This window comes from Lemur catta, chromosome 13 (assembly GCF_020740605.2).
Source record: "Lemur catta isolate mLemCat1 chromosome 13, mLemCat1.pri, whole genome shotgun sequence".
NCBI classification, from domain to species: domain Eukaryota; kingdom Metazoa; phylum Chordata; class Mammalia; order Primates; family Lemuridae; genus Lemur; species Lemur catta.
Genome location: NC_059140.1, coordinates 66,562,181 through 66,706,359, shown reverse-complemented (window position 1 = coordinate 66,706,359; position 144,179 = coordinate 66,562,181). Strand labels below are relative to the sequence as shown.

Here is a 144,179-nt window from a genome sequence, read left to right as displayed (position 1 = left end):
TCAGCCTGTTTTCTTCCAGAGGGCAGGAATGATGTCTCATTTATCTCAGAGCCCTAGCACCTCATACAGTACCTGGAACAAGAAATTCAGTAAAGGTTTGTTGACTCTAACTAAACTGAGACCTGAAGTTTCCCTTTTGATGTCCATGCAAGAGGCTAAGGGTGAAATTCCTAAGCATTCGGGTCTTGGGGCTTCTTGACACTCTGACTCTCCAACTCCTCTAATCTGGAGTTACTCATTTTTAGCTTTGGGGGATCACAAGGTTAAATGAGAGTCCCTTTCCTCGTTTTTTTGGAACTATCACCTTTCCAACAGGTCCACAATAACAGCAACAGAAACACAGAAAGCAAACATATGTAGAGTACTTTATATTTCATGATGTGTTTTAATACTCATAACTCCCATTTAATACTAATAACAGCTACTAAACTATTTTTATTTTCCCTCTCTTAGAGGGAGATTATATGACTGGTCTAAAAAGTCACTCACATTTAGAAAGAGGTTCCCTCTGGATTCACCAAATCCTCTGGCTTCAAATCCCAAGCTCGTTTCTCTCTGCCACACTAGCCAGGGTGGCCCACAGAGGTTTCAGTTCTACCATTTTATGCATCAGACTCATGAGTGATTAGCATTTTGCTAGATCTCATTTGTCATGCTGGCATCTGCTGCTGAAGCCGCTGAGGGTGGATATTAATTAGTCATTTCAAGGGATTCAGTTCAAGTCTAATGATTTCCTAAACTTTTAAGGGAAAATGTTCAAAGGTTCCCACCTCAATACAGTGAGGAGGGAAGAGACTTTTTTAGGAATCAGGGATCAGGATTCCAACCTGGCCAGTTTATTTGACCTCTGAGTCCCTTCTTTTATTTAGGAGAAAGCAGATGTGGGTAGGACCTGGGGCAGATCGATAAGACTATTGGGATTGGCGGCAGGTTCTGCTTTACCAGATTCTGATGATGCCACAACTGACCAATGAACCCATTCAGGGGGTGCAGAAATAAGGATAACAAAAGTAACAGCCACTGTCCCTACTTTCCCCAACTTCTACAAATGCTTGCTCTTGCTCTCTGTCTCTCAAATTTGAGCAAAGAACTCAATTTCTAGGATATATTGGTCAATACCAGATGGCCCAGAACAAAAAAGCAGGAGCAACTAAACAATTCCATTTAAAGCAAATCAAGCAAAGCTGTAACCTGAGCTTTTTTTCTCTCTCTCTCTTTCTTTCTTTAAAGGTTTTAAAAATCTTTCAGTACCTCAAGTGGATACGAAAGTGGGATTATGTTCTTTGATTTTATAACATTTAATTCAGCTTATTTCCAAAATTCAGCTCTCAGGAGGGAAGTAGACTCAAAATCAAGACATGCTGAGATCGGAGGACAAGGGGGCCAGCAAACTGCCGTGTAAGGAAAAACTGGGCAGATTTGGAACAGTGGGCCCGGCAAGAGCTGGCCATGGGGAGCTCCACCCAATGGTCAAACATGTCCAAAGAAAGTGGCCAGCTCAGATTCAGCCTTGGGGCTCTAATCGGCAGCCAGGGCAAGCCATGGGGTGAGTGCATGGGTTAGAGGACAATCCAGAACTGGGCAGAGCCACCTCACCATCCTAGAGGAGAGTAGAGAAGCGAGGCATAGTGGAGAGCTTTTTCATGGAACCAGAGAAATGCACTTTGAAATTAGCTTTGCTCCTGCTTAGCTGTGTCGCTGGGGCTCCTCTTGAACCTGTTTCTCTTCTATAATGAGGGATGTTTGTGTCCACCTTTTATGATTGTTGTGAGAATTAAGGAAAATGTTTACAAAGCACTTCATGCAACATTTCAGCAAAACAAACATGAAATTAATGTAAGCAATGATGATTACTACAATGATCTGTCCTTTCACCATAGCCACTGGCAGTAGCTGGGAATGTGGAGAACACAGAAGTTCTGCCAAAACTAGCAGGAACATTATCAGAACTGGCATTCTGATACCTGAAGGGGTATTCATTCCATAATTACACAAAGGCACTCCATATTACCCCAGGGATTGGGTTTCTTTTTTTCTTAAACACAAAAAATACCAAATAATACATAAGAGAAGTTATTATCACTTTTAACATCCACCTAGCAGAGTCTCTTGAAGATAAATTCCAGCTCGCTTAGAAAAGGGAAGATGGATGGTAAGTGCCAGGTGCAGCCACCCACTATAAATCATTTCTGACAAAAAGGGATGTCTAAACTGGCGGCTACATCTGATTGCAAATTACTTCCAAGAGCACATAAAATAATTAGAAATTAAGATAAGAAAGACTACCTGTGAAGAAAGTGTAGGTTCTGACTTTGCTTCTCTTAAAAGTTTTGATATGGATTATTTTGAACAAATCTCCATTCTGAAGCACAAACCATCAGTACAAACACTTATTACTTACTTTCAACCTCTGTGTTCGTCACCGAAGTGTGTTTCTTCAGCAAAGATAACCTGGGAATGCAAGGAAGATAAAATTCAAATAAGTTTATTTTGCAACTCTGCTCTCAGAAGCTGGAGCAAATATCTAAAAAAGTTTAGGGATAGTGAATATCCCTAAAATTAGGGATAATAAATTTTGTTTTTCCATGCAACTCCCAGCTTCAACCAAGGATAATCGAAAAATTAGCATAGGGACAAGATGTGTAAAAATGGCAAAGGCAGCCAACAAATTAAGTAAGACCAGAGACACAGTAGGAAAGAGGAAGGATCTAAATGCAGAGGAAAACTAAGAGGAAATTTGTTCTTTGAATTTTTTGTTCTCTTTTCTAAGATTAATATTTAGAATGGCCTAGAACTGTAGCAATCATTTGTGGAAACATAAATCATATTTACTTATACAGTTTTCCCATTTACTTCCTACATTTACTCTCAAATAATAGGGGTGGACAAGTAGAGAGCAAGGGCTGCAATCTGCCAAAGAAAAGCTTTAGAATGAAGCTGATAGGTAGTTATTATCTCGGTAAAACCTGGTATCTCCAGAGAAACAGAACCAATAGGATAGATTAGATAAAGGATTTATTAAAGGAATTGGCTCACGTGGTTATGGAGACTGAGAAGTTTCATAATCTGCCACCTGCAAGCTGAAGAACCAGGAAAACCAGTGGTGTAATTCAGTCCAAGTCCTAAGGACCAAAACCAAGAAGATGGAAGTCCCAGCTCAAACGGGAAAACAAATTCACCTTTTCTCTGCCTTTTTGTTCCATTCAGACCCTCACTGGATTGCATACACCTGCCCACATTGGTGAGGGTGGTCTTAATCAGCCTACTGATTCAAATGTTAATCTCTTCCAGAAACATCCTTGCAGACATGCCCAGAAGTAATGTTTACCAGCTCTCCGGGAATCCCTTAGCCCAGTCAAGTTGACACATAAAATTAACCATCACAGCTGGTCAAAGAACTTCTCATAATGTAATTTTCATTGCTCTCCAGGACAAAGAGACTAAAATTTTGAAGTACCCCAAGAAAATCCAGAAAATGGAGAGAAGAGCCTCACCTGGGGGAAGGGAACAGAGCCTCACCTGGGGGAAGGGAACAGAGCCTTACCTGGGGGAAGGGAACAGAGAGCCTTGGTTGCTACCCAGCTGAGGACAATATAGACTTGTCTAGTGACAGTGTTAAAGTTGATTGATATGGGAAAATCTCCTCTTCTGTGTTCACTATAAAATCCTCAGTGAAATCTTCTTAGTCCGCCAGATTTCTGGGTAAGTCATTCCTTTAAGAGATGACAAAGAGATGCTGGGTTTGCATCCAGGCGGTCACAGGATGAACAAGAGAGAGCAGTTGTGGCTTCCAGAGCCAGAAGATGAGAGCAGAGCTGACAACTGGGCTACGGAATGTGGGGAAGCCCAGAGCCAATCCACAGGCATTCATCCAACACCTGATACATGCTTAGCAGGGACCTTGCCCACCAACATGGGGAAACAAAGGAAAAATAAGACACAGAAGGACAGAAATGAAAATCTTGAGCAAAGAAAAAAACCCACTCACAAAGCACCACTTGGAGGAGGTAACAAAGCCACAGAATGAAACCTGATTTTTCCAAATCTCCTTAGCTCAAAAAGCAGCCTGTTCATTAGAATAGCACAGGAATCTAAAAAATAGTTGCTGATTTTTTCCTACAAAAAAATATCATCCATCTTTCACTCATCCTCTGTGTTTTATGTCTGGGAGTCTTTTCCATCCCTCTCCTCACCTTTCTCACTTCATCTTTCTGTCCTGGAACACCAGGAAAAATAAATGTAGTCATGCATTTTTTGGGGTGTTTATGTTTCATAACATTGCAGCTTTCCATTAAACGAGCATTATGTCTAGGAATAAAAGACAGTCATCTCTCAAAATAAGGATGGACAGCATAGAGTGCCTCCCATGTAGTCAGTTTTGAGCTAGAAGTTGTGAAGGATTCAGAAAATGTTGTGATCTCATCTCTTAATAAATTGATACTCTTTTAGTGTAAATGTTAGTAATATGTAAGAATAACTCTGTAAGGCACAGTGAAATTTACTTATTCCTGGATTTTTCAGATAACAACTTAGGCAAAAAACCAAAAAACCCACAAACAGCAATATCTGCATAAAAACAAGAATATTAATTCAATGCAAGATACAGTATTGACTGAAGAGGAAATAAGTTTATATTCATAAACCAAAAATATAACACTGTATTAGAAAGAGAAACAGAAAACAGTACAGACATTTCTTAGGCAGATTTCTGGCCATGAGGAAGGTACAAATTAAATTTCAAATAAATATCCTTCCAACCTGCAAATTGGATGCATCTTGTTCCTGCTTCTACTGACTCCTGAAGCTTCTGACTAGCCCTTCTGTGTTACAGTCTAAACTCTCAACTGGTTAAGTGGCTATCAATGATCAGCACATACCTTGCTTAATGATATTTATACCATTTTAATGTCCTAATACTTCTTTGCCAGGGTACACAAATGGTCACTTATAGTTAGAGACAGAAAGATAAAAAGCAACCTCTTAATACACTAAGGAGACAGTCATTTCCAGATAAATATCCCAGTAGCTTTTAGAGCAAACCTTCATTGCTAAGGAAGGATTGAACTTTTAAGCCTTTATCTTTGTGTTGCCCAAAGGTACAATTCATTTAAGTGTTGCCAGCTAAAATTATCAGAAACAAAGGGCCAGCAGGTTATCAATAATAGGAAATACACAATAGGAAAATTAAAATAATTAAATAAAATGTTTAAGGTGGTAAAACAAATGAAGATTTGCTAAAGGGCAAAAGACGATTTGCAAGAGGGAAATGTGAAGGAGATGATCATATTCCTGGATTTTTGACACTACATCAATTATTAACTATTTTAAAGTAGAATACAGAATTAATGTTATTAAAAGTTTAAGAAGTATTGTTAATTTTTAATTTTAACCTATAATTTTAAAACTACTAATATGGGAGTTGGATTGTTTATGTTGATACAAATATTTGTACCTATTTATGGGGTACATGTGATATTGTGTAACACACATAAACTGTGTAATGATCAAGTCAGGGCATTTGGGGTGTCCATCACCTTGAGTATTTATCATTTCTATGTGTTGGTTTTAAAAGTAAGCTTTATTTTTGTTTTCTTGTTGTCACCATAATCAGAAGGCACAATTTCTTCTAATAGAATGAATCTCTGATTTGATATTAGTCATCTACAAGAAAATAAGGTTTGCACAATATAAATTTTCTTTACAAACTTGAGTAGATTAATTATATTAAGCAGTGTAAATATGAATTTTTGTCCATATAACAGCAGATTAATCAATTTAGGAAATAGCTCATTGGTGCTGGATGTTGGTCTTACGAAGAAGCCACTTGAAAGATTTTAAGTAATAAGTTACGTCTTTCTGGGGAAAACAAAGGAATTCTGTTTCACTTTAATTAATACTCAAAAATATAGAAGCAGAAATTGAAAAATTAAGTCCATGTTATTTAATTTGCAAGACAGCAGGAAAAACAGTGGATTTGCACATGTATTGTCATGCAGATAATTAAAGTAACTTAAAAAGAATTTTTCTCTTCATAATATCTTCCATATTTGGTTTATTTTCCATGCCATCACTCTGAGATAGATGAGCAGATTGCAAGCCCAACAATATACAAATGTCAATTTTCAAACGACTCATCATGACCCTGTACTTTCCCCTACCGGATTTGGGAATCCTAAGTATTTCTAATATTCTTATGTAACAACAAAATCTTCTCTTCTATAACTTTTGGTAGGTCTAGTATCATCTGTAGAAAGGGGTGTGTGTGTGTGTGTGTGTGTGTGTGTACCATAAGAGACCCAACTTACATAATTCAAGAGGATGATCTGGTTTAAGGAAATTAAACTGTGGTGCAGGAAATCTGAATTCTAACCTCAGTCAGTTCACAAAAGCCCCACACGTCCCTCTATGATATTTGTCCTCATTCTGAGTATCTGCCCCTCCTTCATTATCCTCTATCACAATACCCTATTTACTTTCTTCATAGCCCTTATTAAGAGCTGGACATATTTCATTTCTTCATTTGTTTCCTTGTTTGTCTGCCACCTCGGGATGAGAATGTAAGATACTCTAGTGTACACACAGACGTTTTTCTTGTTCATTGTCAGAGGCCCAGCACATAGAACAATGTCCAGTAGTAAATTCCAAAAAAATTTTGTTCAATGAACAAATGAATTCTAGTTGTAACACTTGTGAAAGAATCGAGAGCATCCCTGGCATTCAGAAGCTAGCCTGTCTCTCACAGCTAGATCCTGTGATTCTCCATTAAACATAAACCAGGTCACAGAACGCCAGCCTCTCAGAAGGCTTCTCTGAAGCCATGACAAAATAAGACAAAGCAAGGCCACTTCATAATTTTGTCTAGGCACAGACAAAAATCAAGGTCACTGTGTTGTCTATGAAATACCAAACACCCCATCTCCCGGCCGTAATGGGTGACTGCTACGTCTTTGCCAATTACAGCTTTATTCTCTCTCTGGTCTCCCTCTATGTAGATAAGTCACTGAGATCTTTGATCACAACGTTGCCCTGCTCTCTAATAGCATCCAATCTAGAGTGAATCCCTGCTTCCTTAGACCCTCCCTCACATCACCACACCAAAGCCCAAATCCTATAAGGTCCTTTCTAATATCCTTTTATTGAGACACCTCTGATCCATGGATGTGTGTTCTCTCCCTCACTGCAACAAGTAACAAACCAAACTTGCTCAACTACAGGAGTGTTTCTGGAGATCTTTAGCTGGACAGCATTAATGGGGTATTACACGAAAAAAAAACATGAGGCAAGAGTAAGAAGTTCAAACTTAGAATGGTCACAAAATACTAGCTACCATTAGATATTTACTGATGATGACAATAATAATAGAAACCATTACTCGGGCCACTACACCATGCCAGGCACTGTGCCAAATCTCCTTTAATACCTACAACAACACGATGAGGTAGATTCTATTATCTTCCTCCACCTTACAGATGGGGAAACTGAGGCTTACTAAAGTAACTTGCTCATGTTCACACAGCTAAATAAATGGTGGAACCACCTTTAAACCCGAACATTGTACTGAACTCTCTCCTGGTGGCTTCTTTACAGAGAGGGTTAAATTTTATAGTACTATATTTCTAGATTTTATTGACAAAGATACTGTGTTCAAGGTGAGAGAGGCAACCTTCAAAACCAAGAAAGATAAGAATTTCAGCATCTGTTTAGAATATCCTGGAGGGTTCTGGGCCTCAACCAAAGCAAATCTTCAACTTGTGTTCTTCAAAGTAGCTTAGTCATTGACACCGAATTTGCATCACAAAACCAGTTCTCAACTGGTATGTTTTTTAAAAGCTAAAAGTGACTATCTTTCTGACTACATAAATGTTTCTCTGCCAGACAGAATATGGGTTTTGTTCCTGCCAAAGGAAAAGATCATCCTTTCAATAAAAGCAACAGACTATTTTTCCAACTGTGCCGTGAATGTTCCGCAGCCATCACTGAATGGGCTGGATCCACAGAACATCTCTCTCTTTTGTGAACTAATAATAACCAGGAACACTTACATCCAAAGCCAAAACAGAGCAGAAAGCTGCAGGATTTGTGCCCTGAAGAAATCAAAAGAAATGTCAGCGATGTATTAATAATATCTCCTCAAAATGGGATTCTATGAATTCTCTCACTTCTGAGGGAAATCTGACGGATCCCACTGAAGCTGCATTATTGCTCCCTGATGCCAACCCAGGTGCGTGGCTGACTAGATTATGAGGAAATCTCTGAGGCACTCGGCCTGCATGTGATAATAAAAACAAGATCAACAGGTAGCCAGCTGGGAAGGGGGGGGGAGCTTCTATTCACTGACAGGCGTTTGGCTTAATTCTGTTGGGACAAAGTGGGTGTTTACTAGAGAACAAAGGAAGGAGACACAAAACCATAGAGCAAGGATACTATTTGCTGTTTAGGCCTGACACAAAGACCCTAAATAACATAAATTCACACAACAAGGAAGCTGGAAAAATTCCTGAAATAGCCAGTTATGAAGACATTTCCGGGAAGAAGAAGAGGACCCCTGGGAACACCTCCCTTTCCCACAGAAAGAGCCTTTCTTTAAAAGTTGTTTACTCTTCTCTAATTCAGTGGCTGAGGCCAGCCTGTGGATTAGGGTTGGGTAATGATTTCACAGAATCCACTAATCCACTTACATATTTACTTAGACGAAATAAATAAAAACATTATTACATGAGGGTCTATAACATTGTTTTACTTCACAAAGAGGCCCTTTCCTTGGAAAAGGCTGGAAACCACTGGTCTATGCCATATATCCTCATTTTGTTATTAACAATTTCATGTGAAACAAAACTCAAAAGCTTACTAAAGTCAATACTTGTTAAGCAGCAATTTAATTTCTCCAAACCTGCAACTCTCTAAGGAATATCCAGAGTCACTGAGATATGGAAAAATGTAATGAAATAGTAACAATTAAATTTATTTTAGACAAGGACCATTAGATACCTTAAGTAAAATGTAATCTACTGACTGCTTCTTTAATATGATTCATAATTAAGTCATGTCCAAAAGGTGTTCATGTATTTAGAGTTATATTTACTTGTTCCTGGTTCTAGTACATTAGTTCTCATTCATTGATTCTCTCTATAATGGGTCATTTTTGTAGCGGTCTTAAAACAGTAGGAGAAGATGAGGACTCTGAAGTCCTGTGTGCTCCATTTCTCGTTATAATATAAACTAAGATAACAAAATATACCAAACCACTCCTTTAGATTTATTCCAACTGTTTCTGAGATTCTGCAATTCAATTCTGAGTATTTCATGCATTAGTTACCCTTTTATCTCCTTTTGTCTTCTTAAATTGTTCTTCTTAAACCCATATCCATACTTTCCAGCAACTTCTGAGAGTTCTTGGGATTTCCATTTAAAAAATTGCAAAAGGAAATGCACTAAAACAGTGATTTCTCTGGATGATGCTATTAGGGTTTTTTTCTTTTTGCAATGAGTGTATGTTCTTATAACAAGGAAACTATATTAAAAACAAAATGTGGAAATAATAATTCTAATTCTTCCCATGATAACTTACAAACACTACAGCTTACTAACTTTCCCCACTCATTAGACATCTGATCTCATACCTTTCATCCAATGCTTATTAAAAAGCATTTGCAATAACATTTGCTAAAAAGAGAAATATCCTAAGTCTGTTCCTGTTCACACAGATTGCAGAGGTCCTTCTACCTATCTTCCTTTTCATTCTATGCAATCAACAAGGGTGGGCAGAGTTTGTCTTTTACCTTCTCTGTGTCATGTCCTTCCTCTACCACCAGGAAGTAGGACGCCAAGCTTTCAGAAGTAGAGGAGTGACCCCGCATCTGCATCCTCCAGGCCTGGTTTCTTGATCTGCTAAATGAATTTAGGAAAGTCTCTCTTTCCCAAGCCTATTTTCAAAACCTCTTGGTTGCATTGCAAAGATGGAAGGCTGCAGAGAACTTTGTTTAAAAGAAACACTTAATTGAATTCAGGTATTATTTGCAAACTATTATCCTTGTTGTATATTTTTCCTTTATTTTGTGATCAATATTTTGAGTATTTATATTATTAACTGGGTTTCTAGGAATGGAGTCCTAATTTTTAATTTTTCTGTTAGAGAAAATAAGTATTTGATGCAACAATCATATAGGAAGGAATTAGGTAGCAAGTCGGAGGCATAAAACCCAGTTTCCTTCTCCTACTCCTATTTTATTTTTATCTTCTATTTTAACCAAGTTTCCCTTCTTAAAGCAATGATCTGCCATAATTATTTGGTCAGCCTCCTCTCCTCTGTCCTTTTTGATAAAATAAGCAGGGAGCAATGACATTCTGGTTTTCTGTAAAGGAAAATATCAAAAGGCTAATGCAGAGACAAAAGAAAACAACTGATGGTGTCGCCTGCACTCTGGGGAAGAAATACAATTAACACAATCATGCTCGGGCAAGCCTCTTCTTGTATCAATAAGAAATTAGATGCTCTAAAATTAAACTCCAAAGCCACGGTGATTTGACCATATAGAAAGCCGACAGTATTGCAAAAGTACCAGCACAGGTCTGAGATCTGATTACCATTGGGCATCTCTAAAACTGTTGTTTCCTTTTCTCTCCGTTTGATGCCAAGGGGAATAATTCCGCCTCCGTTGGCAATTTACTTAGACTGAGAAGGTCATAATAGAACCTGGTGACAACCTATCATCCCTAATAATTCATACCAACCTCACTTCTTAGGTACTCTACATCTTCCCTAAAAAACCAGCCAGCCAGCCTCCCAGGCCACTGTTCCCAAACCTCGGGCTTTCGCAGCACACAGCACTTCTTTGTTGTATACATACCATTGCAGTTATTTCTAATGGGCTTCTCTGTGATTTGTGCCCCTGGTTTCAGCAGGGCTTCATCACGGAACAGTAGGGCATTAATCATCTCTATTCAGCCTTCTCTTCTTAAGAGCAACGGAATAATTGGGCCTGGTTGCTGACCTTTCTGGGTCCCACCTCCCCTCCCACCACCCGGGCCTCACCCGAGCCCCACTTTGTGAATATCATCAGTTTTCCTCACTTCCCTCCACTCAGCTCCTCATGGTGCTTGAAAACATGCCACAAGCATCATTGTGTATTGTGAAAAAGAGGGTTTCCTCTGCGTGGTGTGTTTTGCTCCCTGTAATTCCTGTCCTTACTTTCTTTGAAAAGATGACTTTTTGTGATCTTTCATCTTAGAATGTTGATCAAATCAGAAGGAGAAAAAAAGCAGGCTAAAAAATATCGTTAGAGTCCTTTCCTGGGTTGGTGTGAGAGAAGTTAGTGACTATTTGTAAAAAGAGAAAAATAAGAAGACAGCTCTAAGGGCCACTAGAGGACTTAGGTTTATGTTTATTTTAAGATGCTAAGAAATGTTTAAAGGTTAAAGAAATCAGAAGTGTTTTGTATAATTGAGATAGCAAATGCCCCTTAAAGATATTGGACGCTTGGTCCTCCAGGTTCCCAAGGGAGGGTATAGCTTTATCAGGAAATGCTGAACCACAAGTAACAGGAACCCTGATTCAACTGGCTTAAATAAATAAGGAAGTTTATTAGATTACAAATGAAGACATGAATAAATAGTCGGCAGCGCTGCAGGCATAAAATGATCAGGGCTCTAGTTCTGTTTGCCTACAACTCAGTTGATGTTTTCTGTGTGTACATTCTGTCCCCAGGTTACCTTTCCTCATAGTTACAAGATGGCTGCCAGCCACTACTGGCACAACATCCCATCTTGTTTATTTCCTGTAGATGAGACAATCTCTACCCTTGTCGTGGAATATAAGTCCATGTTAGTTAGATCTCATGCCCCACCTAGGTCAATAATGTGACTGCAGAAATTTCACATGCTCATTGGCTTAGACTATGCAGGATCCACCCAGGGGCTGGGGATGGAGTTGATTCCCCTAAATCACAGGACTACATGAAGGCTTGATACCTGGACCACATCAGGGGCCTGTCCTGTTAGGATGGGAAGAAAGAGAGGACAGGCATCCACTAGTATCCACTGCAACAGCATTATGATTATAAGTGTGAGTTTTGGTGTGCAACAGACTGACGTTCAAATTCTAGCTTCAGAATGTAACCTTAACTACTTAATCTCTTAATATCTCAGTTTTTGCATCTGTAATATGCCTCACATAGTGGTTGTGAGGATTAAATGAGACTGCACAGAAATAAGAGGGCACAATATATGGGAAGGGAACTCAGTAAATAATGGTTGTGACAAATGTTTGTAAGGCTACTGTTACTACTATCATTAGCAATGTTGTCGTTATCATCACCATCAGTATTCATTATTACAGGCCTCCTTAGCAGCTCTAATTCTTGACCTAACTTGTAGATTTGAGGGGTTTTCTGGTCAGCTAAGGAACCAAGGCTGATAAACTGGACAAGTACTTCCCACTCCCAGCAGGAGGGGATTTCTGTAAGTGGATAAAGCCTGTTGCCCTCCACCCTCCCAGGGAAGCCGTGGCACAGACCTTGCAGTCCTTCCAGCTATTAAGAATTCTCCAGACGACTACGCACAATCCCCACAGACCAGGAACACCCAGTCCTTTGGAAAATTGCAGCCCCAGTCCTGGGAGCTTTTCTTCCCCCCTTCCCAGCTGCTCCCAGGATCCAGTGTCACAAGAGGCTCCCCAGGAATCAGCGTCTGTTGATTGGGGTGGTTTCTGCTCCCTTTACTTTGTATCATGACTCTGCTTCACCCATGAAAAATGGGAGCCAGTGAGTCCTGAGAATATTTGCTAGGCCACTATACCTAAAACTAAACCATCCGCTAGCCCCCGTATACAATCCCCGTTGGTTACAGAGTTAAGAATACGGTAGTGCCCTTTTCCGGCTCCACCCTCAGCTACAAGAATTCCCCAGGAGACCAGTCCGATGCCCTTCCCCTCCCACCTCTTGTGCACGGTTCTTCCCAGCCCCTGGAAACCACCCTCCCCGGTCCTGTCATGGCCCCGCTCCAAGGAACACCACTGTCAGCTTGTGCAAACCTGCAGACCTCAGCAGGTTTATCTTTGTTCCTCAGTCCTCCTCACCCTTCCTATCCTCCAAGGCCCTGTCCTTACCACATTCCCTCTCCGCACAATATTCCCTTCTAAGTTTAGCATCAGTTCCTGGGAGCCCTTTCTATTCTTTTACTTCAGTCGGTGCTGGTGTTTTTTAAGAGAAACAGCAAAATTGAAACTAGCTTTTTCATGAACAGCAACCTTAATGGCAGGATGGAAGGGACTTGGATTTGGGGAGTCAGTCGTACCTGGGTTCAGAACGCAGCTCTGCCAGAGCTATATGACCTTGAGGAAGTTACTTAACCTCTCTGAGCTTCAATTTATTCATCTGCCTACTAGAGTTGTTTAAAAGGTTAAAAATGACATAAATGGAAAGTGCTGAGCTTAGGGCCTGGCTCACCAAACGACAGCTTTAAATTGTGATAGTTACAGCAGTAAGTGAGGGAAGTAGATAAGGCAAATTCTATTTTAGAGGAAGAATTCTCAGCCAAAGATAAGGGGCACTCTCTTCTCCTTGTCCAGTCCATGAACAAATTATTTTTATAAGATTGTGAAGGAAAAATTCAGAACACCAGGCTAGCGGACATCAACCAGAAAGGTTTCTACACAAGCCCTTTTATTTTCTACTCAGCCCTTGGTTGGTGAGTTTCCTTTCTTGAAAGGTTTCAACAGTTCTTCAGTGAGGAGGACTCCCCTGTTTTCATGAGTCAAAAGAAAAGAGTCCCTTCTGCTGTCAACCTCTGTGGACCATCCCTGCTCACTATTCCTGAGGGCAAGGTGACCTCCTCCCTCTTTCGTGCCTGAATAACTGACAGTGATGCCACCTGGTTACAGCTTTGCATTTCTCATCTGCAGCCATGAACAGTGGACTTCCTCTATTCTCTAATAGTAATATTAGAAAGCTACAAGTAGGCAAAAGTTTTCATCATAAATTATGGCCAGATGTTTGGAGTATGGCTTTATTTCATCTTCTCTCGTTAAGTGTATAACTTGTATAAATTATCTCCTGGGATCCTGTGCTCTCTCAGTGGCAGCGTATCAGTGTTATCTTTCCCAAATGAAGATTACATTGTTACAGTATATCAGTCAGAGTCCAGGGGACTGCAGCTACATAGTCATTTAATCAGGAAAGTTGAAAGTAAAGAATTATTAACTATAGGCCGGGCGCGGTGGCTCACGCCTGTAATCCTAGCACTCTGGGAGGCCGAGGCGGGTGGATCGCTCGAGATCAGGAGTTCAAGACCAGCCTCAGCAAGAGCGATACCCCATCTCCACTAAAAATAGAAAGAAATTATGTGGTCAACTAAAATATATATATAGAAAAAATTAGCTGGGCATGGTGGCGCATGCCTGTAGTCCCAGCTACTCGGGAGGCTGAGGCAGTAGGATCGCTTAAGCCCAGGAGTTTGAGGTTGCTGTGAGCTAGGCTGATGCCATGGCACTCACTCTAGCCTGGGCAAGACAGCGACACTCTGTCTCAAAAAAAAAAAAAAAAGAATTATTAACTATAATAGGGGACTGGCACAACAGGTGATTGACTAGCAAGAAGCAAAAACAACTCTAGAGAATGTACTAATAGGAACCACAGCCACTACTACAGGGCTGAGGTAGGACATGCAAGGGAAAGTTCTTTCCCCAGGGCTGAGATCCAGACCTTGCGGTGGCGCCTCACTGCGTGGCAGAGACGTTGCTAAGGTGCCACGGGAGTGGAACTTGCTGAAAATGTCCCCTCGGGGGTGCCGTGGAAAGCGGTCCTCGGAGAGGTGCCTCACCTGGGCCCTCACTCCAAAGCGCCATGACGGGTGCGGGGAAGCCAAGCACGGGGCGGTGTCTCAGGGGCCCCACCGGGCTGTGGAGCCATCCAGAAGCAGCGCGGGGAATCTGCCGGCTGTACCTGCCGAAAAAGACGTTCACCGCAGGTTCCCGGGGATGTCACAGGCTGCAGGCACCTGCTGGGAGAACGACAGAACAGAAAAGTGGAAGAAACCCCTTGAGGTGGCAGCCAGAGCAGGGGAAGACGGAGAAGCACCTTGTCTGTGGGCAGGAGCTGGCGACGCCCCCATGCGAGTGGGGAGGTGGCACGCCTCTGGGCTGGCACCGTTCAGTAAGGCAGCTACCAGCCGCATGTATGCATCTCCATTTAAATTTTAAATAATTAAGAATCGCTCCTTCAGCCGCACTAGGCATATTCCAAGTGCTCAGTTGCCACGTGAGACTAGAGGCTGCCACACGGACGGCCGCCTCTAGGGGCTGCGCTGCCTGTGGCTCTGCCCATCGGCCTGGGAGCCGCCGCGCAGTGTTGGCCGCGTCTGACCCTGGGGCAGCATCGCTGGCTTCCCACAGCCTTTGCGACACGTGCAGGAGATTCGGACTGTCCTAAGTGCCCTAGTGAGAGGACCCAGGGGTGGTAAAAATAAAACCAGCTTTATTTTTTTTAGGGTTCTTGTGTAGTGTGTTACACCTACATTTCCCAGGCTAGAATCCCACAGCGCATTTATAAGTGTACCAAGGAACAAGTGTTCCAAGCCCAATTAAGATTTGAAAACACTGGGTTAAGCCAAATTAAATAAGGTTCTTTTTACATAGCAGACGACGTCCCTGCCCTGTGTTCCTCCCAGTCCTCCCCCTGACCTCCGCAGCCATGGTCCACTCTCCCAAGCCCGGTGACAGGCTGGAAGCACAAGGAATTGGGTGCAGCCCTCAGCAATAACTGATGGAAGCTGGCGTATAACTACCCCAGCTCCTTCATCTCTAAGGTGGGATAATTGTGAGGCGTGCACTTCACATGCCCTCCTGGAGTTTGCCCTGGGGTGAAGGTGCAGTTACCCACAGCAATCACTGACCCAGTAATGCACACTTTATTGGCTTTCTACCCCTCCTTGCATCCCTTCCCCATTGCCCTGCTATTGTTTCCTCTCTCCCAAAAGAAACTAATTGCCCTGGAATCCTGATCTCACCATATGCTACCAGGAAAACCCAAACTAAGATATTTTAGGGGACTTCTTAGCTTTTTAACATCTGAACGAGCATTACCAAGCTTCAGGAGAGAGAGAGCACATGCAGCAGTTCCCAAACTTGTTGTCATTGGGTCCACCTTTATTTGTCATTCCTGTCACATCTCCCTGAACAGTGTTCCGTAAAACCCAGCACGGGAAATGCTAGCTTGAATCACAGAGAATGGGCTCCAAGCTCATAACCCTCGAAAGGAACCTGAGAGTCACTATACGCTAGACATTAGCTTAAAGACATAAGTCCAACGGGCCTCATCTTTACAATATTAGGAGTTCTCCGACATCGGAAGAGAAAGAAAATAGACCTCATTTTCCTGCCTCATTCAAAGCTATCATGTATTCCCGATAGAAGCTCTGTGGCCAGTTCTGCTTAAGAATGGCCTCGCAGTGCTAAAGGTCAAGCACAAGGATGAAGGGAGTAGGAGGCCAGCACCTGAGAATAGATTTAAAAATCAGGATTTGCAGTATTGGGGTGAAAAGTCAGAAAAGTAATAAAGTAGAAATATATAAACAGTAAATGGCAAAAATGGAATAAATGTCTTTATTCTTCATCTTCCAGAATATTAGGCTTAAAGGACAGCTCTTTATGTCTGAAAGAAATAAGTCGAAGATAAAATAGAGCAATTACCACTACATACGGAGGGTACTTTATACAACAGTTAGGGTTGTATTACATTCTCTCTAGTTACAAGACCCCTGGACCTTTCTTAAGCTGTCTCAGTTTGAGATCCTCATCTCTACCTTGGTTTGTCAACATTTCTCCTACACGCCCAGTATAGAGTTTTAGGAAGGACATGTAATCACTTCAAATAATAGATGATATAATATGGGGCACAATATTTAAAAAATAGTGAGGCACAGTTCAAGAAGTACACATTTTTAAGATCATCTTATTACATGATACAATCCAATATTTTTTGGATGTATTGTTCTGGCTGCAGTGTGGCTGCACAGAGACTGGGTAGGGGCCTACAGTGAGGGTCCAGTGAAGAAATAATGAAAGCTCGAAGTAAGACAATGACTCGGAGACGGGATCAGTGCCAAATTTTTTAAAAGTCTGAGCTTATAAAGGCCAAAAGGATGAGGCTGAGATAAAAAAATAATTTTTTCAGTTTGTGAACGTGGGAAATGACATCATGGAATAACATTGGGAATACAGAAAGAGGAAGAGCAGACAGGGGGCATAATTCATGGGCCCCTGTGATCTTAAGGTCTTTTTGCTTCAGAAGCTAGTAACCCTCTTCCTAGCTCCCAGAGGAAAGGAGATCAAAAAATTATCATGATAATAATAAAATGTGCTGGGATAATCAAGAACAGATCACCTATGTTCCTGCCTTTCCCCTGCTGTCTGAAGATACTAAAAAATTGACTGTCCAAGAGAAAGTTCTGAACTCACCAGGGTGATGTGGAGACAGTACAGGTGATATGAAGACAAGGCCACGGAGCCAGGCCATGCCCCATGCAGGTATTTGGCCAATCCAGTGGGTGTGGCACATTTAGAGGACAAAATGAACTAAGGAGAGCTGACAAGTCAAGCTGAGAGCACTATTCAGCACATATGATAAAGACCTGCCTGGTAAAGAGATGGGAAATGACAAACGAGGAAAATAATAAGATTGACCTTTCGACCAGAGGTCCTACTTGGGACTCACCCGGAGACCAACTGCGTTACTGATGATCCGTGCGGCTCATAGGCTGTCAGTGTAAATGTTTCTTGTCTCACCCATCTCCTCATGCTAGTTCTCAGAACCAGTCCTGTCATTCCATTTTCGGACTTAGGGAATGTGTATGCTGTTGAAATGACATTGAACTCAGAGATGACAGGAAGCCATTCTAGCCATTCAGTTATTCCACTAACATCTTTCAACTCCCACCACAGACCACCCACGGTGGACCCAAACCAAATGAGATGCTAATATTTGCCCACAGAAGACTTTTAGATTAGTAACTATAACCACAAACAACTTATTACAGCACTTATTCCTTGCCATGCATTGCCCTACATAAATTAGTCACATGTTAGTGCCTCACATATATTAATTCATTTAATTCTCACAACAACCCAACGAAGTAAGTGCACTTTTGTTATCATCATCATTTTAAAGATGAGGAAACTGAGGCACTAAGAGGTTAAGTGACTTGCCCAAGGCCACACACAGAGTCAGCAGCAGAGCTGGGATTTCCTACCAGGCAGTGCGGCTTCAGGGCTGTGCTAGACTATTCTACAGTCTGTAGAAATGAACTATGAACAATTGAAATGGAGCATTTCTGGTACTAGGAATTAGAAATGAGTACACGCTACTACAGGGGCCAAGTTGAGAGGGAAAGGTCAGGAAAGACTTGTGAGCCCTTGGGCAGGGTCTTGCCAGGTGGGCAGGGTGGGGCGGGCTCCCGGCAGAGGGCGCCTGTGAGCAGAGGCGCTGGGCAGGCAGCTGGAAGGCGTTAGCTAGGGTGGCTGGAATAGGGCACTGGGGTGGGGATGGCAGGGCAAGGGGGAAAGCTAAAAGCCAGGCATGTGCCTGAGGTCTTAAAAATACTTGTTGCTGGGCCATACTAGTTCACGCGGTTCACTTATACCAGCGTGTGAAGTCATCAGAAGATGAGAGGCACAGCTCCCATGTGACCAAATACGATGATACTATCTCCTGTCGGCTCAGAACTGCTTTTGCTCAAGGCTCCCTAAGCTACTCCTACCCTACAACAAGCACATCCAGCAGTTAACCACCATCAAGCTGTTTAATGGGATGACACAAAGTGGCGCTTCCCTGGTTCTGCCAACAGGGGACTCTGCTGTCAGCCCCAACACTAAATTTTCATGCCACAGATGTCGAAAACTCCATTTCCTTTAGGGCACAGAACCACAGCGCAGAGCAAAGCCAGGTTTAGAAGGCAAAGCTGCAGTCTCAGACGAACAAGCATCTCTTCCAGGGAAATAGACAATACAAAGAGCAGGCAGCCAGTGTTCCTGTTAAAGTGTCGGGGTGCAGGGTGAAGGTGGTAAAGCCCCCACAGCAACGCACATGAAAAATAAGCTGCTTAAGGAAGCAAGTGCGGTTGCAGAGGCAGAAGATGTGTATATCTTCTCATCCTAGGCAGACTGGTGCAAGAGAATTTAGGGAACTCAGACATCTCGGGAAGGACCCAGCCCAGACAGAAATAATTCCCCCAACCACACCAGCAAGGGCTTTCTCTGGTTCCTTAGAGGGAAAGAAATAGGACACTGGTATCTGTATCCACTCTCTAGTGGCCACCCTCTCTCTTTCCTTCCCTCAGCCCACCCGGCTCAAGTCCATTCCCAGAGCAGGAAACTCAAGCCCAATCCCCAACTCACAACCAGAGGCCTCGGAGGATCCACCCACGGGAACGGTCTCTCACAATGGGCACCGCAAGCTCCAATCCCATTCCAGTGCCTCCCAGACCTAAGGGGTAGAGCTGGGTCCTCAGTTCCCACCACTGCTCCACATCTGGAAGGGCACAAACGTACTTGGCAGTCCCTCCCAGCCCAGGCCTGGCTGCTCTTGGACTGGAGAAGGCTGGGGAGCCCATGACAACCTTGCCTTTCCTGCTGCGCCATCCACACGAGGCCCTGCAGCCTCTGCCTTTAGACCTTTGAAAATGAAAAGGATGAGCACAAGCTCCAGCTCATTCATCTCAGCTGGAGGGTGGCACTTCCTATCCTTCAGTCCCGAAAATGCGTCACTCTCCAAGGCATTGAGGTGGCCCCTGACCCTTGCTGGGGAGAAGCAAAGCATATATTTTCATCAATGATGAAGCAGCCTACTACATATGTATTTCCGCACATGTGAACTGTATAATAGAATGTGTGTTGTTCTCTTTTCATGGTATGAGCTCAAATACTTCTTTTTTTTTTTCTTTTTCTTTCTTTTTTTTTTTTTTTTTTGTCTTCATAAAGTGCCAAGTTACAGAACCACTTCAGGAACACATCAATTCAGATTTTCTGGAGTGGGTGGTCCCTCATGATAAATACAGTTACAATTCTGGTGTCCAGAGCAGACATGACACACAGCCCCTTTACAGAATGCTGACTGATCTGTGTTCACATCTGGCTAGATGTGTCACAATCATTCAAATTAATCCAAACACAGAAACACCAAGATGGGCCTATGTTATAAGTGAAATGAAATACAGATGAGCCACGTGGCTCTTCCAAGAGGCAGAGCTGGGCATTGATTCTAGATATCATCATTGCCTCTGTGTGTGTGTGTGTGTGTGAGTGTGTGTGCGTGTGTGTGTGTGTGTGTGTGTGTGTGAGAGAGAGAGAGAGAGAGAGAGAGAGAGAATTGCCCTAAACCTCTGGGCTGGTCCCACAGTAAGAACCACCCAACACCCCACTCCATGGCCTCCCAGGACCCACTTCTGCAATCCTGATTGGAGTTTGTGGTGTGACTGGTGCCCTAGTACCCAGGGAGTCAGCTTTAAGATATATCCCTTAAGACCCCTTGCTTGAATTGTCACCTTCCAGAGGTTACAATTCATAATTTGCTTTCACTTTGTCCAGGATGCAACACCTTCCACACCCAAATATTTACCTAAGTGGCGATAGGGGGGAGATTGCTTATGAAACATTCACAGTTCGCTCAGTCACCTCCAGATTCGGTTTCACACAAGCTGAGCAGCACCTCAAGGCCTCAGGCCACTAATGGCCATCAAGTCACAGCTGTGCCAATCAATGTGCCTCCCCACAATTTAAATCTCACACGACTGCTTTTAAAAACCCACCTAACTCAAGCTTTTTAAGTATATAGGCTCTGTGCGATCGATTTTTATCTCAGAGCTGTATCTTTTCCCCTGAAATTATATATAAGTGGTTATTTCTTTTTAATTTTTGTAATAAAGACAGTGCATTTCCTAGAAAGAAAATTAAGTTGAATTTTGAGGCAAAGCAGGTCTCACTAGGAAATACAATTGAGAAAACATAATACAGACTCTATTGCATGTTTACCTCCTGTAAACAGACTCCTCTGCAAACAACCAACAAGCATGTGTTGAGATTAGGAGTCTGGTTCCTTTCTTTATGGAGTAAGTTTAGTTGTCTCAGAAAATGAGAACCATTGCCATGCTAGAAGGCTCCAGTTTAAAAACAAACATAAAGTTGAAGGATTGTTAATACCATCAGAATCTCTGATGAAACAGTCTACTAACTTCATCAGAAGGTAGAAGTAGAACACGTGTCTTATGATGTTTTCTGCATTTTCATCTTAGTTTGGATATACAGTCATGCACTGCTTACCAGTGGGGATATGTGTTCTAAGAAATGCATCATTAGGCGATGTCAGCATCATGCTAACATCATGGAGTGTATTTACACAGACCTGGGTGGGATAGCCTATTACACACCTAGGCTGCATAGTATAACCTATTGCTCCTGGGCTACACACCTGTACAGCATGTTACTGTACTGAATGCTACAGGCAATCATAACACAATGGTATTTGTGTATCTACACATATCTAAACAGAAAGGGTACCATGAAAATGAGGCATTATGATAATATGGGACCACTATCAGGTAAGTTATTTATTGCTTGACCAAACAGCTGTTATTCAGTGCATGACTGTGTTTGAAGGATGCTACCAAAACACCTTCAAGGAGACACCTGTTCCTTACCTCTCACTTTTCGTCAAGCTCCCCTCCCGTCTCAGCTGGCCACCATCTCGGCAGGGAGATGGATGGAGTAGCTACTCATAGCTCCTTTTACCTTCCTGTCCAAAGGACTCTCCAAGAGGCTATAATGACTTGCAGAGAACACAGTGAATGGAGTACATCTGCAATGCACTCGTGCCCAGCATCAGCAAGAGCCATGACTCATTGGGAGCAGTGAAAAATGAGTCACACAGCAGACTCCTGTCTACACCCAACTCATCAGAGACCCAAACCCGAAAATGGGCTAGTGGGCAAGGGTGCTCAACCCACAGCCAGGCCCCATCCTGCGGCCTTGGGGGAGCCCCTCTGCCCTCCACCCTTCCTTCAATTGGTACTGGAGCTTTGATGTATTAAACATCAAGGTTTGTAAGACTCAAGTATGGAAGCTTTAAAGTGAAGCAAGGGAGACATCATAAAATGAAAGAAGAGCTTTGAGCATCCCAAGGAATCTCTGCAGAACACCAAGAAGTATCCAAAAGAAATTTCCACAGACTAAAAATTAAGGAAATCAGGCTCACCATACTCAACCACATTCTTCTTGGAAAGCCCATTACAGACTCTGAAGTAAAGACGTGTTCCACTCTCTCTAGAGCAGAGCAGAGCCGGCCTCATGAGCATGTGACCTGTGTGGGCACGCACGGCCCTGACCTTGGAGGAGCCCATGCTCAGGTTAATGCTCTCTGGTCACTGTCTTGAAGTTCTTAATAATTTTTTAACAAGGGGTCCCACATTTTCATTTCACACTGGACCCCACAAATTTTGTAGCCCTCCCTGACTGGGTTCTCCAGCATTGGCAACACCTCTAAGCAACAAGGGGACACCCTCTGGGAGGGGCTGGCTTGAAAGAACTGAAAACTCCCAGATGGGCTATGTTACCTGCCCAGGGGTTGCCTGCCCACAAAATTTTTCTTCCAGGTTGTCAATTTTTTCACTTCACTTTGTCAAATGGCTTGAAATGTCTTCCTATCGGGAAAAAATGGTGAAGAGAGAGGAAGCGAAGAAGAAAAATTCTCTGTTCTAAAAAACAGCAGTCACCCTAAACATGCCAGGACATCAGTCATTCAGACAACGGTATGAATTAGTTTAATGTATCCGCTTCCCTTCCAACCCCTGGCTGAGATCAGCAGCAACGTTTCCACTGGGCAGGCAGAGGGAGGCTGTGGGCTGGTCTGGAATGGAGGCCACAGGAGTGGCCTCTGGGCAGCAGTTGGGACACTGAGGTCAGGAAGTGAGAGGCCAGGGGCCCCAGCAGGGAGACGAGGTGTGTAGAAAAGGAGTAAGAACATGTTAGTGATACACTTGGCCTGCTGCAGAAGTTTGCCTAGGACAGGCAAGTAAGTGCCAAACACAAGTTGAGACTCTTTTCCCTCCATACCCTCTATCCCATAATGAATTAACATTAGGCATTTAGCTACATTATGTTCCAAAGGCACATACGAATGGGGCTGACACTGTGCATACATAGTAGGTTTTCTAAGGGGAAAAAATGCCCTTAAAATACCAGACCACTGATTTACAAATTAATTTTCAGGACAGCCCTATCCAAAGGTTAGTAGAATAGTGAATCCTATTCTACTGATACACATATCCAAAATAAATACCAGGAGGTGCATTCCTACAAATGAGTTTTTTTAATGTGTGTTGGTCCTTTCCTTGGATATTCTCAATTAGTCAAATAAAAGAAACAATAACTTTCAGCATCACACACCAAGAATATTGACGGTTGAAATTGAATGATTAGATATCTTAACTTAGAATGTGATGGCACTGTTCCTAATTCATCCTTAAGTGAAGCGAAAGATGGATGAATTTCCATACTTCTCTGGAAACCAGCAGGAGTAGCTTGCCCATTGGACAGGGGGATGCACAAGTCCATGGTGAGACCCAGTTCCCAGCCTAACACATGCTATCTGCTGGCCCAGGTATCCATGATCACCAGGCCCCAGGCCTGCATGGCCCACAAAGGCTTTCTCCCTGCACACCGCCATGAGGCAGGTAAACTACACAAAGCACCTACTATAGTCACTTTAAATGCCTTTCTTCTAATCCTGATGATAGTCTTTGAAATCAGCACTATCAGCTCTATTTTATAGATGGGGAAATTGAGGCTCAATGAAGTAAGAGTTTTGTTTACTCAAAGTCACCCAGCAAGCTAATGGTCATGTTGAGCTTAAGAACACAAGCCTTTTTCATTCTAATAAATGTCAATGTGTGGCATTCTTCGTTAACCGAGCCATGCCACAAGAATGATGTAGAAGGTGAAATCAACATTAGTCATAAACATGTAAACTGCTGACATATATAAATGTTCTCAATTTTACCTTTCTAACTCTTTTCTTTTGTAAATAACTTATGTATTTTCTTCTGAGATGCTACCCACGGTCTCATGTCCCACAGTGGTTCTTAAGTCTGACTGCATATTCAGATCACCAGGGCATCCTTCACACAGTGCAGCCCCAGCCCCGCCCAACTGAATGGTCTCAGAATCCCCAGATGATGCAAATGAGCTTTTAAGATTGAGAAGTTTTAGGGCAGTGAACTTAAGCTTGGGAGCACGTTGGCATCACCCCACGGAGATTTTAAAAGTACTGGTGCCTGGATCCCACCCCCAGAGATTTCCGAGTAATTGGTCTGGATCAGCCTGAGAAAAGCTCCCCAGGGCTCTCTAATGTGCAGCCAAGTTTGAGAACCATTGCAGAGCTCAGAAGGAAAGATGGCAAATTAAAGAGCCAAAAAAGTAAGAAACAAATCGTTCACACTTCTTTGAACAGTTGAAACCCAACACTCCTGCCTCGGTTCAGGTCTCTTCCCAAAGGTAATTATCAGGGAAGGTAAAGGTTGCTCCTCACACCTCCTTGGGCTTCCTGCCTGGCTCTGAAAAGCTTGGACCTTAAAGCTTGGACCTCAAAACAAAGAGCCCTGGGTTAGAGTCCCAGCTCTGCCCCTTCCAGAAGGGTGGCCTCAGGCAATGCGCTTACCTCCGAAGGCTCAGTCCCTCCTCTGTGAAGATTAGCAAAGGGCTCCGCGCACGCAGTACATGCTCCATAAACATTGGCTGTTTAGTTTCTGGTGGTCTTTCTTAGCTGCTTGTTGGTAATAACTAATAATGCTAATTAACACTTAAATAGGCTTAGTGTGTTCCAGGCACTGTTCTAAAAGCTTTATGTATATTAACTCATTTAATTCTCACAATAGCCTTTTACAGGAATCCAATTATTAGCCCCATTTTACAGATGAGCAAACTGAGGGACAGATGGGGCTGAATGACTTGCCCAAGGTCCCATAGCCAGTGAGTGGCAAAGCCACGTAGGGCTCCAGAGCCCATGTCCCTAACCACTCGCAGGACTGATCGCATAGCCTCTACCTGCTCACATTTATAAACTGTCCCACAACCCGGAGGGAGGCGGCCACTGACTGAGATTCGACAGAGGCTAATGTGATCACTCATCGCCCAAGCGCCCCTGCACCAGCCCCTCTCCCAACAGCCAGGGAGAGCTCAGCGCTTCCTTCTCTTTGTCCGTCTGACTGCCCACCTCACCTGGTTGTAGGATTGACATCTGCTTAAGCAATTTTACCTACATCTTCTCTGTTTGTTGAAAGGCTTAAACAAAATAACTTGTTTAAAGGCCCAGGCACGGTGCCCAGCACCGAGTACTTTGGGCCAATATTTATTTCCCTGCCATCCTTGATGAGTTTGACTTCCCAAGCCCCTTGGGGATTATTTCCTCCTGAGCAATGTGACTGCAATTCCATTAGCCCAGCGAGCAGCTATGCCTTTCGTTTGGGCCCCACAGAGGGGCCGATGGGGCTGGCCTAAGACCCAGTGCTGGTAAGTGGCAGCAAGTGTCAGGGAATGAAGGCAGCACACGGAAGGGACCACTGCCCCACAGAGAAACTTCGTTGCCGCGACAGGCTGGCATCTGAGCATTATTTGCTCCCCACTCCATCAGCCCACTGGCCCTAAGCTGAATTTTTTCCTTCACCGCTTACCCACACAGGCAGCCTGCAGAGAGCTTTGCTTCCCCCGAGTCTGCACCCAACCCAGCTCCAAACCCTTCCTCCAGGCCACCCTGAGCCTCCCGTGTAGCCTTGTGGGTTCAATTCAAGCATTTCTCCAAAGTCGCTCCTGCTCTGATGTTCATCCATGCCAAGAATTACCAGTAATGTTTGTATTTATTACTTCCCAATTGCCCAAACCTTTTATTGAGCTTCCTAGAAGCCAATTTTAAGGTACTATTCAGTAATACTGCTGCTTCTGAGTCATCCATTAGCTTCCCGCATGGATGGCTCTGCTTTCTGTCTGGTTCTGTCTGTCTGTCTGTCTGTCTGGGCATCATTTTTGACATTTTCCTGGGCCCTTATTTTTAACCACAGAGTCTACAAAACCAATCAGTGTAAGCACGGGTAAGAACTACCCCCCCTTCTAGAAATTTCCCATCACGAGGGAAGCACATGTAGGAAATCTTCCTGATTTAGGCTGGGTGGGTTTCTGAGAGGTCATGGCATGCTGTTTCCCCATGGTTTCCGAGACAGCGTTACGAAAACAGAAAACACACCTGTAAACAGGGAGGCAGGACTAGGTGAGCCCTGATATTCTCTGACCTGTGGGCACTTCCCACGGAGGGGAAGCAGAGCCCCAGGCATTTCTGGCCCTCCCTGACCCACTCTTCCCTGCTGCCTCCCTCCTTCCTCCCTCTCCCTCCTCCTCCTCCTCTCCTTTGTCTCCTGAATGTGCTGCTGTGCTTTTAGAGGAGCTGCTGGCAGCTCAGTGGGGACACACGCAGAGCTCATTTTCCCCCTCTATAATCTGAATTAAAGACTAAAAATACCAGCATGCACCCTAAGTTGGTAATAGCAGTTGAAGGGGGGCGGTGGTTAAAAGTAAGTTTTTCACTTTATATTGTACATAATTTTTTAAGTATTGTGATTATGGGTAATAGTTGCCTCCTTTTTTGTATTTTTCCATTATTCTAACATTTTAATTCATGCCTTTTGGAGATTAAATAAATGAATAATAAAGATTTATAGTTCCAATTAAATGAGTTTTTCTCCAATTCAGAAATTCCACAGCAGTCATGTTTGTTTCATCTGGGTTCTATGAATGAATTTGCCACATTCCACGTTCAAGCCTTGCAAGATGGTAGAGGAAATTCGCTGCTGCTGTTAACAAAGCCAAGAGGGAGTCAGAAGGGAGAGGAAGGGGTGATCCTTCGATGAAAAGACGTGTGCCCAGCCAGGGCCAGAAGCTGAGGCCCGGGAGCTCCTCGGCCTGTCTCCTGCCTTCTTCCTCTAACACCTTGTATTCTAGAAGACTTCCCGCATCCATTTTCTTAGCTTATTTTGCAGTCTCCTTTCGTAGTTAGGGTGTAGTTAGAAAGAGATTTATTTTTTCCATATTTGATACCGGGGCTCACCTATTGGTGCTGGATGCTAGACACACACGTGCAGACCAAAGTGATGTTCTGTCTGCATTGTTACCAGACACTGATTGATGCTCTGGAAAGGACGACAGTTGCCAAGAGGCAGGACTCTCTCTGCAAACGGTGCCCTGCATACTCTCAAGTCCAGGCTCAGACCTAAGGTAAGCTCCTATTCAAAACGTAAGGCCCAAATTTATCTCAACTCATGTATTGTCAAACTTCCTGCCACACATTGCCACAGACCCATTTCTCTGCCTCAAACTCATTCCCATCAACCAAGAATAGGTGCTTAGCATCGTCATTGTAGTTTAATCAAAAAGAGTCCAAACCAAGTATAAATCGGTAAACCTTTTGGAGGGCAATTTGGCAACACCTACTCAAATGTATTTGATTTACTTGCCTAAGTGTGGAGAAATACATGCACACACCTATATATTATAGCATTGTTTATAACAGAAACATTGGAAACAATGTAAATCTATCTTTAGAGGACTAGTTAAATAAATTATTGTGCCTCCATACAATGGAATATATACCATCATTAGAAAGAATGAGGTATGTCTCTAAATACTAACAATGAAGATGTCCAAGGGACAATGTAATCAGGGGAGACTAAAACAGGTCCATTCTATAGATGAGAAGCCAACTTACATAAGCAGAAAAACAGTTTGCTTATATGCTCATACAGATACAGAAAATATAGAAAATATTTGAAAATATTTGATTTAATATATTATATTCTAATATAAGGCTTATGATGGGCCAGGCATGGTTTTAAGCTCTTTATAGGTATTAACTCATTTAATTCTCCTGAGAACCTCCGAGGTAGGTGCTGTTATTATCCTCACATTTCAGATAAGGAATGAGTCACAGAAAGCCCGAGGTCACACACTGAAAGCCTGTGACTGTCACAGCTGAGATTCTGATCTGGGCACTTAGGCCTAGCATCTCCTTAACCTGTACAACACGCTCCTTCTTTCTAGTAAATACTGGTTTAAATTCCTTTTAAATTGGTAGCTATTGCTTTTATTTTAAAAATGTAAGAATTAATGGGGAAAAAAAGAGTCTAAACCCATTTGGGGCATATCAGTTGCTGTTATAAGGCATAAAACACATTGCTGCCTCAGGGTTCAGGTTTTAAGAGGCAGAATCCAGAAATGTGAGCAGGTTGTTCATCTCTTAAGTAATAGAAAAAGCAGAATTTGTTTCAACTCTCGATGCTTCCTGAAATCCAGCTCAGGAGGGAAAGCTGGTTTTCAGACTCACTTCTAAGAGGTCCTTGTGGAGGAGCCAGGAGTACAAGGCTGGAGCAAGGGAGCTCTGTTCAACAAGGGGGCCAGGCAGCAGACTGGGAGGAGACACGTGTTGGCGGTGGACACCCAAGAGTCAGGAGACCTTAGAAATCTCATAGCAACTACCCTTCCCTCTAAGGTGGACACTTAAGTTGTTGGAAATGTCTCCCAGCTTACCTCCTATTGGTGGTTTTGGCGTATTAGAAGTACTGAGAGATGCAAAGAGGGTGTAGAGAACAAAGCAAATGTAATCAGCTGGAAAACAAAAAGGAGGAAGCTTCAGGACCTGACTAAGGAAGGAAATAGCTCCCAAGCCACACATATAGGAGCAAGCAGGAATGCAGGCGCAGGGAGGGGAATCCCAAACACACTCGTGTCTGCTGGGGAGGGTGTCCATGAGAGTGAGGAATTTGGGTTGCAAATAACAAGAACCAGCCTGAGGCAGCTTAAGAAAAAGGCGGGGGGTACAGTATTACAAGGACAGGTGGGTGCCCCACACAAGCCAGCAGCAGCTCACAGCCAGGTAAGAGCAGAACCGGAAACTGGAAATCCGGAGGACCTGGGAGCAGAATTCTCAGACCGGCCCAAATCGTGGCTGGTAGACACCTTTCACCCCACCCACATGGCAGAGGGAAGCAGTGTCTCTATTTGGTCATCTTCCCCAGGCTCTAGTGGTTGGCTTCCAAAAATCAAGAGACAGTTCCAACATCTATAGCAACTTGGCGGTGTCCTTGGCTCCCTGGATTATTTTGCAATCTGCTGCTCACACCTCTTAGCCTTCTTGACAGGAGGAAAGGGAGAGACGGCACTTCCCTTTCTCCGGGTAATGCCAACTTCTTTTCTCTTCTCATTTCTATCTTCCTTCTTTCTTCTTCTATGACATTTCTTTGGCTGGCCAGAAAGTCACTTACAGTCTCCCTTATGGCATCTCTTGCTCTCTTCCCCAGCCACGAACCACTCCCATGGTACAATTTCTGGAATTGTTAATTGATTGCTCAAAAGGGAACCATTCTGTTGTCTGCATCTAAGCTTGACTGCACGCACAGCTGTAGCTCCCAGGGGTCATGTACTGCAGAGAGCTGGGCCCAAAAACCTTAAACTGCAAATCTCATCTCAGGATTCCTAGTTTCCAAACGACGACTGGTCTTAGTTTGGTTTCCACTAAAAGCAGAGCCTGAGACACAGACTCAGTGCAGGTAGTTTATTTGGATGGTGATCCCAGGAAGCAGGAATGGGGGCATATGAGAAAAGTTCAAGTTAAGGGTATGTTATTGTGATCATCTCTGTAGGCAACAGGGGCTGCATTCTGCTGGGGACCTCTGGGAAGTGCCCAGTTTCTTCCCAGAATTACCAGCCTGAAGTTGAATCTAGTTGGTCCAGAGGCTCCAATTCTCTTTTGTTTAAAGGGCATCCCCACGGCTCTGTGTGCCTCTCCATTTCTTGGTTCTTGCTCGTGTGCATGGGCCAGGAGGGCTCATGAAGGGCTTTTGAAGAAGGTCTTCAAGGCAGAGAGTGAAAAACAAATAAATAAAGAAATCCAAGCTCGGAGCAAGATGCCATCAGCAGAAGGGAACTCAGAGTTTGCAGGGAACCGTCCACCACACTGCAGCCAAATTCGGGGTGGCTGAGGGGATGTGACACAAAACCCCATCTAGGATATGTTTTTAATTGCTCAAAGTAATGTGTGCACAGAGTAAAGAGGAAAACTAGGTAGGGAAGCATATACAGTAAAAACCAGCATCTCCTGCTCCACCTCTGCCCATACCAAGCCCCGCTGCCCACAGCCAACCACCTGTAACTGTTACTAGTTTTTCTATCACCTCCAATTACCTCTATTTCTTACATGTCCTCAAAAGAAATACACTGTAAAAATCATCCATCCTCTCCATATCAAGGATTTCTCATGAAGCTTTGCTTTTTTATCCTAATCTCTCTTTTTACAGATAAGAAAATGTGAGAGGGATTTGACCTGGAGAATTAGCTCTCTGCATACGAGCGTTCATGGCTCATCAGGGTCACTCTCAGCACTGGGCTCTTCAATACAGGAAGCCTAGGAGGTTCCGTGCCAGGCCACCGCCACCGCAATGAAGTGACTATTGCAATAAAGCAAGTCACAAGAATTTTTTGGTTTCCCAGTGCATAAATTATGTTTACACTACACTATGAGTACACTATATAGTCTATTAAATGTGTAATAGCATTATGTCTAAAAAACAATGTGCATCCCTTAATTAAAAATATTTTATTGCTAAAAAATCCTAACAATCATCTGAGCCTTTGTGGAGTCATTATCTTTTTGCTGGTGAAGGGTCTTGTCTCCACGGTGAGGGCCTCGGTCCAGACTAGGCTTTGCCTTAGGGGAAGATTGTAGCTGATTTGATCTTCTCTCCAGACCACTCAGACTTTCTCCATATTGTCAATAAGGCTGTTTTACTTTCTTATCATTCATGTGTTAACTGGAGTAGCACTTTTCATTTCCTTTAAGAACTCTTCCTTCGCATTCACAACTTGGCCATTTTGATACAACAGGCCTAGCTCTTGGCCTATCTCCGCTCTCAACACACCTTCCTCACTAAGCTGAATCATTTCTAGCTTTTGATTTAAAGTGAGAGACATCAACTCTTCCTTTCCCTTGAACACTTAGAGGCCAATGTAGGGTTATTAATTGGCCTAATTTCAGCCTGTGTCCCAGGGAACAGGAAGGCGAGAGGAGAGGGAGAGAGACAGGGGAAAGGCTGGTCAATGGGGCAGTCAGAACACACGTAATATTTATCAATTAAGTTTGCCATCTTATATGGGCAAGGTTCATGGCACCCCAAAACAATTCCTATAGTAACATCAAAGATCACTGACCACAGATCACCATAGCAGATATAATAATAATGAAAAACTTTGAAATATTGTGGGAATTACCAAAATATGACACAGAGACACAAAGTGAGCACATGCTGTTGGAAAAATTGTGCCCATACACTCATATGGGGTTGACTCGGGGTTGCCAAAAACCTTCCTTTTGTAAAAAAACACGATATCTGAGAGGTGCAATAAAATGAAGTAAGCCTCTATAAACAATCAAGACCTCAGGCTATGGGAAATGCCTGGATTCATACAATTTATTCCCATGCCTGTGATGACTATAGGAAACAGAGATAGCTGTGGTAATGCAAAGGCGAAATCCTGCAGCAGGAGATAAGTGGAATTGCAAATCTGGAAAGTGGTGCTATGGTCAGGGCAAATTGCTCTGGGTAAACACCGACTCTAATAAGAATTGAATTTCTGAAAATGCTACAACCAACACAAGGAGACACCTTGGAACTTGGTGGGCTTCCTATGAAGACTCAGAACTTCCCTTCACCAAGGTAGCATAGATAAGTGTCATTTAATTGTGTGATGGACGTATGTGTCTGAGGTAGCTACACACCCTGGATTTGCTGGAACAAACACATTTACAGAAATTCCACCCAAATGGCTCCTTGGAACAAACACATTTACAGAAATTCCACCCAAATGGCTCCTTAAGACCCTTGTTAGACCATATATATGGTGGCAGAAGACATTCACTAATAAAAAGAGCTGTGAACCTAGCCCTAGAGTAAGAGTTAAGCCCTGCAGCCGTGAATCTCAGCACTGGCACACTTCACTGCGTGACCCTGAGCAAGTTACTCAACCTCTCTGTGCTTTGGTTTACTCAAAAGTAAATGAGGGGTAATAACAGAATCTACTTCAAAAGATTATTGCAAGGATTAAATGAGATAGCATAGTATTTCTCCATCCATCTGTGGTGAAAGAACATATTTTTTAAATTTTCAATCTGTTCTGAACTGGCTGTAATAAAATTATCAATTATATAGTAGTGGCAAGCACAAGTGTTTAAACACATACTCTCAGTTTCTGTACTTGTCTTAAATTGGTAACAAACTGTTGTCAATAAGTACCGGTCCATAGACCACACTTTGAGTAACACTGCAATCACATATTTAAAAAGGGCTTTTCATGGTTCGTGGCATGCAGTAAGAGCTCAATAAATGTTGGCTTTTAAAATTATTTTTGCCTGATATGTGTTATTTTATGGTAAAAGCTCTTATTGACGGGAGCCATGTTGTCAGGAACTGTCTCAGGCTGAGCTGGAGAGAGCTGAGCTGTCAGGGTAGCAAATTAAAAACAATAAGCCAAAGTAAGGGCGAAAGTATGTGATAATAAAAGCATGAGGCTAAAACCAGAGAAAGCAGCTGTCTCTCCTTTGTTCCGTTTCCTTGTGGAACAGTGTACCATTGAGGATCAGATGGATCTACTCAGATGTCAGGGTGTCTCACTGCCTAGGGAGCCCAGAACAGAAGGCTTCTGCAGATTTAGGGACCTGGGGGCTGGAGGAAAGGAGAGGCTAGAAGTGGGAAAGTACTGGATACTGAGTCAGAGTGGGGAAAATTATCTTCAAGGTTTCCTTCCGAATAAGGAGACCTCCCAGTGGAGGCCTTTGGCTAGGAATGCACCACACATTGAGTGCAACTTCCCTTGGCGACAACATTGCACACGCTGTGCACCAGGTATGTGTGAGAGGGCAGTTTTCCCCCAGGACACTGCCACGGAAAGCCTTTGTCATTGCCTATAGTCAGACCTGAAAATTCACACATAGATTTTTGTTTGGCCAGGAGCTTGTGACCAAAGCAACTTCCTAAGAAAAGGCAAAATTCGAATGACAAACACTTGCTCTTCAATGTGGCCTTTTCAGAGAAATTTTGTGACTCAGTGAACAACCCTATTTGAGAAAAAGTGTTTTGTAACTCAGATGTTTGTAAATAAACAAATAGCACCATTTAGGAAGTCCACCTCAAAAACAAATGCATTGTCTATGAATAATTTGAGCAAAAGGAAGGATCTTTTTAAAAAAGTAGGGTAAGAGAGGTGGCATAGCAAAACTCCTTTTCTTCCATAGAAGAAGGAATATTTCTTAAAAACCATTCCATGAACCACAGACTTGATTATGATAACTTTCCACGTTTCAAATTACTTGAGTAGGAAAATATCCACACAGTCACAGAATTCTCAGTAGCTCTGCCCAGTAAATTTATCAGTGTTGATTGTATCAATGCTCACTTCTTTTAGTCTCCTTTTATGATTGAGATATTCTTTTTAAGAAGGACTTCACCAAGTTAGACAGGACCCAAAGGTATGAAATGAGGATAGTAAGAGACAAAAGTTGGGAATCTTTAGCTATTAGTAAAAGAAACTCGCAAGGATGAGAAGATGACAACTATCTTCAATATTTCCTAGATTAGACATAACCAGAGATAAATTAACTGGGACCAGTGAATAAAAGTAACAAGGAAGCATATTTGAGCTACACATGTGTACACACATACAAATATTTTAACACAAAGAAATTCAAGAATTTTTAACAATAGACCATGTCTTAGTTCAAGCTTCTATAACAAAAATACCATCATATTCTGAGATACAAAATAAATAAGCATTTATTTCTCACAGTTCTGGAGGCTGGGAAGTCCAAGGTGAAGGTCCCAGCAGATTTAGAGTCTAGTGAGGACCTACTTCCTGGCTTGTAGACAGCTACCTTCTTGCTGTGTCCTCATATGGCCAAGACAGAAATCATCTCTCTCATGTCTTTTCTTTTTTAAGAGCATTAATCCCATTTGTGAAGGTCTCCACCCTCATGACCTACTGACCTCCCAAAAGCTCCACCTCCAAGTACCTTCACATTGGGGATTAGGGCCTCAGCATACGAATTTTGGGAAGAAACATTCAGTCCATAGTAGGCTACCTGATCAGAAAACCAAATATCTGTGGCACCCAACATTTTTTAATGATAAGAATGGTGATGGATGGATTAAAGCATAAATACAAAAACAACACAAAAAAAGGTTTTATCGACTTCATTCAGAATGCATAATATTGACCAAGTCAATGAAATTAGTGGCACTAACAGAAATAAACTAGTCTCAAAAAAAAAAGAGATCTATTCAGTAAGCACATGTCTAAATTCTGACTCCAGATTTATCTCACAAACAGTAGCTCTTAACTTGTATCTCAATTTTTATTTAACTTGTATTTTAACACCTTCCTAGAAAAGAAAGTATTTTCATAAAGTTAGATAGAAGCAGAAGTTGCCTAAACTTTAGCCATATAAATTTCATAACAATCCTAGAAGTAACATACTGACTTTTAACAGTACATGGATTCCATATTACCTTGGAAGTCGTCATTATCCTTCAGCTCAACCAAGTCCCCTCAAAACTAAGCCAAACTAATAGGACATATTCTTGAGAGTTCATCACATCCTGAGGTTTACACTCGAGATGCTGCTGCAGAAACATAATGCATACTTCATACTCCTCAAATATCTGTGAATTTCTCTTGAAACTGTGTCCTTACTTCCACAAGACAGCTCTGGAATTCCATAAAACATGTGATTCTACCGAGCTCAGGACAGTTCAGTTCAGTTCAGTTCAGACAGTTCAAGAACAGAAAACCAGACCCAAGCTGGCTCAGACACTGAATATAATTCATGGGCTCACACAATTTAAAGTTCAAAGCTAGCACAGACCTTAGGCATGGTTTGCTCAGGACTCTAGCTCAGTATCTCTGCACTGCTCTTGACTTTATTTCTCTGTGATGATGGCTTCCCATAGTGACACATGGTGGCAGCGAGTTCAAGCTTTATATCCATATTCTTTGTCATCCAAAAAGAAAGAGATTTCCTGTGTCCCACAAATTCCAGCAAATTTTCCAAGTATTACATTGATTAGGTAACCTCTGAAGCAATCTTTTGGACTAAGGGAATGTCATGCACTGAATGGCTTAGAGAACTGGGTTACCTGGAGCAATAAAGGTAGAGGCAGGGGAGGCAGGGCAAGGTCTGGGTTTGTAGCATTTGCCAATTTCCATGGTGTAAGTACCTCTACTACACCCAATGAAGTGAGTGAGAGAGAGGAAAAGTGGAAACACTATGAAGAATGTCAGAAATATTGTCAAAAGGCAGGGAAGGAAGAAATAACAGAATACATTTTAAGGCATTGAGGGAAAAATAATGCCTTTTCCTGATTTAAGCCTACTTAAATGGTTACATGCATAAAGACTGGAATAATAGATGCCAACATATGAACAGTTGTTATTTCTCAGTGGTAGATTTATTAGTTACATTCTTCCTTATATTTTTCAAAATATACATATATATGAAAAAACAACATCTTACTTTTACAATAGGAAAAAAATGATATTTTTATAATACTATTTGCCAAAACAAAACCAAAGCACATCAGGAACAGTGCCAGAATTCAGCACTCCTAATGTAGCATTCTGTATTTAATTATGTATAATCAATCAACAAGCATTCCTCTCATGCAGAGGAATAGAATGAAATTGTTCGTAAAGGAAATGGCTGCTTTTCCACATTATAAACCTGCTCCGTCTGCAACAGTCACTCAAATACTTATTGATCACCATAATAGTTTTCATAAATTGTTCTAAAAACAATTTTGTTAACATTCAGCTTTTTAACAATATTCCAAAATTTTAATTGGAATAAAATCAAAATGAGTGCCTGTTTTACAGATTAATCATCTTATTCAACTACTACCGTGATGCTTACTTACAGCTGCAAGTCATGAAAGAATGGGAAAAAACGATGAAGTTGATGGACCATCAAAACTATCTACTAATTATATGAGGAACTTAAATTATCAAAAACTAAGTGGTTCTCCTTGCTTTAAAAAAATTTATAATGCCTGAGTGGCAGATGAAATGAAATAAGACGGAAATTCATCTTTCTTCCTCTGCTCTCATTCATAAAGCTTTTTGTTAATTTCAAAATGGAAAGTATGAAGAACTAATGAGATTTTTGCCTGAAGCATATCCCTCTAAGCCCATATCTATTTAAATTAGAAATTCACCGAAATTGGGTGTACGTTTTCAGTAATTCTTGAAAAATAATTGCCTCCAAATAGCAATCTCAAAAGATAAAGAAATGATACAAATATATTCAAGAAAACAACTGTCTGAATCTATATATTTTTCTCTTGAGTCTTTTTTCAAATTGAAGGTTTCAGATGAAATTTTTTATGTCTATTCAAGTGTATGTGCTTATTTCTATACCTAGCATAAGACCAAATCATTTTGTCATGGAAGAAAAGCAGCCACTCTAAGACCACTATAGTGAAATTCATGTGCCACAGCACATACGTTTGAAGAATTTACAGTGCAGTAACCATAAGAGTAGAAGATGATTTTCTCCCCAGGGGTCTGTCTTCCACACCAGATTAAAAACCCCTAGAGGCAAGGAATTTTCTTTGTGTCATCAGCATCTTTGCATATTGATGGACATATAATAGGTTTCATGAATATTCATTAAATACACGCAGCAGTAATTGATTGAAGCTCTGCCTTGCCCCATGTCTCAAATTCACTAATCCGGGAACAACTGTAAATTTGCATACACAGAGATGTAAAACTGGATGGAGCACATAGTCACATGATGGCTTCTCAAGTCATACGTAGTCCATCCATTCCCAAAACCTCAAAGACTCCCTGAGCCTTTTGACCACTTTCTAGGTCAAAGAAATTGTTGAATCTCTGTCTTATTCACTGAAAGCTATTACCTGGTTCAGTCTTCAAGGGGTCCTGCCAGCCAGCTATTAAGACAAGCACCAGGTGCCTTATTAGAACACTGAATCCTGAGTTATGGGTGTCCCTCTGTCAAAGAATTCTCACCTATCCAGCCTAGATTCCTCCCCTCTCAGAAGTAAGATTCTCAAAATCCACCCTCCACCATGTGCTCTGCCAGTTCCTCCAGGTACTGAATAGCCAGATCCTGTAACTCCATTATAAGGAATGTTTCTTCCTAAAGCAAGGCTCTACTTCCCCATCCAGGTTAAGCTAAGACTGGAATCTGGTCATCGGCCTGAAGGCAATGAGAGGTGGTGAGGCTGAAACCAGCAAGTCTGCCTCACCCTCCCCTGAGGCTTTGCAAGGTATCCAGGCACTGGGGGCAGGGATGGATGTTTTCCTTTAGAAAGGACAAAGGAGCTACTTCTGCCAATGAGGAGGATCCAGAGGAATTGGGGGGATTAAGGTTACCACCCTGTGTCTCAAAGTCCCCATCTTTTCTTCTCAGGGCCCTAAATTTGACAGAGCAGCCTTGCCAAGGTGACGCACATAATATGTCCTGTGGTTTTGCCACCCTTACATTAAATCCAGAGCTGGATTTTCAGCACAGTCTTCATGGTAGCTGTGAAATGTGAGTACTTTAAAGCAGCCTTAGGAACACTCTAGCTTACAGAGCATGGCTTAACTGTGTCTGTGGTTCTCTTTTTATAAAGCTACTGATTCTTTTAAAAGAAGATGCCACAATCTTATGAATTTCCTTCTTCCCACAGCAACCAAGTACATCAGTAACATATCTACCAATGCCTTGTCTTCTAACTACACTTCTCAATAAACCACCGAGTGAAAACTTTAGTAATTGATGTGAGTGTTAGCAGAATGCCCTCCTGCAAAGATCTCTGCATTCCAGAACCTGTGACTATGTTACCATACATGTTGACAAAAGGGACTTTGCAGAAGTGATCGAGGTTTTATATTTTGAGATGGGCAGATCATCCTGGCTTATCAGTTGGGCTCAATCCAATTGCACATGTCCTTAAAAACAGATGCTCTGGATAAGAAGACAGAGACTTGTGACCCTAGAAAGGTCAGGGAGATGCTACTACACTGGTGGCTTCTGAAGGCAGAGGAAGGGGCCCCAGGCCATGGAATGCAGGTGGCCTCTAGAAGCTGGAAAAGACAAGAAAACCGTTTCTCCTTTGGAGCCTCCAGAAAAGAACAGAGCCTCACTGACACCTTGATTTTAACCCAGTGAGACCTCTGTCATTAAGATGATAAATTAATACATTTGTGTTGTTTTAAGCCACTAAGCTTATGGTAATTTGTCACCACAGCAGTAGAAAACTAATTCAGGATGCCAGGGCATGCCAAGGTTGTTAACGTTCCCCTTACCACCAGCAACGAAGTCCCCATTGCTCTCAGACAGACAGCAGTTCAACTCCAACACCCGGGCCTGAGGGTCTGCGTTCTAGGCTCACTCCTGCTACCAATTGTCTCACCCTGGTTCCCTTGAAACAAAGCCTGTGGCAAACTTACATACTAAGGCTTTATGGGAAAGTACAACCCCAGAACAGAAGGAGAAGGGGGCAAGGAGATGGCGTCAGCAAGTCTAAGAGTGTATCACTTATCTAGCCACAGCTTCAAAGCAAACACAGCCAGTTGCTTGTCATGTGGCACAGCTCCCAGACAGAGCACGTGAAACCGCTTCATCTCCTAGGAGTCCATTAGGGGAAGAAAAGGAGATGCATGTATGCTCTGGAGCACATCTGTCTTCAAATTTCTGACTAATGAATTAGAAGTTTCCCTCCACACTTCCAAGGTGTTCACCCACTAGGGCAGCCACTGCGAACCCCAGGCCCCATGGCCTGAGTGCAGTGCTTCATTTGAGCCAGAAGGGGAGCAAAGGGCCAGGACTCCCTCGGTGCAGTAGGATCATGGCCAAGTGCAGGGCTGATGCAGCTCCTGCCAAGACGAGAACCACAGAGGCCTCCCCAAGCAGGTGGGGAGAACGAGACCCAGAGGCGGAAGGAGATGGGGGATTTTCCACTGAGCAGGCTGCTAAGGCCCTGGGGGTCGGGGGAGCAATGTGAATCTAGGGAGACCATAAACTAGGTCTGATACAACTTAGCTGTTTTCATAATGTGAGACCTCAAAAATTGGAAACCGAAGACAAATAGCTGAGGCAAAATTTTTATTTTTTAAAAGTGTTATAATTATAAAATTTCATCAGCACACACACACACACACACACACACACACACACACACACAGAGCACCTAATCCAAAACTACTATATGTTGGTATACAGACTTTAAGGTTGACCAGCCATGCCCAGAGGATTTTTTGGACTGCCTTGGAAAAGTTCCACTTTTCTGAGTCTAATGTTTCTATGTTAGATTAGCACTTCTTTTGTTGGGCAATGGGGAAATTAGATAAGACCCTACTATCTTAGCTAGATCTTATTGGAAGGGCTGGACCTGCTATCCATTGGCACTCTTTGATTCCAGGATGTCTGAGCAGCCAATTGTGCCACCATCTTAGGTCCAGCTCTGGGTTAACTTCCTCCAAGATGCAATGTTCTTCAGCAAACAAGTCTTTTGATATTCTTCTTCAGTGCCTTCTACCTGCATGGTTTCTTACACATACACCCCTTTCCAGATTGGCTTTTTAACTCAAAACTATTTTCGTATCACAGTTATAGTTACAACAATTAACCTAGTATTTATAGCTATTAAAATCAAAATTAATTACAATCAGGTTCATAGCACACCACTACAGGATTTTTTCCTCAGTGGGTTTGAATTTCAGAAAAAGAAATTCAAAGGGTAGACCAAAGGAATTACTTAACTTACAGACTCAGGCTTACAAACCCGGGCACAAGGCTGAGAAAAGTTACAGCTCATCCTTCCTGTAAATATCCAAACTGCTTAAAGGAATAGACTGCCCCCTATGTGTACAGTAGGAGAGTCACTGCAAGTTCTCCAAATTAAAATAAATAAATAAATCAAGGGATTAGCTGACCACATGTCCTTATAAATTTAATATGCTGGGGACTTAACTAGTAGTCTCTTTGTGCTTTAAGCTCAAACCAAAGGCTGCATGACAGCAGCTTTCCTCACGAATAGCTCCTCCTCACCTGCGGGGCAGCGTCCGGGTAACGGAGCCCAGAGGCCACAGAAAGTTGCCCCTTTGCACTTAGCTTCATGGCTATGGGAAAATCCATTAAAATAATGGGTGACAACAAAAGTGTTTGTTTATAAGAGCTATGATTGTAGATGTTGTCAAATGTACTCAAGTATTCAAAGTAGCTTCAGTACTTGGCATTTTCAATAAATATATAGTCATCAGATTGAAATGGTAATAGCCTGTCAGGATTCTTGAAATAAATTGGGCCTGGTAGATAAATTACTTTATATGGAAATTACCTCAGACTCTGCTCTGATACATACTGTTTTTGAACATGTTATACAAGATTCAATAAAACTTACTCTAATATGGTCTGATATCCTATGTTTTCTTAGTGGTTCTTAAGGTTTAGTAGAATCCCCTGGGCTTCTTGTTATATATGCCCATCTTAGTACCTAGCCCCCCAAAATTGTGAATCAGCAGGTCTGAGATGGGGCCTAGAAATCTATATTTCAAGAAACATTCCTTCCTCCAGGTGCCTCTGACACAAGTAGTGCACAAAGCACTCTTTTAAAATAACCAGTGTAGGAGTCTATGGCTCGATCTGCTACCCTGAAACCTCAGTGGACCCACCAGCAGGAATGCCATGGGGAAGTTGGTAGGTCGTAAGCATTGTGTACAAGACGGCTCTCCCCACACCCTTCAGGCCCTCTCAGGCCTCATCTGTCACCAGTACCTTTGACCTAGTGGTGTGTTCTCCGTGAACTCTGACCTAACTTAGTAAAGTCACAATCCATCTGGACATCATCTCATGCCTGGGCCTCCCATTCTCACGTCCTGCCCATGGCTTCATTGTTGTCACAGAGGCGTGAGACACCGTGAGACCCTCTGGCATGGAAACACATGCAACCTGGAAGTACTTGGGGAATTAAGGTCCCATGAAGAAAAACTTTGATCCAGGGGAATGGAGACAGCAGATATATTCTTGACCATCCTCCCCCAATGGACAATAAGAATTAGTCATTTATTTGGCCTCTTGGAAGATGGCTCCATTGAGATCAAGTGATGGTCACTCAAATGGCTCTCTCTCTCTCTCTGTCTCTCTCTCTCTCTTGTTCTCTGTCTCACTCCTTTTGTCCCTCACATGTGCTCCAGAGTATTGCACTCCTTGGTAACATAACAGCACACAAGCCTTAGGCTCCGCTTTCTGGGAAAACCAAGCTAAGGCAACTTATATAATTTAGGTTTTTAATTATAGTGCAGCAAAGATTTATGAATCCATGAGTTCCTCTGACTTAACCCATTCTTGCTTCATTGCACATGGCTGAGACCTCTGAACTTTGGACAGAACATCTCCATGGGGGACAAAGGAGACACCAAGAAGCCACATCCACCCACACCAGCTTGCAGCCTTGTTCTTGTGTGTGTCCTCTGCGCTTCTTGCCAGCTAAGAACCTTAGCCAAGTCTCATCTAAGCTGGCAGTCTTACCAATCCCCAAATCTAGACTGACCAAGCTTTAGAGTCTAGCATGGCTCCATAGGGTTACACCAAATTCAACTAGATTCAAAGATTTATCTGTTCAGCTGGAATGTGATTTGGGTTAGATTCAGAACTATTATCCCAAGAAAGCTTAGTTCCAATTTCTCAGCTGTATCCTTTTTATGACCTAGACTAGAACATCACTCCCACCACATTCTAACATTCATAGTTAGAAGTGAGTCACCCAGTACAGCCTGTGTTCACATTCACATAGAGAGAAATTAGACTTCACCTCTTGCATGGAGGAATATCAAAGAACAGAAAACCACCATCTGGTTTCATCCTGGAAACTAACATATTCAACCTGGAACCAACATATTCACATATCAGAATCCCTAGTTAAACTGATATTTCTTGTGGACAGAATTGTGACCATCACTTTCCAGTCCAAAGTTGTACATGCAGTAGACCCCAAATGTTTGCTAAATAAATATACTAAAAAGAAAAGGACAGTTTTTTTTTTTTAACGTCCCCTGCACTTCAGTTATTTCAAACACTAGAACCGGCATTTACTCACATTTAAAGGTTTGACTGACATGCCAGGTGGAAAATTGACACATTTCACTGAATAACTCAGGCAAAAAGTCCTTTCATTTTAATTGCAAAGATGATGCAAGAATTTTTGCCTATAGTGAGATTTCTTCCCCCCACCAGAGGCAGCAGACTTTCTCCTAGATTTTTCCTCCCTCAGTTAACTTCAAATTTCTCCCAGATGGCCCTGAGCAACACATAGAAGAAATTTGTCACCATTCCTTTTATTGAAGGTATAAGGCACTGCCCCACTCTTAACTAGTCCCAGATGAGCAGTAACTTAACAAGCAGTAATGCCTTCATTAGTTTCTTACAGGCTGTCGCTTCTGTAACTTCCATGGGGTGAGAACTACATTGTCCCAACCAAAGAATCCACAACCCATTTAGAATCCACAACAAACTGTGCACCAAGCATAAGAAGCCAAATGTATATGCTTTAAATCTATAGTACCTGAGATCAAAAACAAAGCTTCTTAAAATTCTTCCCTAGTTTTTTCAAGTGTTTTATGATTTCATTGTTCAAGTTTATATATTTTTAAAGTGGGACACAAAATGTAGAAGCAGAAAAGAATTGTTGATATATTTAACTAAATGAAAGTATGACGTTTCTCTAAAGCAAAATCCTTCATAATCCAAATCAAAAGACAAATAACAAATAAGAAAAACCACCTGAAATTCCTATCACAAACTAAATATTGATTTCCCTAATATATAAAGAGCTTCTATAATTCAAAAAGAGAGCAACAAGCCCATAGACAAAATGACAAAGGATATGAACTGATAGTTTAAGGTAAAGGAAATGGAAATGACTCAAACATTTAAATAGATGCCCAACTTTACTACTAATAAGAAAATGCAAATTGAAATAACATAAGGACATCATTTTATCTATTAAATTGGAAAATATATATAAAAAAGTTTAATAACACACTCTGTTAGGGAGGGCTTGGGAAACAGGCACTCTTAGGTAGCTTGATAGTAGGAATAAAAACTCCATGGAGATCAATGTGCCAACACTAATCTCTATCACAAATGCATGTGCCTTTTGGCCTGTGTGTGCCATTTCTAGAGCTTTATCCTATAGTCACACACACGCAAGGATAAAATGACAGATATACGAAAGCCTTCATTGTAGCATGGCATGTTAATAGAATATTGCAACCATTTAAATGTCTACCAAGAGGAGATGGGTTAAATAAAACATTACAAATGTGTACAATGGACCATCACAAAGCCATTAAAAAATGAATTAGATCTTTATATGATCAACCTAACCAACAAACAGAGAGAGGCCCTCTGAAAGAAAAGACATTTATTTTGAAACAGAGCCGTGCAATGGGAATACGCATGCCATAGCAAACTATGTCAGTATGCAGGGCAGTAAAGGAAGATAAGGATTTGTGAAGGAAAAATTGAGGAGGATGACATAATTGTTTTAAAATAATCATCCTTGGCTACAAAGATCAATAAGAAGGGTGATGTCAGTCCAAGTTTGGACAAGTAGTTGCTGGTCGGATGTCCTTGCAGAAGTACCTTTTGTGTGAGGTTGTGATAGCCTTTGTGCCAGGTTGTGGTTTTTGTAGAGTTTTTTCATTATGAGGCATACAAGCGTGAGAACTCTCTCCTTGTGGCCTTCCCCAAGCTCTATTTGTCAGAGTTTTCTTAACATTAGTGACTCCATTTTAATTCTGACAACTTTCACAATACGCTGATATGAAATAATCTCCGAAATATATTGTTAAGGAAAAATAAAAGCAAACAAGGTGTGGAACAATTTATATAGTATATTATGTTTCCACCTTAAGAATGAATATATATTATAGGCATAATACATACACACACATATGCACATATTTCCTGCAGATGTATAGAATATCTCTGAAGTTAACAATCAAAACCTCTTGGGAGAGTAACGGGGAAACTGGGAGACAGAATAAGAAGGAGGCCCATTTTTCATTCTGTTGCATTTAAACCTTTCACATTTTTATATCATGAGGATGAATTACCAATTTAATAAATAAATAAAATTTTTAAAAATCATGCACTCCTACTCCCAGAGTGTGGTTCTGTAATGGAGCACAAGCTTAGATTTTTCAACTAAAGCATCCCAATTTATACCTGGCTAGACCCTGGCTCAGGTGCTGAATGTCTTCCTTCCCCTTTCCCTCTATTTTTCAGCTCGCTCCTGGGTGATATCCCGAGGGTCACTTTATAATTACACTACACTGTAGCATTGCATTTAATAGCTTCCAGATCCAGAAGATGCTGCCATTCTGACAGTGAAAGATACCAGGACCCAGAGAAAGCTTTTCTGGCTTAAAGGGATGCTTTTCATTCTCCTAACGAGCTCTTTGTGCAGCTAGATGAAATTGCTTTTGTAGTGATAGGAATAGAGAACTGAACCTTGTGACTCTTTCTTTCTGATATATAGTTGTTCAATTTGGTGTTCCCATAGGGGAATGATGGCTGGAGGGTTCTATTTGGCCAGCTCACTCAGCCTCCTCCTCACCTTTAGCTCTCTTATCCAGACTCATCTCCCAACTTAGTCTCCCTCTTCTCTCCCTCCATTGCCCACAGAGCACTGGCTACACTGCACTGCCTGTCGATGTGTCCTTTTATTGAAATCTTACTCGTTTTTAGCCTATATTCTGCCTCCTCCTTTAAGCCATCTCTGATCCTATTAATATTGCCTTTCCTCTTTGTGCTGACTTAACATTTCAACTATATTTCTTAATGTGTTTTGTCACCAGTGTACAAGTCTGTCTCTCCCAGGAGATTAGAATTTCACTGTCTTATTAATCTTCGGTCCTCCATGGTGCATTACAATGTAATTATATACAGTTAAAGTTCAATAAATGTTGCTTAAAAGTGATGTATAATGTGAAACTTCACATTCATATATGGAGATTATACCTTCAAAATTCATTCATGGACTTCCTCTTCTAACCATAATAAAATAATAGGGACTGGATTTTCCTCCCTGCCCACCACCACCATAAATAATTAGAAAACCAGAAAAATATAAGAGGCATCTGTTTTCACATGTTAGACAACAAGTGACACAGGGCTGTGATTCTTGACAGAAGAGAAACAGATGAAATGAGCCCTATGATCACTTCAGTTTTCTGACTGGTGGTCCTTTCCATATCACAGAGCTGAGTGATGGTGTGTTGATCCTAAGCAGACAATGGTGATTTTACTGAGTGTAAGAGACAGTGATCAGAGTTGACAGAGGTTGAGGCAGCTAGAAGTTGTGGGAAACTATGCAGAATAGTAACTCCAGAAATTTGCATAGGGTTGCTTTGTGTCTTTGTGGAATACTACACTGTACAGCGATAGCATGAAACTCCACAAAGCAAAGCATAAAATGACCAGGGAGCTGTGATCTGAACAATTGACCAACCTCACACAGGATTGGGAGACATTTGAGTTGTCTAGCCAGATTGGAGAATTGTTGGTGACCACTGGAGCCATTCAGTAGAGACTCCAGAAGAGCCATGCCTTCATAGTGTCATAAACTATCATTAGTGTAAAGGCCAACCTAGACCTTTCCTGGTAAAGCTGAAAAGCAAGGCTCTAAAAGGTAAAACTATGCTGTACTTTACTTAACTGGCTGCCAGAACAAAAGCCAATACCCTCTAAAGGAAGAGAACAGAATATAGATTCTCAACAATGTAAAATTCACAATGTGTAGCATCCAACAAAAAATTACTAGACACATCAAGAAGCAAGAAAAGGTGGTACAAAACCAGAAGGAAAATCCATCAGTAGAAATGGACCCAGAAATTACAGAGATGGTAGAATTAGCAGATAGAAAGAGGACAGCTATTGTAACTATGGTCAATTATATTTTTATAAAACAAGAATATAGTGAAGAGAGAAATGGAAGATAAAAAGATAAACTTCTGGGAATGAAAAATACAGTGTCTAAGATGAAAAATTCACTGGTTGGGACTAACAGCAGGTTTGGATGCTGTGTAAGACAGTATCAGTAAATCGAAACACATGGCAATTGAAAATATCCAAAGAGAAGCCCAGAGAGAAAAAATACAGATAGATGAAGGAAGGAAGGGAGGGAGGGAAGAAGGAAAGAATGAAGGAGAAAGAAAGAGACAAAGAAAGAAAGGGAATGAACAGAGCTTCTGTGACTTACAGAAAAGTTTAGAGTTACTTCACCTTCATGAAATTGGAATCCCAGAAAGAGGGGTGGGGATGCCAAAAGAAGATTTGAAGAACTAAAGAATAAAAAACTTTGCAAATTTGATTAAAACTATAAACCTACAGATCTAAGAAGTTTAAAGTACCACATGCAAGATAAACAAAAAGAAAACTACACCAAGGCACATTCTAATCAAAATTCCTGAAATGGTAATGCCTGGGTTTAAATCCCTGGGCTGCATCCTCCTTTCCAGGTTGTTTAATTGATGGTCCTGTCTTGGAAGATAGCTATGCAGGGTTAGCTTTGGCAAGTTCTTTGTGTTCTTGACTCTCCTGTGATGGAAGGTCAGTCTCAAAATTAAAACCCTCCCATGCTTCACATGCCCTATTTGTTTTAAGTGATGTAGGGAAGGCAAAAGTGGATGAAGGCTGGGTGAGTTCACACTTGTAGGGTGGTGGAGCATATGGGCTAGTCATTGCTCAGGCTGTTGTTTTCAATTCCTGAACTGGTGAAAGGGCCCTTGCTGTCATGCAGGGTTTCAGATTTGCAAAGCAAGCACCTGGTCCAGTTGTTGCTATCGCACTGTGCTTTCTCCCTAGAAACCAGAGCAGAACAGTGTGGAATCAAGAATTTCCTCAGACAGGGGTTAACTAAGCATAGCTTTGCACCTAGTTAACCAAATTAAACTTTTGTTGTAAAAGTAATGTCATGCATAATCATGTGCAGTCAATCCTCATTATTGATGTATTCCATATTTGTGAATTTGCCTACTCAGTACAATTTATTTGTAACTCCCAAATCAATACTCGTGTTGCTTTTATGGTTATTAATGGACATGTGCAGAGTGGCAAAAAATTTGAATCACCTAATATACATAGTCACAGCTGAGGTCAAACAAGGTGACGCCCTGCCTTCTTGTTCCAGCTCTCACGCTATAAACAAATGTTCTTTTTATTAGTATCTATTTAGTATCATGCTTTTTGCATTGTTGTGCATTTGTTAATGATTTTGCTATTTAAAAGACCCCCAAGCATAGTGCTGAAGTGCTGTCTAGTGTCTAAGTGCAAGATAAGTGTTAGATAAGATTCCTTCAAGTGTGAGTGATGGTGCTGTTGGTCATGAGTCCAGTGTTAATGAATCAACAATATATATTAAATAAGGTTGACATAAGACCTTGCTTAAAGATTCAGAGAATGTTGTCCACCAGTCTAAGCCCCATCCAAGCATTGCTTGTGGTGCCTTGCAGAGCCCATGGCCTTTCTGTGCTGGGACGTGGGGCAACAGTGAATGTCACAGGTCCTGGCACATGGTAGGTGTCAGGAAGAACCCAATCTCACAGGGGATGGCAAGGAGCAAACCTACTGCCAAGTCTCCAGGTGCCAAAAGTAGACAAGATTCCTGTTGTGATTCGTCCTGTGCAGCTGTTCTCAGGAGCAGTAGTTGTTTATCACCGTCTGCCTCCTCTCCCACCTAAGTGCATCCACTACTCCATGGAAGATCCAGTGGACATGGACAGGTGCTCCCGTAGACCTCAAAACATCTTTTCAATTAGCGGGAATTAGTTCCACTTTGCAGATGACAATGCTGATGCTCAGAGAAGTAAAATGACTATGGAAGTTTGTGCATAGAGGTTGTGAACTAAAGGCTGACAAAGATTATCACTTTAAGGTGGACAATAATGAAAATGAACACCAGTTACCTTTAAAGACAGTCAGTTTAGGGGCTGGTGCAAAGGATGAACGCACATTGTTGAAGCAGAGACAATGAATTAAGGCAGTCCAATTAAAGTAACACTGACAATTTGACAATGTCTGCACGGCAATGGTTTCCCCTGGGGGCTTTAAAATAACACCCCCCATGGTCTTACGACTGAAGTGTGGCTCAGGGATTGTGCATTTTAGTGGGCAGCACTTAGTAGCTGTGGAAGAAGCTGCAGAGTCAGAAGATGAAGAGAAGAAGGATCTGAAACTCTTAAGTATAACTGGAAAGCAATCTGCCCCTGGAAGTGGTAGCAAGGTTCCACAGAAAAAAAGCAAAACTTGCTGCTGCTGCTGCTGCTGAAGAAGAAGATGATGATGATGATAATGATAATTTTAATGATGAGGAAACTGAAGAAAAAGCTCCAGCAATCTATATGAGATACTCCAGCCAAATATACATAAAAATCAAACCAGAATGGAAGATCCAAAACCATCAATGCCAAGATCAAAAGGTCAAAAATCTTTCAAAAAACAAGAAAAATTTCATAAAACACCAAAAGGACCCCGTTCTATAGAATACATTAAAGTAAAAATTCAAGTATAGAAAAAGCGTTGAGCTGTCCTGGGCACTCCTGGTAAATTAAGCCCAAAGATGTGGGGATAGGGAAAGGAAAGACAATCTAGTCCACACTGAGTATCACCAACAATCCAGACTGAGTCTTCTGTTGTAATCGCCATCCCCTTTCCCGATTTGCCAGCCACGCCCCTTCCAGGCTGGAAACAATCTCACCCTGGATTTCCTAAAGCACTTTCTTTGATTGTTGCCATTCAGTGAACCATGCTCTCTGCTTTCCATTACTTTTGAATTTGCCTCACTCTGACCATATTTTAATCAACTTTGTATCTCCTTAGCTGCTCAATAAACATTTGAATGAATAAAAAAAAGTAGACAAAACTTCTACCAAAAAAGATCAGAGCAGCACAGTTTATTACTCACAGCAGAGCAAACAGCAGGAACATTAGCAAAAGGGACCAGTTCCACCACCCTTGAGTGCCTTGTGGAGCATGAGAGGTCCAGACGGGTGCCACATACTAAGGGTTACATCACAGCCGAGGAACCTAGGGCCAAAGTCCCAGCACTCTTTTGAGCAAGCAGCATACGTTGTCACAAGAAATAAGCTAATGCCCCTCCCCAGGGGAACAAGCAGTTACATGGTGGTTATACTGTGGCTGCCTTCATCTTCTTCTCTGTCCTGAGACAGACAAGCCTTACAGTCTGGCACAGTCAGCAAGAACATGCAAAATGCTCAGGGGCCCATGGTGGGTGGTCTTTCCCAACAGGAGGTGTTCATGAGTGTTTGTTGAATGAATAAACGAGCGGAGTTGTAGGCTCTGCTTACAGTGAAAGGTCTTTGTCAGGTTCCATTTGATGCCTTAGAACAGAAAACTTGTCTCTGTCCTAGCGTATAGTTTTAACTATGTGGTTTTGACTATAACCACACAGTTAAAACTATGTTGTTCCCACTATACTTGGGACCTTGAGGAGAGCTAGAAAGAAATATGGGTGCGTAGGAGGGTAGGACATCGGCAGATGAAATGCAAATTTTGCTGGGAAAATAGAGAGGCATTTTGGGAAACAGGTTGATGAGCCTTAGAATTATTTGCAAAACTGCTCGAAATTCCCACATAGTGCCGTGCTGTGATTGGCTATTAAGTTGCAGCTGCAACTTGGGAGAAGTTGTTATCCAAGTTTTAAATAATTCTTTGAAATGTGCAATTCTCCATGGAACGGTAGATTAAAATTCATGTTCTCTTTTTTTAATACTTCATAAAATTTTCCTTTTAAAATCTACTTCTGCTTATACTGGGGAGCGTGAGAGATACTGCGGGGAGTTTATAAAATAACCAAAGTAGCAGTAGCCTGAAAGGGGCTGACTGATGAGAGAGTTTTATCTGTAAAGTTAGGAATTAATAATGTCATCTTGTTAAGACTCCAAGGACTGCTTGAGCTGTTTTAACTGAGAGATTAAATTGGATCAAGTATCAGGGCCCAGGATTAGACTGAATTATTCACTGATAAAACAATAGCTAAAGTGTCTCAAATCCACCCTTAGAACTAAAAAGCGGCAATTTGATTTGCCCCTTAGTATCAAAATGAAGTCCTCAAGGCCCGGGGAAACAGTGGCATCGGATCCACCAGTGTGCGCACACGCCCCTCTGCCCTGCCCTGGTGCTGCTTCCTCCTGGCTCTTACCCGTCTCCCAGGGTCTTACCTACCCTGAGATGTCTTCTCTGACCACTTCAGCCCTCAGAGCTCTCAACTTGAAGGCTCCAAATCCTCACTTCCCGTATCAGTGGTTCTCACACTTTAGCATGCATCAGAATCACCCAGAGAGCTTGTAAAAACACAGATTCTGGGTCCCACGCCCAGAGTATTCAGGTGCAAGCAATTTTGCATTTCTAACAAGTTTCCAGGTGCTGCTGCTGCAGCTGCTGTTCCTAATACCACACTTTGAGAACCACTGATCAATAATCCTTGTGTTTTGCACCTAATTGTATATGTCTTAGGATAAGAGACCTTTCTTCTCACATTGCTATTGAAATTTTCATGTGCACATGTCTGGCCTGGCACACAGAAGGTACTCAATAAATGTTAGTTCCAGTCCCCATTTTCCCCCCTTTCTTATTTGAATTATAAATTCTTAGAAGAAAGGAGTCTTTAATATGTGCAGCTATGTACCTAGGAAATACTCAATATAGATTTGCTAAATAAATGGATAGGTAGAAAATTCTTGATTTCAGTGAAGGTTTTTTCCTAAGACTTCTAGGTTCTGATCTTGCTCTGTTATGAATACCTTCACTTTTCCTAAAGACACAGCCCAGTAACACAAAAATATCTCTCATGGTTGGGTGTTATGGAAAGAATTGACAAATTAAAATCTCTCACTTCAGCATAGTTCCCAGTTGGCCAGAGAGTTTTCTCTTCCTGGGTTCCTTCGCACTGCTGAACTAAGTGACAAGGCCATAGGTTTTCCTGGCTGATGTCTCTGCAGTCTCTTGACACAGGGTCCTCACTGGGGTTTGGTTGAACATTTGGAGATACAATTTTTCTTTATATGGAAGACATTTTTTACCTTGACCTTCACAGGATGGCAGCAGGGCTGAAGCTGCCTGATACATATGATTTGGTTTCTCTGTTATCAGTGGGGCTTGGTTCTTGCACGTGTGTCCAATTTGGGAGGAGAGCTTGGGAAGAGAGAAAACAGACTCTTCTTTTCCTCCTGCTGTTGCCAAATACAGGGGCTCAGTTTCCACAGGGCAGGCATTCGGGGAGTAGAGGCCAGTCATTCCATATTTCAAACACCCTTTTCAATGTTTTTATATAAAAGCTTTTTAGTGTTGTCAATAAGTCCATTCTCTATTCGACACCTAAGAGAGTGGGATCTTATTAGCTGTAATTATTAGGGTAACCAATTTTTTCTGCCTTCAACGAATCCTGCGAATGCTGTGAGTATAGTGGGAAAAACAGAGATTTGAGGCTGTGTAGACTAGACCTCAACCCTTGGCTTTGCCGCTGGGTAAATTCTGGTCTGTTGAGAAGCAGACACTAAGGATTAGACAGCCCCTTAGTGCGGAGGGAGAAGAGTTTCAGATCACATGCAGGGCTGACACCTAAAGAGAGAGAGCAGGAAGGAGAATTGGGTGGCAGGTCTCAAACTGCAGTGCTGAACGGAAGGTTTGGCCAGGGTTCTGGGAAGTCTTCAAGCCAAAGGTGCCCATGGGAGGAATCCGTGTCTCGCTGGAGTGATCCTGCATTCGTCCTCACTTAGCGCTCCACCGGGCCCCCCACCCCGCTGAGGCTGGAGAAGCAGGAAGACGTGTGGCCTCAGAGGGAAAGTTGTGGAGCATCCAGATGGCAGTAGGGTGGCTGCCCGGCAACGCTGTCCCCACAGCAGGAGATCTGAGGAGCTCATTTCCATGGTCACCACATCCTCCAGAGCATGTGTTCACTGCCCCATGGGAACAGTCTGACAGGGATATCAATCGGGGTGCTGCACCTCTTCTTAGCCGAGTGTGTCTGTGAATGACTTCTGCCCAGAACTCGCATCGCGGGGAGAGTGATCAAGAGGTTAAAAACAACTGAGCTGATTCATCTTGGCAGTCGCTGCCTTGGTTCATAACTGAAATTTCTGAATCTGGTTCCCAAACTTTTCTCTCAGTTCTTAGATTATTCTCCATCTTCCTGCTCAAGTTAAACAAGTGTCATTATTGTTGTCCGAAACCAAAGAACTCTGACTCATCTACTAACTAGGATTTGGGGTGTTCACCTAATCTTTCTGTTCCACTTGTTAAATGTGGGCATCTGGGAGAGTTAAATAAGATAGAATATGTCAACCATTGGTACCTGGATGGTGCCCAACAATTTTTCCCCCTTCAAAATTGATTTTATATTTTCATAATATGTGTCTCTGAGATTTGAGTTTGGAATAAAATTGCATGGGGTTGTAAATGCTCATTTGTATAAACATCACGCCACCATTTATGGATTATTGTAGGGGCAGCAAAACTCCACCTCCATCCTCTTAGGGTCACGGCTAGGCCCGAGAATTAAATTGACATGAGAGATTAATGGGGGAAAAGCATGCAAATCTAGTTAATACAAGTGTCATGTGGCATGGGAGGCCTCGAAAGGAAATGTAGACCCAAAGAAGCAGAGTCAGTGGGTGCTCTGCTAGGTTGGACAGAGAATACTAAATTGTGAAGAAGCAACTGAATTATGTGGGAAGGCTTGAAAGATGAGAGTTATTTTAACCAGGCCTGCACAGATTCTTTTAGTCTTGACTTCTCATACTTGAGGATAAGGATGTTGCCTCTCCTTCTAGTACAGGAAGGGTGTCATTCACACTTGAATTTCATCTCCTGCTTTTAAGACACAGAGAAGATACCAGAATGATCTCTTTGCACCTTCCATTTTTCAAATGCCTTTAATTCAAAATAGTCAATATGTCAGAGTGGTATATTTTTAACTCCCTTAATGTCAACTATGTATCAAGTAAAATTCCACAAAGGATACTCAAGACATGGTGCCCAGTCTTAGGGGGAAGCAACCACTTTCTCAAAAATCTTAACTCCCTATTGTCTCAAATAAAATTCAAAATACTATTTTCTTTCATTTAAGGCCACTCAGCATCTGCCCTGTCTTTCCTTTCTAGCCTTATTTCCCAGCCCTGCCCACTGCATGCCCCACTCACTTGGATTGAGCCCACCTTGCCCTTGGGGCATCTGGGGTCTTCTCATGACAGCCCATCAGCCCCTTTGTGCCACTCATCCTGCCCCCTACTTTCCTGGCATCAAATCCTGCCTATCCTCATGGCCAACCTCAAATGTCCTCCACATGAAACCTTCTGTGGTCCCCGCCAGCCCCAGTGCCTCCTCCCTGCTCCTCTGTCCTTCCTCCCACATCTGCTCCTGTCCATAGCAGCTCCCACCTCAGGGTGGCCCTGTGTGTCCACACTGGGACTCCCCCGCTGGGCTGAGGGTAGGGCTCATACTGCACTAATCTTTATTTGCCCCAGAGTTCCCAGCACGGTGTCTCTTACGTAAATGCTCCCTGAGTGATACCTAAAATGCCATGGAAGGAGGGCAGATGGGAGGAAAGCAATGCCATGGCAGGAGGCAGGAAGTAAGTGGCTCAGTGCTCTATGGGACGTACAGATACAGCTCTTGTTAAATTTTATCTTGAAATTCCAAACTCAGAGAAATGTAGCTACAGTACAAAGAACTTCTGTAGCCCCTTCACCCCAATTTAGCCGTTGCTAATATTTTGCCACTTTTGCTTTCCATTTTTTTACTCTTTATATTATTTTTCTGAATCATGTGAAAATAAGAACAAGAAATCATGCCACTTGCTCCTAAATACTTCAGTGTGTGTTTACTAAGAATAAGGACATTCTCTTATACAGGCCACAGTATGGTATCAAAATCAGAAAATTTAATGTTCATACAGGATTAATCTATACCTTAATTAAACTTATCCAATTTTCCCAATATCTATTATATCAGGGTATTTTTTGTGGCAAAGGATCCAATCTAGGATCATATATTAAATTTTGTTTTCATGACAGATAAAGTTTTAAGGGCAAAAATGGCATTATTTTGGGATCCAGGTTCTACTCAAAGGCAAGATGCATGTTTTTGCTCCTACCAGCACATTATGAGAGCAAAGAGAAGAGTCTTGTGATCTTATATCAGGATGCAGTGCTTCCTGTGGCTTTCTATTTCAGACCCGCCAGAGGTTCTGTGCAGATTGAGACCTCAGGGTGCTCTCCCCATCGGTGGTGGGACAGGCTTCCAGTGGAATGAGATACGCCTGTCTGCTCACATTTCCCAGAGATCGGCAAGGAAGCAGCCCCCTATTAGACTCAACATGGTGGGAAACACTCACTCTGAAGTGGGTTTTGTGAAGCGCCATTACTGATGTTAATTATTAATCATATTTATTTTATGATTTGAAATTAACACAATTATCCATGTCTTATAAATTACAGAAACACAAAATATTAGCCTTTCACTTGCACAAGTATAAAGACTAATTTTAATTTTAGGCTTTCATAAGTTGAAAGGCAAATCACCCCAAACATTATCAACTGGAGATGCTAAGGGAGAAGAGAGGCCAACTCTTTTGTCCCCTTGGTGTGATCCCGACACTTTTAATATTTGAGAGTCCTGGATTCTGTTCTTATCTTAAATCAGATCATTTTCAGAAACGTAGCTGATCTTGTTTGGCTCCCACCTCCCACCCCTGTGCAGGAAGACGGAAATTCTTTGTCAGAAACTTTTACCCTGAAAGACTTTTCACATGCCAGCCTTCTTCCTGGATTGTCCACTCCTGCCTTGTTGGAAACTCTATTCCACAGTCTGATTCAGTGGCCGCCCATGGCCCTTTCAGCAGTGATTTGTCCTCTGCTCCACACACCTTCCGCATTGCTCAGTGTTACAGTGAGTAACACAGCTTTGTAATGATGTGATTGATGGTCCTCGAGATCATAAATGCATTTCATCTTCATCTCATAACCAACAGGGTTCCTGGCACATCGCTGGGGACTCAGGAATGAATGAATTCCTGACACTGTCTGATACTGACCTTCTCTGAATCTCTGAATCCTCCTGACTTCATTTTCAGGCTGCTAGGTCTCATTCTTGGTGCTTTCCTTCTCTCCCATGCCCTTTTGTTACTTTACTTTTCACTTGTGTGAAATCAATACAGCAGCTTTATTGCAGTCGGGAAGGCTTTTGGATTACAAAGCAGATGTGGTTTGGGTGGGGGAAATCCATTTGAAGGCTACTGGAAAGCAGAACCCTGGAGGGCTCTATAAATCCATCTTGTCACTTCTACTTCTCCTTGACTGATGGGTATTTTTCTCATTCTCAAAGACCTCCAGGGACGCCCCGGTTAAAAATCTTTACAGTCTAAATAGTCATGCACAGGTTCAGAAAAGACAGAAAGAAAGAAAAGAGAAAGAAACGTTACAGTGGCAGAACGACAAAGCATGCGTGAGAGTTAAGAGACATAGAGACGCCCCAGCACAGAACACAGCTCCTCCAAGGCTGTCAGGGCCCGGGCTGAAGAGAGGTCTAGCCCCACCAAGAATGGTTAACAGTGCAAATGTGTCTGGTCTCACAGATGTGTTCCCTGGTCCCACTCTTGTTTCCTTCCAGCTTGTCAATTCAGCGGGTCTTTCTCAGCCCGGACCATTGGCCCTTCTCATTCTTGACATCTTCTGCTATCAAGCCCATGTCTTATCTACCACCACCCCTGCTGCACTCTTGCTCCTACCTCCCACGTCTTGGAATTCTACCTGTATCTGATCTCAACCCCTGGGTGCAAGCACCTGTATAGTCTATCAGTGCTGTAATAACTAATGTATAAGGTGTGGCTTAAAAGAGCCAGGGTTATCCATTTGCCAGTAGAGCAAAATTTTGGCATCTTATATAATGTTGCCTCTTATGTCCTAGCAAGTAAATTCAGTAATGTGTCACTTATCCATTTTAAATACTAATAAAAGAAATGAGTGCATCTCTCATAACTATCACAGTGGTGGGAATTGTAAGGGGGAAAAAAGGGCCAGATGTGTTTGGCTTTGTTTCTTAGTCACCACCAGCATCTTTGCTCTATATTTGTGTCTCGGCGATGTTCCATTCTTGCTGCTAGGCCTGGTCTATTGTTAACACAGCATATGTGGGCTGCACCGGTAATTTGTGTCCTAGGAGGTTTCACTTTACAAAAATAGGCAAAGCTTGACTTTTCACAGTCACTTCCTCTGTAATTAAAATGGCATATTTCTTAAGTTAGGAAAGGATGCGTTTATGGTAAGGGGAATAACAGTCTCTTCAAAGAGAACGAATTTCTATGCTTGAACCATTGCCATATATAATAAATGGCTTACTATTACTTGAAAGTCAGTTTGAACATTGGATATAACCAGGTAGTGCAAATTGGATAAATTAAGCTTCAGGCTCTTTTCTATTGGAGAACATATTGACTTTTTCTGTTTTTATTTTTTTATTTAGTCCTGGGGAAGCAGAGTGAATGGAATCATTTCGGCACAAGTTTCTTTAAAAAAAATATAGTTAGGAATATGCATATCTTTCTCTGGAAGGGTGAGAGGAATCTTTGTTTTTCGATATTTGTTCCATCATGAACTTATTTTTGGTGTAATGGTGGGTCCCAACACCACTTGTTGAATCATTCATCTTTTCTCTGCTGATTAGAAATGCCAGTTTTTCATAGTATAAAAACTAATAATAAATGTTTTATTAATTTTGTATTTTAGGACTAAAACAACTATAAATATATATGTTAAAATATTTCCTTATCAGATGTAAACATGTAAACCATAACACAAGTTTTAATATCCTGTCTTGGCATTTCTTCACTTTTAAAGATGTACTAGGAAACTCAAATAGGGAACTGGCCAAGCCTCCCCTCAACTGTGGGGGGCCCCTGAGAAACGTGACCAGCTACCTCACAGCTCCTCCTGTAGCAAGGTTCCCCCAAGCGTTGGCCACAGAGACTTACAAACAAAGACCAAGTCATTCAGGTCACAAAGGCCATGGTTGCAGCGACCTCAGAGCTGATGGTGGCAAACCGCTCAGGCCCCGGGATGAGCGCAATGACATGGCGGGCACTGGAGGGACAACTGAAGTGTCTCCACTGCTCGCTGCAGATGTCCACCACTACAAGTCCTCAGAAGCCACTTTCAGTGGAACGGAGAGGAAAGGGTTCTGACAAGCAAAAGACAGCCCCCACACGGAAAGTGTCCCACCCCACTCACTGGACTAAGTCGGAGTCCCACAGCATGCCCACCAACTCAGGTGGGGGATACCGTGTATATGTGTGTGTGTGTGTGTGTGTGTGTGTGTGTGTGTGTGTGTGTTGTGTGTATCAGAGGAAGGGGCTTATTTTTATTTGTTTGATGGTTGGTCGTGATTTGGAGCAGATTTTTTGGTTTTGATATTGGTTTTTGCTGTTTGTTCCATGAAGTGGATTCTGAACCTGAATGTCTTGTTGCCCTGAGTTATTCTGACTGGATCCCAAGATGCTTTCCTAGGGCGGATGTTTGGGAAAGGAGCTCAGAGCAGTTAAACTGGATCTCATTCTCCTGTGATTAACAGAGATAAGAATAATAATATAAGCTTGCTTTTTTTTTTTTCTTTTTGCTCTTTTGAATTTGAAACAAGTTTACCACAGGAAATGGATGCAGATAAAAATACATTCAAGTGACTGCAACTTGGAATAGCTCACAGAAAAAGTTCTCCTATTTAATTCAGAAAGCAAAACATCCTTGGATTTTTCTGTTGTGAATGTGAAGCTGAATTATGTCCATTCTCCATGGGAGCGAGTGGGTAAAGGGGCAGGATAAACACCCCCCACGGGGAGGCATTAACATATATATGTGTGAACAAAAACAGATGATGCCCCAACCCCCTACAGCTTACAGCCTAGGAGCTAGAAGGACAGAGGCAGAAAGCGGAAATGTCTTTCATTTCTCACAATATAATAATTAGAAGGAACATGAAAGAGTACCCATTTAAATGCCCTCATTTTGATAGATGAGGAAACTCAAACCATTCTGAAATAGAGTGCCAAGGCTCTCTGCTGAGTGTTGATACAAAGTGCTCATCTGCTCTTCCCCACAGCCACATGGGGTGGACAACAGAGTTCCGGCCACTTTCTTTCAAAGAGGTTGAGTCGCTAGGTTCTCAATAAATAACTGATGAATGAATGCATGTATGAATAATTCATTTTAGGGGGGAGGTTCTTCCTTCCGATTGATAGGTCACCATTCCCCACCAAGCCTGGTCCTCTCCCTGGGCTCCCCGTCTGCGAACGGCCTACCATGCATCCCTGTCACAAGCCAGAGACCTCAGAGTCTCCTTAACACCTCCCTCTCTGGCACACACCTACAGAATCTGTCATCCGGTCCTGATGGCTTGAATTCTCCTGAATCCTACCTTCTCCTGAATCCATCCACAGCTCTCCACCTGCACCACCTCAAGCCTCGTCCAAACTGCCATCACCTCGCACTGGATGGCTGCAGCCCCCCTGACTGGGCCCCCTTATCCGTCATGGGCTTCCGTCAATCTGCTTTGCACACCGTGGCAAGAATAACCTTTTCAAAAGACAAATCCCCTCTATTCTTTTTCCTTTTCCTTTCCTTCCTGAGCAATTCAGGCCCAAAGCCACTACGTGGGTCAAAGCAAGGCAGGCATCCCAGCCTGAGATGTGAAAAGTTACCTTCAAAGAGACGTCCAGGATGTAACACACGCTCATGCAGGTACAGGGGACCCAAACCAACTCCACTCTGATCTCTAGCCCACGGGACTGGGGGTAAAAGTCAAGGATTTCAGCAGTAATGGAACCTGCAGGCAAAGCTCTCATGGGAGAAGAGACCACAGAATCCAACAACAAAGCAAAATCTCTCCAGACATCAGTTTTCTCAGCCTCTTGGCTCTGATGCACATAGAACCCCGTCCTGTTTTTTACTTCTTGCCCCTTCCTACTGAGCTTTTTAGGGAGAACCTTGGCGTCACCTTTAAATTCATCAGAAAGTAGACAGAGCTCATAGTAGCAGTAACACCTGTCCCCTGTCAAGCCCCAAGCACAGATATTGGAAAATTATTGAGTTAACAGTTGCATCCCATAGTTTATATTCTCAAGGTCTTAGTTTTAGGCCACGGCCAGTGAATGAGGCAATAATCTACTCTCTTTTACATTTTCAAACATTAAAGGATGCCATTACACACCTAACAGAATGGCCAAAATCTAGAACACTGACAACACCAAAAGCTGACAAGAATGTGGACCAACAGGAACTCTCGTTCATTGCTGGTGGGAATACAAAATGGTACAGTCATTTTGGAAAACAGTTTGGTGGCGTCTTACAAAACTAAACATGCTCCTACCATACGGCCCAGCAAGCACAGTCTTTGGTGTTTACTCAAAGAAGCTGGAAACTTATCTCCACACAAAACCCTGCACGTGAATATTTATAGCAGCTTTATTCATAATTGCCAAACCTTAGAAGCAACTAAGATGTTCTTCGGTAGGTAAATGGACAAATAAATTATGGTACATCTAGACAGTAGAATGTTATTCAACACTAAAATGAAATGAGTTATCAAACCATGAAGAGACATGGAGGAACTGAGTGAAAGAAGCCAATCTGAAAAAGCTACCCAGCGTGTTTCTCACTATGAGACACTCTGGAAAAGGCAAAACTACGGAGACAGTAAAAAGAGAAGTGATTGCCAAGGGCTAGGGGAGGGATGAACAGCTGGAACACAGAGGATTTTCAGGGCAGTAAAACTCTTCTGTATGATATTACAGTGGTTGACAGATGTCCTGTACATTAGTCCAAACCCACAGGATGTGCAATACCAAGAGTAGAACCCTAATGTAAGCTATGGACTGTGGGTGATGATGTGTCCCTGTGGGTTCATCAGTTGTAACAAATGTCCTACTCTGGTGGAGGATATTGATAATGGGGGAGGCTGTGCATGTGTGGGGGCAGAGAGTACATGGGATATCTACGTACCTTCCTCTCAATTTTGCTGTGAACCGAAAACTGCTCTAAAAAATAAAGTCCATCACAAAAGTAAATAAGGAAAAATGTAGGCCGGGCACAGTGGCTCATGCCTGTAATCCTAGCACTCTGGGAGGCTGAGGCGGGAGGATTGCTTGAGGTCAGGAGTTCGAGACCAGCCTGAGCAAGAGCGAGACTCGTCTCTACTAAAAATAGAAAAATTAGCTGGATGTGATGGCCAACACCTGTAGTCCCAGCTACTCAGGAAGCTGAGGCAGGAGAACCTCTTGAGCCCAGGAGTTTGAGATTGCTGTGAGCTAGGCTGACGGCATGGCACTGTAGCCCAGGTGACAAAGCAAGACTCCGTCTCAAAAAAAAAAAATGTAAGGATTATCTGGAGAAACGCACAGGAAATATGAGACAATGGACAATGGCTGCCTCTAAGGAGTAGAACTACTGGGCTGGAGGACAGGAAGACGTGAAAAACTGTGTCAGTCAGGGTTTGCTTTGCAAGCAACAGAAACAACTCTGACTGATTTAACAGAGAAGGAAGTTTGTTGGAAGGGCATTGGACAGCATAGATACTGCCAGAATCAGGCTTGGGGGACTGAACAGCCAGGGACAACACCCCAAATCAATTCTACCTTCTGCAGCGGAAGCAGAAGCTTTCCCTCAGAAGGAAGGATGAATCCGCCACGTGGCAAGGGGGCTCAGATGCTGCGTAGCCAAAGAATTACAACACAGCGATTCCACTCCTCATTATGCGCCTAAAAGAACCGAGAGCAGGGACTCAAAGAGGTATGTGTACACCAGTGTTCACAATAGCCACAAGGCAGAAACAACCCAAGTGCCACCAACAGACAAATGGATAAACAAAATGCAGTATATCTCTAAAACAGAATACTATTCAGAATATCATTCCCAAAAAGGAATGAAATACCGATGGATACATGCTACAAGGTGGATGAATATTGAAGATGTCATGCCAAGTGAAATGAGCCAGTCACAAAAGGACAAAGACTATACTTCCACTTACATGAAGCACCTGGAGTAGTCAAATGCATAGAGACAGGAGGTAGGATAGAGCCTGCCAGGGGCTGGAGGGAGGAAGGGAGAGTTATTATTTAATGAATACAGAGTTTTTGTTGGGAATGTGAAAAAGTTGTTGGTATAAATAGTGGTGATGGTTACACAACCTTGTGAACACACTTAAGGATGATTAAAATGATAAATATTATATTATGTATATTTTACCACGATGATAAAGAAGACTTACAAACACCCACTGCACTCACTGCCCACTGTATATTCTTCATACATTTACAACATGGGCATGTATTACTTATAGAAAGCAGAGTTTTTTAAAAGGGATTTAACTTTATATGTTTATAGGACGTTCTTTCAACTATGTAAAAGTGGCTTTGCTGTATCTTAAAAATGGAAAATTATTGAGAAAAACCGCAAGAACCAAAAACTGTATCTGTGTGTAAATATATTCATCAATGTAAATAAATTCATCAAGTGCTGCTGTTCCTCCGTGGGCACAAAGTACAGACTCTTCCTTTCCTCCTCTCCTCGTAGCCCCACCCCAGCTTCTGTCACACACACTGAGAATGTCATAATTCTAGCAATGTCACATCCCAAATGGTTCCTGGCACAGGTTCACCACTCCCCAAAATCGTAATGAAAATTATACTTTTAATACCTGGCATATTAATTTGAGAATGTGAGCAATTAAGTGCAGGACTGTCATGAAAAGATCTCTAGTTGTTGTGCTGTTTGGTTATCTTTCCTAAAACAGAAGACAGTAGAGGATGTTGAGGCTGTGACCGGCCTGGAGAGTGCACAGATGAACAGGTAAGGCAGTACATTTCTCAGCGGACACTCTGCACTATCATACCACGGTGTTCCCTCAAGGCATTAGAAACATACAAGCCAAATTAACCCATCTACAATCCTTTAAGAGCCTAGCATGTGCTCAGTACTATAACCTCAAGTCTCTATTCTACCAAATCTATGGGCAGAAGACAAATTTTCCATCTCTGCCATGTCCCATGTTGGACTCCTTGAGAGCAGAGAGGATGCTTTGTTTCTAATGCCTGACACAGAGTAGGTGCTTAAAAGATGTTTGAAGTGATGGATGAATAAGGAAGTTAAGTGGAGATCTAGAGCACTTACCCCACAGGTCTGCACAGCAGTAATTAGTGGCCTCTTCTTCTAGACAGCAAGCTGTCAATCAGCCCACACCAAGCTGTGACCGTGCTGAGTGGTGGACTGGAAATTAGGAATTTCACTCGTTCCATAAGCACATATTGAATGCCTACTGTGCTACAGACACTGTCCTAAGTGCAGGGTACGAAGGACAAGGGAATGCTGTCCTTGCTCTTTGATTGTATTAGTCATACGTTTTTACTTTACATAAATCTGAAGCTTTAGCATCTGGGGCCTTGCTGACCTTGCAGAGACTGTCCTGCCCAGGGCTAGCCAATTTGCAGAGAGAGCAAACATCTTGCCTACAAGTGCACCTTTTAACCCAGAGCACACATCCCCACTACCTCTTCTATCAGACTGACACTCAGGGCTATTTCCCTGCCCTAATCACCTTTGGGACGGGCACCAACAACTAGGGACAATCCCGTGCCCCAGAGCCCACCGAAATCATTCAAACTGGCCAGTCCTAAGCCTGCTTACCTGCCTCGCCAGTTCTTCCCCACAAAAACCACAATAAAGGCTCTTGTCCACACCTTCCCCTCACTCCCTCTGCCTCCTGACTGACCCCAATGCCTCCCCAGGTGGCCCAGTGTGGCATGGCATGCGCCCTCCCCTTGGGAACTATAACAAACTGTCTTCCCAATGACAATCATCTCCTGATCTGTTGGCCTCACCACACATGAACAATAACAAAACCTACATTTGAAAAGAGTTGTTCACAGTCTAGAAGGAGAGACCATCGTGTCAAACCACAGTTACAGTACAGGACACGCTCTGCAAAGGAGGTATGAGCAGAGGGCAGTGGGAGCACAATGGAGGCAGAAACTCATGCGAGCGCCCTGGGAGACCATAGTATCTCAAGTGGGACAGCCAAGCTGCAGTGGAGTGAGGACTAGAGAGAGGAAGAGGTGCTCCGGAAAGGTTCCCAACAGATGTCTACAGAGCAGGCCTGGAGAACGGGGGATTGGTGGGGGCCTGGACAGGAAGGAGTCAGGATGAGAGTCAGAGGTATTGGAGAGGGGAAAATAAGCATCAAGGTGGGGCACTGGCAGCTAAAAGCAAATTTAACTTGCCTTGTGACTTTCCCTGGGAGAACTCTAAAATGGGGCTGGGTTGTTGTCAAGGGAGAGAACAAAAGCAGTGAGAGAAGGCTGAGGGCTGGGCGAGGCTTCCCCTGAAGCTGGAGGTGAGCTCTTTCTGAAGCAGGTGGGCAAGGTTACCCTCCCGCTCCTGGGATGTGGCTGTGATTCTGAGGAAGATTCTGGCTGGTTGTCTTTGCCCCTCAGAGGAGGGTCGAGACAGTAACTTCAGCGCAGACTGGAGTCCAAAGAGGCTGGGGTTGTGGTGGAAGGAGGGTGGGCTCCTTCATTTTCTTTTAGCCCAGATTTTAAAAATATGAATGTTAAGGAGTTCCGGTTTCCTTTCTTAAATTCAGGTTCCTCATCTGTAGAGAGGGTGGGAGGATTAGGTACCTGAAGTCCATTCCAGTCCTAACAGGCTCTAACTGCTTGAGTTGGGATCTATTCCAGGTACAGAAATATATGGTGTTGGGGTCTGAACTGTGTCCCCTCCACCCCTGAAATTTATCTGTTAAAGCCCCAGCCCCCAGGGACCTAAGATTGTGACTGCATTTGGAGATAGGAGGCTTTAAAGAGGTAATTAAGGTTAAATGAGGTCATATGGAAGGGCCCTAATCCAATCTGACCCAAGTGCATTTAAGACGAGGAAATTTGGACACGAAAAGAGAAATACCGGGATCCGCCCAGAGGAAAGGCCACATGGGGACACAGCGAGGAGGCAGCCAGCCGCAGGCCCGGGAGAGAGGGCTCAGGAGAAACCAACCCTGCTGACACCTTGGTCTTACATTTCCAGCCTTCAGAACTGTGAGAAAATACATTTCTGTGGTTTAAGCCACCTGGTCTATGGGATTTTGTTACAGCAACCCTAGCAACCTAATACCTATGGTAACAGACCAATTGTTAAAAATTTAAATTATCCAGGAAGAGGACTTCCTCAACAGGAAGCAATGAGACACCCTCTGGTTCTTTTGATGTTCAGCCAATCCACCCAGGACTCTGTGCCATGACTAATAAGATGCAATTTAATATAACAAACATTGACCCAATGCCAGTCACAGTGAGAGGCATTTGGCAAGCACATCTAATTCTCCAAGGTCATGATTGAGAAGGGAGGGGGAAAGAACAGGTCCATCAAAAATCTAACTTTAGCCAAAAAGACAAAATCTCTCCCTCTTTTCCAGGTGACCTAAGCCTCAAACAGCTGAAGGATTCACCTCCATCGGGAGCCTCAGTCTCCCCCAGAGGTGCTAATAAGCAGTGAAGCATGAGAAGGAAGAAAAGTAAGGTATAAAAGCGCACACACTTGGACTACCCATGCCTACAGAGGAGAAGCTGTGACTGTTCCCTCTGAGGAATTCTCCAACTCAAAGGGAGAAGACAACTGAGAAGGGAAAAAGCACTATAGAAATTTCCCAGAGGTTGTCATCAGAACAACTTCCTTCACTAGGACCACAATCTGCAGGGTGGAAAAGAACAGGCTGCAAAGCACTTAAAACATATTCCTGGATATGTCCAGAAAAGTGTAAAGAACTCAAATCTAAGCTCTGTCTTTTGATAAAAATATGATGAAACGGGGGAATAAAGAAGACAAGGAAATGGCAGAAAGGAAAGAAAGGTCTGGGGCTTGTTATATTTTTATAATGAATGCCCCATCAGCGATGAACGGATTCAGAAGCCATTCCCTGATCACAAATATTTAAGCCATCAACAGTGTTAAAATGGAAAAGCAGAGACTAAATATTTTATCCCAACACCTTAAAAATCAAAGTCCCACAAATCCGCCCACTGGGAACCCAAGCACTACCAGACATCCCGGGAAGGAAACCTTCCATCAGGAAAGCCCAGGGTCCTCATTTTTCAAGTGACAAAGATCTAAGCTCTATTCTAGGAGCACGGTCTAGCAGAATAGCGTATCATAAAGGTTTTTTGTCTAGATATGCCTTTTGAAATTCTCCCTATTTATCCTTCTTCAGCAGAGAAAGCCGGTGGCTTATACTTCCAGCGTCCCTCCCCCTTCTTTCTCAAGAAAAGCTGGCAGTCGCTTCCAGGAGCTGGCTCTGCACTTCCCATAAATCACTCTTGCCCCACGGCCAGGGCCAGGACTGCCTGTCAAACCCTCAAAGCAGCCTCAGGCCAAAATGCTGCCTGCCAGCTGTGGCCTGTCACCCGAGGCGACAGCAAGTGGGTGCTGCCTGCTCTGAGGACAATCCTCTCAGAGAGTCAGAGTCTGAGATTTGCATAAATGTGAAGCTGCTGTTGGACCTGAAAGAAACCCGACTACCGTTAGAAGAACACTGAACAGAGACCAGCTGCTCTGGAGGAAGATGCACTGGCCAAGGAGTCTCTGGGGCTGCTCTCCCTTTGTTGTGTGACCTTAGACAAGTCACCTGACTCCTCTGGAAGTCTGTTTCTTTCACTGGAAAAAAGCAAGCAGCAGGTCAATCTCTGAGATTCTTTCCAGCCCCAGAAGTGTTATTCATTCTGGTTAATATTCATAGAAAACAATCTTTAGCCCACGTAACATTGTGACTTATCAACAATAAGTTATTCAAGTGTCATGGATTGGAAATACTATTTTCTGCATTTATACAGGATATTTCTTTTTTCTTTTTTAACTACCCTGCCTGCATTTAAGGCGTCTGCACCTTAGAGGATGTTACCAGTTGAATTGTGTCCCCTCACCCCCCCCCAAAAATTCCTATGTTAAAGTCTTAAGCCCTCATATGCCAGAATGTGACCTCATTTGGAAATAGGGTCTTTGCAGATGTAATTAATTAAGATGAGGTCATCTGAAGTAGGTGGAGCCGCTAATCCAGTAGGTCTGGGGTTCTTACGAAAGAAACGTGGAGACGGACACACGCATGGGGAGAACACCGTGTGGAGACTGGGGTTAGCCGCCACAACCCAAGCAACTACGGAAAGCTGGAGAGAGGACTGGGGTGATCCTTCCCCAGCACCTTCTGAGGGTGCGTGGCCCTGCCGACACCTCGCTCTCAGACTCTGGCCTCCAGGACTGTGAGATAATAAAGGTCTTTTGTTGAAGCCACCAGTGTGTGGTTCTTGCTTACAGCTGCCCTAGCAAACCAGGACAAAAGGTAAAACCCACGGTCACTATGAAGCGAGAATGGCAGCTCCTCACTTCCCCAACATTCGCTGTGGCTGAGACCAGGACACCTGGCCTGGGCTGTGCCCATCAGACACACCTGCCACAGCCAGCGACGCAGAGCAGGAGGAGGACGGTGCAAACCCACGCGATGACGTGCAGGGGAGCAGCAGCCACTGCATGCAGCTCCCAGAGGCGGCTATGGACATCAGAGGTGTGTGCGGTGCCCGGAGCAGGACCTGTGCCCTACAGCAAGGACAACGCTGTCTCCACAGAACTATTCTGCAGTCTCATTTGCGGGGATCCTTGGCGATCTCCTTCTGGAGATTTCATGACATACCCGATCCTTTCTCATAAATTTCCTTTCTCCTTCAACAGAGAACGTCCTGTTGCTTGCCTAGTACAGTTCCTGATGCAGTAGGTCCCTAGTGTTTGTCAGTGTTGAATAAACCCTAAGCTGACATACGTGATATTATATTAAGTCACACAACTGTCTATAATAATTTCAATTTAATACACGGATATGTTGTGAATATCAAAATGACAAAAAATGACTGATGTTTAATAAACACAGACCCCGGTTTGTGCATTACTTGTTACTGCAACACAGAAGCACCTTGGAAGAAGCTTCCTAGTATCCTGACTCCACAGATGGGGAAATCCCTGTTTGGAGACTTGCCCAAGGCCCAGAGCTAGCAGATGGCAAAGGCAGGATTTAAACCCAGGTGTTCTGACTATAATACATGTGAACAGAGCTCTCTGGAACAATACTGAAAAGAAAATTTTTGTTAAATGATACTAGCAAGGAAAAAAATTTAAAGCTTCTGATTATAAACTTGTTATGCAACAATATTTTAAATTTGCCTTGATTTCCATTTTTCTGGGAAAAATTACATGCATCTTTTCCTGAAGAAAGAGAACAGGGCTAGAAACCCTTGGCTTTTCTGGTAATAGCCCAAAGGGGTTTGATATAAATAACTAGATAATTGAGGGCACAGATTCTTCAGGCATAAGCAAAGGTGGGAACTTAATTTATCTGACAAATTGTGTGGTGTCAGGTTGGCTTCTAAAACCAAATTCATTTTTCAAAGTTTTAGCCATTACAAATTCTGAGATTTTCTGTAAAGCTTCTGTTTGGCAAATGCAAACAGTTGGGAAAATAAATATGTGCAGTGAAAAGAGTTAAAATATCTTGTTCAAAAAAGAAATTATGGTAACTGTGAAAACCAAGTATCAGAACAAATGTCCATTCTCGAGTTAGGCAGGGATGTTGCCATCAGCATCAAAGCATCATTTTTGGAAAGATGTTGGGAAGACACCCATGGAGGAGGTGACAGTACCAGATTTTCTGTTGGAGACTCTACAGCGAGGAAGAACCAGGTGAGCTGAAGCCTGCTTTCCCAATCTCAGGTAGGGATCTACTGCTGACACCAGTGTTCCCTGCACGTGTATCCAGAATCATGTCAAGTTCTACTGATTCATCACCTCTCAGGCTGGACTTGGAATGGAGCCACTGAAGCTCTTTCCTGGCCTGGCCTGCATGGGATACGTCACTTCTCCGGGCCTTGGCCTTCTCACAAAGTGCAGGGGCCACCTGCCTTATCCTGCGTGGCCTTCAGTGGCTGTCAGCGGAGGCTGGGGTTGCTCCTGAAATCCTTGCAAGCTCCCACAGAACTTCCCCTAAGCTGCCATTTAGCTCCTAGTTACTTCCCATCCTATCTTCTCCCCAACTTCTGGGCTCAGGAGTTCTATGTTGCGAGGAGGCTGAGGGATCTGAGGCTCACTGGGGCAAAGGCTTGGAGTCCAAGCTTTGGAGTTCAAGCTTCAAACCAGGCTCAAGGCTCTGATCAAATCTAGTGAAGCTAAACATGAGCCCACCTCACGAGCCAGCAATTCCACTGCAGAGCATATGCCCAAGAATGTATGTGTCTCTCCCAGAAGACATGTGCTCATAACAGGCAAAAACTGGGCACAGTCCATGTACACCCACAGCACAGTGGATAAATAAAGTGTGGCACATTCATGTTATTACATAGCAGTAAGGAGAATAGATCACTTTTATATTCAACAATATGGGTAGGCATAACATTGAGTGAAAGAAGCTAGACACCGAAAGTACAGACTTTCTGATTCCATTAAGTTCAAGAAACAGAAAGCCAAATCTGAGGAGAAAGAGGTCAAAGTAGGGGTTACCTCCGGAGACAGGGTGAGTATTAACAGGGAAGGGATATAAAGGAACCTTCTGGGATGCTGGAAATGTTGTCCTAAAGGTGATTACATGGTTGTACACATACGTAAAATTTCAAAAGATGCATGTGTTTATGTACATATGTTATTTTAAAATTTTTTAAGGCAGGGGCTTTTAGTGTTCAGGATGTCCATCTTAAAACAGTGAAGAGTATGGGAGTTGCCAATTAGGGTGTGCAGGTCAGAGCTGCCAGGCCTTAGTGCTCTGTATTCAAGGTAGCTCAGAATTCGGAGACCATAACTGAAAAATCTATATGTGAACAATAATAATTGCTACCATCCATTAAGGCTCTGGACAAAGCGTTTTACAACTACAACCTCATTTCATACTTACAATAACTTCATAAGGTAGGTACTGTTGGTGTCCCCATTTTACACAATAATGACATGCTTTGCTCAAGGTCACACTGCCAGTGAGTGGCAGTTGCGATGCTGAAGTAGATCCGTCCAGGAGAGAGGGATGAAATAGTATCAAGGGGGAAAAAATGAATTTTCCAAGTTCCTCTGCTCTGGGCATGATATTCCTTAGTAAGAGATTAATCAAAACTTCAGAAACAGGCTGGGCGCAGTGGCTCACGCCTGTAATCCTAGGTCTCTGGGAGGCCAAGGTGGGAGGATTGCTTGAGCTCAGGAGTTTGAGACCAACCTAAGAAAGAGTGGGACCCCATCTCTACAAAAAAAAGAAAAAGAAAAAGTAGAAAGAAAAATTAGCCAGGTGTGGTGGTGTTCACCTGTAGTCCCAGCTACTCGGGAAGCTGAGGCAGGAGGATTGCTTCAGCTCAGGAGTTTGAGGCTGCAGTGAGCTAAGATGACACCATTGTACTCTAGCCCAGGTGACAGAGAGAGACCTTGTCTCAAAAAAAAGAAAAAAAAAAACTTAAGAAACAGCAATTCCTCTCCTTCCCTAGACAACCACGCCATCAATACACTGAGCTGAGGAATGTCATAAGGGAGCAAACCAGGTCCAGGCATCTGCTTCTGTCAGCCAGTAGACTTCCTCTCTGTCTTCTGGAAAAGATCCCACACAACCCCTAGCCACAGAGATGGCCAGCGCTCCAGCAGGGGCCCACCAGAGTCCCCGCCTTGGAAGCTCCGGTGCTGACACAGGCACATGGAAGAGGCCAGAGCCACGTCATGGCACCAGGGCCAGAAGCTCCCGCCGTTGAGCCCTCTGGGCCACCTGCTCCCCGCTTTTTTCACACTTGTTATGCCACTTTTCTTTCCCTTTTGTGAATTGCCCCAATGTCTTTTCTATAAATCCAGTGTCATTAACATTTAGGGCTCTTGGTTACAGTAAAAGAAATCTCATCTGAACCAGCCAAACTGAAAAGAGGAATTAATTGCAAAGTGTCTCTCAAACTTTAAAGACTGGATGCGGCTGGCCTCAGGAATGGTGCCATGGCTGGTGCTCTCAGGAAACCAGGGGGCTTCTCTGCGTCCCTCCGTCTGCTTCTCCCTCTGCCTCTGCTCTACTTGGCCCCGTTACTGCAGACCAGCCTCCTCCGCTCCTCCATCCACGTGGTGGGACGTGGCCACCACCGCCCGCAGGATGTATACACTCCAGGTCATGTACCCAACAAAAAGCCTATCTCCAGCTCTTACACCCAAACCTAAAATCTCAGGAAAGGGATTGATTGGCCCAGCTTGGATCAAATGCCTCAGACCAAACCAATGTGGCAAGGGATCAGGGTCGTGTTCAAAAAAGAAATTCCCTGTGTGGGATACATGGCAACTCCTACAACAGTTAAGGGGGACGGGGAAAGAGACTGGTGGAAAAGGCGTGGGGGAAGCAATCTGATGGGCACCCACCACATGGCCTGATGGGACCAATCCCATGACGATGGGAAAACATCAGCTTTGGAGTTACGGGGACTGGCTCCTTCTTTACCAGCTGTGTGACCTTGGGCAACTTACTTGACTTTCCCAAGCCTTTGTTTCCTCATCTACAATGTGAGTACCTCATTTAAACAGGAAAGAATCTGTGAAGCACCTCCTACAGTGCCTGACACACTTCTAACATCTGAACAGTTCTAACTTTATTCTGAACATCAGAACAATCACAGAAGGACTGAGAATGCTTTGCATATAATGAATTGTTTTGCTGAAGTGGAGGTTTTCCTACGCTGCACAGCCTGCAAACTGAAGGCATTTCACCAGGGCACCTCATGTTTTCAAAAATTTGTTCTCAAAAACTAGACATAAGTTATCTCAGTGCTTGTTGCAAGAAAAGTGAGAGGCCAAGAGTGTAACAGACTGCAGGTACTCAAACTAAATCCTCTCTAGGAAGCGGATAACAATAAACTTTATCCTTAGGATGTTTAGATTTATTGAATGACGAACACTAAATGTGGACATTTATCAGTGATAAGCTATAAATAAGAATAGCTGAAGAGGCCAAAAAGCTTATCAGGAGTGGGGCAGAGAAAGGTTCTAATTGTCAGGGAAAGCAGGTGGAAGTTTCTTTCTTTTTTCTCCTTTTATAGAGCAAAGAGAACAATTTTTATTTTAGGAAAGCCTGGACTATCTCAAACACATCTTTCTAGGTCTGATTTTAACACCTTGAACAAGTTGGCTTCATGTCACCCATATCAAGATGGCATTTTGGAAAACAAAGGCAACAGATATTGACTCTGAACACAGTGTGGCAGGGCTTTGAGAAAGAATCTTGTTAAGAGAAAAGGCCAATCTCTTGAAATTTATCAGTTTGACATATCTTGGCTTAGGATTCCCAGGACTTCTCACTTACATCAGAATCTGTGATAACTTCCATTCTCTAAGGCTGAACGAAGCAGGCCAGAGAAATTGCTCCATCTACAGTGCTTGGTGGAAATGAATGCAGGTGTGTCTGTAATATTCAGATTTAGAGTAGCATTTTGTCTGCAAACATTTATAAGCAACAACCCACAAATAGTTAACCTTTTTTTGTTGTTGTTGTTGTTGTTTTGTTTATGATGCCACTGCACTCTAGCTTGGGTGACAGAGTAGTTAACCTTTTATATTGAAAACTTGTCCCTTGGGTTAAGGAAGAATTTTTCTGCAATCTAAAATTTTAGCCCACATTTTATGATGTGAAAGGACTCAAGACTTCTTAAAATTAAACCATTTTAAATAAACAAAGCAGGCATTTCCTCCTTAGCATCATGAACAACACAGTGTACTCACATATGATAATCATAGAAATCCACCCGGCACAGAAAACCCCTTTCAAACAGTCCCGTAATAATTGTCTACCCTCCCACTTAATACTTTCAGATGATGGCAGTTGACTCACTAACTTACAGGTGTCCTTGTCATCATTTGCCTTATTTCTATTTCTACCCATTGGACTTTATTATGCTTCTGAAGCAAAACAGAACAAGCCTGCCTTTCGTAACAAAATGCCCTTTCAAAGATACGACAATAATCATTGCCATGATGCCTACCCTATCTTCTCTCCATCACGCTCAACTTTTGCTCTACTCCTGTTAAATTAGGTTTAGCCTAAAGCTGCCTCCTTACATGTTTTAGGTCTGGCCTAAAGGTTTCTTGTACATAGTGAGCTGTAACCTAACCGGATGCATAAACAGACCGTAACCCACTCCTGTAACAAGTAGCCGAGTGGGGCCAACTGTTCAAACCGCACCCGCGTGAGGCAAACGCAAGCTGTAACCAGTCGCCTGGTGCTGGCCCTCACTTCTACTTCTCCGTACCTCTGCCGTGAGCAGTGAAAGTTCAGAGATAACCAGGTCCACGCATGTCTCCTTCCACAGGGTCAGACTTTTATTGGTGCCGTTTCAATCATCCAGGCCACGAGCCACGGCTACGTGGAGTTCCGGGGAGGCCGTTCTCCTTAGTGCAGCCTGTTGGCTCAGCAGTCAGAGCCGCGCGCACACAGGCTCAAGCCGCTGCACAAGTCAGCCAGTACTGCAAACCACACAGAGTAGAAGACTTGATCAATATACATGTTATAGATTAAAATTTCCCCATCAAGCAAAGTAACATTTAACATCAAGAGAAAAAAAGCGGGGTTAACGAACCAGACCAAGGAGAGTGCCCTGGGCTGATCCGGTCTGTCACCAGAAGAATGGTCAGTGTCTTGTAAGGAAGAGTTCTTGATGTGGGCAGAGCCTTCAGCACCAGGTGCCAATTGCTTGTCACAAGCGACCACAGAACAGTCACTGGCTAGAAAATCCTACTATCTTTACAGCCCTTGAGTCTTCTGGTGAGGACAGACAGTAAAGGGTTACACCCTTATAAGATTGGGTGCAGTTTGTGAACATCTGGTCCATATTGACATGATGCCTTTTAAAATGGAGTCTTTTTCTAAGATGGCATCACTTATGTCAAGGGTGCCCTATACAACCTCACTGTCCTTTTTCTGCCTACAAATCCCCTCCAACCACGCAGCAGCACCAGAGATGCTCTGAATCTGTTCTGGTTTGGGGGGCTGCCCAATTTGTTCTTTGCTCAATTAAACTCTCTTAAGTTTAACTTGTCTAAAGTTTTTCTTTTAACACTCCCAACAAGAAATCTTTTCTAGGCCTCTTAACATCTTGAACACCTTCCTCGAATCTGTGACCATCTCTCTTGAAACTCCATATTGGGAGCCAAACTGAATCCGGTCCAGGATGTGGAGGAGCTCTCTGGTGGTGGGATGTTGTGGGCGCTTTCTTTAGAAACCACATCACACTGTTGGCTACTGCTTTAAAAACATCAGAAAATGAACTGCTTTCTCTAAGATGTGACATAACACTCACAATATTGCACATCACTTCCATTTTCCTTTAAAGTTGCACTCATTTAATGGAATCAATTATAAAGGAGTTGAATACTGATGCCGACCAGGAAATAGTTCTTCTTTTGGCAAGCAGAAAGGTCACGAGAGGGTTTTTATAGAAGTAAGCTAAAGAAAATGTCTTTCAAATTGGATATTTTCTTTGAGATCGAAGGAGGATAAGAAATGATGTGAACAGCAATTTCCTACACTAGAGGGGAAAAAAAAATACTGAGCCATGAAAAGAGGTAGAGTCACATGAAATTACATTTGCTGTGTGAACTAGGCGACACACTGTGCCAAAGACTGAATAAAATAAAAAGGAAGGTAAAGCAGCACACCATTTCTGCAGCTGATTTTCTAATTTCAAGGACAGGGACAACCCAATCATCTGCTCACCCAGAAGAGTTGCTTCAAGGAAAGATGCAGTTAGAGAGATTGGTTTTGTAATCAACCTTTGGGTGATGTGGCTGACATACTCCTGCAAAAGATTTATAGCAAGAAGCATGCTCCTGGGAACTGTCTCCAATTAAAAAAAAAAAAAAATCAAAATATTCTCATTCCTTTTTTCTCTCTCTCCTTGAATATATCTCAGCTACAGTTTGTGAAACTGTGGGTAAAAGGACAAAAAATACTCTTCAAAGAAGGGTAACTGGCAAAACACAAAGGTGTGGCATGAAAGTCAGAATGATTGTTGTTACTTCTTGGTCAAATATTGTGGACTTTTCAGGGATTATAACTGTGGAAATGTTCCAGAGGAGAACATGGATTCTCACTATACCACACCCCTCCCAAATAAATCCAATTTCTTATATCATCAGAGTAACTCCTGGTTAGCGTAGTTTCATTTGAATTCCTTCAAGTTACCTTTGCCCTCTCCCTGCACACGTGCAAAACCACTTTTTAGCACCACTGGGAATCTTGAAGTTTGAGAAAAAACATTTGTACTTTCAGTGACTTCAAGAAGTATAACTAATAGAGCACATTATTAATTAATAACATAGTAAGCATGAAGTTTATGCTGTACACCTGTGGTCCCCAAAGCTGTACAACACTGCCTGAGCTCTGCCTCCACCTCCACCCTGTCCATGGAAAAACTGTCTTCCATGAAACTTAGGAATCAGCCACGCCGCAGGAGATGAGCGGCAGGCTAGTGAGCAAAGCTTCATCTGTATTTACAGCCGCTCCCCATCACTCGCATCACTACCCGAGCTCCACCTCTGCCCCTGCACCCCTGCAATCTGTGGAAAAATTGTCTTCCATAAAACCAGTCCCTGGTGCCAAAAAGGTTGAGGACTGCTGCTCTATACCCACTCTGAGAATTCATGGGCCATCCTAGTAGTCAGCATCTTCTCTTTCTCATTATTTTCCCTCCCAATATTGCCATCCTGTCACTTTCTACTAGCTCTCAATCACCTTCACTCTCCTCTAGGACCAATCTATCTGGCTAGATGCCTGTACCACCACACATAACATAAACCTTCTTGTGTCTTCGTAGAGCCTATAAAGTTAAACAAAGATATTCCTGGTTACATCTCTGAAGCCATGGATTTAAACCCCATCTGCACATGAGAATCACTTGGAGAGCTTTTTAAAAAAACAATGTCAAGGACTCACCCTCAGATATTCTATTTTAATCAAGGGTCCTGGCACTGATAGTTCTTAAAAGCTTTTCAGATGATTCTGATCTATATCCAAGGTTAAGATTTATTGTTCTAATGCCCCCATCATACCTGAAAGATGTGATGTACATTATCAGTGACACCAACATACACGTTTACAAGACTATTCAGTAGAGTACTGCTTGTAATTACAAACTATTAGAAACTACCTATATGTCCAAGCAAAGGGGATTGGTTGCATAAAATATGGCAAATACACACACACAAGAGACTACCATATAGCTGTACCTGTGAAGAATGAGAAAGATCTCTATGAACTGATATACAGGGATTTCCAGGAGAGATTGCTAAATTAAAAAAAAATCAAAAAAGCGTAAATAGTATGCCATGCCATCTTTTAGGCAAATTTTTTAAAAATAAGGAAAAATGCATATTTTCCTTATCATTATCAAAAACAAAAACCAAAAAACCCAGAACTAATAAACCAGTAAACAGTGAAATTGGTTACCTACAAGGAGTGAGGAGGGAGGGAGAAATGGGAAAGCGATGCTTCTCTGGTTATATCGTTTTGTATAGTTTTGACTTTGAGAGTATATGGATATCTGTTCAAAAAGATAAAGTTGAATCAGTAAGAATGAAAAGAGGGGGCCTAAAATTGAAAGCAAACTCAAACAAATTAACCTAACTATATTTCAAATGAATAACATAACCACACAGAAGGGAAAACAATAAGTAGAACTAATGAACACAGTACAGCAAAGTATCTGACTATATACCCCCAGTCTGGGCAGGCTAGCAAATGGGACAAGAGAAAGAAGTGGAAAAAAATGTTGGAGCACGTTGTGAAGACACAGAAGCAGGCTTGAAGGGGCTCCCATTGGTCAAATCTGATACAAATTGAGCACCAAAATAGTTTAAAATAGTAATGAATTATAAAATACTGGAAAATGGGAATTCATGAGTCCAAGCAAGGGCAGGGTCCTACTTATAGTAGAATGCAGAGGGGTGACTAGTCACTGCAGAACAAATTGGAAAACCGCTCATTTTGGAGCTGTCACTGTGATGCCTGGATCAGGCAAGAATCAGCCATGAATGCTACATCCTGGGGGAAATTTTTAATGAGGAACACGATATTTGCATAGTCTTAAAGTGTCTCCCTACAGAATGCATATTAATTACAACAAACAAAGAAAAGCAGTAATCACACACTGGAGAAACTGGGGGAAACTTTGACAAAGTGATTATAACAATCAGTGAAGGACAGACATTATGCACCTGTCAGTGTGAGACTGTGAGAACACAATGTCAACTATGCAGTATCCTGGCCAAGAACACAGAACCTCCACCTAATCATGAGAAAAGAAATAGATAAATACAAAATAGGAAATGTTCTATTTAATCTTATTTTAGGGCTGGGTCCGGTGGCTCATGCCTATAATCTTAGTACTCTGGGAGGCAGGAGGATTGCTTAAGGTCAGGAGTTCGAGACCAACCTGAGCAAGAGTGAGACTCCATCTCTACTGAAAATTAAAAAAAATTAGCTGGGCAACTAAAAATAGAAAAAAAAAAAATAGCCGGGTGTGGTGGTGCATGCCAATAGTCCCAGCTACTTGGGAGGCTGAGGCAGGAGGTTCACTTGAGCCTAGGAATTTGAGGTTGCTGTGAGCTAGGCTGATGCCATGGTACTCCGGCCTGGGCAACAGAATGAGATTCTGTCTCAAAAAAAAAAATTATTTTATTTGTTTTTTTAAAAAGGCTGTGGAAATGATCCAGGCTAAAGAAGGCTAGAGAGACATAACATCTAAATACAATACTGACCTTAGACCGGATTCTGCACTGGAGGGGGAGATGCCACAAAAGACATATGGGGTCATCTGACAACACTGGAATATAGATGTTAAAGTATTCCATTAATGTGCATGTATGACATTGACAACTAAGTACTAAGGTTGTGTAAGAGAATATTCTTATGCTTAAGAAATAATCAAAGTACTTATGGGTAAAGGACCATGATAGATGTAGCTTACCTTCAAATGATTCCTGAAAACTATGACAAAAGTAAGAGAGAGAGCAAAAGATCAAGCAAATGAGGTGAGATGTTAAGAATAGGCAAATGTGGGTAAAGGATACATGAATATTCCTTGTACTATTTTTATTTTAGCAACTTCTAATAAGTCTGGAATTATTTCCAAATAAAATTTTCTATATCTTTTAATACTAATATTCTAGTCCAGATTCAAAGTTTCAGTCTGTAAAATGCTCACCAATAATTCCTTTCAACTTGAAGATGTACAGTTTTTTGGGCCACTTGGGCTTTTTATGGGTCATTTCACATCAATTCAGCAGCTGGTGGCTTTATTTGCACCCTTAGATGTAGAAAATCTAAAGTGCCTTTAAAAGACAAGGCCAAAGTTCAGGAGCAATGACTAAGACCCCAGGGCCCGCACCAAGTGGCTACAAAACAAATTTAAATTCACCTTACAGGCATGAAGTGTAGAAGTCACTGCCCTTTCTCTGTCATGCTGGCATTCAAGAATAACTATTCCTAAAGATCCTTTGAGCCCTGGGCCTCACTGTCTGCTGGGAAGCTTAAAGACAAATCAAGGAACGCTATTGCCTTCATATTTCACCACCTGGGTGCTGCTTCCTCCCTGCCTCCATCACAATGTTCAGGAAATCAAAAGTTTAGTTTATTATATCTCAAACAGGAAGCAGCACAATTAATCAAACTGTGTGCCTAAACTATTGACACAGTTTTGCCATCTTAATGGTAGCTTGTTTATGCCAGCAACGAAGAAGCCTGGAGAGTGAGTGGTGATGAAATCGCAAAAGGTGTTGTCTATGGCTTGTTGAGAATTAAATATTTTTTCTTGCAAGAAGTGGTCCAAAGCATGGAAAAAGCGGTAGTCAACTGGGGCAAGGTCTGGTGAATACGGTGGATGACAGAGAGTTTCCAAGTCCACTTTCTGTAGTTTGAGCAGCGTTGTTTGTGTGACACGTGGTCTTGTAAGAGGATTGGCCTGTCTCTATTGACCAATCTCAGTGGCTTAATCACAAGCATCCTCATCATTTCATCCAAATGGTTGACATAAACATCTGCTGTAATCAATTGACCAGGTTTCATGAAGCTGCAGTGGATAATACCAGCGCTGGACCACCAAACAGACACCATTAGCTTTTTTTGATGAATATTCAGTTTTGGACGGGTGGTTCAGCACTTCATCTGTATCCAACCATTGTGCTAAATACTTGCACTTGTCAAAAAGAATCCATTTTTCATCACACATAACAATACAGTATAGAAACCGTTCACCTTCATGTTATGACAGCAAAGAAAGGCAAACTTCGAGTTGATTTCTCTTCCGAATCTCATTTAATTCATGTGGTACTCATCTATCCAGCTTCTTTACCTCGCCCGTTTGTTTCAAATGGTCCAATATTGTTGGAATAGTAGTGTCAAACCTTGCTGCTACTTCATGCCAGGTTAAGATAGATTCACTTCCACTACAGGTTTCAGCTCATCATTATCTACGTTGGTCTCAGGTCACCCACGTGGTTCATTTTCAAGACAAAAATCACCAGAACGGAACTTCTCAAACTATCAAAGTACTGTGTGTTCATTAGCCACAACCTTCCCAAACACTTCATTGATATTTTGAGCTGTCTGCGCTACGTTGGTTCCACAACAGATCTCATATTCAAAAATAACATGAATTTTTGACTTACCCATAGTTTCACAAAAATTTCTCTAAAAAAAAAAAAGTTGAAAAATAATCACAAGCCAAAATGTGGATTTGAAACAATGAGGGAGGACATACCTTCACAATAAAAAAAAAAAGTATCAGAGTGAAATGTCAGAGATAGCCACTCTCAAACTTAGTATTTAAGGAAATAGGACATTCCATACTTTATAACCTAATATTTCCAGGCTAGTTAATGTCCCTGTGCACGTGGTACCTGCACACAGGCTGCAGGGCCTCGCCTCTCCAGGTGTGCTCAGGTCCCTCCCTCACCAGGAATGTCCTCCATCTGCCTCCCCTGGTAGACTCCTCCTCCTCCTTCAAAATGTGGCTTCAGAAGCCTTCCCTGATCTCCCAGGGCAGTGAAGCACTACCCCCCCCCCCCCCCCCCCCGTGCTGTCTCTTCGCCCACAGCACCCTGAGCATACCCTTATTGTGTAGAAGTCTAGTAAAAGTAGCAGATTTTTTCCTGTTGACCCCTCCAGGTTCCTTAAAGGGCAGAGACCATGCCTCAGTCATCTTTGTACCTCCAATTCCTACTACGTGTCTAACACTTTGTTCGACTAAACTGCACGGCATGTCTTTTGTTGTAAGCCACCAGAAGTTCTTTTGTTGAAAGAAGAGTAATACAGAACTGAAATATAATATACATTGGGTAGTGAGCAGTAGCTCTACCTCTCAGAAAAAGGAACAATCCTTTCTGCAAACATCGTTTTTGCTGGAGCTTAGGTGTCACAGTAGAAAATAAGGAAGGGACCTTTAACCCATAATGAGCTACCTGGTTTGACTTGAGGAAAATAAATCTCTGGTGCTGTCTTTCAGGGTGATTGAGATCTTCGTGGGAGAAAAAGCAGCTCATTAGTGGGTGCTTAATTATAGCACTGTCTTGTCTAGAAATGGAAAAAAGCAGTATACTGAGCAGTGTTGCCCAAAGGTGACAACCTATAGTAACATGAAAGCAAATTTTAAGCACAAATCCTATTCCCAGCAAGTTACTTACTGCCTGGACAAGTATTCTTTGCTGATTAAAGGTACAGCCAGAGTGAACTACTTGAGTTACTTTTAGCAAGAGACAGAAGAGGTTTCTTACCCTTGAAAATTAAGGGGCGAGATGTTCATTTGATTTCGCCACTTCTAGGGAGTTCGTGTCTCATTCCTTCTCTGGAGGTCTGGTGTTCTTCCTACCCCTGTGCAGTATTAACAGCTTTTCTGGAATGTGATTAAAAAAGCACTGCCTTAGTCTATTTGGGTTCCTATGATGGACTACCTGAGGTTGGGTAATTTATAAAGAAAAGAGGTTTATTTGGCTCACAGTTCTGCAGGCTGTACAAGAAGCGTGGCACCAGCATCTGTTTGTGGTGAGGGCTCTAGGCTGCTTCCACTCATGGCGGAAGGCGAAGGGGACCCGTGTGTGCAGAAAGCACGCGGCAAGAGAGGAAACCAAACCAAGAGAGAGAAGAGGGAGGCACAAGCCTCTTTTTAACAACCAGCACTCAAGGGAACTAATAGAGCGAGAATTCACTTGTTACCACAGAGACCACCAAGCCATTCATGAGGGATCAGCCCCCATGACTACAGCACCTCCCACTGGGCCCCAACCCCAACACTGGGGATCAAATTTCAAGATGAGCATAAAATAGCCAAAGTATAGCAGCACCATCCCATTATACATTTATTATCTGTGTCCTTAACTAAAGCTCACTCCAGCTTTGCTGTATTGCACTTTGTGTGAAATTTTCTGACTCCTATCTTGGAGCACAAAATCTATTGCTGAAGCAATTTCCTCCAAATACTTTTCAATTTGGTGGCTTAACAAGTGTGTTTATCATTGTATCTCTTCTGCAGATTGAGAGGTACTTAGAGTCTGGCCCCTGCTCCTGCCAGTGACAAAGAATGTTTTAGCTCTGAGGTCACCAACCTCTCCAGTCCATGAAGTTAAAGCCTATGTATGAGCAGAAGAGAAAAGCAAAAAGAAAAATATAGAATAGAGAGGAAAGGTGGGCAAACAAAGGGTAGAGGGAAAGAGGAATAACTGAAGGAAAGCCTAAGAGTGGCCTTAGCACAGTGCCTGCCACCAGGAACTCCCCCCTGCTGTAGTTCTCCTAACATTTAGAAAAGGAACTTTTCTGGATTGAGTGCAGGATTTTTCCAGCAACTACTAACAAATGACAGAATATTCTAAAGCCTAACATCATTTCCACTTTAAAACCAGCAAGGTATGGAGATGTACGGTGGCAGAGTATGAAAAACACAGAATTTCAAGGCAGAAGGCCCGGTTCAGGTCACAGCACTATGAGACCTTGGTTAAGTCTCTTAACCTTTGCTTCTCAGTGGCCTCATCTATTAAATGGGGATAATGACACCTGCTACACAGGATTTTTGTGAACACCAAATGACTGTACACATGAAAGGGTAAGTTTTTATTTCAACCATGGATGAAGAGACAGTTAATATGCCTGTACTTCAGGGGTTCTGAGAACTACAAGACAGTGTACCCCAGCACCTAGGAAGTGCCCAAGTAATACTCGTTGAACAAAGTGAATGAATACTGAAAGTAGATCCCTGAGACAATTATGTACTTGGAAGAATCTAGAATCATAGACTCTTTCATTAGAAGAGAACTTAGCAATCCTTTTAGTTAGTATTTGTTTATTATCAAGTCTTCCCATTTTGATTGAACAATATAAGAATTTAAACAATATATATAATTTTAGATGCAACGGTAATATCAGGATATTTCTTTTAAACTGATGTTCAAAAGTATTCAAGAGAGTCCCCAAAAGGGCTCAGCTTCAAGTTCTCTGAAGGAAATATTTCACCAGCCTACACTCCCATCTTCAAACAGACTCCATAGTCAGTCCTGAAGCTGCAGATTAACTAACTATTCCTCTCCTCTGGGCCAGATAACTGGGTTCTTTTCACTGACACTTCCACTGAGGGCAGACTAGGCAGAGAAAAGAAAAAAACTATGTGCATGAATTTTAGCAGCTTTTAAAAAAGCCAGGCCTGGTGAACAGAGATGGTATTTGGTGGCCCCAATGTTGTTCTTCTAGGCCTTTCCCACCCAGGGTCATGGAGACAACCCTTCACCCAAAGACCTTCTAAGTCTCCAATGTCTGTTAACACAGTGCTACCCAAAGTGTGGTCCTTGAATCCACTTGTTACTAGTCTACAACAAGATAACTTACACTATAGAACATAAGCAAAAACACTGAAGCTTCCTTCATTTGAAAAGTCTTGATACCAAGACAAAAATATACACCAGATGAACTAAACAGTGTGCTTAATGACATAATTGACTTAAATCGTGGCAAAAGCTCCTTACCTCGTTGCAAATCAGGAGCAAATGACTTCAGAGACTGGCACTTTGAGCAGCATTGTGCTTAGGCATAAAATGATAGCTCTTCCTGGGTATCTGCATTCTAAAAGACAAGAAGAAGCTTTAAACCTAAGGAATCATTCCCTAAGTATGGGGTCTCACACATACGAACATTATGCCTACAGCAGGTGGACATAGTATTTCAGGTTTGGGAGGGAACCACTGAAATGAGGTATCCTGGCATGACCAGGTTTGGTACATAGCAGGCGCATAAAACATTATCAATTAATTTTCTCCTACCTTCTGCCTCAATCTAGTATTTTACAAAAGACCACACACATTAGAATCACCTAAGGAGTTTATTAAAGAAGGCCTTCCAGGCCAGGCGCGGTGGCTCACGCCTGTAAGCCTAGCACTCTGGGAGGCCCAGGCGGGTGGATCGCTCGAGGTCAGGAGTTTGAAACCAGGCTCAGCAAGAGCAAGACCCCCGTCTCTACTAAAAATAGAAAAGAAATTATCTGGCCAACTAAAATATATATATAGAAAAAATTAGCCAAGCATGGTGGCGCATGCCTGTAGTCCCAGCTACTCGGGAGGCTGAGGCAGGAGGATCGCTTAAGCCCAGGAGTTTGAGGTTGCTGTGAGCTAGGCTGATGCCCCGGCACTCACTCTAGCCCAGGCAACACAGCGACACTCTGTCTCAAAAAAAAAAAAAAAAAAAAAGGCGGCCTTCCAGCCTCACTGCCTGCCTACTGAAGAAGAGAGCTTCCTGCTGACTGCATAAGCACTGAGAATGCCAAGCTATGGGCGGGGGGGGTGGGGCAAGTGGGGGTGCCAGGCATGGCACTCACCATGAAAGGGAGACACAGGATAACAAGGATGTGATTGAAAAAGACGAAAAATACAAGCTGGCTACTTGGGAAGAAAAAAGGGGAAGAAACAGAAAGCTGTTACACTTTGGGAAGTAAAATCATAACAAAGACCCTTAAATTTCTTCAGAGAGGAAGAGGACGCTGACAGAGCTGGGGGAAAAAGACAAAGACTGCCACTACCTCGATCCTCAACGCACTTAGCGTGTCCAATCCTGGCATCCAAGGACACATAGCTTTAGTATCGCTCCTCGAGTGTCATCATCGATACTCCTTCATCTCCCAGTTTTCTCCTCTTCTGTCACTTTGGACACCAACTTTTAAACCAACATTATTATCCCTTCAACACTTTCACCTCTTCATTTGAAATCAAACTTTAAACAAAAATTGACTTACCAACCTTTTACCTTTCCTCATTTTATATTGCAAACCTCTAAATCTTATTTCAGTTTTTTTTTTTACAACTACATGGTAAATTACAGAAATCTGAAAATTCACTTTGCCATAGGACTTTTCTGTCTTTATGTTTCAACAGGACAAAAAAGCATGATTCTAATTTCAGCCCTCCACACCTGACCCACAGTCTAACATTTATACCCCTGATTTTGTAATTTCTTTAGATAGAATTCTTAACCAAAATATTGCTGGCTGGTATCAATGCCCCGTGGGAGTTGTGAGTTGGGTTTGTTGTTATTATTTTGCTTTTTTCTCCCCTTCACATGTGCACCTGCTGCCAGGTGCCCGTATCTAGCGTGTTTAGTATTGTAGGCTTTGCAACTGCAAAGTTGATCTAATAGTCAAAATTCGTTCTATTTTCTGTAGAAACTGTAGTGGTCTATATGGATCTACTCAACTATACTTTAGAGAGTTCAAATGTTAAAGTGGACATTTTCCCATATGGAGCAGGTAGAGCTACATGGAAGTTTTCAGCCCTGCATAAGGAGTATTCAATGGCGTATACGTGTGTTTATGAGATAAAGTGTGAGTGTGCATAAGTAACTACCAGCCAGTTGTTGCAACTCTCCATTCTCCACAACCTGACTTCCTCCTCCAACATCCATTTCAGTATAATCATTCTTGACAAGATTCCTTACCTCCTGTTTCAATTCCCACTGGATACTTTTTAGCCTTTATCTTACTTACCTTCTCAGCTGTATTTGACACTATTGATCACTCCATCCTTGAAACATTCTTTCCTTGCCTTCCCTAATTTTATGTTCTTACCATTTTCCCCCATTCACCAGTTTGGAAGCAGGGTTTGAAGCCAAGGCACTCTCCTCTTAGCAGTCCAAGCATCAGAAGTCTTCTAAGCTCCTAGATTCCAGTTATTACCTCAGTCCTAGCAGTTACTCATCTCTGAATTAACTCAGCATCCACTGTTTGCTCATTCAACCTTCTAGCATGAAGTTGTGATGGTTTTGAAACACGTGAACTCTTTGATGCTTCTCTCTTCAAGAAGGGGAACTTAATTTCCCTTCCCTGTGGGTTGGACTTAGAGATTCATTTCTTTTTTTTTTTTTTTTTGAGACACAGTCTCACTCTGTTACCCGGGCTAGAGTGCCGTGGCGTCAGCCTAGCTCACAGCAACCTCAAACTCCTGGGCTCAAGCAATCCTCCTGCCTCAGCCTCCCGAGTAGCTGGGACTACAGGCGTGCGCCACCATGCCCGGCTAATTTTTATATATATATATTTTAGCTGTCCATATGATTTCTTTCTGTTTTTAGTAGAGACGGGGTCTCGCTCTTGCTCAGGCTGGTCTCGAACTCCTGAGCTTAAACGATCCGCCTGCCTGGGCCTCCCAGAGTGCTAGGATTACAGGCTTGAGCCACCACGTCCGGCCGAGATTCATTTCTCATAAGCAGTGTGGCAGAAGTGACAATGAAATTAGAACACAAAAGGCACTGTGGCTTCCTCCTTGTTCCCTGGGAGCACAAGCTCAAGGAAATGCCAGCTGCCATGTGGCAAGGACATTCAAGCAGCCCTGTGGGTAGGACCACATGGTGAGAAACTGAGGCCTCTGGGTGACAGCCATATGAGTGAGCCATCTTGGAAGTGGGTCCTGTAGGCTCAGTGACACCTTTGAATGACTGTAGCACCAAAACCACCCCTAGCTAAACTACTCCCAAATTTCTGGCTCATAGAAACTATGAGATAATAAGTGGTGGTGTTTGAAAATCACTAAGTTGCACTGTTATGCAAGAACAGATAACTAAAACACTAGTATTTCCAGTGGTCTGTATTATATCCTCTCTGAAATACCAAGCATTGTTTTTAAGTCCTGGCTAGATCCCAACTAATACAAATGCCAATCTTTTCTGAGATAATCATTGGCTAGCATTCTTCGGAATGAACTTTTAAAAATTCAAAACTAAAGGTTTGGATTTATAACTTCATCTCAATTTTAAATGGTTTATGGCTCCAATATTCTGATATATATTAAATATGTATTCTGATATGTTAACATACCAACAACCAAATATATATTTGGCTAAAATATACATTTTATATGTTTTCTATATATAAATTCTCTCATGTTCCCACTATCTTGCTTGCTTTGTCTCTCTTCCCCCACTAAACAATTCCACTGATGAGAAAGGAGCTAAGGAAACTGAGGTTTAATAATATTAAAAAACTCATTAGCTAGTAAGTAGTGGCGCCAGGATTCAAAACAGATAGTCTACTTTCAAATTCTGTGCTCATAATTACTATGCTGTGTTTTCTCTCACAGTGTATACATCCAATCATATTTTAAGAACATCAAAATAGGTAGAAGTTTTCAAATTTACCAGTATGGTCAAATAGTCTACTGCTTGGTCAATATTTCCTTTCATAGTATTAGTTAAATATCAGGGTTCATGCAGTGAACAAAAGGTCAAAATATGTATACACACACACACACACACACACACACACACACACACGTGAAGACAAAGGATGTGTTTTATTTTCTTTAGAGGATGTACCAGATAGCACACACATAAGCAGCAGAATTCCAGTGAACTATCAATAGGCAGCTTTATAATATGTACTGTCATGCCCAAATATATGATCTACAATTGGTTCTTTAGACATGTTTACTGTAATGATGAACACATCACCTTCTATTGTTGTTTACTTCAAATAAAATCAAAAGCAAAAAAACAAAAACCATTAATCCAAATCACATTGGGAGATTTTTATTAACTTAAATTGACATTCTTAATTTTATCTACTAAGTCTTTAGTAAATAGTCTTTATTGATACAAACCTACAAGTGTTTCTTAGTACCACAGAATCATGAAGACTTGCAGTTATCAGTGTTTTGTAATAATTAAAACAATGTTCAAATAATTAACAAGATACTTCACTGAAATACTTAAAAGAATATTCTGAGGAGTGTTTGAAAGCTGTTTATAAATAGTGACTGATACATTTATTATGTATTTGGTGCTGAAGACAAATAGTTTTTATATAAAACATTGTTTTCATACACTGCTCTACTAATGAGGCTGGTTATTAGATATAATATATTTTAACACTAAAGAATAAAGCTTTATCTTCATATTCATTTTAGTTATAGGACTCTTATCAATGAAGAACTTTGTATCCAACAATAACAAACAGGCATACTGCAAGTGACATTCTGTTGGAGAAGCGGAAAAGGCTGGCTGCAACAAAAGAAATTAGATACCTGCATTACATGTTCTTTATATTATACAAACAGTTCATTCCAAGTAGCAAAATTAAATGCAGACCAAATGCTTTTAAAAGTTTGTGTGCCTGGATGCCAATTATAATCTCCACACACTAAAAAGAAAAAGAACAATAACACAGAACACAGTATTCTTAACAATTATAAGCACGTATAACACCTTTAGCCATCCACTGGGTTTTCAGATCATATTGGCAACTGAAATTTCACATCCACATGGGCTTGCTTGGCTAAGTTCACTATTTCAGAGAGCTTTACAACCTGAAAGGGAATAATAAGCATCTTTGACTCTATTTTCACAAAAAGGTAAATTCAGAACTATCAGTCAATGCAAAATTAGTGCACACTCAATCTTTTCCATTTAAAACATCTGGGCTATTCTGACACTGTTATAAATCACATCACATTCTTACAAGCAATTCACACTGTCAAAGGACAGACAAGTCTGACATTCTTCATAACCCACACTTCAATTAAATACTTTCTGATTAAGATATATATGTATGTGCATATATATATATATCTTATTATCTAAATTTTTTTAAAGACAGAAACAGTGAGTGTCTTTGTTGGATACTCCACAATTCACAGCATGTCTAAATAAAAGTTTGTTTTGAAAAAAGTGTACAATATTAACTTAAAATATTGGGATAGGAGTTTGGATCTAGGATTTAGTATTTTATTTTCTGTCAGTAAGTTAATAATGGCCAACCTGAATTGTCATGCCCTCTACAATCTGTCTGAGAATATCCACCTGTTACTACATAAAATATCATATGAATTTAGATACATCTAAAACCAAAAAACAAATTCAACTTCTCTCTTTCCCAGCAGAGTAGTTAAGAAAAGGCTTTGAAGGTGAGCCATCTTGGATTCAAATCCCCACTCTGATGCTTATGACACGTGACGCCGAATATGGTAACTTATCTAGCCTGTTTCTTTATCTGTAAAAGTGGAAATTTTATGACCCATCTCATATTAAATGAGATAATTCTTGAGGAAAAGAGCTTAGCATTGCATGCACAGTAAATATTCAATAAATGGTAGCAGTTGTTAATATTATCATCATCACATTTAATATTATTATTGTTATGACTTCCAAAATCTCTCAGTCAACATAAAGCACTCTGGTCACAAATTAAGTCAACTGTTCACTTTTATCTCCATGATCTATTTGAGCAAGTTCCTACTGATTCTTCTCCTTTCTTTCCATGTCCACCAAGCTCTTCTTAATTCAAGCTTTCATTGCAAACAAGCGTCTTTTCAGGGACTTTCACCGTACCTCATATCTAGTTATTGTACTAGATAGACTCCTACTATGCCTCGCTTTTTCCCTTCTCCAATTTATCGCACATTTCAAAGTTAAAACAGGCTTTTTCAAACACTTCTCTCTACCATTCTCTTGCTCAAAATGTTTAATTATAACTTGAGATTGAGTACAAATTCCTCGGTCTCTAAGCTACAGTTAAATTTTATTTGCTAGTACATACTTAACCAAAGGAGGACATAAGACTTTTATTATTCTCAGGGTCTTTCTCCACTCGTGGAGACTGATACATTCAAAATAAAAAAATAAATAAAATTTTAAAAAAGACTTTTATTATTCTTATGAAATACCATTGCATTAAGTCAGCAAATCTCAAGAGTCTACTATTGATTAAACCACATGCCCCCAAAGAGTATCCCATGAAATGTCTATAGACACAGGTGGAACACAATCTAAAGTTCTCATCTAGGAACATCTCTGTATCTTTTATGGAGTGTTCTGTGAGATATATTGTTGTTAAGTAAAAGAAAGAAAGTATATGCTAGTATATGCTACCATTCATCTAAAGTAGGAAAGGGGAAGGATACACACACATATGCAGGAGTCCCCCCTTATCTGCAGTTTCACTTTCCACAGTTTCAGTTACCCATGGTCAACTGTGGTCCAAAAATATTAAATGAAAAATACCAGAAATAAACAAGCCATAATTCTAAACTGTGTGCTGTTCTGAGAAGTGTGATGAACTCTTGCACATCCCTGCTGTGAGCAGGATATAAATCAACCCTTTCTCCAGCATATCCACCCCGTATAAGCTACCCTCCTGCTAGTCACTGACATCCTCTGTTCCGGACATCCAACCACTGACACCGTAATGGCTGAATGATCCAAGATTACCTAACACAGATGATCCTCCTTCTAAAGCATTATCAGAAGGTTTATAGCAGCCTAATCATGCCTACATCATTCACATCACTTAAACTCATCAAGTAGGCATTTTATCATTTCATATCATCACAAGAAGAAGGATGAATACAGTACAGGACATTTTGAGAGGAGAAAGACATTCATGTAACTTTTATCACAGTATATTGTGATAATTGTTCTCTTTTATTATTAATTGTTGCTAATCTCTTACTGTGTCTAATACATAAACTTTATCATAAGTATGTATGTACAGGAATAAACACAGTATTAATATATACAAGGTTCAGTACCATCCATGGTTCAGGCATCCACCGGGGGTCTTGGAATATATCCCCTGTGGATGGGTGGGGGGAATATTGTAAACATATATACATATAATTTAATATGTTTAAAAAAGTGAAACCAAAAACAACTTTAAAAAAAGAACAATGTTACCTGTGGGAAAGAATGAAATAGAAATGGATATAAAAACTAGATTCTCTAAATATACCTTGTTTTAAATTAATAGTTTTGACTTTGGAACCATGTAAATATAACAAAAGGTTGTTTTTTTGTTTTTTAAGCAACCTCTTTTAAAAAAAATGAAACAAACTATATCAAGCTGGGGCAAAACACAAAGAGATTTATTTCGCATGAATTTTAAAATCCAATAAGTTATGGGAAATATCCCAAAGGACAGAAAAAATTGCAGATACAATTCTTAAAAACTGCTTTCAGTAATTATACTATTGATATTCTTACTGTAAAACTGTCATGTATGTACTAATGGACAAAAGCGAATGAATAACTATGATACTATGGCATTGAAAAAAGGAGAAACTGATGCCAGATAAGAAAAAAACCTACACTCCTGGATTTGTATTGCAAATATCAGTATGAACTGATATTTATCTCTTTAAAAAACACATCTTTTCATAGACTTGTCACTTAAAAAGCCCAGAAACAATAACCTACCCAGTAGCCATGAGTACCCATAAGGCCCAAATTGTGGTCTCTAAATACCATTTGACTCATTCCAGGTCTGAGCTAAGAAATGTAGAGATGAGCTTGAAACTTCTCATCATATCAGAAAGCACACTAGAGAGCATGTCAAAAGCACTCAGGAGTCAACTTGAAGAGGAGGGTCCCAATGACCACATAAGGAACAATTTGAATCACTAAGAAATAACTGAAATGAGCTAAACCACATGAACCAAATATGTTTAATTCCATGAGTTCAAAATAGCACACAGACATGCACGCACACGCACACACACACATGCACCTGAATGTAAAAAATAAAGGAACAAAATACAAAAAATAAAAACAAAAAGCCTGGGTCACTTTTATAGGACATAACGGAATAAAACTTATTATTTTGAAAACTGATCAATAAAGGCAAACAATCAAGTAATTACCCAGCTTTTCCCATGCAAAACGTACTTCATGGTAACAAATAGTTGACACAGGGAAGTTTTACTTTTTAGAAGAATCCCACATATAAATGAAGAACGACAGAATTAGAATACCACCACTTTGCAACCATAAACAAAATAGTGGATCTAAGCTATGATTGTCAATGGCTGCTAATACCAAAAAACAGAAATAATCTGACATTATATACCTCCTTATGGAATTAAGAGCACCAACTACAAAATATTCCTATTCCCTATTCCACAAAATCAAATATGAATATGTTCAAGCCTTTAGACAGAACTACCAGTTTACAGGAAATACAGGGGGACAGAAAACACATTAAAGGAATGACATCTCAGGGATGCAATCATTAAAATCCAGACTACAGAAAACTACAAAACCATCAGCCTGAATTTTTCAAGAAATAAACTACAGAAAAGAATTAAAAAAAAAAAAAAAAAAGCAAAGAAGAACCTGTAGATTTAAAAACTTAGTGACATATTAACCGACAGCAATGCAGAGACTTATTTTGATCCTAATTCTAACAAAGAACTTAGACAAAAGATATGAGACAATCTGGGAAATTTCTATACTGGCTAGGTTCTTTTTTATAAAATATAACCATAATAATACCATTATCCCACCTAAAACAAATAACAGTAATTCCTTTATACCATTATCAATACCTTTATCTTTTATAGATACATGATGAAATGTATGAAATGACATAATGTCTAGGATTTGCTTCAAAATTATCATGGGTGTGGAAGAAAATAGGAAAGAGTATAGATGAAACAAGACTGGGCATCAGTTGATCATTGTTTAAGATGGATCAGATGTATAAAAGGTTTCTGACAAAAATTCTCTCCTTGACCAAACTCTCATCAGACTCCTCTAAACCATCTTTTCAACTTGGCCCTGACTTTTGGACTTCCTTGTTTGTCTCTGCATTCTCCAATTTTATCAAGAATCTTGCTTAAGTCAGTTTAGACAGGATCCCCCTCTTCCTATGATGTTTCCTCTTAGTAATTTTCCTCCACTGACCCCACCCTGCTCCTTCGTTATAAATTCCCACTATTCCACGTTGTATCTGGAGTTGAGCCCAATCTTTCTGCCCTACTGCAAAATCCCACTGCAGTAGTCTCTATATATCTAAAGCAATAGTTCACTTGAATAAAGTCTGCCTTACCATTCTTTAACAAATGTCATTAATAACTTTTTTCCTTAACAGTTCATTATACCCATAATATTTAGCTGAAGTACTATTAGCAATATTAATAATTACACGGTTCATTTTAGAATCTAAATATAATATTTATAAATCTTTTACCCACTCTGAAAATTTGTCCTTAGATTAACATAGCTCATTTACCATTCGAGCAGCTTCATCCAAGTCATCACAAGCAAGAATTTTAAGACCACTGTCTGCTATGACCGCCTTAGCATCATCAACTCGTGTACCTGGAAATGATTTACGCAAATATAAATAAGTTTAAGTATATACACAAAAGCATTTAAAATATTTGCTACAACATACTACAGGTATGAAACTTCAACACAGGAATACACCCATCATTTAACGTAAATGCTTCTAAAGCAAAGAAAATACCACAAAAGCCCAGAGTTATCTCATAATATATTTTACCTTACCATATCCGTGGTAATTCAGGCAAGAAAAATAACAACAAATAAAAAACATAGCAAATTATACCAAGCAAAACTATGAACATTTTTGCTCCACTGTTAGAAATTTTTTAAAAACCATGGTTTTTAAATTTCATATTATATAATGCTTTCATTTAAAAGACACAGCTATTTGAAAACTACATTTTAAATGAACTAAACTCCATGGAAATATGAACTTTTAAGCAATTAGGAAAAATTGCAAGATATCTTTTACACTCACCCTGTAACCGTACCACAACAGGTATTTTGATTTCCAAATCTTTTACTGCCATGACTATACCCTGTGCAATAACATCACATCGCATGATTCCTCCAAAAATGTTGACCAGAATAGCCATTACCTGTGAATAAAGTGTTTTTGGAAGATTAAAATTTAAAAGAAATGATGATTTGTCCTTGCCCTCCAAGGAAATACCAGCACTTGTGCTTCATGACAAACATCAATTCCATGGAAACATTCCCAGACCAAAGCACCATACCTCTTTTAGCTCTTATTATTCAAGCCTGTGGAGACCACTGCCCACCAGAACTTATTTCCATCTCCTTGGGTAATTTGAACAACTGGTTCACATTCTCTTCTCTACCACACCCAATATGAGCAAGACCTTCTAATTCCACTTATTTTCTTCTATTAAACATAGCCATTCACCAACATGACTACACCAGATCATATTATAAGACAATGTCACATACAAGATCTTCAATTTAGTATTCATTACCTACCATTTTTTTCATTTATCCTCAACAACGCAAGCGATTTTTCACACAAACCAGGCCCCCAGAATCATCTAACTTCTGTGTGCCCACTCCTGGTGACACTTCACAGCCAAACCTCAGGGCCTGTTTGGGTCAGGATTCATTCACCACCACACTTACAGTTCTGAATCAGTGTTCTCCTATCCTTTCCAAAATAATCTCCTTTTTTTTAAAAAAAAAATCTTAATTCATGAAGCTACACCAGAGCTTCTCAAACAGTGAAATACAGATGGATGACAGATACACCAAAATAGTGCTCCCCTCAACCCTTAGGATAGCTAGGAAGGTTCTAGGACAGCTGGAGTCTCTGGGCCAGTGGATTCTGACTACAAGCAACCTTATCCATCTACCTCAAAGGCCCCACTGAAATATTTTCTGTGAATGCCATAATCTGAAAATGATTGAGACACACTGAACTATACTATGTATTCCTTATCTTTACATTATTTTTAGACCTTCAAGAAATGAAGCTCTAGAATTCATAATGGAGTAGAACTCAAAGTAGACTTTGTCACCTCTCTTATCTCCCCCCTCCCACCTCCTTCTGGATAGCTTCAATATTCACCACAAGGCATCAACTAACACTCTAGCCTTGAAGTTCGTGGATCTTTACCAAGCCACTTTCACCTCCAGTCCATTGCAACTAATTACTACCAAGCACAAATCCTGGACTAGACCAGAATGAATGTCTCCAGAATATCAAATGTGTAAATCCCACTCTCTGCTCAACCTCCTCCCCTTTTACCTTTAATGTTTTTCACTTCTAACTCCATTAAAACCCAGTCTTTTCCTCTCTAATCTCCCAGTCTATCAACTCTCAACCAATCTTTCTTCACTACAGAACCTGGAACCTAGGACAGAGCAATTCAATGACATTGTCATCACTTGCCTGCTTAATTCTGTCACACCCATTCCTCTGAACATCCCAGTTCAAACAATGCATCTTTGGATGATTCAGCCACAGTTTATACAAGGAAAAGCAAAAAAGTAAAAAACAAAATAAAACCTGAAACACTAACATAACCTGAAGAGTAGTATAATAATGATTCATCAGCAATCCTCTCCTTAGCAGTCTGTCTCATACCTTTAACTCTCTTCATAACCCTCCTATCCCACTCAAGCTCTCTAACTTTCAGCATATGGCCTTCCTTTCTCCAGTAACACCTCAATAAAGAAGGAGCCTCCTCTCAAAAGCTAACCCAGCCACCTAATTACTGTACTTTATCTCTACCTAATTACTGTATTGTATTTCCTCAGGTCTTCAACTCACTACTTTAGCTATACTCTCTTCTTTATCTTCAAATCTCTTCTCTTTCTTCATCTTAGAAATAGCTCAACTTCTTATTTGGTCTTCCAAATAAACAAGCAAGCAAACATACACTACAAAGCTCTCTCCAACCCTACCTCCCTTTGAGTGACAGCACTATGTCCTTCCATGCTTTCATTAAAAAAAAAAAAAAAAAGTCCTGAAAGGGAAAGAGAAATCTGTCCTGGATGTTTCTACTCCCAACTCCCTTAATTCCCAATCACAACTGAATCCATTACAACCAGGCCTCTGCCCCCATCTCCTGTACTATTCTTATCAAGGTTCCCAATCATCTCTTACAGTCCTTATTCTGCTAGATCGCTCCTTCAGCATTTGACATTGTTACTCATCGCCTTACTTCTCAAAATTCTTCACCCTCACCTTCAATGTCACTACTCTCTCCTGATCTGCTCCTATCTCTCTCTGTCAGTTTGTTCTCTTTCTTTCATTTGGGTCATCCTCCTCTATTCAGCCCTTCAACACTGAGGAGCCAGGCTCTATTCTTGGTTTCCTCATCTCACATGGACCATCTCACCAACAATTAAGACTTCTTTTCTCTATATACTGAGGACTCTCAAATGTACCTCCAACCATTAAAGGAAGTATAATATCTCTACAACCAACTTTCTACTAGATATAGTCAACACAACCCAAACTTAGCACACTCATTTAGAAATACTTATTCCTCTATTTTGCTTTTGACAGCATGAAGAGCATCATCACCCAATGATTCTCCCCAGCCAAAAATCCTAATGTTAACCTAACTAACCCCTCTCCATGGCCTCTGCCCAAAAAGGAGGAAAAAAATGCATTTAATGACTCTATCTCAGAAATGTCTCTAAATTACGTTTCTTTGCTCTGTACTTACTAATACTGCCTTTGTCAGGGACCTCTTCATCTTTCTGGACAAGCTAGCCTAACAACCAAATTGATTTCTCCTGTCAGTGTCTCCCTACTCTCCATTTTACTCTCCACTAACAGAGCTATACTCTTTTAAAAATATATAAATAAATAAGTAAACAAAAGGCAGGGTATAGATATCTGTGTTTGTGTATATGCTGGGGTAGGGAGGCTAAATTCCAAACTCCTTAACTATAAATACGGGGATCTTCACACTGTGGTCTCAATTTGCCAACATTATCTCTTATCGTTCATCCCAATAGTATTATATTTTTACACATACTCATCTCACCATTCCATGAACATAATGGCCCTCTGGATTCCATTCCTTTGCACATTTTCTTCACCTTGCCTAACTCATTTAATTTTCAAGACAGCTCAAGGTATCATCCGTTCGGTGAAGGCCACCCTGATTCTCCCAGTTATCAGCTCTGTCTTCTGTTCTTCCACAGGACTGCATTCTGCTTATCACTTTAGTCATGCTATAAATACCTCAACGGAGTATTCCCAAGTCCAAACACAGGGTCCGACACAAAGAGACATTATAAGTATACAGCTATTTCAATGCTATCCACATCGTCACCCTGTTCTGTTTCCAACTCCAGTGCCCATCTGTCAGTCCCCAACACTGGAACTCTTCATTTACTCTTCTCCATTCTTGTACCTGGGCCCTAAAAGCCATGCTTACTAATTCACCTTAGTAAGTACTCAACAGTTAGATACTTAGATTTAGTCTTTAACACTCTGCTTTTAGAGTGTATGCCAAAAGAAGCTATAGAAATATAGTTCCAATAAAATTTTTTCACTTTTTAAAATAACTATTAAACAATGGAAATAAGGTATATTTATTACCTCATTTTAGTTGAATTCTTTGTAAAAGTAATAAATATGGCAAATAAGTCTATAGGTTCAAAGGGAAAGGCAGAGAAATAAATTTATTTTTTAAATAATTCTAAAGTCTAACACCACAAATAAAAATATACATTGCCAGCATCATCAATAATAAATGTTTTTTAATCTATGTACTGGACATTTATACTAGCCACTAGGAGAGGCAACAATGAGTAAGATATGGTCCCACCAATGAAGAATTCTCAGTCTAAATCAGCAGTCCCCAACCTTTTTAGGTATCAGGGACCAGTTTCATGGAAAGAGGGGCATGGAGCTCAGGCAGTGACGTGAGTAATGGGAAGCGGCTGTAAATACAGATGAAGCTTCCCTCGCTCCCGTGCAGCCTGCTGCTCGCCTCCTGTTTTGTGCCCCTCCTAAGATTCATGGAAGATAATTTTTCCATGGAAGGTGGGGGCACAGCAGAGTTCTGTGGCCCAGTCCCTAACAGGCCATGGACCAGTACTGAGGATTGGGGAATGCAGGTCTAAATTCAATAAGACTAGCTCCATAGAGGCATTTTTCTTACTTTTTTGTAAGCCTTACAAAATCCATACCTGGCCACACAATAGATACACTCCTTAGCAATTATCTCATGACTAATAACATATATGTCTTTTGATCACGATGCTTCACATCTCTTGCATTTTGACAATCATTTATAAAGACAAAGTTCTAAATTATGGCATATCTATGTGACAGATTATGCAAACATTAAAATAAGTATTTTAGAATACCTCACTGAATTCCAAAACGTGTTCAAGATATATTAGCAAAAAAAAGACTCAAAATATATATATTAAGATACATATATAAATTCTGAATTCTAATTCAAATTATAAAACATAAGCCCTGCCCTTACCTTTTTATCTGAAGTGATAAGCTTAAATGCTTCTGTCACTTGATGGACTGTGGCACCACCACCAACATCAAGAAAATTGGCTGGAGTCCCTCCATGAAGTTTGATTATATCCATTGTGGCCATAGCCAAACCAGCACCATTTACTATCAAGAGGGGAAAATTATTTGTATAAGCAACAAACATAGAAAAAAGAAATTAAACTTAACAAATACAACTCTAACATAAAAACACATGATACCTAGACAGCCTATATTTCCATCAAGGCCAATGTAGTTGAGATCTGCCTGAGCTGCATGTTTGTCCCTTTCATCTTCCTGGGTCCAGTCCTGTAGAGCAAAGATTTTCTTCTGGCGATAGGCTGAGTTAGAATCGAAATTGATCTTTGCATCCATACATAGTACTTTGAAAGGAAAAGAAAAAAGTAATCTTAATTTCAAGACAGACACAATAAACTGTTAATCAAACATTCTTTAAGGGAAAAACACATTTTAATTTTGTTATTTATTGAAAGCATTTCGATTTATGCTCACAGTGAATTCAAAGTGTTCCTTAAAAAAGAATATTTGGGAATTAAAACTGCCCCATCAAAGTTATTGGTTCTACATACATCCTATGCACTAGATGAAGAAGAAAAAAACCCTCAAAAACATTTTAAATCACTTAAAAATTATCAAGAATTAACTATCCATAGTCCTAGCTAATCCCTTCACTTGAGCCCCAGATCCCATCCCCTCTCAACTACTCAAGGACATTGTTCAAGAAATTCTATCTTTTCTACATTATAAATCTCCCCTACCTTTCTAGTGGCTAAATCTCATTGACTTGCAAAACTGCTGTTATTTCCCCCACCTTAATAAAAAGAAAGAAAAAAATCTTTTAACTCCCACTTCCCCTTACTCTTCACCTCCTATACGGCAAAACTCCTTGAAAGACTTATCTGTTTAAAAGAGGGGTAAGCCCATGAGCCAGATTTGGTCTATGCCTGTTTTTATATGGCCTGTGAGCTAGGAATGGATTTTATACTTTAAAGGATTGTGAATAAGAAAGAAGAAAGACAAAAAGGAGGAAACGAACAAGAAGAAAAACAGCTGCACCCAAGACCATATGTGGACCATAAAGCCTAAAATACTTATTAACTGCCAAACCCTGTGCTTAAAGTCCCTGTACCATATTTGTCTACTGCCATTGTCTCTTACGCCCACGCCAATCAGGCTTTTACCTCCAACACTCTACCGAAATGGCTCTTATGAAGGTCACCTCTCTAGCTTCATCTTTCAGAGCTCTATCCCTTCCTCACTCCAATCTAATTACAATCTTCTCCTTGCAGTTCCTAGCAGACAGAAGGCTGAGAGAAGTGAGCACTTGCTGCCCAACACAGGAGACAAAGTTTAGAGTTCAACTAAGTTAATTACCAATAATAGCAAAAATCAGTATCTTTCAGAGGAAGGTAATAGAATTCAGTCTTCAAACCATATCTCCCCAAATGTACAGCATACAATTCAAAATCACTATGTCTGTAAAAAACAGGGAAATATGACCACTAGTAAAGTAAAAAGACAGTCAAATGAAATCAAACCCAAGATGACCCAGATTTAGAATTATGTGAGGACTGTGAGCAACTATTTTCAATATATTTAAAGATTGTAAAGGGAAAATATGATCATAACAAATGAACACACAGATAATCTCAGCAGAGAATAAAATTACAAAAAGAAACCAAATGGAAAATGTACAAATAAAAAGTATAATATATGAAAAATTCACTGCATGGGCTTAACAGCAGATCGGTGATGGGTCAGTGAACCTACAGATAAACTGAAATTATCCAATCTGAAGAGGAAAAAAAAAAGAAAAAACTGCATCTCAGTGACCTGTTAAGCAATATCAAGAAGCATGAGTGGATTAATAAAATGTGGTACAATGTATACCATGGAGTTCTACTCAGCCACAAAAAACAATGGTGATACAGCACCTCTTGTATTATCCTGGATAGAACTGGAACCCATTCTACTATGTAGAGTATTCCAAGAATGGAAAAACAAGTACCACATGTACTCACCATCAAATTGGTATTAACTGATCAACACTTAAGTGCACACATAGTAATAACATTCATCGGGTGTCGGGCAGGTGGAAGGGGGGAGGAGGGGATGGGTATATACACACCTAATGGGTGCAGTGCACACCGCCTGGGGGATGGACACGCTTGAAGCTCTGACTCAGGTGGGGCAAGAGGCAACATCGGTAAACTAAACATTTGTGCCCCCATAATATGTTGAAATAAACAAACAAACAAACAAAAATGAAGAAGTCTAATATATGTGAAACTGGAAGGAGGAGAATGGGGCAGAAAAAAAGTGATGAAAGAAAAATGTATCAAGCCAGAATTCTATATACAGTGAAAACAGGAGGGCAAATGGAAGATATTTCCAGACAACTGGAAATAAAATTCATCACTGGCAGAACTACATTAAAAGAAATGTTACAGGAAATTCTTCAGGTTCAAAGACTGTAACATGTGGAAACTTGAATCTACAGCAGTAATTCTCAACCAGGGGCAGTTTTGTCCGACAGATGCCTTTTGGCAATGTCTGGAGGCATTTCTGGTTGTCATAACTGAAGGCTGCTAACAGCATCAAGTGCTACTGGGTAAACATCTTGTTAAACATCCTACCAGGCACAGGACAGCCCCCCATAACAAAAAAAAGTTATGTACCCCAAAATCTCAATAGTGCCAAGATTGGGAAATCTTGATCTATGAATAGGAAAGAACACAAGAAATATATGAGCAAATAAATAAATATATTGAAGCTAAAAAACGCCAGGTTTCTAAATGTTGGATAAGAGAATTACAAATACAGAAAATGGTAGAACTAGAATGAACCTTGAAGAGTTGGAGTGGAATTAAAGGTATCAGTATAAATTTGGAGATTTTTTGACATAGATACGGGTACAAATGTATGTGTATTTTTATATATGTCTATCACACACAGACACATACACACACTTATTTCTTGGCTCTTTGCTGAAACGGCCTAAAAGCAATGACACGTTAATACCAATAAGCATAAATAATATGCATATCTTGGGGCCTAGATATTATTTTCCACAAAAAGGAACCAGGGATCTTTGGAGAAAAGGCTGACTCCAGAACAATGAGAAAGGAAGCAAAAGAATATCCTGGGATATCCTGTTGCACAAAAAGTAAAGAATTGCTCGAAGAATAATAGAAGCATATCAAAAGGACAAATTGAGAACTTAAAGTCACACAAAACTTATATACAAATGTTCACAGCAGCTTATTGGTAATAGCAAAATACTGCCAATAACTCAAAAATCCTTCAAAGGGTGAATGGGCGAACAAATTCAGGTAAATTTATATAGTGGAATACTACTCATCAATAAAAAGCAATAAACTATTGGTACATGCAACAATCTGGATAGACCTCAAAGGCATTATGTATAGTAACAAAATCAGTCTCAAAAGGTTACATATTGTATGAGTGCATTCATATAACATTCTCAAAATGACAAAACTATAGAGGAAGAACAGACTGGTGGCTTCCACCACACAGGGATGGGGTAAGAAAAAATAAGGTGGAGGATATGAATGCAAAGAGGTACACAGAGAGCTCTTTTGTGGTGATGGACGAGTTCTGTATCTTTATTTTGGTAGTGGCTACTCAAATCTATGTATCAGATAAAATTAAATAGAATTATACATAAACACACAAATGACTGCAGGTTAAAAAGGTTAAAAAATGGTGAAAACTAAGGTATCTAGTCTGGCTAACAATAATGTACCAATATCAATTAACTGTTTGGATATATATGGCTATATAAGATGTCACCATTGAGTGAATGAGACACAAGTCTCCTTGTACTATTTTTGCAACTTCCTGTGAGTCTATATTTATTTCAAAATTAAAAGTTAAAAAAAAAAAAGAGGCCATAGGAGCCAGCTTGAGAGTGTCCTCTACTGGCCAAATCTGGGACAGTCTAAGTAACAAAATAATGATTAAAATGGATTATAACTCATTGAATGAAATAAGAATTGAAAAGCCCATTTTGATATAAATGAATCAACAAAGAGGGAAGAAAGAAAAGCTCTTATTTACAAAACAATGCAAATTAGTAAATATAAAGGAAATGATGGAGTTAGAAAATCATGAGTAGAAACTAAAACTAATGGGGAAAAGTTTGACGAAGAACATGGTCTCAAAATATTTTCCCACAGATTTCCTAGTAGTTCAAAGAGAAAAATAATGATTCTATAATAGAGAAAGCCGGTGGACACCACCTTAATCAAGCGATCCAAGTTAACATAATACCGGAACAAACCAACATAATATACCTCCCGATATGATACACCATGAAAGAGAAAAACACCATAAGGGAACATCAGACAGAGAGAGCCAAACTGAAGGGCACTGCACAAATTAAATGGCCCCTTCTCTTACAAAGAAAAGTCAAGGTCAAGAAACAACATACACTTGAGGATCTATTCCAGGTCAAATGGGAGTGACAATTAAATTCACTATGTGATCCTGAGCTAGGATCCTGGACTGGGGAAAAGGTATAAAGGACATTACTGGGACACCTGCCTATATTTGAATATTTATTGTGGATTAGATAATATTTTACCAATATTAAGTTTCCTCATGTTGATAAATGTACTAAGGTTATATACCCGAGTTATATACTTATATACTTATTGATAAATATATATACTCAGGAATGTTCTTGTTTTTAGATGCTGAAATATTTAGGAGTAAAGAAGAACAATGTCTCCAACTTACTCTCAAATGGTTCCAAAAATATATATTTTTATACACACGTGTGTACATACAGAGAGAAAGCTAGAGAGAGCGAGCCCAGAGAGAATGATGAAACAAACTGGGTGAAATATAAACAAATGGCAATGCTCATTGAAGTATATATTGGAGTTCCTCATATTATTTTATTTCCATATCAAAATTAAAAAGTATAGCTGGGCTTGGTGGCTCATGTCTGTAATCCCAGCACTTTGGAAGGCCGAGGCAGGAGAATCGCTTTAGGCCAGGGGTTCAAGACCAGCCTGAACAACAGAGCAAGACCCTGTCTCCACCAAAAAAAAAAAAACATTAGCCAGGGATAGTGATACACGCCTACAGACCCAGCTACTCAGGAGGCTGAGGCAGGAGGATTACTTGAAACCAGGAATTTGAGGTAACAGTGAGCTATGATCGAACCACTGCACTCCACTTTTTCTTTATTAAAAAAAAATTAAAAGGAAAAAAAGCCTACACAGTACCATATGCACAATAAGCAATGAGCAAAACATCACCTATCATATTACATTAATGCTGTTGAATAGGGGGGAAAAAAAGGTAATTCTTATCCTTTTATTTTCCATATGTATTGCATAATGATCCATTCTTGGATGGTTCTTGAATAGTTTTTAATCTTTAGAAAGTTACATTTAAGTTCCATATTAACTAAGAAACTGACCATTTTTGATGAGACTTTCTCACAGTGAGCACTACATACCTCAGTTTGTTCAGTTCTAAATATTTTCTCATTTCCATTATGATTTCTTCATTAATTCATGATTTTAAAGTGCTTTCTTTAAATTTTTAAAAATGTAATATTTTACATTAATTTCCAATTTTACTGCTTTGTGTTTAAAGGCCATTACCTATGTTATTAATTCTTGATATCTGTTGAGACTTTTAAATTTGTGGCTCAGTATTTAATCAGTACTTGGGGAAAAACATGTTTTTCTAAATGTTGAGTGCAGGGATGTATATACATCCATTAAATTAAAAAAAAAAAAGTATAAGGAACACTAGTAAAGGTATTAGTCCTTACTTCTGGAGTACAAACTCCAGAAGATCAAGGCCAGTTTACTGAGGAACCAGCTGAGGGTTGCGGGGAGTTACGCTCCCAGCAAAGAATTGGGTCCCTCAGGCAGGGCCGTTGCAAAGGATAAGGAAATAATAGAAAACAGAAAATAATAGAAATAAAAGAATATATAAATAAATAATAGAAATAAAAGAATAAAATATAGAAATAAAAGAATATACAGACACAAAGGTACAGTTTATAAAGAATAGATTTATAAAAAAAGGGAAGGACCCAGGAGTCCCCACAATATCCCCATAAATTGTGGAGCCCCAATGAAGTTTCACATCAGTATTTATGGGTACAGTGATCGGTTGCCAGGGGTAATAGATTTACATAATAACAGGTAGTTCATTTTAAGTTCAAAGTCTCCCAAAAGACTTCTATAGATCCCTTAATTAACTCTACCTAGTGAACAAATGGTTACGAAATCTTTCTAGGACAAACTTCTAAGTTCTAAGATAAAACTATCACTTTAGCAGAAAAGTTAAACAGAGACATAGTGGTTCCATATTTCTTTATCTAGTTATTGTGAATTGAGACAGGTCTTCAGGAGTCCAGCAGAAGCTGTCCCTTGGGCTAATTGCTTTTAGCCATAGGTGTCTGTCTCTTGGGAGGTCACTTCTTTGATCAGCTCCCATCCTGTGGCTCCATGCAAACCTGCTGTCATTCAAAGCAAACGAAAACCACAGGCTTGAGACTGCAGCATCACCTAGGAAAGCAGCTGCTACTGACCTTTGAGACACCCTCCTGAGGTGAGGCAGCTTTTGATATGCAAACTAACAAGTTCACATATTCCATCAGGGCAAAGCCCTGCAAAACTCCTGAAATCATTTCTGTCTCTAATATTATAGTGGGCATTTCCATAAATCAATATTTCTGGGGCCGGGCGCAGTGGCTCACGCCTGTAATCCTAGCACTCTGGGAGGCCAAGGCGGGTGGATCGCTCGAGGTCAGGAGTTCGAGACCAGCCTGAGCAAGAGCGAAACCCCATCTCTACTAAAAATAGAAAGAAATTATCTGGCCAACTAAAATATATATATAGAAAAAATTAGCTAGGCATGGTGGCGCATGCCTGTAGTCCCAGCTACTCGGGAGGCTGAGGCAGTAGGATCGCTTAAGCCCAGGAGTTTGAGGTTGCTGTGAGCTAGGCTGACGCCACGGCACTCACTCTAGCCAGGGCAACAAAGCGACACTCTGTCGCAAAAAAAAAAAAAATTTCTAAGGAGCAACATCTCTGGAACCAACATTGGGTGATTCTCCTGTAGAAAAATACTTAAGGTGAAATCTCTAGAAAGCAGATTTCTTAGGCAGAAGCTCTATAACAGGTAGTAGAAACAGCTGTTCCATTAGACAACATGACTGGGCATAACCTAGAGTCAGAAATAGAAAAAAATGAATTTTCAGAACTTGGGACATTTTCTTACAGCTGATATTAATAATATACTATTTTGACCAATTTTGGAAACTTCTGGGAACAAAAATCTAAACTACCTATGGGTACTCCCAGGAGACTATCCAAAGGAATAACAGTTAGGATTGGGATAGTGGCTACAAAGAAGTTAACTTTTGCTAACTATAAGATTAATGCAATTCCAATAAAACTCTAACATGATTTGTTTTGAAACATGACAAAAGGACTTTAAAGGTTATCTAGCAATAGGGGTTAGTAATTTGACATCCAAGTACCAATAGCAGGGCTGAAGGTTTCAGGGAGTTTGTGCATGCACACACGCTCACATGAGAACACCAGTACATTTTCCTTGGGTTAGAGTTACTTGCTTTCATGCAGTTTTCACTGAATTTCTCAAAAGGTTCCTAACCCACAAAGGGTTAAGTAACAGAACTCTAAAAGAATAAGAACTGCCCCTCTTAAAAGGGAGGGGATAGATAGTTTGGAGGTTTTTTTATCTGTTCCAGCTTTACTAAGGCATAAATGACAAATAAAAATTATATATATTTAAGGTACACATGTGATATTTTAACATACATATATATATATATTCGTATACCATGAAATGATTACCACAATCAAGCTAATTAATACATCCATCACCTCACATAGCTACCTTTTTGTATGTGTATGATAAGAATACTTAAGATGTACCCTCTTTGCAAATTTCAAGTATATATTATTATTAACTATAGTTACTATTCTGTACATTAGGTCTCCAAACTTTTCATCTTATAATTGAAAGTTTACACTTTTTCTTTTTTGTAGAGATGGGGTCTCACTATGTTGCCCATGCTGGTCTCGAACTCCAGGCTCAAGCAATCCTCTTACCTTGGCCTCCCAAAGTACTGGGATTACAGGTGTGAACCATCACACCTGGCCTGGAAGTTTGTACTCTTTAACACATTTCCCAATTTCACCCACACCTGACCCCTAGTAACCACCCTTCTACCCTCTGTTTCTATGAGTTCAATATTTTTAGATTCCACATATAAGTGAAATCACACAGTATTTGTCTTTCAGTGTCTGACTTATTTCACTTAATATAATGTCCTCCAGGTTCATCCATGTAGTTGCAAATGACAGGATTTCCTTCTAAGGAAAATATTTAATATAAAAAAAGAACAATAAGACCTATGGAATCAGATACTTGAATATGATGGGAGAGAGTACAAAAAGTAAGTAGGGAACAGACATTTTATTTAATGATATTAGAAATACTTGCTATTTGGGGGAAAAAAGTAAAATCTAAAGTATAACCTTAATTGATCAACTTAAAAGTAAAAAATAAAACAATAAAAAACTAGAACACATTCCAGATGAATATTTACTGATCTTAGGATGGGGAAAAAAAATCTCTCAGCATAAAATGATGGAAACCAAAATAAGATTGGACTACATGCAAAAACAAAAAGCTTCAATATGTTCCAAAAAAAACCAAGTAAAATTAACCTCTAATAATAAAGGACAAACTCAGAAAAATATTCATGGCAAATGTCGGACAAGAGATTAACATCCTTAAGATATAAACAGCCCATATACACGGAGGGACCACAAGGATATATTATTAGATGAATAAAGCAAGATGCAAAATGTATATAGTATACAATCTTTTCTCTAAGGGAGTAGTTAAGAACATATTTTCTTATTTGTCTTTACTTATAAAATAAACACTAGAAAAAAACAGGAAACCAAAAATGGAAAAGAGAAGAAGTGAGAGCAGATGAAGACGGGGAGAAAGCAAAATTTTAGAGTAAAGGAACAGGAATAAGATTGGCAGAAATACACTGTTATTTGTTCTGATTTTCTTAACCATGTAAGTAATCAAACAATCTTTATTATTCTTTGAAAAAAAACTACTTTAAAACATATATGAATGCATACTAGAAAAGAAAACCTGAATACAAAGAAAAAATTAGTTATTAAGAAAACAAAAGACATTCCCTTAGCAACAGAATATGGCTATTGAATTCCACAGTTGGACAGAATTCACCGGTCTTACTTTCAATGTTAATTGGTCTCTCTTAAGTTACACAATTAGGAAAATAAGATAAAAAATATGTGTTTTATAAAGATAATTCTTCACTGATGCTTCATTTTTAAAACATGCATCAGCCCTCACTCCTCAAAAAAATTTAATTATTTTCAGTTTCATAAACTACCTCTATTATCAGAGAATTTACTCATTCTTTACACTATCATATAAATGACCAACCAAAAATTGATTTCTGTGATAAAGAATGTAACTAATTAAAAGTGTAAAAGTGAAAAATAGTCTACAAATGCTTAAGAAGATTAGAATTGTCCAAAGAGACTTGAAACAAAATCAAATAAATTTCAGCAATACAAGCAGTTAATATAAAATATCAAGAAAAATTTAGACTAGGAAAAACCAACTTAATTTTAAAAAAAAAAACCCTATACGTAGAGGGCATGATGATTCAAATCTGATTTACCTTTTAAGCATATGCCAAAGGAGAGCTGTCAAAGTGACAAGCTAACCTTCTTACTGCTTTAGTAGCTAAAAATATTAAAATGACTAGTATTTGAGCATACCCTTTGCACAATAAAGATCCATCTATCTCTAAAGTCTGAAACTCATGGAGACTCAGATGCTAATCCCCCAAAACTACAGCTCACTCACCACCACACCGGGTACTCTCACCCAGCACTGCCCAACAGAATCTTTTGCAATGATAGAAATGTTCTATATGTGTACTATCCAAATATGGTAACCACATGTGGCTACAGAGCATTTGAAATGTGAATAGTGTAACTAAGGAACTAAATTTTTAAATCTTATACAATTTTAATTTAAATAGCCACATGTGGCTATTTGCCACTATACTGGACAGTGCAGCTCTACCCTCTCTGTGTGCATATAAATATGTTTATAAGGTGTTTGTTTAAATGGGTCTCTTTAATATTTGTTCACATGCATTCTATTTATTATAAAATAAACTTCTATGTATGAATGAGTTCACTTCCTTACGAGTTTAACGTTCTTAGGGAAGCATATGATAGATGGATAAATGCATAATCAATGTTTGATAAAAGAGGCCGGGCACAGTGGCTCATGCCTGTAATCCTAGCACTCTGGGAGGCCGAGGCGGGTGGATCGCTCGAGGTCAGGAGTTCGAGACCAGCCTGAGCAAGAGTGAGACCCTGTCTCTACTAAAAATAGAAAGAAATTATCTGGCCAACTAAAAATATATATATAGAAAAAAAATTAGCCGGGCATGGTGGCGCATGCCTGTTAGTCCCAGCTACTAGGGAGGCTGAGGCAGTAGGATCGCTTAAGCCCAGGAGTTTGAGGTTGCTGTGAGCTAGGCTGATGCCATGGCACTCACTCTAGCCTGGGCAACAGAGAGAGACTCTGTCTCAGAAAAAAAAAAAAAAAAAAAGATACTTTACCAGCTCCATCTGAATCTTCTACCATCGGATTTATTTCTACCATGGTTGCATCATATTTCAGAAAAAGGCTGTAAAGCTTGACCATGTTTTCTGCTGCAGAATCCACAATATTAGTTGGAAATCCCATCTTCTGTGCAAGCTGAAAGCAATATGTCTTTTTATTATAGGTAGTTTGTGCATGCCCAATCAACATTAATTATTGTAAATAAAAAACTCTATAGCTTATTACTTAAATAATAAGCATGAGTCATTTGTAGTCAAACATTAATCACTGAAATACTAGCTACTATTATTAAATGGTTAAACAAAACTTTTTATTAAAGATCCTCACAAAGCAGATTGTATACCTATTTTACATGAGAAAGAGATTCAGAGAGGTCAAGTGACTTGCCATTTGCCTAGATTCCAGTTCCAGTGTTTATTCCATAGCTTCCATACTGCCTCTAAGCCTTTTAGCCAACCTAAACTGAAAGTTTATATTTTATTAAAATTATATACAAAATGTGGATTGACAATCCCAATGGTCCAAACAATGGCCAAAATATTAAATCACCTATTTTACCTTTTAAGTAATTTATAAAGAATGTCTATGAAGCAATAAAGACACATACTGTAGAGTACAATCAAACAAGTAGTATACCATCCATTCAAAAATCTACTGAGCATATAATACATGACAGGCACTGTGCTAAACCCAAAAGATACAAGTATTTAAGCTTCTAATCTAGTAAAGAAGTCTCGACCATATTCCTAATTAGAGATACCTGTAGAGCTTTTTAAATAATACAATGTCAAGGTCCCAACCCAGTAGTTCTGGTTCACAAGTTCTAAGTTCTATAGTGGATCATGCATCTATCACAGAAAAAAAAAAATAATAATTTTTTAAAAGCATCTATCATGTTTAAAGTTCTATAAGCAATTCTGAATCACGAGTGCAGAGAATACATGTCTATGTTTATTCTAATGGTGCTGCCACTGCTCAGGAACACTATGGAGAATTCTTTCCTCTTTTTCAATTGCTATCTAAGGTTGAAACACATTCTTCTGATTTTCTATGATGAAAAATCTTAAAATTCTTCAAGGGCGAATATGATTTTTGCAAAGATTCAAATGACAATAAATAAAAGTGAATGTTCAAGCCAAGGGATGTAATTTTTGGTTAGGATTTATTTTATATAAAGTACACAAATAAAGGTCACAACTCACTACTTTTAGGTTTAGGTTTAAACATTTGAGAATTGCAACATAATTCTCGTCAATCCAGTATGACATTAATGCTAATGCTAGGAACTATTTCCATGCTATAGCTTAAATGCTATAACCTTAGATTATTCCTTCACTTATTGCTTTTTTTTTTTTTTTTTTTTTGAGACAGGGTCTCACTCTGTCACCCAGGCTAGGGTGCAATGGTGTCATCATAGCTCACTGCAGTCTTCATCTCCTGGGCTCCAGTGATCTTCCTGCCTCAGCCTCCCAAGTGGGCTGAGACTAGAGGCACACACCACCATGCACAGCTAATTTTTCTATTTTTTGCAGAGATGGAGTCTCACTGTTGCCCAGGCTGGTCTCGAACTCCTGGCCTCAAGAGATCCTCTCACTTCAACCTCCCAAAGTGCTAGGCGCCTAGCCCTTCATGTATTCTTGTAAATCAATATTATCTTCTTCATCTAAATTTCACTCTCTAATCATTGTTCTCACATAACTACTTAATGAATCAAATCTCAGTCCCTTTTAAACATTTATACTATTCATTTGTCTAAATTACTTGCTTCACTACTCACCAGGGAAATTCCTTTAAACCCTTGTGCCAGTCAAAATTCTTGCTCTTGTTGTACTTCGATCCCATAAACTTATTCTGACATAGTTTCCTCACTAAAAGATGTTTAATTTCATTCAAAGTTCAATATTCAAACTTTTCTTTTAAGATAAACCACTTGTTTTTATAGCCTAACCAAACAACTTAATTGAATAGCAGCATTACAAATATTACCAAGCAGCTCTCATTGGCCATGGAGTTTTTTGTGGTGTTTTGTTGTTTTTTTTGCCGGGGGGGGGGCGGGCAGAGTGGGAATGCATGTGGAAGGGAAGAAGCACAAAAACACACAAAAAGGACAGTACAGGCTGGATGCGGTGGCTTACGCCTGTAATCCTAGCACTTTGGGAGGCCAAGGCAGGAGGATCACTTGAGCCCAGGAGCTCGAGACCAGCTTGGTCAATAGCAAGACCCCATTTCTACAAAAAATAAAAACAACTAGCTGAGTATAATGGTGAGCACCTATAGTCCCAGCTACTCAGGAGGCTGAGGCAGGAAGATCACTTGAGCCTCTGATGGCACCACTGCACTCTAGCCCAGGAGACAGACTGAGACTCTGTCTCAAAACAAAAAAAAAAGTATAGCAAACGAGTGAAATTGTGAAATTGTAGGCAAAATTTATTGTGTATGTGCATACACTGTAAGAAAGTCCACACCATTCGTCAGATTCTTAAAAGCGTCCATAACCCCCCCCCAAAATAAAGCACTGATTTATCATGGAGATATATAAAACAGTGTCCCTACCAGGCTATACAATTAATAATAAAGGGGACATAAGAACATTTTAAATGATATTATGGAGATGTAAAATCTGGACTATGAGAAACAATGAATGACGATCACCCCAGTTTCTTCAGCAAATAAATTGAAACAAAAAGGATGGAGAAAGCAAGGACAGGGAAATCTGTTAAGTCAGAAAAGCCCTAAGAGACATATTAACCAATAGCAATGGAGGACTTTATATGGATCCCAACTCAAACAAATTATAAAAGAAAAAATAATTGGAAACAATTAGGGAAATCTGAATGACTGGGTAGGTGATGATATTAAGAAATTATTGTTAATTTTACTAGATATGAGAAGAGTATAGTGACTATTTTAAAAGAATCCTTATCTTTTAAAGCTACATATTGAAATATTTATGGAGGATACGATAAAAATATTGTAGATATTGTAGATACTTCAAAAAATTACAATTTCAAACAAGATATTAACTTACCTTTACACTAGAAATTTTTTTTTACAGTTTTGACAATCACTTCACTTGTACAAAGTTAATTATCTTTAAGTATTATTTTCTAATTACTAACTAGAAATTTTTCCAAATATAACATACCCGGAGAGCTTGTTCCTTTTTGATGCCTTCTACAATATCAACAGGTTCTTTAACTATTGCGTCAGGGGTCTCAGCAGCAACATCTTCAATGTTCACACCACCTTGAGAACTTCCTATTAATACAGGTCCCTAGCAAGGGGAGAAACAGCCAAAACATCTAGATTTTATTTTAAACACATCAATAAAATTTTAAAACCTGCCTATGCATAGTATCAGACTTAAGTATCTACTGTTCCCCTCCACTCCTATTTCAAAATTTCCTTGAGAATTTATCCTCACATCTCCAGCACAGTGCCTGCTTAAATATGTTCAATTGAAACAATGGAAAAGAAATAAAAAAGAAGAGGAAAATGATGGCTTGTCCACAAGAAAAAAGATTAAAAATATACATAAAAACTTACACCAAATAAGTAAATATAAACATATATGAAATATAAGCTATGCATTTTTCATAAAAACTTAAGAGACATTAAAGTATTACTTAAAGCACAAACATGAGAAAATCATGAAAACAGATTATTGATATTTGAAAGGAAAAGTCCCAGACCTTGCCCTATGTGTCTCTCCATTGGGCCAGTTCCGATTTGTACCTTTTGGCTATGATAAAACTGTATTTATAAGCATAGCATTTTCCTGAGTTCTGTGAGTTGCTCTAGGGCTGCAGTTCCTGACCCCCAGGCCTGTTACAAACCAGCCACAGAGCAGGAGGAGAGCAGTAAGCGAGTGAGGGAAGCTTCATGGGTATTTACAGCCACTCCCCATCACTCACATCACCGCATAAGCTCCGCCTCCTATCAGATCAGTGGCAGCATTAGATTCTCATAGGAGCACAACTCCTACCGTAAACTTCCCATTTGAAGGAACTAGGTTGTGCACTCCTTATGAGAATCTAATGCCTGATGATCTGAGGTGGAGCTGAGGCAACGATGCGAGTGCTGGGGAGTGGCTACAAATACAAATTATCATTAGCAGAGAGGTCTGACTGCACAATAAATGTAACACACTTGATTCATCCCGAAATCATCCCCCGCTTCCCAATCCGTGGAAAAACTGTCTTCCATGAATCCAGTCCCTGGTGCCAAAAAAGATGGGGATCGCTGCTCTAGGGAATTATCAAACTTGAGGGGATAGTTGGGGAACCCCAAATTTGTAGCCAGCTAGTCAGAAGTAAAGGTGACCTGGGGACCACCAAACTTGAAGCTGGTGTCTGAAGCAAGGGCAATCATGTGCAGGACTGCGCCCTTAATCTCTGAAACGTGGCCTAATTCCAAGTACTTGATGTGAGAACTCATTTCAATACAAAAAAAAATATTTTTTTAATGAAAGAATTCATTCAGTCTTCTGAGACTAAAGAAGAGAACACCAGCAAGTCTATGTAAAGAGAAGTGTTTGAAATTATGGTCTAATTTTAAGTTCCTGTATAAATTTCAAATGAAAAGGTATACTCCATTTCCTCCCTAGCAAAGCAGTTCATAATTACAAGTTTTTACAAAGCTCTAAAGAGCAGGGGGAAATTCTGATTTAAGATGAGCCTGTTCACTTATTGTCATGCTATTAAAGTAGAATATACATAAATTAAACTTAAATCTATAGATAACCACAAAATATTATATAATTTCATTCAACAGGAGAGGTAGAAACCAACAAACCTTTAAAATATTTTAACATTTTGCTTTCCTTTTCTTTTTATATTGACTGACAAGAGAAATGAAGAGCCACAGAGAAAGAAGGCAGCACTAGCGGGGAAAAGATAATATTAAATTCTCACTAAAGTAATAATTAAGTCTCCAATAGTTGGTTGTAAGTTAGGGAAAAGGCTAAAAGAACCATGAAATAATAATAATATATAGAAGAAAATGAAGAGCCTATTTGTACTAATTCTACAACCAATTAGAAATGAACTAGCTTGCATGGGTAAATAGATGTCAGTTAAAAACAATGACTATAGTTTTGCATTTGGTCATCATTGCAGAATGAATAGCTGTTTACTGTTCAAATGATTTAGTTTAACTTTTAAATCTTAATAATAAACTTCCAAAACAATATCATTTCTAGAAAACCAGCTGTAATTTCAAATAAATAAAAAATGCTATTTTAACTTTTTTAACCTAAATTCCTCTTCTCTTGTTGGTCTTACAAAAATTTTTACCTTGAAATAGGTTTGAATTTAAAAGGATATGATTAGTAGCCACATTATATAATAAAGATCTGTTTTAAAAAAAATTATGGGAAATAAAATTTTGAATTCTTACAGCACATTTTATAACTATTTCAGACACAGTCAAAAATTGACACAGTTAAATGTCCCACTCATTTGCAGCAGAGTACAATGTTTTACTAGAAAAATAAAGTAGCAAATATGATTTATTAATTATTTATTTATTATACTTGACTCAGGCCAAAAGTACCCAACAGGCACTAGGCAAATGTTAAGAAATACGATTTAACAAAAGTGCCAGAGAAAGAGTAGGTACTTAAACTCATCTTCTGGCACACCAACCCTATGGCAGATACCTGCTCAGGAAACCTGATGTGATAGATACTAAAGAAGACTGGCAGAACCTATAATTTGTCTCCTAAAAACAGATGAGTAACAAAAGCAATTTTTAATGATCAGTTAATTACCATGCATAGGACATTAATTCAATGAAAAATGCTCTTTTCCTTTTAAACAGCTGACTGATTTTTGTTATTTAACAAAGACTTGTCCACAGGGATTCCCAAAAAAGTTGACTATCCCCAAAAAGAAAATATCAACCAACTCTACATCGGTCTAGTGTGATAATATCAAAGAACATTATAATGTCTTTAGCCAAATGGTTTTACTAGTACTATAGTATTTATAGTCTGAATTACTAATATTACAAACATGTATTACTTTTGCAATTAAAATAAAAACATTTGTTCCTCAATAAGATTCAAATAGTTCTCTCAAAATTCAAGTTCTTGAAATGAACTCAAATTTGATTCTTTTCCCAAATGTTTTAATATCTTTAATAATATATATTCAATTTACAACATTTACTACAATCTAGATGAGTTACTCTGGATAGGACTCTTACTCAATTTGTCCAGGTATTTACACTTTGTTTCTGGCTATAACAAAAAGCAAAAACATAACAAACAAAATGACAGATGCTGATAAATAACATTAATGAAAAGGAAAAGAAAATGTAGTGAAAATAAGTGAATGTGTAAAACTGTAATTTCTACAAATTTGTGTAGTATATAAAGTTACTGTCATGGGGTTTCTAAAATAACTATAACTTACAAAACTAAATTCTACCACATAAAGAAACCTATAGAGGTAAAGATATCACTAAGAATGAAACATATTCTGAGTGGGTTTTTACTACCATCTAGTGTTATGCCTTAAGAAATACTTTCTTATAAAAATTAAAAGTTGTAAGACACTATATCACTCAAACATTACTAGAAGATTTAATTACTTATAGGGAAAAAAATCACAATACAGAAAACTGCTATTTTTAAAAAAGTTGTTCTATGTAAGAAAATTGCTATTGTTAAAAAAGTTGTTCTATGGAAGAAAATTATTTTCATGACCCTTAAAATTTTTATTACTCTAAGTCTACAAAATTAATAATGTTCTGTATCAAATCCTTACCAGGGCTTCAAAATACATACCCAGCTTGCTTCAAAAAACAAGCTGGTTAACACACAGATTCAGCTTATAAATCCTAACTACACACTCAAAAAGCCAGATAATTGTAGTATAAAATGATTACCAATGCTCCCTCCATGCACTTGATGCCTTATGTTCAATGCTAGCATTTTAGGTTCCATAAAGAGGAGAGCTGGGCTTATGTCATGCTCCTTAAAACCATAGTGTTTGCTATTTAATGTCATCCGTCATAACGTCATCCTTCATCCTACATCATGTCATGTAATGAAACAAACCCCAAACTATAAAAAATACCAAGAGGCTGAGAAAAAAAAAAAAGGAAGCAATGAATATACGTCCTCTTAGGGGGTACAGAGACTTTCTCTTTGGCTAGAATATTTTACCATGCTAGAAATTATTTTCTCAGTCTGTGGAATCTAGAGATGAACCAAATATAACTTAAGCTGCTCTTAGTAAAATAACAATTTGGAAATCCCATGAAATTTATTGCATCAGGGTTTTTCCTATAACTTTTCTATCACAATTATATCAAATTTTATGGCATTAACTATGATATTTTTTTAAATGACAAATATTGTGCTCAGGACATACAAACAGATTATGGATCATACTTTTTCAATCTTTCCCACATAAATAGAGTAATCAACTGTTGAAATTGAATGTCATAAAGTCATCCTAAGTGTATCATGTCTACAATTACTCACTTGAAATGACCTTTCCATTGTTATTGCAAAGTAGTATTCTCTCCTGGGATATTTTCGCTCACAGACCAATACTTGATTGCATATTCTGCCCTTTTCTCCCGTTTGCTTGGTAAACAACTTTTTCCCAATCATTTGCGAGGAAACAGCTTTTGCTTCTTCTGGACTAAAATAAGAAAAAGAACTCAAATTCTTCTCTCCTCCAATTGAGAAAAACCAATCCACATGCTAGCTAAAATTCCACCTCATCTAATATTTAAACCTCAGTATTTTCATCAATTCAATAATCACATCTTTAACAATGATTTTTCTTTAAAAAAAAATGACTTACGAGAAAACTATCTTCACTCCTCCTTTGAGGCCACTTTCAAATGTTCCTTTTCCTCTACCACCAGCTAAAACCTGTGCCTTTATCACAACATCTTTTGAACCTAGAAGAAAAACACTTATTTTAAATATGAAGCATGGAGCAGCATGCAAGACACTATTTTGTTATTTAGCATACATAGTAAGAGATGTTATTAAGTCTCATTTATTCACAATGTCAAAAAATGAGGCATTCCATGTATGTAGATTTCCCTCATTAGAACACTAGAACGTTCACCATCTAAAAGATCCACAACTTAAAAAACTTCGCCTCTCATATTAAACCATTTCTTAAAGCATACTGAAAATAACTGAACCATTTCTTGACACTTTAAATATCTAATAGTATTTAGAAGATATTAAAAGTACAAAATTGAGACTCATATGTCTTCTTAACACTTCTCTCTTTCTCTATTTATATGTAAACTTAATCCTGTGAAAATCTGAGTTATATATGCTAGTTTGAGCAAGAATATGCCATGACTTGGGGGATACTACTAGTACCAGTATTGATACTAATTTATATTGTTCCACTAACAGAAAGTCCTGTTAATATACATTATTGAGCAGACTGTTATGAGGAGTACTATCAGGAGTTATGAGGTATGTGTATCAAAAGATTCCAGAATGCTATAAGTATTATGCATATTTTTTAAATAAATAGACTGAATTTTTCTTCTTTGACAGGTAGACTGATTACTACCTATCCCTTTTCCTCCCCTCTCTAATTTGCTATGGAAAACCGGCAAACTAGCTGTTTAGCCTAAATGCTACTCATCGCGTTCATGATCAAGAGTAAATGCCTGAGGTGATGGATATCCTAAATACCCTGATAACCATTACACATTCTATGCATGTTATCACATGTACCCCATAAATATGTACAAATATCATATGTCACTAAAAAAAGAAAGAGTAATACCTCTTAAAAAGGAATTCTCTGTCTCCCATACAGGCAGAATCTCAGAGCCTCCTCATTTTGCCTCTCAGAGCATTTTACCCGTACTGGCAGTGCAGTACCACATTACATCAAAATAATTAACCTTTGAGGTCAGGGTTAAGACCCTTGTCATATTCGTTATATCCCAAGCACAAAGCGTTCTCTGGAATATAACAACTACCCCACAAGTATGTATTTGAACAGACTGAAGACAGGTAATCTACAACTGGGAAAAGTCATTCCCTAATGCTCATACCAAGCAGAATGAGAGAAGACAGCCACCTAACCAGATAAACCAACCAAATCAATGAGGTAACAAATGCAGTTAGTGATCAAACAAATAAGAAATGACCTAAAGTTTACACTTATACAATTATTACAAAAGAACATTTAGAAAGTTATTGATGTAAGTGAGCCTTCATCAGAAACGCTTATTACTTAAATCAGAAGATGACCCTCAGTCAGCCAAGATAGCGTTTTTAAAAAAACTTTCCTTTCTCACACCCCACATCCATTCAGTCAGGAAATCATACTGGTTCTATCTTCAACATTTATCCAGAACCTTGACCACTTCTCATCATCTGGAGTTTGGACCCTTGTCCCCCACAGAATATTCTCAAAGCAGCAGCCAAAGTGGGGACATCATACTTCTACTTAAAACCTTGTACTTAATGCCCATTTCATTCAGAGTAAAAGCCAAAGTCCTTACGATGGTCTACAAGGTCCTATATAACACCCGCAACACCCTTACCCTTTTTATCTCCTATGCCCTCCCTGTTGCTCACTCCGCTTTAGCTACACTAGTCCCCTCACTGTTCCTTCCTGCCTTCAGGACTTGGCTCTAATGCGTCCTCAGCCTGGAATACTCTTTATCCGGGTGTCCATTTGGGAAAGGCCCTTAATCCCTTCAAGTTTCTCTTTCAATTTCACGTGGCCCATGAGGCCTACCCTACTTACTACTACAACCTGCCCACCTGTGACCAATCCCCCTTCCCAGCTCTACTTTTTTCCCCATAGAATTCATCACCTTTTAATAAATATGTAACCTTCTCACATACACCATTCATTGGTTCTCACTAAGACATAGGCCCAAGAGGACAGAATCTTTGTTTTATTCACAGATGTTAACAAGCTTCTGGGAGGGTTCTTCTTATCACATAATATTTTGCTGAATGTTGAAAAAAGGAACATTTAAAAATAGAATACTTATAAATCTAGATTTTCTGCTGTTCTTATAAAAACTCAGAACTGGAAAAACTGGACACAAAGTCCTACAACTAGAGCTGATTACAAAGTGTCCTGTTTAGATAAGACAGACCAATTTCAATTTGCAGCAGTCTCTACCATTCATTAGGTAAAGATTAGAGATAACTTCTTAATAACTTTCTTACTGAGAAGACTACAGGTAGATTCAGAAACTATGGCAAATTTACAGAGTTCATACCCAAACTAAAAGGAGCAGCCACTATTTATTCTACGAGTTTCTGGTTACCTGCAAAGTCTTGGTTTTCTGGCACCTTACAAATACTCATTTATATTCAGAAAAAGTAACTATAATACAAACATACTGTAAATGTAATGTAAAAAAAAGGTCAATAGTTAAACCAGTGGTTTACTGGGCTAAATTCAACCATTCCTATTCATTAAACGGGGAACTTAACATACTGACCTATTAAGTAAGAATAATAAAGAACTATTTTTTCAAAAACTTTTTGTAAGACAGAAGGCTCTCCCCCCTAAGTGTCAATCTCCTTACTTTAGGAATATAAAGTCTTTAAGGGCAAAAGATGATTCTTCAAAAGTTCTTTAAAAAGCCCTTCACAACAAAAGAAAAGCCAAAAAAAAAAAGAAAAGAAAGAAATCATGAAATACAGTCTCATCAACTAGGTAGAAGAGAAGAATTAGAAGTCTGAGGACAACCGATTGAAACAAATATTTTTATTCAATTCCTTTAATTTATTCAACAGATTCATCTACATACCAAACACTATGCCAGAGCTATAGAAATAACAGTGAGCAAGAGATCTATCCTGCTCTCAGGGAGCTTACAGTCTTATTAGACTTGCTTTAGTCAGACAGGATCTTTTTTTGGATCCCTAGACTATCTCTCAAATGCATTCATTATCACTCCTAGCTTTAGTCACTCACAAACATTTTACTTATCCCTTGTATGTAGTTATCTAACTAATAAAAATCGAAAAGAAGAAAAAAGGCAAAGTCTTACCATTAGAAATCTCCCTTTAGGCTGACATTCATTAATCAGCACCCTTTGCATCTGTTTATTCAACCAGATAGAGATCCTGCCCTAATTTTACTAGAATCCAATCTATCTTTCTACAGTCAACAGGAAATTATAAAAATTCTGCCAGATCCTTACTGAAATCATATTTTCTTGAACTAGTAACTGTAAGAAAGAGATGGTAATTTGCTCTTAGAATTGACAGCATATTGTAACTATTTCATTTTCCTGTGCTTAATGACCATGCCTTGGATAACCCATTCCAGAAACTTCTCCATGATCTTCAAGCTCACCAACTTTCATTTTGTGGACTCATATAATACATCTTCAAAAATATCAGATTTCTTTCTAATCATTCTTCCATTCCCAACCTTAATTATTCACAACATGTAAAACTTGCCTTCAAGATAGTGCTTCCCAACTTTTTTCACATCACACACATAGAAAATGACAGAATTTGTAGGAAATACCGAGGACAAAGGCCAGGGTGATTTCAGGGCAAGTCCCAGCTATAGGACTCAGTGGACCCAAACTCCATGCTAACTCAAATTTCTCCGGTCACCTACAGGACTGAGGGGAAACAATAATTTGACACACCTCTAATGCCTTTATGCTCTTGTGTATCATTTGGTGAGCAGAAGTCTAGGTAAGAGTTTTTAAGAAATGAGAATTAGCATTTTGTGAATATTGTAGTAACTCAAGAAGCAAAAATCACCCTGAAATAGTCAAAAATCAGCATTGAGAATTACTAGCTAGATGGATAAAACCAGTTATATTTCTAAGGCACCTCATATCATACCTTGTGCAATTAGATCCCATAATCAGTATCTTTTGGTATTAATGACTCACTAAAAACATGAAATTATCTTCCATGTCTTCACAGTAGTTACTTAACATATCTTTTAAAAAGAAGCATTTCTGCTCCTCTAGATTTAAATTTCACTAGTAGTCATTAATCCCAATCCCCACATTATAATCATCATTTGCAGTATTCTTTTATGAGAACATACTTTCTAGATGAAAAAGATATCCTCTGTTCCAAGGGGCTCAAAATCAGAGCTGCCTACCTGCTCATTACTACTCGCAAATTCTGGTCCCAGAGAACTTGCCAGAAATACTCATAGTTACAGTTTATCCTGCACATATTAACTGTTCTTCCTTCTGTATCAAGAATCATTCAAAGTTTTTATAAGGAGTAAAAAAATCAAAATAGATTGACATCAGAATAAATTCTACTCATTTCATGAAAAAGTTTCTAAACAAATTATTTTTTCTGACAACACAACAGAATTTGGCTAAATTAGAAAATATATGGAAAACTAGTTAATTATAATAATCTGTAAATGGGGGGGAGTTTTTACTGACTTATATATATATAAGTTAGGCCTGATTATCATTAACCATGTACAAATTCAAACTATAGGTCACCATTAATTAATAAAACTTTCACCAAAATTAGTATGAACTTACACAAAGCTTTTGCTCATTAAGAAGTTTGCTTGTAACCTGATTTAAAAAAAAATATTCTGATTAACAACAGAAAAAAACTAAATGAAAAATCATGCTTCCAAGTCAGGGAAATCATGGTCATCTCATTCAAAAACATAGCTTATATGATAATTTTCTGAACTTACATATACCCTCAATTTTGAAAGAAAAAACCATTTTAGAAACAAGTAAGTACAAACCAAGATAAAAATTTTTATATTTTTCCATATCTTTCTTGAAAAACTAGTAAAAGCAAAGTATTCACCAAAGCATATTTAAAGCTATATTAATCAATGGACATACAAGAGAGATTAGTTATGCTAATCTACACAAAGTTGGTAGGATTTAAAATACTGCTAAATAATGCAGTGTATAGCTAGTACATTATGTTATATTCTTATGTTAACTCTAAAAATACAAACTTAAGCATATTTTCTAAAGTCAAGAATTGGTTTTTTATTAAGAGATTAATACAAATTCAAATTAACAAAAGCTATTAAGGTTTGTTACCAATAAAAGAATTGACTAATAAACATGAGCAACTATTTAATTCATTTGATAAATATTAATATTTATTGATTACCTATAAATGTCAGGCACTCATCTAAGATTTTGGAATTTATCAGTGAACAAAAAAAGACAAAGAAACCCTGCTCTCATGGAGCTTACATTCTAGCACTCAACTTTTTCCCTCCTTTGGTTCCATTTTTCATGTCAAAAAAGGGGGGGAAGTATTCAACCTCTCTTTCCAACCACATAAACAGCTAAAATTTTCCTTCACCATTTCCCTGAAGAACGATCATAGCCACCATCCTTTAAGCTAGAGTAGTAAATAGAATTTCCTTCACCATAATTATATTCCAACTAAAAACAGGACTCCAGCTTCCTAAGGCCAATAAGTGACTCCTAAGTCACTGGCACTACAAAAGCTCATAATTACCTCATAATAATTTTAGAGTTTCAACAATCATAAAGTCCTACTTTCTATTTTAAGCAAATAAAATTTATTTTTTAAATTATAAAACCTACAAGTTGTCATCAAACCAAAAGCAAAGTTCACATCTTATCAGAGTTTCCATGTCAAGGTGGCATAAGTTTTTCTTAATTTAGTACCTAATTTTTTGGCAATTGCATAAGCTTCGTCTGGTGACTTTGCCACGTATCCTCTGGGAATGGAGACGCCAGCTTCTTGCAACAATTCCATACTCATGTATTCATGTAGTGAGAGATTCCTTTGCTGTTGCTGCTGTACTTGGAGTCCATGATTATTAAACAATCCAGAACTTCCCAGAACCTAGAGAAATTGGGGACATATAGATGACAGTGATTTGACAGTTCTTCCTGTTAAATACTTGGTTCTTCATAATTATAATAAAACTGTTATATTAAATCATCGAAACATAATATTCAGAGTACCTGAATTACAGCTAAAACTAAAAACTAACCTACCAGCTAAATATCAAATATTACCATTGTAGTTTTTAACTATTTCCTCATCACCTCTAGTTCTTAACTTAGATTAGAGCTTTACTACCATATCTCCAATGATCTACAGGGCAATGATCTACAGTGCCAAACTTAGCAGATCTAAAACCAATCTCAACTTTTCCACCAAACCAAAAATCTTTCCCAACTTTCTTCTCTCTGCCATTCCTCCGGCACCTAACAAGTCATCTGGCACTAGATATATGACAGTCAATTATCTGGTATCATTAGTCTTTCATATGCTCAAGACTCAAAACCATGGCTTCATCTGTAGTGGATGTTGCTATGAGCTGCCCCGATCCCCCTTCAGGACCAAGGCATTCCTAGCCCCAACTGCTGGGAGTTCTAGCTGCTCGCAGCTCTCAGCAGAGTCCTCTCATTGGAGTCTCCTTGATCAGAGTTACTCCTCCTTCCCATTGGCAGCCTGTACTCAATGACTGGTTAATAGGACTGGGGGAGAAATATAAAGACCTGTCACCTCACTCCAGTTTGGGACAATTCAGAAGGGACATCCTAATTCCAGTTCTCCCCTAGGAATGGCAGGTCTCTGTTGCAACCACACCATGATTCTAGTTCTCCTCTATTCAATTCTCCTGCCTCCACTCCCCTACAGGTGTTGATCCAGAGTTCACTTTCCAGTAAACATCTTCGACACAACTCTCTATTTCATAGTCTGCAAATCTCATCTCAGAGAACCAACCCATAACCTCATCTTTAATGCATTCCTTCTAAACAGTTCCCTTAACTGGTACCTTCTTTACAAACCCATTTCAGGTATTCATCCTTCACAACTATACTGTAAAAGCTTCCAAGAAAACACTGCCAAATACAAACCTTTCCCCGTTACAATCTAGGTAGAGCAATTCATTCAGTCAACCAAATGTTTATTGAGGACTTAGGCACTAGAAATAGAATAGTGAATCCAATAAAATAACCTTATCACCTAAAGCTTAGAGTAGCAGACAAAAATAAACATGAGTATTTGTGTTTGTATGGGAGTAGAAGCTGGGGCAGACAATAAATAAATATAATATGCCAGATGGTGGTAAGAAAGAGTAAAAAAAAAAATAAAGGATAAAAGAAAATGCTATTTTATACAGTGGGAGAGAAAACAAAATGTCCCTGAGTGGAGCTGAGTCAGAATAATTCTTTCAAAAAGAAGTAGGAAACAAACATAAGATGTCCTTCTGCCATTTATAACTCACTGTTGAAAGAGAAAGGTGTATAAGGGCTAGCCTTTCAACTTCCTGTGGCCAGGCACAACAGTGAGAAGAGTCGAAAACGAGTGCACACCAGTAAAACCTCTAGTATCTACTGGTCCGAAAGCCTCCACTAAATCAGAGCATAGTCTTAACCCATCAAAACAACACATAGAAACGCCTGCCTCCCTTTTTCAAACTTCTCAATCCTATTAACTTTATGAGAAAATATATAGAACTAATTAAGTGCTATGAAAGACTTTGAAGATTGCACTGGAATAACAATTTAAGTGCTATCCATACATTTCCATTATCTCCATACAGAATGCAGTATACTGAAACATGGTTCATATAACACACACGGTATCATAAGAATTAAATTTAAAGTAGTCTTATTTTAAAAGTCTGTTTCTTAAAGTAGGTTCATGAGCTTTTACATCAAAATTACCTGGGTTGCTTCTAAAAATACACATTCCTGAGCCCTGTTCTCAGCTATAAAATCAGATTCTCTGGACTGGGCCCAAGGAAATCTGTATTTGTAACAAGTCACTCAGTTGATTCTTAAGAACCCTACAGTTGAAAACCACTTGTCTAATAAGTTAATTACATATAATAGCAACTTATTTCTGATTCATTTCATAAACTAAAATCATGGATAACATTTCACCTAGGTAGTTCAATTCCTTGATTTAGTGTCACTTCAATATTAAAAGCCAGCAACCTCCCAACTGTTCAGTATACATCTACCTCTGACCCAGAAATCCCATTTCTAGGTATATGTCAACAGAAATGAGTCCTTATGTCCACCAAAAGGCATCTATAAGAATGTCCCTAACAGGTTCATCCATAACAAACAAAAAATGGAAATGACCTAATTGCCATCAAAAAGAGAATGACTAAATTGTGATATATTCATAATAAAATACTACAGAGCAATAAAAAGGACACATCAATGGATTAAGCTCACACACATAATGTTGAGGGAAAGAAGGCAGACACAAGAGGAAAAAAAAGGCAGACACAAGAATACATATTTACATGATTTTTTTTAATAGAGCTCAAAAACAGTCAAATTTAGCTTACGGTGAGAGAAGTCAAAATTAGTAGTTACCTTCTGTCACACAGTATTGATAAGAGAGGGGACATGAGAGCCTTCTGAGGGCTGAAAACATTGTATATCCTGATCTAGATGATAGCTACATAGGTGTATACATACATTAAAATTCATCTAGCTATCCATTTAAGTCATATACCTTACTGTACATAAATTATACCTCAAAACAATAATAAAAATGAGGGAAGGGAGTTGCTAGCATAAACCTGGAAGGAACAGTTATATGCGCAAATATTTTTTAAATGCCTATATACTAGACAGTATGGTAGGGGCACTAAAAGAATAATGCCAACTGGTTCCTAGCCACAAAGTTTACAGACATGTAAATAAACAACTGCATATATATAAGAGCACTAGGTCACTAGAATGTAAGTCATTAACTGGAGCCTAAGTAGCTGGATGGATCAGAAAAGATACCCTTTAGGCCTGATCCCAGTTAAAAAAAAAAAAAAATCTAACAGCTGTAAAGGACACTTTGGGAAAAACTGGGGAATCTAAACTATGTATATTCATATTCTATCAATGTTACATATCCTAAGCATGATTATATTGTGGTTATTTGGGAGGATGTCCTTATTCTTAAAGACATGATGAGTATCTAGAGGTGAAGTGTCATGATGCCTGCAACTTAATCTCAAAGGGTTCAGCAAAAATAAATGAATGTGTGTGACTTTACACATACATACATATGTACATAAAGATATGCATATGTATATAATTTTTGTTAAAATAAAGCAAATGTGGCAAAACATTAAATCTACATGAAGGCAATATAGGTGTTCACTGTACTATTGTTGGAAAATATCTACTAGTTAGAGACTTTTCCAAAAAAATTTGAGGGTAAACTCATGATGCAGATCTCTAAGTGTATTTTTATGGTTTCTTTAAAATACCTCTACTTGCAAAGAATTAGTACTCGTAGGTATTACTGATAGTTTTTATGCCACTTTAAAACGTTTTTTAATGTGAAGTATTTTGATAATGTTTTTCTTGTACCACTAGAAGTTATAATTTAAAATATCATCAACTTTGAATTACATTGGTAATCCAAGTTCCTGCATAATCACAAAGACTCCCACACATAAGTATTTATCTTTCTTGATACTGTCACTTAGAAGATTCCTACTGTCTAAAGGTCACCAATTCCTTCTGATACCCCACCACCCATCCAATCACATACCGAATTTAATTAATACTTATTCAAAAGTAGAAAAATGTAGTTATTGGAGAGTGTAATTCACAACAACCAAGAAAACCTTTTAATTATTTAATCTGCTCATAACCTGAATTATTTTCATCAAAGATACACTAGGTGAAAGATACCAAGAAATTGGAAGAGTGTCAAAGAACTAAACAATATTTTGAAGAGAATTTGCTATATTCAATGTGTGACCATGAACAAGTCTCCAAAAACTCTGCACTTCTGTATCCTCATCTACAAAAGCAAGGCGTTAGAATAAGGTCTTTCCAAACTCTAAATATACATTTCTTAATGCCAGGGTGAAAAAGGAAAGAAGCTGTTATAAAGACAATATATTAGGCATTTCCATGTGGAGAAACAAAAGCTTTTAAAGGAATTTCCGAAAGGATAAAGACTTTGGTTAGAATGAAAATATATTTGTTCACCAACTCCTCATTTTCTAATGACTAGATAGCACCTTTTAGGACTCATACAAAGGAAGTTCAGGGCCAGAAAAGTCACTTCTATTAGGAAGCAAACTCATGGAACTTACTAACCCTAGACTGAAAGTATGAATAGCTTTAAAAAATAAAAAAAATAAAAAGGGCTTCCCCATAATACGCTGAAAAAAAATTTTTTTTAATGTGTTTGTATCACTGAGGAAAAAAAGGCTCTAAATCAACTCATATATGACATGTTTGAGGAGTTACTTCAAAATATAACCTAAAACTCTGGAATTGACTTAAGAGGCCAATGATGCGCTTTTGCAGTTTCTTGATGTCAATGTTGAAAAAATACGTTTATGTTTTTCCGGGTATAGAGCAAACTCAAGAACACAGGCTTTGAAACCAGATAGTTCTGGTTTTAAACCTCAGCTTTGATCTTACCTGCTATGGGACCTAGCTTAAATTACTCATTCTCCTTGCCACAGTATCTTCATCAGTGGTGTGGGTGTTAATGACTCCCTCACAGTATGGCTGAAAAGCTTAATGAGAGACTACACGTCAAGTGCTTAGCACAATACTTGGCATGCAGTAAGTACTCAAAAACACAACAAAACAGGTCGCTGCTATGCTACAGTCTATCCAGAAATGAAGTGATCCAAAAGAAGATTATTTTCTTACTTCTCCAATCGGTTAGCTGGAGACCATAATCTCATCACGGCTATTAACAAGCACAACAGTATATAATTACTTGGGGGAGGGGGAAAACTTCCCTGCCTCGCCCCAGAAAAGGCAAGCCGACAGGCACTGCCGGGTCTCTGAAATGATTCCCATTTATGACAGCTCCCAAGGAACACAAAAGCACATGTGAAGGGCATTCCTCCTGCCCAAAGAGGGGCCGCGGAAGCCTTGGCCCACAGCGCTGGACGCGGGAATGGCAGCAGAAACTGTCCTCACCTCCCCTCAGAGCCCGCGGGCTCCCGCCGCCCCTTCAGACACGGGGGGAGGAGCCGCGGCTGAGCCGCCGGGCCCCCTCGAGGACTAGGGGCTGGAGCACAGGCGGAGAAACACGGGCCTGCTCGCAGTCCTGGCGGGCGGTACTCCCGGGCAAGCCGCCTGCGGGCCCGGCAAGGTACACAGGAAATGTCACTGCCAGGAAAATGACCCCGAGCTGGGCCTAAAGTCCCGTCACACCTCGCCCACAGAAGCCAGGTCTCCTATCTCGCCCTTTCTCCTGCTGACAGGAGGAGAGGCGACAGCGGGCTGGAAGGCAGTACCTGGGCAGCAGCCTGCAGCGCCGTCCGAGGTCTGTGGCTCCGAAGGGTGGCGGCGGCCAACAGCCGGCTGTAGACCACGGACGCCGCCATTTCTGAGTCCGACCCCGTACCCTCGGCGCCGCGCGCAGGCGCAAAGGGCCAAGGCGGCCCAAGGCGCTGCGGCTTCGGAGCGATCCCCGCTCCTGGCCCCGCCCTCAAAGGGGCGGGGCCTAGAGTTAACTCCACCGCTGCTGGACTGATGCCCTGGCCGGCAACGGCAAGAACTGCCTGGCTGACTCTAAGCCGAGCTTAGCGGGCGCCGAGCAAACTTTGACCTTTGAGCTGGCACTGCAGCCTCAATATCTGACCTGCTGCCAAAAAGCAATCTGCACACTTCCTAGCTAATTGCAATGGAAAGGCGACCAGTGCTGCCACTCGTGTGATCTTAACTTCTCTAAGCTTCAGATGGCTCATCTGTAAAATGGGGTTCGTTCAAGAAATGATGACTGGACGTCTGCTTTGTGCCAAACACTGCATTGAGCCTTTGGGATATAACAGTGAATAAAACAGCATTTACGACTTTCAAAGAGAAGACCGCGGGACACTAGTTACCAAAGCTGACGGCATGCCGCTGGAATCACCCATCCCCAGGCCCCATCTGAGGGGTGGAGTCAGGACATCTATTTCTTAGAGGTCTCTAGGTGGATCAGATGCATACAATGAGCATTGACAACCCTGAGATGACAAGTGCCCCAACATAGAATTGACCACTGGAACAAATGACTGGATGCCTACTCTGCTCTGTACATCGAGCTTTAAAATGTGTGGAAGCGATTTCAGTGGACAGTGTCTTAATCTAGGGAAATAGGTGGCCGTGGCTGACAAGCAGTAGCCAAGCTCTGGCACCTACTTTTGATGCACAGTGGCCTGATCCAGGAACAGCACCGTGTAAAGAAAAAGTGAATCTAAGACAAGCAGCCCATCCATTTAGGGAATGGGATGGGACTTTTTGCAACTCCCAAAATCTCTTGAGTTCTTAAAAGCAGGACCTTCTTGTGGACTTTTTAATTCCATTGGCACTAGTGGAGGACTGACCTCAAGGCTCCTTTCACCACTAATAAATACTTGCTGCAGTTAGAAACAGGGAGACGGGGAAACAGACATTGGTAGTTCAGATGTCTCTTGCTCTGCCTCCTACTGACCATCACAGCCAATCAGATAAGATCTGGACAGTTTGGCTAAAAAAGCCAGGGTGTGCCCTACCAACCGCTATTGGGAGCACATATGCCATCAGCTATGAATACAGCATACTGATTGTCAAGCCAGCTCTCTTCTTAAATTAATAATAAGACAGTCATTGAGCTACCACGTACAACCAATCATCTGAGCTCAAGACCATTTATTTAAAGGACACATGGGTAAACCCAGAATAAATCAGTGTACTAAAATAAGATGTAAGGACAACGCCCTGCTAGGGGCTGGACTGGGTTATCTTTGATTCACACTCCTGAAATCCTGGTCACAAAGGTGGCCAACTGTTCAAACCATGTTCAAATAAGGCAAACTCAGGCTATAACCAATCCAGCTTTTTCTGTACCACACTTCCCTTTTCTGTATATCACTTTCCTCTTTCTGTTCATAAATATTATCCAGCCATGTGGCAGGTCCCCCACCCCCAAGGGTTGCTCTGAACCTATGCTGCTTATGGGGGCTCCCTGATTCACAAATTGGGAATCATTCTTTGCTCAATTAAACTCTGTTAAATTGAATTTGTCTTTAGTTTTTCTTTTAACATGTCAATAGATGCCACCTTAGTTGGATAACACTGAGGACTAGATGTTCCCTTTGATCTATCACTACATATATTTCCTGAATCTAAGGAGGATTTAAGGAGAGCATAAATCCTGATTTAACAGAGGTTAAGTTTCTTAACACTTGGTGTAAGAAGGGTTAATACAGCAATTAAAGTTTAGGTGTAAAAAATAGGTCATGTTTCTCATACACATGAACATATGGAATGAATTTAGTATCACTGCACACCACTGGTTCTCAACCCAAGAAAGCTTTTTAAAATATCTGTGCTTGGGCCCCACCACCCAAAATTTATTCAATTGTCTAAGATGGGACCTAGAGTAGTATTTTGTAAAAATTGCCCTAGTATTGCTACTGAGCACCCAGGGATGACAGCCACTCCTGTCTTGCTCTTTCTACTATCCTCTCTGTGTCATTGGAAAGGAGTAGTCAGTAAGGGAAGAGGTAGCAACCATGAATGAGCATTGGATTTAAAGTCAGTAGACCTGAATTTAAATTCCAGATCCACTACATGCTAGCTGTGTGGTCTTAAGCAATTCACTTATCCAATCTGAGTTTCAGGTTCCACATTTGCAAAAATGGGTGTATTCACTTCCTAAAGCTGCTGTTAACAAATCATCACAAACTTGGTGGCTTAAAGCAACAGAAATGTATTCTCTGACAGTTCTGAAGGCCACAAGTCCAAAACCATTATTACTGGGCTAAATTCAAGATGGCTGGCTAAGTTTGGGTACAGAAACCATGTATATCTGGTTCGTGGCCATGGATCAGGGCTGTACTAGACATGCATGCGCTCATTCAGTGCCCACCAAAGCAATGTCATATAGTGGTGAAGAACGTGAGTTCCAAAGCCAGACAGCTTGGGCTAAAATCCCAGCTTTATTCCCCTGCACCTTAAAAAAGTCTGTGTGACCTCAGGCAAGTTGGTTAACGTCTCTGTGCCTCAGTGTCTTCATTGGTAAAATGAGAATGATTGCAAGATGACCTACTTCACAGAGCTGTTCTGAGGATCAAATGAGTTAATAAATATTTAGCATTTAGAACAGTGCCTAGCATATAGCTGTCAAATTATATTACTTATTATTTTTCTTATTATTATTTGCTAGGTACTGAGTTTCCAAATAAATAAACCAGTTAAGAATTACATGATTCTCAATCATAAACATGATAATGCTTATACAGAGCATGAGCACAGGTCTTCTTCATTACTCCAGGACTTCTAACAGTCAATTACATATTTTGGACACAATAAATATTCATTGAATCATTGAATTAATTAATGAATAAAACTAAAGCTAGTAAGCAAATTGATAATTTGAGATTATTGATTTGAATGTAAACATCAATTTTTTGGTTTAAAATTTTTATTTTGAAATTAATTAGAAGAGGAAACTTGTCATTTTTATTTCTTGTCTTTTAATTATCTGAATAATAATTTTATAAAACTCATTTCTGATAAATATCAGAACATTTCATTATGATATTACAAAACCTTGGATGCACACATTATAACAGAAAGGTTTCTGAAAGCACTGTGAAAATTTTTCAAGAAATTGTTTATGGGCATTCTAAATATTGCTCAGGAATTGTTCATAGAATTTAAGCATGAAATGAAACAGAAGTATCATTGCTATAGATGTATCTATAGATGATAGTATGCACCTGAATTAATTGGGCATCTTCTAGTATTCACTTTCTAAAATTGTATCTTACTTGATAAATTAATTGATTTGTTTACTGAACTGTTAATGTGAGCAAACATTTGAAAATAAACCCATTCAGACTTCCAATTTAATTTCAATTAATGTTGATTGGCCTGTAAAACTCCAACACATTTAAACAATAAATTATAAATGTGCTTTATGCAATTCACAATTGCGAAGATGTAGAAACAACCCAAGTGTCCATGAATACATGAGTGGATTAATAAAATGTGGTATATGTATACCATGGAGTTCTACTCAGCCACAAAAAACAATGGTGATCTAGCACCTCTTGTATCACCTTGGATAGAGTTGGAGCCCATTCAACCAAGTGAAGTATTACAAGAAGGGAAAAATAAGCACCACCTGTACTCACCATCAAATTGGTATTAACTACTTAATTAAGTGCATATATAGTAGTAACACTCATTGGGTGTCAGGCATGTGGGAGGAGGGAGGAGGGGATGGGTCTAGACACACCTAATGGGTACGGTGTGCACCATCTGGGGGATGGACATGCTTGAAGCTCTGACTCAGGTGGGGCAAAGACAATATATATGACCTAAACTTTTGTACCCCTGTAGTATGCTGAAATAAAAAAATAAAAATAAAATAAAATAAAATAATAATAAATGTGCTTTATGTTATACTTATAAATAGTATAGGTAATTAATCCCACAGAAAGAAAGAAAAAGACAAAATTCAATTTTTAAAAATGGACAAAAGGAAGTTTAACTCTCACTGTGGTGTGGGCTATCAAACTTGTGGCTAAATCCTAATTCTCAATAAGCCTTTAACTTCTTCCTTTATTTAGGAAAGCTTATCTAAAAAGTCTACATAAGACAGTTCCAGCTAGTTTTATGACTTGAAATCAATCTTATTAAAGTGGGGGACAGCTTCTCTCTGGCTTCCAGCCATGTCGCTTGGCTGTTCTACTCTTTGGCCCATTAGTACCCTGAGTGAGGGATATAGAAGTGAAGGTGTGGGCTCCAGTGTCCACCCTGTCTTCTATGATTAGTAACAGTGCCAGCTGGTGTAAGCCACAACTCCTTGGCTCAGGTCCTGGTAAGTATTAAGAGTTCTGTTTGGAGGAAAGGTTATAATCCTTGTAAGTATCTAGACTGGAAATGCAAAACAGGCTAAACCAGAAATTCTGAAACTTTTTGGTCTCAGGGTCCTTTTACAACTCTTAAAGCTTTTACAGATCCCAAAGAACTTATTATAAAGAACTTATAACAAAGAGCTTATTATTTTAAAAAAATTATGTGGTTTTAGCTATCAAGATTTACCACCTTGATTTTAATTCCACTCAGAAAGTTTAGATGCATTTATTTACTTTAAAAGTAACAATAATAACCCATTGCATGTTAACAAAGATAATGTACTTTTTATGCAAAATAATTATTTCCAAAACAAAACACATTAGTGAGAAGATTGGCTTTTTTTTTACATTTTTGCAAACCTCTTTAATGTCTGACTTAATAGAAGACAGCTAGATACTCATATCTGCTTCTGCATTCAGTCTGTTGCAATATGTGTTTTGGTTGAAGTATATGAAGAAAATATGTACAAATTTGTATCTGGGAAAGGGGAATATTTTATTAGCCTTTTCAGACAAGTATAGATATTTTTCTTTTGTACCAAACCTTGACAAGTTAGTAGTTTCTTAAAAGATGTGCTGCATTGTGGAATCTGAAACCATATCAATGAATTCCTCATTCTCTTTAAAATTCACTGATGGATGCTAATTTAATCTTTAGCCATGCATGATTTTGTACCATTGTGGATTGATAATTTGGGAAAAGTATTGGTTCACTATGTTACGTAGCTCTTTCCAATGTAGACACATTTCATTATGAACTATTTTTAAAAATGACATTTGTTAGTGTTTATAAGACTGTGCTGGGAGTAACAAGAAGCGTAGCCGTCCCACATGGGCCCCTATTCTCACCCCTCCCTCTACCTATTAGTATTGTTCCCAAAGGCTTGCAAAGGAAACATTTAAGTAAAAAGGGAGCCCCAAGAGTTGTCCCCAGACTCTCCCAGCCACCCTCGGCCCATTCTCCATAGAGTGACCAGAATTACAAACATAAATGCTGTTATTACAGAAGTTTGAGAGGTATAGTTGTGTTTCCAAGTATAAAGACCTTCAGTGGTTCCTTGGCATATGAGACCTCTTCATCTCCCGGCTCCCTCCACATCCTTACCTGCTCGGGAGACTCACTGAACTACTTGCAGTTAAAAGGTTATAGCAGTTGAAGGTCATGACACAGGGTCAGTGCACAGGCTGTTCCCTTTGGTCTCTGTCCCTCACTCAGTGACTGCCACCTACTTGACTTCTAGGACTGCACACGTGGGGCAATTCTTCTTGGAACCCTTTGCCAACTGCCTCTGCCTACCTCTCATCATGCTCCACCCTCAACCTGGATGAGGCAGACCCTCATGTGCTGTGGATGCCTTTTATAGCATGTATCACAGTATATTGAAATCACTGGGATATTTGACCTCTTTCCTGCTCTAGACTTGAGCTCCTTGAAGGCAAGGTCTATGCTCTTGATCTTTGGTGCTGAACCCAGTGCTGGGAAGCTGATAGGAAATTAAGTGTGGAATGAATGAAGAAATTTAACCACAAAACAACTATTGTTTGAATGCTGACTCTTTTCCAGGAGCTGTGGATCTGGGCAGCTGTGGATCCAATGTCAAGCAAAAATCAACACAGCATCTCTGCTCACATGCATTATGCTCTATTTGGGGAGCAGACATTAAATACCCACACCAATGAGTAAATAACAAACTAAAATCTGTGCTTTGCAGATGAGAAGCACAGCTCCACAAGAGAAGTTTAAAAAGACCATGACCTAGACTGTTTTTATTCTTTTTGTTTTCTGTTTTTCATTTGTTTCTTTGTTTGGTTTTTAGATGGAAGAGATCTGAATATGATTTAAACGTGATGGGAACAATTCAGGTGAGTGGGACAAGTTAAATAATAACAATAGTAAGAGGAGAGAAAAGGATTAAATACAGAGTATGCTTCTTGAGAGAATACAAAGAATCCTACAGCTCTTGTGGAGGAACTAGCTTGGATGAGAGAAGGAACACCTCTTGCAAGGCCACAAGAGGGAAAATTGAGACAGTGGGCACAGAAGTATGTAGGTGATATGTTTTATAACAGTAAAGTGAATGAGGGTTCTGTCCAAAAGCTTGGATTGTCTCTGAGAGAGAGGAGTCAAAGGTATTTACCAGAAATCAGGCAGAAGCTGAGATATTTGAAGGGATTTGAAGTTTTCACTATAGAGCATAGGAAAGCAAGTTAACAGAGAAATGTAGCAGGACGGCTTGGCTGTGTTAAGAAGAACCCATCTGGTAGGGTGTGGTGGTTCATGCCTATAATCCTGGCACTTTGGGAAGCTGAGGCAGGAGGATCACTTGAGGCCAGGAGTTCAAGACCAGCCTGGGCAATGTAGTGACACCCCCATCTCTACAAAATAGATTTTTAAAAAAGAACCTGTCGAAGGTTGATGATGGTGACTAAATACTGGCACAATCTGCCTATTGTGTGATTTTTCTCCAGCAGGCTTGGAGGCTCAAGGGCAACCACAGGGAAGGCATAGAGTTGTGTGTATTGAGGGTTGGGATTCTGCCAATTACAGTGAGGAAGTGGCAGTGGGTCAAGGGGTTTAGGGTATTTGGTAAGAATGTTATTGAAATAAAGGACCATGGAATCCAAGAGGAGAAGCCTGCTGGATTGGAAGGAGTAAAGAGGGGAGTGCCAGCGGACTGGAGGACCCAAGGAGATTGAAGAACAGCTGTAGTGAGAGTGGTTGAACAGGAGGCTGTAAGTAAAGATAGGAGCATGGCTGGAGGAAAGCGAGGTGGTGGACATACCCCTGAACACATTCTCCAAACATTGCACTTCTTCAACCATGCTTAAGATGTTAAAATTATGATTAACAGGTATTAGAGGAAGCAGCACAAAAGCAAGGCAGTGAAAGCCAAGACACGTAGACAAGTAGTCCTTTTGGCATCCTTGTTGCTCCTCCATCAGCCCATTATTAGCACAGGCCCCAAACCACACCCCACCCACTCCCAGGTTCCATCTTCCCAGCGTTGGAACCTGGCTTGGTCCATGAGGAGGGGAGGGCACAGTTATATATCAAAATGCTTGAATTCCTTATTGTGGAGACAGCTGGTTTCAGGTGATAAAACTGTCATGAGACTGGGTGGCAGAAGTAAAGAGAAAGCTAGTGGTCACCCCAAAGAGTCTCTTGTACCAAAACAAACTTGGTAACATGGTATGGTCAGGTGGCCAGAAAGAGGGGGCACTCTGGCCACCCCTGGTTCCTATGTGTGGACTCTTCTGGTCCCTGGCCTGCCTAGTCCATGGGCAACATGCTGAGTCCAATGGATACAAGGACAGCATCTTCTCACAGTGTTACACTGTGGCATCAGCCACACATGTCAACTTCATACCTCCAGGACATCTTAAGTAAAGAAACACAAGGAGGAAAACACCAGCCATTTAAGCCAAGACAGACCAAACATGATTTAATGGGACTGATTATTAGACTACAACAGGTTAAACCATATTAAACATTTAATTAATTCTGTACAGACCCTTATCCCAACCAGTGACAAAGAATTTTTGGAGAAAGGCCAGACTTCTTATTTAAAAAAAGAAGGAGGAGAAGGAGGAGAAGAAGGAAGAGGAGGAGGGGAAGGAAGGAAGAAGAAAAGAAAAGAGAAAGCAGGGAGGGAGGGAAAAGAGAAAAGAAGAGAAGAGAGAGAAAAAGAAAGACGGGGGGGGGGGAGTGAGGGAGGGCGGGAAAGGAAGAAAGCAAGAAAAATGAAAAAAAGTCATTTTCTTTGAATATCTGAGTGACAGTGTGAGTTAAATGTGTGATTCAGTTACAATACATACCATAAAATACTACACAAAACCACAGGGTGGATTCTTGAGTTCCATGCAGCTTCAGATATCAAACACAGGAAAGAAAGAGGGAAAAGGATGTGGTTGAGTTCAAACCAGAGGCTTGGGCGTAGGAGGAGAATCCAGTACGTCCAGTCAGTACAGGGGTGCCCAGGGCAGGGTGGGGAGAGGGGATGGATCCAGATACAGTGGGCTCCCTCTGCCAAATCAGTCGCCTGAGAAGGAGTTATGGGTGAAGGAAAGAGGAATTGAGTAACATGACCTTCACTGCATCATTCCATCCTATAACCTAATTGTATTAGTTACATATTTTTCAGGAAAATAACAGAGCCTGCTTCATAATTCATTGCTAGGAATATTCTCAGCCTTAGTGTAAATTACCTTCTGGTAAAAAGCTGACTCAACAATAATAGAAAAAGTGTAGCAAAAAATTAAACAGACAAGCTGTCCTTAAAATAAGGATATACCAGAGCAAGACAAAATAGCCAGTTTGAGGGGGATCCCAGCGTCCTCCAGTCTGACAGTAAGATATTTCTGTGGGAAGGGGAAGGAGGAGAAGGGCGCGCCCTGATAGGCTCCTGGAATCAGACAGGGGAAGGGCTCCTGTGCCTGGGGACCCCATCCTTCAGCTGGGAACCTGGATAAACTAAGGAGGAGATGTAGCAATAAGAAGCTCTCTCGGGGCGGGCGCGGTGGCTCATACCTGTAATCCTAGCACTCTGGGAGGCCGAGGCAGGTGGATCCTTTGAGCTCAGGAGTTCGAGACCAGCCTGAGCAAGAGCGAGACCCCGTCTCTACTAAAAATAGAAAGAAATCATATGGCCAACTAAAAATCTATATAGAAAAAATCAGCCGGGCATGGTGGCGCATGCCTGTAGTCCCAGCTACTCGGGAGGCTGAGGCAGTAGGATCGCTTGAGCCCAGGACTTTGAGGTTGTTGTGAGCTAGGCTGACGCCACAGCATTCACTCTAGCCTGGGAAACAAAGCGAGACTCTGTCTCAAAAAAAAAAAAAAAAAAAAGATGCTCTCTCGGGTTCTAATGCTGCAATAATTACTGGTGTACCCTGTTCAACTGGTTCCTGCAGAGGGAATTTGGTATGTGGATTCTTTAATTAGAGTAAGTAATATCTAAACGAGTTGATTTACACTTCTCTTATACAATTCATAAACATCGGTTTGGTGACTTTTTCCTTTATAACCATTTGTACTTCATGTGAGTCATGCCACCTTTTACAAACAGTATAAAGTTTTCAGGAAAAATTCTTTTCTAGTTGTTTAAATACATAGAAATTATGGATGCTCTTCAACTTCCAATAGGGTTACATCCCATAATCCCATCATAAGTTGAGGGGCATACTGAATTCGTATTGCTTTTGTTTCATCATAAAGTCAAAAAATCGTTGATAGGCCAGGCACGGTGGCTCACGCCTGTAATCCTAGCACTCTGGGAGGCCAAGGCCGGTGGATCGCTCAAGGTCAGGAGTTCAAGACCAGCCTGAGCAAGAGCGAGACCCCCGTCTCTACTAAAAATAGAAAGAAATTATCTGGCCGACTAAAATATATAGAGAAAAAATTAGCCGGGCATGGTGACGCATGCCTGTAGTCCCAGCTACTCGGGAGGCTGAGGCAGTAGGATCGCTTAAACCCAGGAGTTTGAGGTTGCTGTGAGCTAGGCTGACGCCACGGCACTCACTCTAGCCAGGGCAACAAAGCGACACTGTCTCAAAAAAAAAAAAAAATTTTTTTTTGATTATTCTAGTCCTTTCCATCTCCCTATAAACTTCAGAATAAACCTATCAATTGTTACTGAAAAATAAAAAGCCTTCTGGTACTTTGATTGGGATTGCATTGAATCTATATAAGTCAATTTGGAAAGAATTGATATCTTAACAATATTGAGTCTTCTGTTCCATGATCATATTTCTCTCCTTTTATTTGAATCTTTAATTTCTTCAGCAATGTTTTATAGTTTTTACTGTATATGTATAGGTCTTACATATCTTCTGCTACATGTATCCCTAAGTGTTTTATATTTTCTATGATATTGCAAATGGTATTGTTTTATAATTTTAATTTCTGATTGTTCACTGCTAATATAATATAAAAACATCAAGGTGCCAACAGACTTGGTTTCTTCTGAAGCCTCTCTCTTTGGCTTGCAGATGGCCATCTTGTCCTTGGGTTTTCATATTGTTTTCCCTCTGTGTCTGTGCCAAATCTATTTATAAGGATACCAGTCATATTGGATTAGGGCCAACCCTAATGACCTTATTTTAACTTAATTACCTCTTTAAAAACCCTATCTTCATATACAGTCACATTCTTAGATCCTGAGGGTCAGGATTTCAACATGTGATTTTGGGGGCAGAGGACATGATTCACCTCATAGCAACCATTAAATATGATGATTAGCTGTAGGTCTTTATAGATGCCTTACATTACATAAAGGTGTTAAAATTCCCTTTTATTTCTAGTTTGCTCAGAGGTTGTTTTTTAACTCATGCATGAGTACTGAATTTTGCCAAATTTGTTTCTGCATCTATTAAAATGATATGGGTTTCCTTTTTTTCTTCTGTTACTATGCTGAATTACATTGATTGGCCTTTAAAATATTAAGCCAATCTTGTATTTCTGAGATTAATCCCTTCAGTTAAGATATATTATCCTTTCTATGTGTTGCCAATTTTTATTTGGGAAACTACTTATAGAGTACCTTTATGATGCACAGGATGCTAATGAATCTATGTGTGTTGGTGGTGAGCAAAGATGCCGGAAAAACCTTTATCTCCCTTTACCGTACGTGGATAATAAGCATATTGCTTAGAAACATGTAGGCAAATATTAGAAATAACAGTTCATAGAGTTAAGAGTGATTGTTTCTGGAAGCAGGACTATCAGGTAGGGATGTTCTTGTTGCAGTTTTTGTACCATTTAACTTTTTAAAATTATGTGTGTAAGGCTGGTGGCAGGCACCCCTCCCCTCCTTAATGAAAAAAGAAGTCCCTCCTATCCCTCAATACCCGCCCCAAAGCTGAAACAAAGAAATTCCTTACTCCTTAGGCCACATCTCCTGGCTGAAGAAGATCCCATCCCCCAGTCCTAAGAACCTATATAAACCCACCCAGACTTCTGGGCAGGGTGGCTTCTCTGGTTCCCACTCTGAGGGTCCCGTGAGGCTCGCCCGGGTCCCTCTCTCGGGACTCGTTACCCCCACCTGGGAGTGCTCCAATAAAGCCTCTTTACTTATCCCTTTCAACTCTGCTCGTCTTTCTTTCTGTGGCCCCGGCTACTTCAAAGAAACCTTACAATGTGCACACTACTTTGGTAGAAGTAAAAATTAACAAAAAATTTACGTATTTTTTTAAAAAGTAAATCTTCCTTGTCATTTGTTTTTAGTTTATTTACAACTCGTTGGTTCAGCTGGGATTTTCTATTTTGAGGGTGCATGATGTGTAAACACCTAGAAGTGTCTGGTTTTCCACTAACTCCTCTCAACACAACTTATTGATTAGTCTTCATTTTCTCCCATGATTTATGAATACTCTTTTAGTATAGTTATTTATACTGGATTGTTTCTACACGGTCTGTCCTTGCTTGGTATCACACTGATATACGCTACAGTGAGAATGACTTCACGGTGGTGGACAGGATAATTTAAGGAAAAAATAGAATTGCAACGGTGCAGAGATTTCTAAAAACAGGTGTCCTGTAAATGTATGGTTTGGAAGAATCTGGGAGTGATAGACGGATGATGAACGTCCAAAGTGCAAGAGTAGGTGACATTAGTTAACACGGAACTCTCGGCGCGCCGTCTATCGGGAGGAAACACTACCCTCCGCGAGCTGAAACCCAGCGTGAGGCACGCGACACGCACAAAGGCCGGAGACGGAGAGGCGCTCGCTTTGATTTCGGGCGCCCGCGCCAGCTCAGGCAGGGATTGGTGGCGCTGCGAGGGTCGGGCGCACGTCACTTCCAGCTGCGGCCGGTCGCGACCTCCCCCTCGCGCTATGACCGCCAGCGCGGAGCCGCAAAGGCGACGGCCCGGAGTCGGAGTCGGAGTCCTGGTGACCAGCTCCCGGCATCCCGGTTGTGTCCTCCTGGGGAAGAGGAAAGGGACGATTGGAGCAGGCAGTTTCCAACTTCCCGGGGGTCATCTGGAGTTCGGGTGAGCAGCCGCCTGGCGGTCGGCAGGAGAGAGCGGACCGCGCGCAGAAGACACGCGCTCGCGCCGTGCGTGCCTGCGTGCGCCGTGCGTACGCACGTCCTCCCCGGCGCTGCGTCTTTCTCGCGCGTTCCCTCGCTTCTTCCCTCCGCGCTCTGCCCTGCAGGCTCTCGCCGGGAGGGGGCGCTGTGCGGGCAGGGAAGGGCTTCCTGGCTCCCCGGTGGGCTCCGCTAGCTCAGCTTTCTCGGCTGCGCGGCGGCTCGGCCGCAGCCGGAGTTGGCGCGGGAGACGTGTTTTCTCTCCGTGCTTACACAGAAGCGAAGGAAGGTGGGTGTTTATGGACCTCGAGCAGTCCAGTGTGGTCAGTTAAGACATTGCACGGTTTCCCTGTGATCTGGACCTGCGCAGATAAATTTAATGCTGGCCGCGTAGTTGTAGTTGCGCTCTCACCGAGCAAATGGGCCAGTGAAACTCTCTGGCTCTTAAGTTTCTTCATTTTTAAAATGGGGGCGTTGGACGAAATACTCTAAGGTTCCTTTCTGCCTTGGCACCCTGTAGTAGATACTATCTCAGACCGACAAAGGGAGACGGACAGTTAGGAGTCAGTCGTGTACAAGAGAGAAGAAAAGCTGGCATGGTGCTAAAAAGTGGATCCTGAAGTGAAAACAAGGTTACCATCAACAACAGATACACAGCATCTAAAGCATCCAGACCCAGCGCTTTTTTCCCCTTTCGTATAAAAAATGTCAAATGTACATAAAAGCAGAGAAAATAGTGAATCCTCGTGTCCCTTTCACAGAGCTTGTTCTTGTTTCATCTTTACTGCCCCGCCCTCCCCTACCCCAAACAGAGGCACACACCTGGTTTTCTAGGCTATTTTAGAGGAAATCTCACACATCTTGTTGTACCATCCTTAGAATTCAGTATTTGTAATAGACCTTTTAAAAAAATTACCATAACACCACTTTCACACCTAACAATTCTTTAGTATCATCTGATACCCAGTCTGTGCATCGTTTTCCTTGATTATCTTAGAACTGTCTTTTTATTGGCCAGGCGTGGTGGCTCACACCTGTAATCCCAGCACTCTGGGAGGCCGAGGCGGGTGGATCATTTGAGCTCCGGAGTTCGAGACCAGCCTGAGCAAGAGCGAGACCCCGGTTTCTACTAAAAAATACAAAAAAATTATCTGGCCAACTAAAAATGTATACAAAAAAAATTAGCCGGGCATGGTGGCACATGCCTGTAGTCCCAGCTACTCGGGAGGCTGAGGCAGGAGGATTGCTGGAGCCCAGGAGTCTGAGGTTGCTGTGAGCTAGGCTGACGCCACTGCACTCTAGTCCGGGCAACAGAGTGAGACTCTGTCTCAAAAAAAAAGGAAAAAAAAGTTTCGAAGTCTTGACTCAGATATCAGTGATCACAGCCATTGCTGAACTTTAACAAGCTTTTTACTAAATGCTGGTCAGTATGCTAGGTAAGCTCTTCATACGCATGCTTTCACTTGATCTTTACATAAATGGTATACCGAGTGGGCCAAATTTGATGGAGAAACAAACAGGAAATGGCTTCATGTTTTCCTTACATTTTCTTCAAACATGATTTGTCTTTCCCTTCTCTTCAATGTCTTTCCTGCAAATTCTATTGTTTTCCTGTCACTTGGTATAAAAATAAATCACATTTGGGTCATTATGACTCATTTCCAAGCATTTAAAAGTCCAATCCAATTTAAACCTTCAGTCTCACGTCAAGTTTGTCATCTCCCCTGTAGTGCGGGAAGGAGGTGTGGGCCATTGTTTTGCTCTTTCTCCACCTCCTCCTCTCCTTACTCTGCTGTTTCTGAGTTTCTTTCCTTCTCCAGCGTGTTGGGGAAGGAGGAGAGGGCAGGCAGTCTGGGTGATGAGTACTCTCTCATCCATCCCTCGGTGCTGTCTGGGTGCGGTATCCACTGTGTGCTCTCTCCCTCAGGGTGTTTGTCAGTTGTGTGGAAGTCCCACAAGGATTTCCCTGACAAAGGTGACTGGCTTTCTGTGACACTGGGCCCTCTCCCGTAGCTCTTGCTTGTAGCACACTACTCTACGTTGTCTTTCTGCTGGGGTCTCCTGGTGGATTACCTGGCAGTCTCTCATGACATCTGCTTGGCCCAAAGGAAACGCACAGTGGGAAGGATGCTTTCCTCGTTGCCCTTTTTCCTGGCTCAGCCATATTGGGTTGCTGTAGCCAGTCTCCCACCTTCCAAATTCCCAGGGTTGGAGTAAGCATCAGCCTTTGTATTCATCTGCATCCCAAAACTCCAAGGGACACATTTCAGATTTACTCAGGAGCTGTTACCCTCCCACTACTCCTGCTCTAATACACAGGGGTAGACACGTGAGTTTTTACAGCTGAGTATGTCTTTAGCAGGGAAGTGACAACTGGTATCTCCTTCTTTAGAGTCACACCCAATCTCTATGACTGGTTCTCCTAGAATGCCACTCACTTGGCTTGGGGAGCAGAGTTGGCCCCTCATAGGAAAGAAGGGAAATATTCCTACTAGGTTCGAAACTCACAACTTTCCTCCCTCTCAAGGATTTCCTCTTTCTTATGTAGCCTGGGTAGGGTGAGGTCACAGGACTAGTCTGGCCTTCCTTAGCAAACCCTGGAGCTCAGATGACATCCGTTTATCTTTTGCTATACTCTTGAGAATTTAGAGGTGTTTATTACCTATTTATTGTCTTCAATTTTGAGACTTAAACTGAAATTCAGAGACTATTGGAAAAGACACAGTGGACTTGATATACTTACAAGAACCCCACAAGAAAGTAATTTTACTTTCTTTTTACATGTCCAAGGTAGAAGATAACGGGCTTGTGCTCAAACCGAGGTCTAGTTGACTCCGAAGCCTGTGCTCTTAATATGCTAAACTGCCTCCTGGTGTCATGCAGCTTCCAGGCCTGTGAATTAGTGCTGAATTGGCTAAATGTTAATTTTTGAAATTCAATATGAAGTCCTTTTAGTCTTGAGATAACTAGATACAGAAGATACGGAATGTCAAAGGCAAGGTTGTTGATTTATTGTTGTAAAGCAGGAACCAATTACAGTTCTTGCTCTACACTAGAAATTTCTAGCCAAAAAAAAAATTCCATGTCAAAAAAAGTTATATAAATAAAATTGAATACTATGGTACGTTTGTGTTTTCCAGTGAAAGTTGGGAAGAATGTGCTCAAAGGGAAACCTGGGAAGAAGCAGCTCTTCATCTGAAAAATGTTCGCTTTGCCTCAGTTGTGAATTCTTTCGTTGAGAAAGAGAATTACCATTATGTCACTATATTAATGAAAGGAGAGGTGGACATGACTCATGATCCAGAACCAAAGAATGTGGAGCCTGACAAAAATGAAAGTAAGAGAATTATATATAATATACATTTTTCTTTGAGAAGAGGATATGGTCTGTAGACGTATTACATTATGTTGCCATATGAAGAGAATGCTATGGTTTGAATGTTTGTGTTCCTCCCAAGTTCGTATGTTGAACTCCTAGCCCCCAAGGTGATGGTTTCAGGAGGCAGGCCCTTTGGGAGATGATTAGGTCATGAAGTAATGAATGGGATTAGTGCCCTTACAAAAGAGACCCCAGAAAGACCCCTCATCCCTTCCACAACGTGAGGCTGCAGAGAGAAGATGGTCTGTGACCCAGGAAGTGGGCCGTCGCCAGACACTGAATCTACCGGTGTCTTGATCTTGAACTTTCAGCTTCCAGAACTGTGATAAATAAATTTCTGTTGTTTATAAGCCATCTAGTCTAAGGTATTCTGTTATAGCAGCCCTAAAAGACTAATATATGTAAACATAAAGATGTAACATAGATATGTAAATATATTTAAATCATGAGGAACCTGGGTTTGTGTCCTGGTTTTACATTTAGAGTTTTGTGACATTGAGCAAGGCCTCTTTTCTCATCTGTGGTGATAGTAACTGCCTCAGATGGGTGGTGGTAAGAATTGACATGTAAAGAACCCAGTGAACAAGTGAGTACTCAGTTGATGTTAATGTTATTGTTAGTGGTTAATTTTGTTTCAGACTTACCCTGAAGTCTCTCCTGCCTCCCACATCCCTAATTATCTTAGTTAAAATGAGGACTAGGAGAGAAAGAGGTCAGCACATTCATTTCATCTGTTTTCCTCAGTTTTATCACCTGTGCAGGAGAGGCAATACCTTCCTTTTACCCGGAATAATTACTCTGACAAAACAGTTATCTGTTGCCCTCTAAATGTTGAATTGAGTGCTCTGAAAGTTTTCATGACAATTATTTACTATATACCAGGCATTGTTCTAAGGGTTTTACCCGTATCATCTCTCCTCAAATTCTCATAAAACTGAGATAAAAGGAACTAAAGAGAAAATGACCAAACTTTTTGTATGTATTATTTGCCATATAAAACTTTATCCAAGTGGTTTCATGGACTGAACTCCCCTCTAAACATTTGATTTCTTCTCTAACATGGAAGAATCTTTTCATTCAACAAATACTTATTGAGTACTGGGTGCCAAGCAGTGTTCTAGGCACTAAAGGAACAATGGTGCGTAGAACAAAGTCCCTGCTCTCCTGGACTTTACATTTTAGCGGGAGGAGAAACAACAGAGTAGCAGGTATTTTATGACAGTAGCGATAAGGACTAGACAGAATAATAAAGGTGTATAAAGACAGCAATGCATGGGTGCTGTACCAGACAGGGTGGGCAGGAAGGGCCTCTCAGAAAGGGACATACATGCGGAGATCTGGAGGAAGTGATACTTACAGAATGCTTAAATCATGTTTTTACACATTGACTTGATTGAATGAA

At 40.5% G+C, this 144,179-nt stretch overlaps 2 protein-coding genes, 1 long non-coding RNA gene and 1 pseudogene across 4 annotated transcripts in view; 2 read left to right on the top strand and 2 right to left on the bottom strand.

Annotated features, from left to right (window-relative positions):
• Window positions 1–45,925: 45,925 nt before the first annotated feature.
• On the top strand, window positions 45,926–48,702 carry LOC123649087 (annotated as a pseudogene).
• Window positions 48,703–55,290: 6,588 nt separating this feature from the next.
• On the bottom strand, window positions 55,291–82,345 carry LOC123649205. Of its 2 annotated transcripts, XR_006738911.1 has the most exons (5): window positions 82,265–82,282; window positions 80,030–80,148; window positions 77,018–77,082; window positions 72,514–72,727; window positions 55,291–55,568 (listed from the first exon to the last, which is right to left on the bottom strand). It is a non-coding gene; the product is annotated as an uncharacterized LOC123649205 (long non-coding RNA). The 2 variants fall into 2 exon arrangements; XR_006738912.1 differs by lacking the exon at window positions 80,030–80,148 and having other exon boundaries at window positions 82,265–82,345.
• Window positions 82,346–86,049: 3,704 nt separating this feature from the next.
• SUCLA2 (succinate-CoA ligase ADP-forming subunit beta) lies at window positions 86,050–126,945 on the bottom strand. The gene is made up of 11 exons (XM_045567414.1): window positions 126,777–126,945; window positions 121,192–121,372; window positions 115,377–115,476; window positions 115,049–115,211; window positions 110,702–110,830; window positions 107,553–107,691; window positions 97,041–97,202; window positions 96,803–96,945; window positions 92,311–92,431; window positions 91,777–91,865; window positions 86,050–87,079 (listed from the first exon to the last, which is right to left on the bottom strand). The coding sequence occupies exons 1-11, from the start codon at window positions 126,864–126,866 to the stop codon at window positions 87,005–87,007; spliced, it is 1,392 nt and encodes a 463-aa protein (XP_045423370.1). The 5' UTR covers window positions 126,867–126,945; the 3' UTR covers window positions 86,050–87,004.
• Window positions 126,946–139,091: 12,146 nt separating this feature from the next.
• NUDT15 (nudix hydrolase 15) overlaps window positions 139,092–144,179 on the top strand; it is a 7,182-nt gene continuing 2,094 nt past the window's right edge. Inside the window, exons 1-2 of the mRNA XM_045567418.1 lie at window positions 139,092–139,363; window positions 142,539–142,735. Of these exons, the coding sequence (XP_045423374.1) occupies window positions 139,206–139,363; window positions 142,539–142,735 (355 nt within the window). The 5' untranslated portion in view covers window positions 139,092–139,205. The remainder of the gene's footprint in view (window positions 139,364–142,538; window positions 142,736–144,179) is intronic.

Excerpts from the sequence above, each read along its gene's own strand:
- SUCLA2 (XM_045567414.1), bottom strand. The coding sequence starts at position 126,866 with ATGGCGGCGTCCGTGGTCTACAGCCGGCTGTTGGCCGCCGCCACCCTT. Across the intron at positions 115,212-115,376 it reads GGAGTGAAGATAGTTTTCTC|TCCAGAAGAAGCAAAAGCTG; the intron begins GTAAGTCATTTT and ends TTCTTATTTTAG. Across the intron at positions 110,831-115,048 it reads CAATGGAAAGGTCATTTCAA|GGACCTGTATTAATAGGAAG; the intron begins GTGAGTAATTGT and ends TCCCCTTGCTAG.